Source organism: Microcebus murinus, chromosome 27, assembly GCF_040939455.1.
Source record: "Microcebus murinus isolate Inina chromosome 27, M.murinus_Inina_mat1.0, whole genome shotgun sequence".
Lineage (NCBI taxonomy): Eukaryota > Metazoa > Chordata > Mammalia > Primates > Cheirogaleidae > Microcebus > Microcebus murinus.
Window position 1 is genome coordinate 1,795,718 of NC_134130.1, and position 114,916 is coordinate 1,910,633.

Here is a 114,916-nt window from a genome sequence, read left to right on the forward strand (position 1 = left end):
AAGGTCAGGAGTTCGAGACCAGCCTGAGGAAGAGTGAAACCTGGTCTCTACTAAAAATAGAAAGAAATTAGTTGGCCAACTAAAAATGTATAGAAAAAATTAGCCAGGCATGGTGGTGCATGCCTATAGTTCCAGCTACTCGGGAGGCTGAGGCAGAAGGATTGCTTGAGCCCAGGAGTTTGAGGTTGCTGTGAGCTAGGCTGATGCCACCACGGCACTCTAGCCCCGGCAACAGAGTGAGACTCTGTCTCAAAAAAAAAAAAAAAAAAGAATAAACCAGGGTCACCATGATGGAGGCATAGTTGGTAAAGTAAGCAGGGCTTCTGGGCTGAGATCTGAGGGGTGAAGAGAAACCAGTCATGGGAAGAGCTCAGGAGGAAGAGGAAAGACAAAACCGCTGACCTAGGAATGAATTTGGCATTTTCCAGAAATAGGAAGAAGTTTCCAGTGGTGGGAAGAGCAACAGAAAGTGAGGTAGGAGTCTGGGCACAGTCGTTGACATCTATAATCCAGTGCTTTGGGAGGCCAAGGCAGGAGGATCGCTTGAGGCCAGGAGTTCAAGACCAACCTGGACAACATAGCAAGACCCCATCTGTAAAATAATTTTAAAAATTAACTGGGCATGGAGGTGTATGCTTGTAGTCCCAGCTACCTAGGAGGCAGAGGTAGGAGGATCATTTGAATCCAGGAGTTCAAGGTTACAGTGAACTATGATGACACCACTGCACTCCAACTCAGAAGACAAACCAAGACCCTGTCTCTAAAAAGAAATAATAATAATAATTTTAGAAAGTGGGGTTGGAGAAATAATGGGGACCTGGGCAGGCAGGGCCTTGCAGGTGGCTCAGGTTTCAGGCTTCAGTAAGTAGCAACTCCTTTTCCTGCTCTTTGAGTCTTAACCACTTGTAAGATGCAGGTGTCAGATCATGATTGTGTGCACCCAGCCATGCGAGGAGTGTCGCTTCTGATCTGGGCTGGGTGGGAGGGTGCGTGTGGCTAAGCTGGGCTCTGTGGGCTCACCACCTGCCTGGAAGACCAGGGTGTCACCTCTGTGGAGGGCACAGACAGGAGACAGAAGGGGGCTGAGCTGGGTACACTCAGTCCCTTATTCCAAGTGCACACATCAGAGAAGAGCTGGAGAGAGCAGATCGCTACTGGATCTGCCTTCGCTTCAGCCTCAGACCCATGCCCACTGTCATCCAAGCCACTTCTCTCATCAGGATTATTGCCTTAACTTTCTAATTTCCCTCCCTGATTCTACCTTTGCCTTCTAAGAGTTGCATAAATGACAGAGGAGATCTTTTCAAATATATACATCAGATAATATTGTTCCTGTACCTGAAAACCCTTCAGTGATTCCCCTTTGCACTCAAAGTAAAACTCAAAAAATTTTAGTTGCCCTGGTGGCCTTGTATGATCTGACTCTTAGTTCTCTGACTTCGCTTCCTGCTAGACTCCCTCCTGCCCAGCTCGTTTAAACCATTTCAGACACTGGGCTTTTGCTGTTGGTTAAAGAGGTTACATACTCTGCCGCCTCAGGAGCTTTGCACTTGCTATTTATTCTTCCCCCAGAAATTTACACACATTCCCTGTCCCGGCCCGCGGGACCTTCTGTTACTCGCGGGGGCAAGGGGGACCGTGCCTGAAAGAGATGAGCGAGAGAAAGAAACGAGACCAAGCAAATGGTTGTCAAGGTCTGCTTTACTTAGATTTTTGGTGGGTTTTATAAGCATACAAAAACAAGGAAGTCAAAACAAAACATAGAGTGGTGACGATGAGGCTTGGGTCTGGGTTGATTAGCCCTAATCAGTGTCTTATCAGTATCTTGTTTTTGACTGATTACTCATCTCCAACCGGAACATTTGCAGTCAACACATCCTGGAGCATTCCGTGGTCAGCACGTCATGGACTGCATTCTTCTCGGAGCTATAGCTGGAATTTTCCAGGGCGAAGTTCGTAGGACAAGTCATAGGGGAGTTGAGGGTCTTTGAGGGTCCTTGCCTCTAACAATTCCCTAAATTCCTTTAGCCATTTGCTAGGTGTGAAGTGGAAATACGTGTAGATGACTCTGCCTCTCAGTTTTCTCATCTGTCAAATTGTTCCCTCCCACCCAGCCTCAAACAGCAGGTAGAAATAACCCAAAGGTATAGTGGAACAGGAAAATGCTATTTAATTTATTTATTTTGAGACAGAGTCTTGCTCTGTCGCCCAGGCTAGAGTGCAGTGGCATCATCATAGCTCACTGCAGCCTCAAACTCCTGGACTCCAGGGATCCTCCTGTCTCAGTCTTCAAAGTAGATGGGACTAAAGGTGCACACCACCACACCCAGCTAATTTTTCTATTTTTAGTAGAGACAGGGTCTCACTCTTGCTTGGATGGCCTCAAACTCCAGACTTCAAGCGATCCTCCCGCCTCGGCCTTCCAAAATTCTGGAATTACAGGCGTGAGCCACCTTGCCTGGCGGAAAATGCTTTTTAAAGGAGAATTTTCCAGTGGAGGGAAGGTTTTATACTTCGTTTCAAAAGAGTCTGTAGTACCCGTTGTCTCCACAAGACGGCAGCACATCACCTAATTTGCCTTGTAAATTACTATATTCTCATAACCGGAATTATGAGAAACAGCTAACGTTTGAAGACCTCTTCACCCTTCGTAAAGGAGGAAGTGAAAACTCATATATGTTGGGCATCTACTATATCAGCTAGACACTCTGATTTACAACTATGATTTAAATCAGAGCATGTTCAGCAACTCTCAGAACTCTCCAATAATAATCACTTGGGAAATGATACAAAAATTAAATGTATTTATATATAATGTCTAGGAGTTAAGCTAACTGAAAGATAACCAATTTAGGAAGAACATTTTAAATTCTCTTCTAGAACCTAAGGAACGAGATGAACGGAGGCGTGTCCCACCTTGTGGACTGGCAGATAACATTTGCAAACCTGCTGTTCTGTTGTGTAGAGCCTCGGGAGAGGCTGGGAACTGCAGCAAGAAAAGCTTGCTTTTCTTTGGGGCATCCTGAGGACTGGCCAGTTAGAATCGAGGGCCCACTCAAGTCCCGCCCCTAAGCCTAAGTCCCCGTCCTTGGCTCCGCCCACTGGGCCTGGAGCCCGCCTTAGCCCCGCCCACTGGGTCCGCCGCTTTCTCCCAGCCTCGCCCTCTGGTCTCCGACGAGGCCACGCCCCCAGAACAGTCCCCGCCTCTGGATCCGCCCCTTTGGCTTCTTTAGGTTCCGCCCACCTCCTGGGGCTCCACCCCTTTTGCGTCACAAACCCGGAAGTGGAGATGTGCGTCAGTGGGACGTCGGGCTCGGCTCCTACCGAGTATAGCGGAGGGACGCAGAAGAGTGGCGGGGGACAAGCGGGGTCAAAGGGTATGTCCGGCCCCTTGCCAGGCCCCAGACCGTGTTTGCCGTGCCCGCTGAGGCCGGGGCTGTCCCCGAGCTGCCCGAGGCCAGGCGGCCGGTCTGGGCGTCCCGGGAGATGCGGTCACTGCGGAGCCTTTTCTCCAAGAGCCGCCTAAGCAACATTGGGGTCCTTTCTTCAGAAGCAAAAGCATCTCCGTAATTCAGGTCACAGGGACTCGAGCCCCAGCGTCCCCTGTCCTTACCGACCTGGCGGTTCCGGCCAGCACTGGGCTGGTTCAAGAGAGCCGGTCTAATGCAAGAGAAGTTTTACAAACGGCTTTATTGAGGTGTCTATTTGCCTCGAAGGAAGTACATATTAGTATACACTGTGTTTCCCCGAAAATAAGACCTACCCATAAAATAAGCCCTGCCAGGATTTCTAAGCATTTGTGCAATAGAAGCCCTAGCCTGAAAATAAGACCTAGTGATGGGCGTGGGTACGCTGCACATCTGCACAACCCATGCATTTTGTCCCAGAGCGGTAAAGAAGATGAGCAGCCCTCATCTGCCCCATGAGAGCTCTATTGCTTGACATGAGAGATCGAGGCCAATGTTTCTAAAGGAAATAGAGTCACAAGAAATTCAGGATAGAATTCGGGGTTTGGAGAGTTATGATGATGTTCCAGAGGAAGATGACTTTACTATATTTGAATAAATGTAGATTGTTGTACGGTACTTAAAAAACTAACACATCCCCTGAAAATGGGCCCTAGGGTGTCTTCTTGAGGAAAAATAAATATAAGACCCTGTCTTATTTTCAGGGAAACACGGTATTTGCACATATTTAAAGTGTATGTTTTGATAAGTTTGGACATAGGAGTACATATGTGAAACAATGACTATCAAAATGTTGAGAACGAAATGTTGAACCATGATCACTACAGCCTACCCCTCAATACTACATTGATTGTCACTGCAGATAAGTTTGGATTTTGCAAGAGAAACTTTTTTGGGTTTTGGGGGGGTTTTTTGAGACAGGGTCTCGCTCCGTCACCCAGGTTAGAGAGCAGTGGCATCATCATAGCTCACTGCAGCCTCCAACTCCTGGGTTCAAGGGTTTCTTCTGCGTTGGCCTCCCAAGAAACTGGGATTACAGTGCGGGTACCACCGCACCTGGATAAGAGAAGTTTTTAACCGCTGAGTTTTGTACTGGCTGTGGGCATCAGTAACTTATATTTGGTGCATCATGTTTGGGTGTTAAGATGCGTTCTTAGGTTTGTAGGATTTGTAGGCTTAAAGAAATATGACTATGTTGGCCACAAGCCTTTCTACTTAGAGCAAGAGTAGTCAGCCGAGGTCAACAGCAGCTGAACTTTCTAGATCTGTACATACTTCTCGCAGAACTTCACAACTTAGGTGCCTCCAGGAATAAGGAGGATGCAGGCTACATTATGCTAGTACCAAAGGTTAAAATTGTGTTGACCCCAATAGAGCTAGGTTTTGACTAAGTTGGGTTATTTTTTTCCTGCGTTTTTATTTTGGCAAATGTTATGCCTACAGAAATGTTGAAAGACAAGTACTATATGTATTGCTGGCCTAGAATCACGAACTGTTTATATTTTGCCACACACACATCCTCTGTGTATGTTTCCCTAGCTATATATATGTTTTCTGATGAACTGTTTGAAAGTGCAGATATTAAATGACATGTATGGAAAGAAAGAAAAGAAGCTTTTTATCTGAGGATCGTTAGCCCCTTTAAATTATCAGGCCCAGAGAGGCAATGGAATCAAACAGTAGTCACATCACTCCCTTGTGTGCTAAATAAATATCTCTTGAAGCTACTTGCTATGTGGGCTCCAAACTGACTCCAAGAAGCCATAAAATGCCATAGGTTGGACCTCATGGCTCCTACCCTATAGGTCAACAGTGTATAGCCAATCAGTAATCAGTGTTATTGCTGTAAATAAACCAATGAGAATTCCCAACGAACAACTTTGTATCAGGACACTCATTGTCCCCTTTCCCTTTAAAAACCTTATAACAAAGGCGATGGAGCAGTCCCCCAAGGCAACTTGGAAGTGTCCCTGGCAGCTGTCCTCACTTTTATTCAAGTAAACTCTCTATATTTCAAGACTCAGCCTCTTCCTTTTAGGTCGACATACCTCACCCCCAAATACTTCCATATGTATTTCCTAAAAGAAAGGACATTCTTTTTTATAATCCTACCATTATTCCCCTTCGGGAATTAATAATTCAATAACATCATCTAATATCCAATCCGTATTCATATATCTCTAATTGTTCCAGAAATGTCTTTTATTACATCGGCAGAGGGGAATCTGTGATCAAAATAAGGTCTGTGTGTCTGCATTTGATTGTTAGAGCCCTTTGGTCTCTTTTTTACCCTAACATTGAATTTTTGAAGAGCCAAGGCCAATGGTGTTTAATTTGTTCCATAAAGAACCAAATAGTAAATATTTTGCAAGTACTCAGCTCTGCCATTATAGCTCCAAAGCTACACTGTCTAGAGAGGACAGTGAGTAAATGAAATGAGTATGGCTGTATTCCAATAAACTTTATTTACAGAAATAGGCATTAGGGCCGGGCGCGGTGGCTCACGCCTGTAATCCTAGCTCTCTGGGAGGCTGAGGTGGGCGGATTGCTCGAAGTCAGGAGTTCAAAACGAGCCTGAGCAAGATCGAGACCCCATCTCTACTATAAATAGAAAGAAATTAATTGGCCAACTAATATATATAGAAGAAATTAGCCGGGCATGGTGGCGCATGCCTGTAGTCCCAGCTACTCGGGAGGCTGAGGCAGGAGGATCGCTTGAGCCCAGGAGTTTGAGGTTGCTGTGAGCTAGGCTGACGCCACGGCACTCACTCTAGCCTGGGCAACAAGCGAGACTCTGTCTCAATAAAAAAAAAAAAAAAAAAGAAAGAAAGAAATAGGCATTGGGCTGAATTTGACCGATGAGTGATAGTTTGCTGGCCTATGTGCTATCTCATTTATTTTCTATAGTCTGGAAGATAGAAACTTGAACAGATTGGGATTAAATTTCTTTTCCAAGAGTTTTTCCACAAGCAATTCATATCACATTGCATCCAAAGGCACATCCGTGCAGGATGTCCTCATTCTTAGTGATATTAAATTTGCTCACTTACCTAAGGTGACATTGTAAAAGTACATTTTTCCCTTGGTAATTCATAATCTGTGGGTGATACTCTGACCCAGTTGGAACATCCTGTTTCCCAAGATGCTTTCACCCAGTAATTTCAGCATCCATAATTATCCTTGCCTGACTAAATGATTACTTTGGGGATTGCGAAATGCTGCTTTTCCAATTCTATTATTTGTTAGCTAGTGGTCTTCTGTGAAATAATCCTTTCCTTTTCTTCTCACTCCTTTTATTTTTTAAGTATCTCAATGGAGTTGTCTGTTTTTCATTCATTGGATTGTAATCGGTTACTATCATCATTCTTTTTTTAAAAAAACCTTCAAATTGTATAAAATTTGACCAAGGGAAGGGGAAGCCCCTGCAAACTATATCCTGTTTCCTTTTGACATGCCCCATTACTCTCTTTGAACTTTTTGTTATTATTATTATTTAGAGACAGGGTCTTGCTCTATCACTGAGACTGGGAGTGCTTACTGCAACCTCAAACTCCTGGGTTCAAGGAATCCTCCCACCTCACCCTGTGGAGTAACTAGGCCTATAAGCGTGCCGCACCATGCCCACCTAATCTTTTAAAGAAATTTTGTAGAGATGAGTCTCACTATGTTACCCAGGCTGGGCTCAAACTCCGGGCCTCAAGCAATCCTTCCACCTTGGCCTCCCAGACTGTAGGATTATAGGCCACCTTGGCCTCCCAGACTGTAGGATTATAGGCGTAAGACAGTACACCTGGCCTTTTTCAACTCTTCTTTTTTCTTTTGATTTAATTAATTAATTAATTTATTTTTGAGACACTGTCTCACTCTGTCACCCTGGGTAAAGTGCAGTGGTGTCACCATAGCTCACTTAAACCTCAAACTGCTGAGTTCAAATGATCCTCTTGCCTCAGACTCCCAAACAGCTGGGACTACAAGCACTTTCCATGATGCCCCGGCTAATTTTTCTATTTTTAATAGAAACAAGGTCTTGTTCTTGCTCAGGCTGGTCTCAAATTCCTGAGCTCAAGCTATCCTCCTGCCTCAGCCTCCCAGAAAGCTAGGATTACAGGTGTGAGCCACTGCACCCAGTTCCTCTTTGAACTCTTACATGTTTTCTGCCACAAGGTGTCCCAGGCTCACTTTGTATTTTTTTCCCTTTCACTTTTGGAGTAAATCTTTTAGTAGGGGAATGGCATTTAGAAACCTAGATCTTTGCTCGTGCACTCAATATTATGGAGGTATTAATTTCCTAGGCCCTTTAGTTGACAAAGTTAAGATTTATACTTGTAAGAAAATTATGAATGTGATAATTCAAATCCAATAACAGGGTTTTCTGATGCTTTAAAATATATTTTATATTGTTTCTCTTACACTGAAAACCTTTGTTCCTAATATCATTAATATAGTTATTAATTTTCTTTATTATACATGTAAATAAAATAGCCTCAAAATGACAATACCTGCTAACGATAAACCTTTTAAGCCAAGTTTAGGGTTTCCTTGCAGTTGTTTTTGTCCTTAGGACATATTTCACTTAGGATATACAGTCGGTACTGGGTTCAAAATTACTTAATTCTTTTCTCTACATTGCTATGTTGTCAGGTTGATATTCAGTTAGATTCCTTTGTTTTTGTTAGTATTAGATTCATTCATTATTGATAGTATTCCATTTTAGGGTTTGTTTTTTTATCCCCTTCCTTTAATTTTACTATTTGAAAATATGTAACATTTACACAGTTCAGAAATCAAAACGATATGCAAAAGTATATACCAAAGTGTCAATCTTGTCTGTATCCCTCCCATTGTTCCTCCCCATCCCATATGAGTAAAAATTTTTGTTTCATTAGTTTCAAGTTTATTGTTACAGTGTTGCTTTTCTCAAAAATAAGGTACATATATGTATATGAATTCATACACACATATTCACACACACACACACATATTCATTCTCATTTCCCCCTTTTTCTTATACAAGAACATACATTGTTCTTGGCCCGGTGTAGTGACTCATGCCTGTAATTCTAGTACTTTGGGAGGCCAAAGTGAGAGGATTGCTCAAGACCAGGAGTTTGAGACTGGCCTGGGCAACATAGCGAGACCTTGTCTCTACAAAAACAAACAAAACAATTACTGGACATTGGCAAGTACTTGTAGTCCCAGCTATTCCGGAGGCTGAAGAAGGAGGATCGCTTGAGCTGAGCCCAGGAGTTCAGGGCTTCTGTGAGCTATAGTTATGAATCACACCACTGCATTTGAGCATGGAGTGAGACCCTGTCTCTAAAAATAAATAATTTTTAAACCACTTACTTTAGACATATGAACTCACACTGGAGGAAAACCCAATGAATACAGAGAATGTACAAGAGCCTTTAGTCACTCTGCAAGCCTCATTTTATATATGAGAACACACACTGGAGGAAAAACTGTAAATGTAAGGGATGTGGGAAAGTCTTCAGCAATTCTTCCCATCTTAATGCACGTGTAAGTTCTCACACTAGAGAAAAACTCCATGAATGTAAGGAATATGGATAATCTTTCAGTGTTCCATGAAGATGTAGGAAAATCTTGAGAACTCACACTGGAAAGAGACCATATGAGTATAAGCAATATAGGAAGACTTTTGGCTGTCACTCATACTTTAGAAGCATATAAGAATTCACAGTGGAGGGAATGCCTATAAATGTAAAAAATGTGGGAAAGCTTTCACTGATTATATCTTACTGTCCACGTGAGAACTCACACTTGAGAGAAACCATATGTGAAAGTTAGGAATATGGGAATGCTTTAAGTAAATCCTCATCACTTATGAGACAGATGAGGGATCAGGTGCAATGGTTCACAACTGTAATCCCAGAACTTTGAGAGACCGAGGTGGGAGGATCACTTGAGCCCAAGAGTTCAAGGTTGCAGTGAGCTATGATCACACCACTGCACTCCATCCTGGGTGACAGATACATACTGAGGAGAAACTTTATGAATGTAATAAGTGTGGGAAAGCTCTCAGCCACAATTCTTCATGAGGGAGTGTATGAGGGCTGTCCAGAAAGTATTCCAGTCATACTTGAATACCAGAAAAGAAAACAAATAAACATTATGAATATCAGATTGCCTTTCTCAAAGTACCATCATTTTTTTTCAAATTCCAAAATATTAAGCAAGTACAAGTGTTTTAGTTTACATGGATAACTTTTGTAATGCTTGAGTCCTGGCTGTACCTGTGTCCGTCACCCAAATAGTGTTCATAGGTAGATTTTTGCCTCTCTCCTTCTCTCTCCTCACCCCTGGTTGATTTCCACTGAGTTTTACTTCCTTCTATGTACATGTGTTCTTATCAGTTCCAATTTAACAGTGAGTACATGTGGTGTTTGTTTTTCCATTCTTGAGATACTTCACTTAGGAGAATGGTTTCCAGTTTTATCCAGATTGTTGCAAAAGGTATTAATTCATCTTTTTTATGGCTGAGTAGTATTCTGTGGTATACATATACCACATTTTATTAAACCACCCATGAATTGATGGGCACTTGGTTTTTGTTTTCAGACAGAGTCTCACTCTGTTGTCCGGGTTAGAGTGCTGTGGCATCAGCCTAGCTTACAGCAACCTCAAACTCCTGGGCTCAAGCAATCTTCCTGCTTCAGCCTCCTGAGTAGCTGGGACTACAGGTATGTGCCACCATGCCCGGTTAATTTTTTCTATATAATTTTAGTTGTCCAGATAATTTCTTTCTAATTTTATTAGAGACAGGGGTCTCACTCTTGCTCGGGCTGGTCTCAAAATCCTGAGCTCAAGCAATCCTCCCACCTCGGTCTCCCAGAGTGCTAGGATTACAGGCGTGAGCCACCATGCCTGGCCCTCCAGGATTTTGTGGTGTTTTGTTTTTGTTTATTGTTTTGGTCAGTTTGTTGTTGCTGTTGCAGTCTGTCTGTGTGCCGAGGATCAGCCTGAGGTATAACGTGAAGATATTCTCAGGTCTTTTTTGATATTTGTACAGCAATGTTCATAGCACTGTGATTCACAATAGCTGCCAGTGTAAGCACACCCCAAAGGCCATTCAGACTATAAACTTTGGCTAGCTAAAGGGAAGCCACTTTGCTTCCAGTATACTTTTGCCTTGTTGTGTCTTTTTTTTTTTTTTTTTTTGAGACAGAGTCTCACTTTGTTGCCCAGGCTAGAGTGAGTGCCGTGGCATCAGCCTAGCTCACAGCAACCTCAAACACCTGGGCTCAAGCAATCCTGCTGCCTCAGCCTCCTGAGTAGCTGGGACTACAGGCATGCGCCACCGTGCCTGGCTAATTTTTTCTCTATATATTAGTTGGCCAATTAATTTCTTTCTATTTATAGTAGATGGGGTCTCACTCTTGCTCAGGTTGGTTTCGAACTCCTGAGCTCAAACGATCCACCCGCCTCGACCTCCCAGAGTGCTAGGATTACAGGCGTGAGCCACTGTGCCCGGCCTTGTTGTGTCTTAAAAGTTTAGAATTAACCTACTGCTTGCTGCCATGCATAAGATTAGAAAACAATCTTGACCTCAATACAATATTTCTGACAGCAAAAGAAACAAAAAATTAACCGACCTTGAGGAAAAACAGATGAAGAGTCTGGAATGGGCCATCTGCAGACTGCTGATTCCAAGATACCCCAGATGACCTACTGTTTGCTGGTAACCATCAAACAAGTCATGATGATTTGCACAAAGCTTGCTATCTCCCCTGAACCCCCTTTACTGCTCCCCTTTATAAGTTGCTCAGGCCTCACGGAAGATGGCTCATGCCTGTAGTCCAGCACACTGGGAGACTGAGTCGAGAGGATTGATATTTGTTTTCTCGGTTTTTTTGGTTTTTATTTTTTAGCTAGAGATTTATTTTATTTTTTATTATGCTCTCATTTGTATTGACAACAGTGTTTAGAAATATGAACTTTCCTTTGATCAGTGCTTTAGATGTGTCCTGTATTATCCATAAGCCAAAAAAGAGGAAAAAGCCCAATGGCCATCAACTGATAAATGGATAGTGATATAGCCATGCAATTGAATATTATTTAGTAATAAAAAGAAATTAAGTACTCATACATGCTACAACATGGATGAATCCTGAAAACATCAGGTAAGTGAAAAACAGCTAGACACAAAGACCACATCTTTTATACTGTAATTCCATTTACACGACATGTCCAGGATAGGCAAATCTAGAAACAGAAAGATTAGTTGTTGCCTTGGACTGCAGTGGTGGAAGTGGGCTGGATGGGAGGATTGGGAGAACCGGGTCCGGGGTTCTTCTTGAGGTTGTAAAAATGTTCTAAAATCGATTATGGTGATAGATGCACAACTCTTTGAATACACAAAAAGCCACAGGATCGTACATTTCAAATGGGTCAAGTGCATGCTTTGAGAATTCTACCTCAAGCAAAACTAAAGGTCTAAAGAAGGGACTGAATGTATCAGAGGCAGGGATGATTTTATGGACTGGCAGGTTTATCTTTGTAAATACGTGCACATTTCTGCAGAAGGCTGAAGAAACAAGGAGAAAGGACCCTCCGAAAAGCCTCTGATGAGCATCCTAACGCCTGTACTCCAAGTCTTAGATGTCCTTTCCCCACCCTCCACGTCTGTCCCCGTCTCCCACCCAGTCCTCTGCGCTCGGCTCCCAGGTCGGGCGTCACCCTCCCGATACTGGCAGCCTGATGTGGATTGAGGTCTACCGTGCACAGGGGAGGAAACTGAGACTTCCCTGACGCGGCCCCAGACGTCGTCGCTCTGCCTCCCGCCATCCTGATCCCTTAGCTCCTGAAGCCCCGCCCCCTACGCCCATCGCGGTGCGTACACCGGAAGCGGAAGTGCAAAGCCGTGCGGCGGAGGAAGTCGGGACTCGCCCAACCACCCGCTTCTGAGATAGGGTTTCGCCTCCGAGAGTGTGCTGCCCCAGCCCAGGTAGGGCGCTGCGGGAGGGCCTGGTGGGAGGAGGAGCCGGGGCCGCAGGGCGCCGCCCCGGGCTCTGCGCTCAGTCCCCGCCGCTCCGCTGTCCCCGCGCCTCGGTTTCCCCCGCCGCCGCCGCCTCCAAGGGCCTTTGCCCGCGGCGCCCGCCTGCGACTGGGCTCAGGGTTCCCGGTGGAGGCGGACTTCTCTCTCCAGCCACCGTGCGCCTCTCTTAAAAAGCAGTCAGTCAACCTTTCTGTCCTTCCTCCAGGAGGAAAAGCATCTCCGCTGTTCTGGAAGAGGCCCCCAGGGTCCTCTCCTCCCGGACCTGGCGACTGCGGTGCGTTCCGGTGAGCGGTGGACCGAGATGCTCTGGCTGGGAGCGTCGGTTCTTGAAGCCTGAGAAATTGCTCAGGTGGGCAATTTAAGGGGCTTTCGTAGGTTTGCAGGATTTGTAGGTTTATAGAAAGAAAAACACGTGGCCGCAAGCTTTCTATTAAAGGCTAGATAGGGATACCCTGCTGTTGTTTTTTAGGGTTTTTTGTTTGTTTGTTTGTTTTAGATCAACAGCAGAACTGCCTAGGTCTGTACATCCTCAAAGAGTTTTAAAACAGAGGGGCTTCCAGAAAGCAGGACGCAGCCTTCATTATGCTAGTGTCATAAATTAGGGCTGTGTTAACCGTGAAAGAGATGTGTTTTGATCAACTGGAGTTTGTTTTGCCCATTTTAGACTGAATATTTCTAAACCAAGCAAAATGTGAAAGTCTAGAACATCGAACACCTATGTATTCTTGTTGTAGACTGACTTAGATTGACCATTTGTTAATATTTTGCTCTTTTCTGTTTCTCTTCATCTCCTGTGTATAAATAAATATTTATGATAAATTAATCTTTTCTGGGTGTAAATGTGATAAATAAATTGAAATAACGTGCAGATGTGATATTTGAATTTCAATACTTGGTTACTTGCCTCACGTGTTATACAATAAATCCTACAAATGGATACCCAAAATGAAAACCCAATAGAAAACTTAGCAATACATTTGTGTAGGCTCTTCATTAAAGAACATGGCGCAATGGACAATAAATATATGAAAAGGTGCTTGATATTAGTAACCAGGGAGATGCAAATTGAAACCACAAAGTGATAGTAGTACACACACAAGCTGAATGTTTAAAAGTAAATCTCAAGTGAGTGACAGTACCAAGTGTTGTTTAAAATGTGCACTCATTGCTGGTGAAAACACATCTTTAAACAACATCAACTAAATATGAACTGTTGATAATGCAACAGTAATGCATGCGTGTATGTACCAGGATATAGGTAAGGATTATTCATAGCGTTATTTGAAATAGCCCTAAATTGGAAACAGCTCAAATGTGGACACATAGAAGAATGGATGGATTGTGGCATATTTTTTTCTGTGACACATGCTTCAGCAAAGAGAAGAACTAAATCAAAGGTAGATGAATACAGCTGTGTAAGCCTCACAAACATAATGGTGAATAAAAGAAGCCAGACACAAAAGAACGCATACTGTTTTATGCTGTCTCTTTAAAATTCAAAAATAGGCAAAATCAACTAGAGTGTTAGGTGTGAGGGTAGTATTGCAATTGGGAGGCATGTCTGAGATACAGGGTATGGAAATGTTATATTTCTTGACCTAAACGGTGGTTATATGGGGCAGTTCATTTCTTGATAGTTCACTGAGATTTTTATTCATACTTGCCTCCCTCAGTTGTATGTCTGCAGTAATTCAGTAAAAGAAGTTCAAGAATTAAGTGTTCTAACTCTTGGATCCCCAACCCCCAGGCCTGGAATCAGTCCGTGGTCTGTTAGGAGATGGGCCTCGCATTACAACCTGAGCTCCACACCGCCACCACCCCACCCCCAGTCTGTGGAAAAATTGTCTTCCATGAAACAGGTCCCTGGAGCCAAAAAGGTTGAGCACCTCTGTTCTAACTCATAAAATTGAATGAGAAATATGAAAATAGAATAAAATGTTCAGAAAGAATGAATAATAATAAAACCAGTACTTAATTGAAAACAGTAGAACTGATCACTAATATGAAAAGATGAAAAATTTGTTTACATTACAGGCTTTTTTGTTGTTGTTTTTGAGACAGTCTTACTGTGTTGCTCAGGCTAGAGTGCCATGCCGTCAGCCTAGCTCACAGCAATCTCAAACTCCTGGGCTCAAGCAATCCTTCTGTCTCAGCCTCTCGAGTAGCTGGGACTACAGGCATGTGCTACCATGCCCAGCTAATTTTATATATATATATATATATATTTTTAGTTGGCCAATTAATTTCTTTTTTTTTTTTTTTTTTTTTTAGTAGACATGGGGTCTCGCTCTTGCACAGGCTGGTTTCAAACTCCTGACCTTGAGCAATCTGCCTGCCTCGACCTCCCAGAGTGCTAGGATTACAGGCATGAGCCACTGTACCCGGCCTACGTTACAGTCTTCGTAGCTATCTATGAGATAATATGCAATGACTTCAATTTCAGCATAAAGGAAAAATAACATAATTCAGACCTTACTGAAGTAGCTGGTATTAGAAATGTATTTTGAGTCTTGTCTAAAATCATCATAATCAAGTTCAAATGTCTTTGGGTCAAAAGTGAGACATTAATTTTTAAAAAAATTTTTTGTAGAGGTGGGGTCTTGCTATGTTGCCCAGGCTGGTATCAAACTCCTGGCTTCATGCAGTCCTCCTGCTTTGGCCTCCCAATGTGCTGAGATTATAGGCTTGGGCCACTGTGTCTGGCCTAAGACTATTTTTTTTAAGTAAGTGAGGTATCAATTACTCCAGTCCTCTGATGTGGTTATTTTTCCTATTCTGTCTTTATCTTAACCCTAAGCAGTCTTATTTCTATATCAGAAATACATTTTTGTGTGTGTTGCTATGCTGCTTGTCACCAACTAATAAATCAATTACCTGTTTATTTCCTGCATTGCTCCCATTGAAATGTGAGATCCCTGAAAACTGCTCAATGCGCAGTACCTGGCCTGCCACATTAATACATATTTGCTGCCTGAATGAAGGCAGGCAAAGACTCCAGATCCAGCCAGGCTCCTGTAGAGAGTATTCAGGGGGATGTATTTTTAATGCTGAATTTTTTATGCCGAATCGCATAAAGCCTTTTATATTTCTGCTCTTCATTATACCCAGCAAAGGTCCGGAATGAATTCTGGTCACATTAGGAATAACAACCACAGGAGATCAAGCTTTCTTTTTTTTTTTGAGACACAGTCTCGCTTTGTTGCCCAGGCTAGAGTGAGTGCCGTGGCGTCAGCCTAGCTCACAGCAACCTCAGACTCCTGGGCTCAAGCGATCCTGCTGCCTCAGCCTCCCGAGTAGCTGGGACTACAGGCATGCGCCACCATGCCCGGCTCATTTTTTCTCTATATATTAGTTGGCCAATTAATTTCTTTCTATTTATAGTAGAGACGGGGTCTCGCTCTTGCTCAGGCTGGTTTCAAACTCCTGACCTCAAGCAATCTGCCCGCCTCGGCCTCCCAGAGTGCTAGGATTACAGGCGTGAGCCACAGCGTCCGGCCTGAGATCAAGCTTTTGACACACTAACCTGTCCTCTAGTCCTGGCTTACCACTCCTTAACCGATATTCTCAGCTATTTAATGACAGTATTAATTAAACCTCCCAATTTGAAGGGTTGCTTGGACAATTCAAGGATGTTATGTATGTAGAATTCCTAACCGGTACGCAGTGAATGGCAAATGTTATTAGTGTTCATGTGGTATGGTAGTTTTTAATGGCTGTCATGTGTATCATCTGCAGAGAGATTGCTAATGAATGATGTTTGTGACTGAGAAGAAACATCTGTTACTTAATGATTGATCTTGTGAACTGGTTACTCAGACACTGCTCCACTAATAAGTCAAGATCAACCTGTTTAAATTCACAAGCTTCTCTGAAGTAACCTGAGCAACAAGTGGAATGTTCGGAAACATTTCCCTCTCAGTGTCACAGGATGGCAGCCATGGATCTGACTTACATGTGTGGTGAGTCCTTCTTGATGCCTCTTTTCAGATCATCTGCTTTATGTGGTCCCCTCCCAAGTGGCAGATCCATTGCACAGGGGTTGAGTGATCATGCCATGTGCTGTGTAAGAGGGATTGAAGTGAACCAGATGTGTAAAAGTCAGGGTGCTGGGATTTGGGATGCAAGAAGGGGTGTGTTTGTGTGATTTTAGGGGGATAAAACATGAATTTTATCATGTCTGGCAAGTAAACCACTCTGCCTCTCTGTAATTTATGTAATTACAAAATGGAATTATTAACCTCTTCTTCATGGATAGTAAGATCCAGAAAACCCTTTTCTTGCTTCACGTAACTTTGGCATATTATGAAAGTAGCGTGTTTGTAATGTATTAGGTGTGTGGTGTGGAACAGCTGCTGTTGGTGTCGTGGAAAGATTTGAACTTTCATCCTATTATTCTTTTCCCTAAGGTCCTCTTTCTCAAGACACTTTCTGTCTTCATGAGAGGAACATGGAAGACACAGGGACAGTGGCTGGGTTACTGATGGGTTCTTCTCAGGCAAGTGAAAAGTAGGCGCTTCTTGAAAATGTTATGCTTGTTTCCATCAGACAGCCTCATCCCCTTGTCATATAGTCAAGCTTCTTAAAGCAGTTATGGTTCTGCTCTGAAATGAGTCCCCAGGTGGATTTCTCCAGGACCCATGTGATCTCAGTTTATACAGAGATTGTGCTGGAAATGATCGTTTTTTCTCAATGTTTATTAATTCTTTCTGATCCTCGGTCATGCTTGTTGGTTAATTGTTTTGCTGAGTGTTATGACAGATCATAAGAAGGTGATCTAGGCCTGGCACAGTGGCTCACGTCTGTAATCCTAGCACTCTGGGAGGCCGAGGTGGGCGGATTGCTCGAGGTCAGGAGTTCGAAACCAGCCTGAGCAAGAGCGAGACCCCGTCTCTACTATAAATAGAAAGAAATTAATTGGCCAACTAATATATATAGAAAAAATTAGCCGGGCATGGTGGTGCATGCCTGTAGTCCCAGCTACTCGGGAGGCTGAGGCAGGAGGATTGCTTGAGCCCAGGAGTTTGAGGTTGCTGTGAGCTAGGCTGACGCCATGGCACTCACTCTAGCCTGGGCAACAAAGCGAGACTCTGTCTCCAAAAAAAAAAAGAAGGTGATCTAATCTCAAGGAATTTGTGTGTCACTGTGGAAATAATTGTTAACAGATTTTACAGAGTGCTGTAATGCGCTCAGTGCTAACTGCAGCCTATAAGGAGAGGAGGAGTAAGGTGAGAACAGCCTGCAATAAAGTCATGGTAAGTTTAGTCATATGTCAGTGACACTGGGAAATCCATGTGACCAGATGGATTTACCAGACATAATCTACAGAGAGAGAGGAGGAGAGATCTGAGGTCCAGGAGTACTGTAGGCTTCTAGTCTCCCTTAGTCCTTCATACATCTTTCCCAGAACATCAAAGAAGATGGTACTTAGCTGAAGCCAACATGTATTTGATGATTTAGCACTTAGTAACCTTTGAGGATGTGGCTGTGGACTTTACTCAGGAAGAATGGACTTTGTTGGATCAAACACAGAGAGATCTCTACAGAAATGTGATGTTGGAGAACTACAAGAACCTCATCACACTAGGTAAGAGTGGCATAGTTTCTTCACTGAGCCCTTTAGAAAATGAGTGTTTCTTAAGTGTTAGCTGACAAATGGGAATACTGTGATATAAACAAGACAGTCATACACTCCAGCCAATGAGCATTACTGTGTAGAGAATTCACTGTGAAAATGAAGACAGGTCTAAGATTAAAAATTCTGAATTTCCCTTATGGATTAAAAACTTTGAAGTTTTGGCAAGGCACGGTGGCTCACCTGTAATCCTAGCACTCTGGGAGGCCAAGGCAGGTGGATCGCTTGAGGTGAAGAGTTCAAGACCAGCCTCAACAAGAGCAAGACGCTGTCTACTAAAAATAGAAAAATTAGCCAGGCATTGTGACATGTGCATGTAGTCCCAGCTACTAAGGAGGCTGAGGCAGGAGGATCGCTTGAGCCCAGGAGTTTGAGGTTGATGTGAGCTAGGCTGAGGCCACGGCACTCGACCAGGGTGACAGAGTGAGACTCTGTCTAAAAAAAAGAAAGAAAACTCTGAGGTTTTTCTTTTTGTTCGTTTGTTTTTGAGACAGAGTCTCACTCTGTTGCCCAGGCTAGAGTGCCGTGGTGTCAGCCTAGCTCACAGCAACCTCAGACTTCTCGGTTCAAGCAATCCTTCTGTCCCAGCCTCCTGAGTAGCTGGGACTACAGGCACATCCCACCATGCCCGTCTAATTTTTTCCATATGTTTTTAGTTGACCAATTAATTTCTTTCTATATTTAGTTAAGAGAAGGGGTCTCGCTCTTGCTCAGGCTGGTTTCGAACTCCTGACCTTGAGTGATCCTCCCGCCTTGGCCTCCCAGAGTGCTAGCATTGCAGGTGTGAGCCACCGCGCCGGGCCAAGACTTTGAGGTTTTAAGTGTGTATAAGATCAGACTTGGTTATCAGGTCTTGGAGCTCCCTAGTCATTTGAGGATATTCTAGAGACAGAATGTGCTTGCATTTTTGTTCCTTTTAAAGTAGTTTTTCTGCATTTATTGGAAATGTTGCATGATTAGTTTGCTATTTGTAAAATTACACTTGACCATCTTCAGAATTCCTGAAGGCAAACGTGTTGGTTCCCAATTCAAGGACATGGTGTCATGTCTTGCATTGCCTGGTCCTTAATGTATTTTTTCCCTCCAGCAAAGTCTGAATTATGCAAACCTATTCTCACGTCTCCATTGGAAGGAGGGGAAGAGCTGAGAACAGGAGTGAGAAGAGTTCTTCTGCAGGGTAAGTTCACAAGCAGGCATAGGATTATGAAGAGCAGTGCTTGTCTGGGAATCATGCCATATATTTGGAAATGTAACTTTGTAAACTTCTCAGGGCTTCTCTTTTTCTTAAGAAGGCTGAGGCCATTTGGTTTCTGAGTTTCCTTAGGTACGGCAGAGCCTTGCTCTGTTGCCCAGGCTAGAGTGCTGTGCTATCACCCTAGCTCACGGCAACCTCAGACTCCTGGGCTCAGGTGATCCTCGTGCCTCAGCCTCCCAAGTAGCTGGGACTACAGGCGCACACCACCATGCCTGGCTAATTTTTTCTATTTTCAGTTGCCTAGCGGATTTTTTTTTTTCGTTCTTAGTAGAGACGGGGTTTTGCTCTTGCTCAGGCTAGTCTCGAACTCCTGAACTCAAGTAATCTTATATTTATTACTTGGTAATTTACCTATAGTTTTGACACCAGTTCTTTATCATTGCCAAACTTCTGACATAGCCAGATTCTTTGTAGTCCATGCCTCCTCCTGCTTCAGCATTTTTATCATGTTTCATATTTAGAAAGATGTATATATATGTGCCATATGCTTATATTTGAGGTCAAATACATAAAAATTAACCATTTTACTGCATATACTTCATTGGCATTGAGTACATGCAGTGTTATGCAATCATCAGCTCTTTTTATTTCCAAAGCATCTTTTATCACCCCAAAAGGAAACCCTATTGTCATTAAGTAGTCGCTCCCCATTCACCTCTACCCCCAACCCTTGCTATCACTACTTGGCTTTCTCTCTCTATGGATTTACCTATTCTGTATATATCATATAAATGGAATCATACAATGTGACCTTTTTTGTCTGACTTCTTTCACTTAGCGTAATGTTTTCAGGGTTCATCCATGTTGTATCATGTATCAGTACTTCATTCGTTTTTTATGGCTAAATAATATTCAGCGGTGGTTCACACTTATAATCATAGCACTCTGAAAGGCCGAGGCGGGAGGATCACTTGAGGTTAGGAGTTCAAAACCAGGTGTGAGTCACAGGCCCCTACTTTAGTTCTTTGGGGCTTTGATGAGGTTTCTTTTCTTTTTTTTTTTTTTTGCTGAAAATGTATGTTTTGGATATTATAATGTGGCAATTTTGAAATCTGATTCTCTCTCCTTGGGGTTTGTTATTGCTTGTGGCTAATGTTTGTGTAGTGTCTTTTTTTTTTTTTTTTTTGAGACAGAGGCTCACTTTGTTGCCCAGGTTAGAGTGAGTGCCATGGCATCAGCCTAGCTCACAGCAACCTCAAACTCCTGGGCTCAAGCAATCCTTCTTCTGGGACTACAGCCAATTGCCACCATGCCTGGCTAAATTTTTCTATATATATTAGTTGGCCAATTAATTTCTTTCTATTTTTAGTAGAGACAGGGTCTCGCTCTTTCCCAGGCTGGTTTTGAACTCCTGACCTTGAGCGATCCTCCCGCCTTGGCCTCTCAGAGTGCTAGGATTACAGGCATGAGCCATCACGCCTGGACTGTGTAGTGTCTTTTATAAATTTTTTTTGTGGAGTCTGCATTCTTTTTAGTGCAGTCCTGAAAGGCTGTGTTCTTTAGCTTAGTGATCACATTAGAGTGACAGTTTCCTTAAATGCCTAGAGCCAAGAAATAAAAAAGAAACAAGATTGTTTTGTGTTTTGCTGACGGCCTATGTGTTGGGTCACTTCTTCATTGCCAAGCCAGGCTGTTTACACCTTTTCCTTAGTCTCCCTTTGCTGCTTATATGGATCTCATTGGTCTGCCAGAAGTGAAAACTTAGGGGCTTTCTGAGCATACATTCAGCCCTGAGTATGCTTATGGCCTTCTTGATTTCCTGGTAGACACTGGAGCTTTTAAAGCCCTTATTAATCCACATATCAGCATTCCCAACCTGCTCTTTATCAGGATTTTCAGTCTGTCTATTGATTGTCCCAGCTGTTTTCCCTTTTCTCAGGTTGCTACAGGCAACACTTTACCTTTAGGTAACACTTTGAGCAGAAGCTGCTTGGGATGCTGCCTTAGTTTTGGGAACTTTGAGTTGGGTGAAATAGAAGCAAGCCCCTGAACTGGCCCTTGAGGGAGCTGCCAGACAGTTCAAAACACAATTCAAAAAAAAATTCTTTGAGGTTAAGGCCCCTATTGCTCCTTTCAGTGCTGCCAACTTGCACAGGGCATTTGTCCTGCCATCTGTACAGCAGTGGGTAATCTGGAGGCTGCGGATGGTACCTTCCAATTTAAAATGCTACAGTGTTCTCCTAGTGAAATGCAGCCACTCTTTCTTCCTCAAGTGTTCCCCTGGTTGTTATAAATGTTTGACCAGATTCCAAAGTTCTGCAACAGTTGATTCTGATAACTTTTCTGAGTTTGTTAGTTGTCTTGTGGTGGGAAGGAGCCCTGGAGCTCCCCACTGTGCTACATTTGATAATGCCATTCCTGTGCCTTACTATTTTAAACAATTTTATCCTCTAGTTTTTCTCCAAACCTACATTTTTTATTTTATTTTCAGAATTGAATTTGCAACTCAAAACCAAAGGCTCCCAACTGCTTCAAGATATTTATGCAGAAAAATTATCAAATGGAATACAACTGGTAAGATTTCCAAGGGATGAAATCTTCCACACTAGAGCAAGAAGCATAATATCCGTTAGACTTATATGAGGAAATGGCATTTACCCAGAGAAAGCAGTCTGTGAAGAGATTCTCTGAATATCATGAATCTGGAGGGTAAACTTACTCCAAACTTGTTTCTTCTTAGCGATCTCGCCAATAAACATCCACATATATGTGACTCAAATTCAGTTTGGGGTATACAATTTTTTTTTTTTTTGAGGCAGAGTCTCACTCTGTTGCCTGGGCTAGAGTGCTGTGGCCAGCCTAGCTCACAGCAACCTCAAAGTCCTGGGCTCAGGTGATCCTCCTGCCTCAGCCTCCCAAGTAGCTGGGACTACAGGAATGTGCCACCATGCCCGGCTAATTTTTCTATACATTTTTAGTTGGCCAATTAATTTCTTTCTATTTTTAGTAGAGACGGGGTCTCGCTCTTGCTCAGGCTGGTTTCGAACTCCTGATCTTGAGTGATCCCCCTGCCTCGGCCTCCCAGAGTGCTAGGATTACAGGTGTGAGCCACCACGCTCGGGATTGAGGTATAACATTTAGTCTAAATAATTATCAGACAAATTCTCTAAGAATTTCTCTGAACATAGGTAACATAGGATGGCTCCTGGCCTCATAGGCAGATTATTCCATTTAAAATAACACAAAAACAGGGCAGGAACTATGTACACACAGTGGAAATGTTAAACTGTTCAAATATGATGTTTCCAATGCATAAATGTTGTGATGGGGGAGAAATTCTATTACTGTACTGAATATGAGAAAATCTTTAGTCATCATTCATATCTTAACAGGAGAGAAGCAATACTGCAGAGAAACTCTGTGGCTCTAACCATTGTGGAAAAGTCTTCAGTGAACATCTATCTCTTATGACTCACATGAGAACTCACATTGGAGAGAAAATTTCTGAGGATAATCAGAGTGGAAAAGCCTTAAGAAAGAACTTAATTGGTAATTTCTACAAGAAAACTCATGTTGGGGAGAAAACTTCTGAGTTTTTTCAACATGGAAAACCTTTTAGCCAGTATCCAAATTGTACTGGCCAGAAGAAAACTCACACACAAGAGAAATTGTGTAAATGCAAAGAATGTCAGAGAACTTTATTTAAGCAGTCATCCCTTAAGGTACGTATGAGATCTCACAATAGAGAAAAACACTATGTATGCAAGGAATGCGGGAAGGCCTTCAGTAATTCCTCACACCTTATAGGCCATGTAAGAATTCACAGTGGAGAGAAACCCTATATTTGTAAAGAATGTGGCAAAGCCTTCACTCAGTCCACAGGACTTAAATTACACATCAGAACTCACACTGGAGAAAAGCCGTATAAATGTAGAGAGTGTGGCAAAGCCTTCACCCATTCCTCATACCTTACAGATCATATAAGAATTCACAGTGGAAAGAAGCCCTACATATGTATGGAATGTGGAAAAGCCTTTACTCGATCCACAGGACTTATTTTACACATACGAATTCACTCTGGAGAAAAACCATATGAATGTAAGGAATGTGGAAAAGCTTTTATTCATTCTTCATACCTCATGAAACATGTAAGGATTCACAGTGGAGAGAAGCCATATTTATGTAAGGAATGTGGGAAAACTTTCCCTCGTTCCTCAGGACTTGTTTTACATATGCGGACACACACTGGAGAAAAACCCTATGAGTGTAAAGAATGTGGGAAGGCCTTTAATCATTCCTCAATGCTTCATCAACATGTAAGGACCCACACTGGAGAGAAGCCATATCAATGCAAGGAATGTGGGAAAGCCTTCACTCAGTCATCAGGCCTTAGTACACATGTAAGAACTCACACTGGAGAAAAGGCCTACGAATGTAAGGAATGTGGGAAAGCATTTGCTCGGTCCACAAATCTTAATATGCACATGCGAACTCACACAGGAGAAAAGCCCTATGAATGTAAAGAATGTGGGAAAGCCTTCAGATATTCCACATGCCTTAATGTTCACATGCGAACTCACACTGGAGCAAAACCGTATGAATGTAAGGAATGTGGGAAAAACTTCAGTCAGTCTTCAGCACTTGCTAAACATCTAAGAACTAAGGCATGTGAAAAAACCTGAAATTGTCCTTAGACCTTAGTATTTGTATCTAAACTCAATTGGAAGAAAACTTATGAATGTAAAGAATGTGTGAGAGGCCAGGCACAGTGGCTCACGCCTGTAATCCTAGCACTCTGGGAGGCTGAGGTGGGTGGATGGATCAAGGTCGGGAGTTCGAAACCAGCCTGAGCGAGAGCAAGACCCCATCTCTACCAAAAATAGGAAGAAATTAATTGGCAAACTAAAAAAAAAAAAAAATATATATATATATAAATTAGCCGGGCATGGTGGTGCATGCCTGTAGTCTCAGCTACTAGGGAGGCTGAGGCAGGAGGATCACTTGAGCCCAGGAGTTTGAGGTTGCTGTGAGCTAGGATGACACCATAGCACTCTAGCCCGGCCAACAGAGACTCTGTCTCAAAAAAAAGAATGTGTGAGAAACCTTCACTCAGTTTTTATTTCTTACATAGCAGGTGTGAATTTACCATGGGCAGAAGGCCTATTCATACAAGAAATATGGGAGAACAGTAATTCGTTGTACCTTATAAAGTATAAAAACTAATATTTGGTGGCTCACGCCTGTAATCCTAGCACTCTGGGAGGCTGACCCGGGCGGATTGCTTGAGGTCAGGAGTTCGAAACCAGCCTGAGCAAGAGCAAGACCCTGTCTCTACTATAAATAGAAAGAAATTAATTGGCCAACTAATATACATAAAAAATTAGCTGGGCATGGTGGTGCATGCCTGTAGTCTGAGCTACTCGGGAGGCTGAGGCAACAGGATTGCTTGACCTCGGGAGTTTGAGGTTGCTGTGAGCTAGGCTGATGCCACAGCACTCACTCTAGCCTGGGCAACAAAGCGAGACTGTCTCAAAAAAAAAAAAATAAATAAAAATAAAGTAATATTTGAGAGGGAAAACCATTCTAAGACATGTCAGAAAGCCTTTTGTTGTTTTTCCAACATTGTTTATTTTACATATCTAAAATTAGTATAAAAGCCAATTAAACTGTAATCCTAGCACTCTGGGAGGCCGAGGCGGGCAGATTGCTCGAGGTCAGGAGTTCAAAACCAGCCTGAGCAAGAGCGAGACCCCGTCTCTACTATAAATAGAAAGAAATTAGTTGGCCAACTAATATATATAGAAAAAAATTAGCTGGGCATGGTGGCGCATGCCTGTAGTCCCAGCTACTTGGGAGGCTGAGGCAGTAGGATTGCTTGAGCCCAGGAGTTTGAGGTTGCTGTGAGCTAGGCTGACGCCATGGCACTCACTCTAGCCTGGGAAACGGAGTAAGACTCTGTCTCAAAAAAAAAAGCCAATTGAAGGTAAGACTGAGATACAGCCTTACAATACTCCACGTGCCTTAAGACATCATAACCCACATTGAGGAAAACCGTCTGTATGTAAGGAATGTGCTCAAACATTTACATCACGCTAAGGCCTCAGTATCCACATGAGAATTTGCAGTGGTATAAAACCCTACAAGTGGCCGGGCGCGGTGGGTCACGCCTGTAATCCTAGCACTCTGGGAGGCCAAGGCGGGCTGATTGCTTGAGGTCAGGAGTTCAAAACCAACCTGAGCAAGAGCGAGATCCGGTCTGAACTATAAATAGAAAGAAATTAATTTGCCAACTAATATATATAGAAAAAATTAGCCGAGCATGGTGGCGCATGCTTGTAGTCCTAGCTACTTGGGACGCTGAGGCAGAAAGATTGCTTGAGCCCAGGAGTTTGAGGTTGCTGTGAGCTAGGCTGACGCCACAGCACTCATTCTAGCCTGGGCAGCAAAGTGAAACTCTGTCTCAAAAACAAACAAACAAACAAACAAAAAAAAAACCCTACAAGTGTAAAGGCCACAACATCTTCACTTCCTCATACCTTTTAATAACTCAACATTTAAGAACTCACAGTGGAGAGATACTCTATATATGTAAGAAATCTGGGACATCCTTCAGAAATTTCTGACGGTTTCGTGTGCAAAAATCCTCATGAATTTAACCACTTCGGTACCGTGCTCACCGGCCAAGAAACCTTGCCCACAGCCAGCAGTTATAGTCCACATGATAGCTTGTGTTGTGCGTTGACAACGAATCTGTTTTGCTCTTGTGTGATGAGGAAGCTTTAAAGCACTGAGAGCTTGTTTTACTTTACAGGCACCTTTACTTTTAATGTAAATCAGAATAGGTAACGTAAGCATGTAAGTTTTCAATACATTATTTTTAAATGTTCACAATTTTATTTTGATAAAAGAAAAATTAGAAAAGTCATATCATAGCTGTCGGCTAACATCAATGCTCGCCTGTGGGGCTTCATATCATGGCTGTTGGCTAAAGTCACTGTGCACGTTCGTCTGTGGCTATCGACTATAGTCGACGCTGGTACCAGAGTGGTTAAGAAATTTTAAAAATCCTTCAGGTATTAGTAAATCAATATGCAGTGAAGAGAAACCCTATGAAGGTATGTGAGAAAGCTTTATTTCTGCTTCATGTGTTAATATTTGGTGATCTCACAGAGGCTAAAAACATAAATGTTAAAAATATGGGAATACATGCACATACACACACACACATATAGTCTGCTTTCATCTTTTAGTAAAAATGATAAGTCACACTAGAGGAATTGATTGTAGGGAATGGGGAAAATGCTGCATCCATTTTACTAGTCTCACTGTACATGTGAAAACCCACTGCAAAGAAGCTGTATGAATGTAAAAATGTGGGAATGTTTTTAGAAAATATACATCCATTAAGAGACTTGGGAAATACTGGCAGGATAAACTGAATTTGAGGAATTCTGGGAAGCTATCAGGTGCTATTCTTCACTTAATAAACACAACAGAATTGATACTGTAGGAGAAATTGAAATAAATGACATGAAAATGAGATTGTCTTTCTCTGTTTCTTAATGTCAGTGAAGGCACCTGGCTCCTCAGTTTTCTGAGGCTGATAAGTTTAATTGCTTTTAAAATTCCTTCTAAGTAGATTTTTTTTCCTATTTTATACTGAGAATAGCATGGGGCAGGAGCTGGGACTGGAGCAGTAAACTATGCAGTGGGACTTAGGATGTTATATTTAATCCCCATGGTAACCTATTGAAAACATCTATGTAGTATACACAAAATGAAAAGAAAATGTGTCATTACAAAAAAAAATCAAGTAAACAAAAAGAGGGCAGTAATAAAGGAAATGATGAACAAAAAGTAATAAGACATACAGAAACAAAGTAATGAAATTACAAAAAAGTCTTTTTATTGGTAGTTATGTGAAAGGCAAATAGATTAAATTTCCCAATCAAAAGGGATAATTCAGTGGAATGGATTAAAATACGTCACCCCACTATATGCTGTCCCTCTAGATCTAAAGTCAAAAAAAGGTTGAAAGTGAAAGGTTGGAAAAATATATTCCATGTAAATAGTAACCTAAAGAGAGCTAGGCTGGGTATACTAATATTAGAAAAAATAAACTTGGATTTAAAAACTGTTAGAAGAGACAATGAAGAACAGTATATATTGACAAAAGGTACAATTCATCATGAAGATAAAACAATTATAAATGTATATGTACCAAACATCAGAGCCTAAAATACATAAAGCAAACACTGACAGAATTAAAGGGAGAAATAGGCAATTCTATAATAATAGTTGAAGACTATAATACACCACTTTCAATTCAGTAGACAGAACAGCCACACATAATATCAATAAAGAAACAGGATAAGCACTATATATCGGTTGGACCTAACAGACATTCAGAACACTTCACCCAACAACAGTGGAATATACATTTTTCTCAAGTTTATATGGAATAGTTTCTAGTATAGAACACATGTCAGGACCAGGCGTGGTGGCTCATGCCTATAATCCTAGCACTCTGGGAGGCCAAGGTGGGGGGTATCGCTCAAGGTCAGGAGTTCGAAACTAGCCTGAGCAAGAACAAGACTCTGTCTCTACTAAAAAATAGAAAGAAATTAATTGGCCAACTAAAAATAAATATAGAAAAAATTAGCCGGGAATGGTGGTGCATGCCCGTAGTCCCAGTTACTGGGGAGGCTGAGGCAGGAGGATTGCTTGAGCCCAGGAGTATGAGGTTGCTGTAAGCTAGGCTGATGATGCCACGGCACTCTAGCCTGAGCAACAGAGTGAGACTCTGTCTCAAAACAGCAACAACAACAACAACAACAAAAACCCTAGGAAATTACTAAAAAAATTTAAAAAGACAAGGAGAAAATTTCCCCAAACAGCAGAAATCCAAAAGTCCACAGATCACGTATACATTTACAAGCTGACCAGTGTAGGAAATGTACAAGATGATGTTGGAACACATGTTCTACATGAAAGCAATCAACTACTGCTAGGGTCTTGTCCAAAGGAGAGGAGCCAGCTTGAAGAAAGTCCACTGGCCAACGGTAAGACATCTTAATCATAAAATAACAATTTTTGTAAGTACTTATAATAAATCTAACCAAAAATGTGTAAGCCCTCTTTGAGAAAAACTTTAAGGAACAACATTAAAACAAGTGAACTAAATAAATGCAAATACACCACGGTGTTGGAAAACTATCAAGATGTCATTCTCTGCAAATTGAGCTATAGATTCAATGCAATCCTAGGTTTTCTTGCAGACTCGAAATGTTTCTAAAAAGTATATGAAAAGAACAATAGCCAATGATCAAGACACGCCTGATGAACAATGTGGGAAAACTTTCCCTAATAAATACCCAAATTTAGGCCGGACACGGTGGCTCACGCCTGTAATCCTAGCACTCTGGGAGGCTGAGGCGGGCAGATTGCTCGAGGTCAGGAGTTCGAAACCAGCCTGAGCAAGAGCGAGACCCTGTCTCTGCTATAAATAGAAAGAAATTAATTGGCCAACTATTATATCTAGAAAAAATTAGCTGGCATGGTGGCACATGCCTGTAGTCCCAGCTACTCAGGAGGCTGAGGCAGCAGGATTGCTTGAGCCCAGAAGTTTGAGGTTGCTTTGAGCTAGGCTGATGCCATGGCACTCACTCTAGTCTGGGCAACAAAGCTAGACTCTGTCTCAAAAAAAAAAAAATTAAAAAAACCTAATAAATACCAAAATTTATTAAAGTAGTTAATATAGTGTTACATTGTACACAGATAGACAAATAAACCTGTGGAACATAGTAGCCTGGAAAGCCCCCCACACTGTGATAATTTCATTGCATTTCTATGGAGCAAAGGATGCATATTTAATAAATGATGCTGGAATAACTGGTAATTTAAATGGGACCTTTTATGAAGAGTAAATTTTACTAGTTAAATAATCTGGATCTAGAATAATCATTATTGCTGTTTTAATTACTTTTTTCCTGTGGATAAAAGCTGATTCCTGTGGATTTAAAGCTGATTTGATATTTTTATGATTATAGGATAAATAAAGTTTCCTTAGCATTGCATTTTTTTTTTTTTTTTTTGAGACAGAGTCTCACTTTGTTGCCCAGGCTAGAGTGAGTGCCGTGTTGTCAGCCTAGCTCACAGCAACCTCAATCTCCTGGGTTCAAGCGATCCTCCTGCCTCAGCCTCCCGAGTAGCTGGGACTACAGGCATGCGCCACCATTCCAGGCTAATTTTCTATACATATTAGTTGGCCAATTAATTTCTTTCTGTTTATAGTAGAGACGTTGTCTCACTCTTGCTCAGGCTGGTTTCAAACTCCTGACCTCAAGCAATCCACCCGCCTCGGCCTCCCAGAGTGCTGGGATTATAGGCGTGAGCCACCAAGCCCGGCCAACATTACATTTTTAATATTTGTTGGTTATATAGTTAAATTTCTTTTGGATATGATTTGATTCTGCAGTTTTTAATGATTGTGCTGTCTTTATCAGTTTATAGATCAATCTTGTATCATAAAATGGTTTAGCACGATTTAGAACGATTTGCTTCATTTTCAATACTCTGAAAGTATTTATGGGGAATAAAGGTTTCCTTTTGCATTCTATAAAGATTTCTTTGTGCATTCTTTCCCTTTTCTTGTGTTAGTCTTGGCAGAAAGTATACTGTTTTGTGATTTCTTTCAAAGAGTCTTTGGCTTGAAAAAATCTACACTATTTTTAGTATGTTTTCTATTCCATTAGTTCTGTTAGGTATTTATCAGGCTCCATCAGCTTGATTTTCCTTTATTTCTTAGTCTTTGTGTATCCTTTTTAGTTGTGTCTTTTAATACCTACTTTAACTGAGATATTTAAAAAGTTGGGATATTTGAAAAATCACGCTGGAGAACCAACTAACAATCCTTTTCTTTTACCTTGAGCATTTAGTCTGTTACATAAAATGTAATTAGTAATGAATTGGATTAATTTCTAGCATCTTATTTTTTTCTATATTTGTCTTATTATGGTCTCTTCTCTTTGTATTGATCATATTTTTCATTTAAATTATTTTATTTTTAATGTTTGAGATTTATACAATCTATTACTTTTATTGTACTCACTACCCTGAAACAAATTAAATTTCTAAATTTAATTGTTCATTAATAACTTTCCTTTTCAACTCAGTGTTCTAGGCCATTTAAATGGAATTCCCATTATAGTCCTCCAGAGCATCATACTTCCAAATACCCAGGAATAAGTGTATTGTCACTCAAGTCACTAAACAGATCTGGTGGCAAAGAGAATAGGCGCCTTGACACAGTTAGGCCCAATGATATCCTGTGATAGATTACAAATGGCCACAAATCCTTTGAAGTTACTTCTGTCTGAAGGTGTAGCCTGTTTTCCTTTCCTTTGCAAACTTTTCTTTTGACTTGCTCTGACCAGTAGAAATCAGAAGAACTGAGGCATGCAAGTCCATCCTCAACAGATGTCTCCTAAGTAAAGCCTGCTGTTTTCAGCTACTAAGTCTTGAGGTTGTTTGTTACACAATAAAGGCCAACTGATACATATACCCCTTGGCATACAAGCTGTTAAACAGTGATTCTTCATGATGCATCAGAAGAGCTTCCAAAACTAAGCCCACTCATGTTTTTTCTTTTTTTGAGACAGAGTTTCACTTTTGTTTACCGGGTTAGAGTGCCTGGGCGTGAGCTTAGCTCACAGCAACCTCAAACTCCTGGGCTCAAGTGATCCTCCTGCCTCAGCCTCCTGAGTAGCTGGGACTACAGGCATGCACCACCATGCCCGGCTATTTTATATATATATATATATATATATATATATATATATATATATATTTAGTTGGCCAATTAATTTCTTTCTATTTATAGTAGAGACAGGGTCTTGCTCTTCCTCAGGCTGGTTTTGAACTCCTGACCTCTAGTAATCCACCTGCCTCGGCCTCCCAGAGTGCTAGGATTACAGGTGTGAGCCACTGCACCTGGCCTAATTGTGCTGTCTTTATCAGTTTATATATCAATCTTGTACTTGCATCATAAAAGAGTTAAGTAAAATTTGCTTCATTTTCAGTACACTGAAAAGATTTATGGAGAATTAGGGCCATCTGGATCTTGAAAGTTTCATATATTTCCTATGTAAAAATGGGCTTAGTGATTTTTTAAAAAAATATTAATAATAGAGATGGGGGTCTCACTATATTGTCCAGGCTGGACTCAAACTCCTGGACTCAAGTGAACCTCCTACCTCAGCCTGCCTAGTATCTGGGATTACAGGTGAGCACCACCATCTGTCCAGTTATTCAAGGGAAACAAGCTTAGTGCTTTTTAAAAATAGGATAATTCCTTTGTAACTTTTTTATATTGGTTTACTTAGCTATTTTTTCTTCCTTTTTCTTTTTAGAGTGGGAAATTTAATTTATTTATGTTTATTCTCTGATTCGTGAAAATGTCTAGGGATATACATTTTCTCTTTTAAGTTCTATATAGAAGATTAGAATTTTTGCCATCACAGAAAATGGCCATTAAACATGTGACTCATTCTAGATGCAGTCTTCTCTCTCAGCTTGGAAACACAGTCAACTTATTCAGTAGAGATATTTTCATATTCCATTTTAGGTTGTCCCTTTATATTTATTGATTATAAAAAAATAATGTGGTGTTAAACATTAGAACTAAACACAATGATGTGTTCTATATCTTTTCCTCCCTGTTTTCATTCCACCATGCTGTTCATCCATCCCCTATAGATTCTGAATTTTATTATTTTCTGAATAATCCTGTTTCCTTGTATTCAAAATGAACAGATATATATCTTACTGTTGTCTATTTTTTTTTTTTTTGAGACAGAGTCTCACTCTGTTCCCTGGGCTAGAGTGCCGTGACATCAGCCTAGCTCACAGCAACCTCAAACTCCTGGGCTCAGGCAATCCTCCAGCCTCAACTCCCCGAGTAGTTGGGACTACAGGCATGCGCCACCATGCCCGGCTCATTTATATACATACAATTTTTTTTTAAGTTGGCCAATTAATTTCTTTCTATTTTAATTTTTAGTAGAGACGGGGTCTTGCTCTCGCTCAGGCTGGTTTCGAACTCCTGAGCTCGAGCCATACTCCCGCCTCGGCCTCCCAGAGTGCTAGGATTACAGGCGTGAGCCACCGCGCCCCGCAGAGACTCTGTCTCTTAAAAAACAAAAAACAAAAAACAAAACCAGGTCTAAGAACTCGGAGGGTGCAGGGAGACACGGAGAAGCTTTTTATTAGCTTCCCCCGGAGTGTACCCCCACCCCAAAACTGGCCCTTCCAGTCAGTCGGGCGATCCCGACCGCGGGCTGTGCCTGGCCCCACCTCCAAGCCTGCGGCCGCGTGCGGGCCCCGCCCGGAGGCGTGATCCTAACCCCCCTTTGTCATCGCGCCTGTTTCCGGGCCCCTGACCGAGGCAACCGGAGGCTCCCCCTTGGCACCTACCTTGGAGGAAACTAGCCTTTCGCTATTCCGCCAGATCCTGCGGGATTGACACTCGAGCCCGGAAGCCCCGCCCGGCCCGCGGCAGTCGGCGGAAGTGACGTCACGACGCGCCGCCATCTTTTCCGGCGCTGGCCCGGCGCGTGCTGTGCCATTTCGCTTTTATAGTGGCGCGGTGAGCTCTGGTTCAGGTGAGTCCGGCGCGTTCGCGCGGGGGGCCGGGAGGTCGCGAGGCGGCATGACTTGTCGGCTTGGGCGAGGCTGCCGAGGAGCCGCTGGAGACGCCTGAGCCGCTCCGCTCGCGTCCGCCGGGCAGCCGGCGCTCCTGGCGCGGCCAGTTCCGGGCCGCTGGAGCCCCGGTCGCTGCGGGGAGGGAGCTGGGCCGGGAACTGCTGTGATCCCGCGTCCGTGCGATGTTTTCATCCGCTTTGCTTTCCTCTTCCAAAGCGTCCAAAACAACGTTTGTGAATTTTTTCCCCCCCAAAAGGAAAAGAATTTCCGCCGTTCGAGTCCGGTGGACACTGAGTCTGTCCCCCCGCCTCAGGAACTTGGCGATTCTAGCGTGTTCCCGGTGAGTACTTGGTAGAAAGTTGGTTCGGTGTGGGGGTTTCTGCTTCTATGTCTTTGTTAAAGAGTGTTTCATCTCAGAATTTGGCGTTGTCTTGGCGTCCTTTATTTATTTTTGATGTATTATCGGGTAGAAAAATAATATAGATTCTTAGTTGTGTAGGGTGCTCCTGTTTTTGTATATAAATATAAACATGCAGACTACAAGCCTTTCCATTAAACACAAGCAGGGATACTCAGCTGTTTTTTTTTGTTTGTTTGTTTTGAGACAGAGTCTCGCTTTGTTTCCCAGGCTAGAGTGAGTGCCATGGCGACAGCCTAGCTCACAGCAACCTCAATCTCCTGGGCTCAAGCGATCCTCTGCCTCAGCCTTCCAAGTAGCTGGGACTACAGGCATGCGCCACCATGCCCGGCTAATTTTTTTCTCTATATATTAGTTGGCCAATTAATTTCTTTCTGTTTATAGTAGAGACGGGGGTCTTGCTCTTGCTCAGGCTGGTTTTGAACTCCTGACCTCGAGCAATCCTCCCGCCTCGGCCTTCCAGAGTGCTAGGATTACAGGCGTGAGCTACTGCTCCCAGCCTCAGCTGTTCTCTTCACCTGAACTTTTTAGGCTTGTACGTTCCCACAGAACTTAAAAATGGGGGCCTCCAGGAAGAAAGGATGGAGGCTTTATTACTAGAGTAATCGAATTCATTACTAACAGTATGCTTGCACTAAAAATCTGAACTTAAGGAAAATTTGAACATTCAGTATAAGGAATACCCATTATAGTAGATTTTTAGCATTGTGCTTGTTTGCTCCTCAGATAGACAAATACGTTTTATGGAGAACTATTATTTGAGTGTAGGTTGAACATAAATTGCACACGTGATACTTGATCTTTAAGTACCTGGTAATGCATCTTACAAAGATATTTGACCTAATAAAACCACACTACTAGTATTTCACCTAAGAAAATTAAAAACAGTAGTGTCATCTAATGTCTGCTTTGGGTAATAACTGAAATTCTCCACGTTTTTCCAACATACATTGTTGGGTGTTTTGGGATCAAAGGTCCATTCAAGTTTTATGCATTGCAATTGTTTATGTCTTTTTTTTTTCACCTAGAATAGTCATTATTGTCTATTGACTTTTGTCTATTGTCTATTGTCACATTGACTTTTGAAGAGTCACACCTTTTCTTAGAGAATCACACAATCAGATATTTCTGATTGTATTCTCATGGTGTGTTTAAATATTCCTTTATTCGTGCTATTGCCTGTAAACTTGTAATTGGGTCCATCGGAGAAGTTGGCAAACATTGATAAGGGCTGATATAGTATTTTATGCTTTTGGGGCTATAAGATCTCAACTTAGCTCTGCCTTAGTCACTTCATGTTGATTTCACTGCCTTAGTCACTACTGATGGCAAGCCACAACCTGTTACTCAAAAGAAAAACAGTTACCTGCAGAAGAGGGCATACATTTTCTTTAAAATACCAGAGGGCTGTGCTCTCTCCTATTGGTGCTTGCCAGAAGCTTCCAGCAGCATCCTATTGACCATGGACACTTTGAATATCATTGGGTCTGCTGATTAAGGTAGATCAAGTGCTTGAGAAGCTTGTACTACAGCCTGAACTTGCTCCAATCCATTGAAATTAGAAGCCTTACAGGTGACTGTATGGAGCATTAAAGCACATTCAAATGTTGTATTTGTCACCTCCAAAATTCAAAAGGTTTATGGAGTGTTGTGCCTCTTTTCTGGTGGTAGATGGTGTGAAGTGCAGTAACTTGGAGTGACATCTTGGAGGGGAATATCTTTATATGATCCAGACAACTGAACCCACAGAAACTGGCTCCTGAATCTCCCACCCTCTACTTTATATATATATATTTTTTGAGACAAGAGTTTCACTCTGTTAACTTGACGAGTGCTGTGATGTCAGCAATCTCAAACTCCTGGGCTCAAGGGATCTTCCTGCCTCAGCCTACTGAATAGCTGGGACTACAAGCATGAGCCACCATGCTTGGCTAATTTTCTATTTTTAGTAGAGATGGGGTTTCACTCTTGCTCAAGCTGGTCTTGAACTCTTGACCTCAAGCGATCCTCCCACCTCAGCTTCCCATAGTCTTAGGAGTACAGGCTGAGCCACTGCACCTGGCCTTAATTTTTTTACTGATACATGCTTCTAAGAGTACATGTGATAATTTGATACATTCATGTAATCAAATCAGCATAATTAGGATATCCATCACCTTAAATATTTGTCTTTTCTTTATGCTAGCAACGTTTGAAATATTCTCTTCTACTTGTTTGGAAACGTACAATAAGTTAATGTCAACTGTAGTCATCCTGCTGATCTTTTGAACACCAGTTCTTATTTATTCTGCCAAACTGTGTTTGTAACCATTAATAAACCTCTCTTCATCCCTCTCTGTTTTCATGAGATCCACTTTTTAAACTCCTTTCATATAAGTGAAAACGTGATATTTGTCTTTATGTGCTTGGCTTATTGCACTTAACATAATGGTCTCGAGTTCCATCCATGTTGCTGCATATGACAGGATTTGCTCAGGACTGCTTTGTTCTTTTTGGTTAGATAAAAATTTTAGGGCCTCACGCCTGTAATCCTAGCACTCTGGGAGGCCGAGGTGGGTGGATTTCTCAAGGTTAGGAGTTTGAAACCAGCCTGAGCAAGAGCGAGACCCCATCTCTACTAAAAAAAAAGAATATAAAGAAATTAATTGGCCAACAATATACATACGAAAAAAAAAATTAGCCGGGCATGGTGGCGCATGCCTGTAGTCCCAGCTACTCGGGAGTCTGAGGCAGTAGGATTGCTTGAGCCCAGGAGATTGAGGTTGCTGTCAGCTAGGCTGATGCCACGGCACTCACTCTAGCCTGGGCAAAAAAGTGAGACTCTGTCTCTAAAAAAAAAAATTTTAGGATTATTTTGTCTATTTCTGTTGAATGCTAATGGTTTTTTGGTAGAGAATATTAATTCTTCCATAACTGTGAAATAGCTTTCCCCATTTTTGTGTTCTCTTCAATTTCTTTCTTCACTATTTTATAGTTTTCCTTGTATAGATTTTTCACATCCATGGTTAAATTGATTCCTGGGTATTTTATATTTGTTGTAGCTGTTATAAATGTGGTTGCTTTCTTGAGATTTCTTTTTTCAGATTATTTGCTATTGGTGTGTATAAATGCTACCAATTTTTGTATGTTGACTTTGTGTCCTGCAACTTTACTGGATTCCTTTACCAGTTCTAACAGTTGTTTTGGTGGAGGCTTTAGGTTTTCCTAAATATAAGTTCATGTCATTTGCAAACAAGGCTAATTTGACTTCTTCCCTTTCAATTTGGATGCCCTTTATTTCTTTTTATTGCCTAAGTGCTCTGGCCAGAATTTCCAGTATTATGTTGAATAAAAGTGATGAAAATGGGCATTCTTGTCTTGTTCTAGATCTTAAAGGAAAGGCTTTCAATTTTTTCCTGCTTAGTATAATGTTGGCTGTGGGTTTGTCATCCATCTGACATCCCCCACGGCCTTTTTTTTTTGTAGTATTTTCCTTCTATACCCAGTTTTTCGAGAGTTTTTACCACAAAGGGATGTTGCATTTTATTGAATGCTTTTTCAGCATCTATTAAAATGATCATTTATTTTTGTTCTTGATTCTCTTAAGTGATGTATCATGTTTATTGATTTGTGTGTGAACCGTCCTTGCATCCCTGAGATGAATTCCACTAGATCATGGTGGATGATCTTTTTAATGTGTTGTTGAATTCATTTTGTTAGTATTTTGTTGAGGATTTTTGTGTCTGTGTTCATCAGTGATGTTGGCCCGTAGTTCTGTTTTTTTTTGTTGTACCCATGTCTGGTTTTAGTATCAGGGTGATACTGGCCTCATAGAAAGAGTTTGGAAGTATTCTTGGCTCATCAATTTTTGTAAAGTTTAAATAGAATTGGTAATAATTTTTCCAATGTTCAGTAGAATTTAGCAGTGAAGCCTCAGGTCCTGGGCTTTACTTTAATGGGCTACTTTATTATGTATTCAGTCTTATTACTTGTTACTGGTTTGTTGAAGTTTTCTTTTCATGGTTCAATCTTGTATGCTGTATGTGTCCAAAAATTTATCCATTTCTTCTAGGTTCTCCAATTCGTTGGCATGTGGTCATAATAGTCTCTAATGAGTTTTCTTTATGTGGTTTTACTGTCTTTATTCTGTGGTCTTTCTTGTTATAAACATTTCCGTTTTCATTCTGATTTCTTTTCTTTGGGTCTTTTTTCTTTTTTTAGTCTAGCTAAAGATTTGTTGATTTTTATCTTTTTAAAAAGCCAACTTTTTCATTTCATTCATCTTCTATTTTTTTTTTTTTAATTCTGTGGGAATTTTGTTTGGTTGGGTTTTTTTGGAGACGGTCTGACTCTTTTGCCTGGGCTAGAGTGCAGTGGCATTGTCACAGCTTACTGCAACGTCAAACTCCTGGGCTCAAGCAATCCTCCTGGCTCGCCACCTGAGTAGCTGGGATTGAAGGTAAATGCCACCATGCCTGGGTAATTTCTCTATTTGTACAAATGGGGTTTTGCTATATTGCTCAGATTGAGATGGAATTCTTGAGCTCAAGCAGTCCTCCTGTCTCAGACTCACAAAGTGCTGGGCTTACGAGTGTGAGCCATGTGCTTGGCCTAGTCTTAATTTAGTTATTTATTTATTTTTGTTTGTTTTGTTTTGAGTCTTATTCTGTTGTCTTGGGCTAGAGTGTCGTGGCGTCAGCCTAGCTCACAGCAACCTCAAACTCCTGGGCTCGTTAAAGCAATCCTTCAGCCTCAGCCTGGTGAGTAGCTGGAACTACAGGCATGTGCCACCATACGGGGCTAATTTTTTCTATGTATTTTTAGTTGGCCAATTAATTTCTTTCTATTTTTAGTAGAGACAGGGTCTCACTCTTGCTTAGGCTGGTTTCCTTTTTTTTTTTTTTTTTTTTTGCAATTACAGAGGGGTATTCAGTTAATAGAACAACAATTATTTCGTATAAGCTGCATCAGAGACAACTGAAGATGAAAAAACTACCATCCCCATATATAACTAATTTGTGCTGTGCACCAATAAGAACCTGCTTTAAATATCCATGCCAATTTATAACCTCCATACTGTACCAGGCAAGGTTAGTGGCTATTGAAAATACCACCAGGACAGGGCCAGCTAAAGACACATTCGGTAGTGTGTTAACTATACAAAAAAAGATACTGTACAGTTTAAAAACAAATCTTACACAGCTTTACATTTCAATTTTTTTCTTTAAAAGGAGTGAGTTGTGTACAGGGGGGTTAAATGCTTTATAGACAAGAAAAAAAAACTGCACTAGAACCAACTTATTCATCATCATCATCATCTTCTTCATCTTCCTTCTTTTTCTTGCTTTTATCAGCCTTGACGACTCCCTTTTTTGCTACATCAGGCTTTCCTTCAGCTCGGCATGCAGCAGTATGGTTTTCGTACTTTCCCTTCAGCTTGCAGCCTTCTTTTTATAAGGCTGCTTGTCATCTGCAGCAGTATTATTCCACATCTCTCCTAGTTTCTTTGCAACATCACCAATGGAAAGGCCAGGATGTTCTTTGATTTTAGGGCGATACTCAGAACAGAACAAGAAAAAGGCCGAAGGAGGCCTCTTGGGTGCATTGGGATCCTTGAACTTTTTTTTTCTTTCCCCTTTAGGAGGGATATAGGTTTTCATTTCTCTTTCATAACGGGCCATGTCTGCCTTTGCCATGTCTTCAAACTTTCCTTTCTCTTTAGCAGACAAGGTCTTCCACCTCTCTGAGCACTTCTCAGGAAACTCTGAGAAGTTGACTGAAGCATCTGGGTGCTTCTTGTGCTCCTCCTGGCAAGTTTGCACAGAGAATGCATATGATGACATTTTGCCTCTTGGCTTCTTAGGATCTTCTTTGTCTATGTTTAGTATTTTCCCTCAGCGAGGCACAGAGTCACCCAGTGCCTGTCCGGCTCTTACTTGCCCCAGCGCTGTCTCTGTGGAGCTCAGTGTACTGCATGGCTGTCACTCAGGCTGGTTTCGAATTCCTGACCTTGAGCTATCCTCCCGCCTCAGCCTCCCCCAAGAGTGCTAGGATTACAGGCGTGAGCCACTGCACTTGGTTCCAGTGACTTATGAGTTAAAAAATTTGAATTTATGAAATTAATATTTCTTCTACTAATTTTGGGTTTGCTTTGTTCTTGCTTTTCAAGATCCTTGAGGTGCATCATTAGGTTATTTTTGGTATGTTGAATTTCTATTTTCATTTCTTCAAGAAATTTTTAAATTTCCTTCGTAGTTTTCTCATTGACCCATTGGTTATTCGGGAGCATGTTGTTTAATTTCCATTTGTTTTTGTGTAGTTTCCAAGATGGGTTATTCTTGTTTCTGATTTCTTATTTTATTCTATTGTGCTCAGAAAAGATACCTGATGTGATTTTTACTCTTTTGTATTTGTTGTGACTTGTTTTATGGACTAAGATATGGTGAACGCTTTATGTGCTGGTAAAAAGTATTCTGTAGCAGTTGGGTAAAATGTTCTGTAAGTGTCAGGCCTGTTTGGTCTAGCATGTAGTTTAACTTCTATGTTTCTTTTCCTTTTCCTTTTCCTTTTCCTTTTCCTTTTCCTTCCCTCTCCTCTCCTCTCCTCTCCCCTCCCCTCCCCTCCCCTCCCCTCCCCTCCCCTCCCCTTCAGATAGTGTCTCACTCTGTTGCCCTGAGTAGAGTGCCATGGTGTCAGCCTAACTCACCACAGCCTCAGACTCTTAGGCTCAAGCAATCCTCCTGCCTCAGCCTCCCGAGTAGCTGGGACTATAGGCGCATGCCACAATGCCCGGCTAATTTTTCTCTTTTTAGTAGAAAGATGGAGTCTCACGTTTGCTCAGGCTGGTGTCAAAGTCCTGAGCACAAGGGATCCTATCGCTCAGCCTCTAGACCTATTTTTGGTCATGTTTGGGCATAATAGCAAGCTTAGGAATTCAAACTTTTTATTTTTTGACATAAGTCTCTTTTTCACCTGGGGCTAGAGTGCAGTAGTGTCATCATAGCTCACTGAAACCTCAAACTCTTGGGTTCAAGTGATCCTCCTGCCTCAGCCTCCTGAGTAGCTGGGACTAGATATGTGCACCACAGTGCTCAGCTAGTTTTTCTGTTTTTTGTAGAGATGGCCTCTTGCTCTTGTTCAGGCTGGTCTTGAGCTCCTCACCTCAAGCAATCTTCCCACCTTGGCCTCCCAGAGTGTTAGGAATATAGTTGGAGTCACTGTGCCCAGCCAAGAGTTCAGACTTTTGAGCAAATTAACCTGCATACAAGTTCTGGTTCACCATTTCCTAAGTGGCTGATGTTGGATCTATTAGTGTTGTCTGAATTGGCAGGGTGTGTATGTGTGTGTGTGTGTGTGTGTGTGTAGGGGGTGGGAGTTAGCTATTAAATAGGGATAATATCTATTGTGAATGGTTGTTATGATAATTAAGTGAGCATATACACGTAAAGCTCCTACTGAGATGTCTGACATATACTGTTCTTTAGTAAATGGTCATTGATAATTACCAATATTCATGGAGTACCCTGCTTTTAATAGCTATCACGTACATCATCTGTAGAGACAATGCTAACGTATGGTGTTTGATGCTTGTTGATCAGTGATTAATATGAAATAAGACGGTAGATATCCCTGTATCAAGAGGAATTCATAAGTTGCCCTGAAGTTGTCTTGGCATTAAGGAAAGGAGGGTTCACTGTCAGCTGTGTAGGATGGCAGCCAGTGATTTTTGTCCCACGGTAAGTTCTGTCGTTCTTTTTTAAGAGACTCTGGTCCCTTTTATATAATGGAGTCCCATGAGTCTGGGCCTGAGCAGTCATGCTCCTGGTTTGTTTCAGAGATGGTGGAGTGGGCCAGAGATTGCTGTTTTGTAAGTCAGCCACTGGGAATGTATGCTTTAGGAAGAGGTGCTGCCCAATCTCCTTGATAAGGATCATCACCTTGCATGAATAAAGAGTCATATTTCTTAGGACTTACGTTTCCTTGCCTTTAAATTGAGATTGTTGCCCTTTTCCTCATGGGCAGTATGGCTCACCATTCCTGTCTCTGACGTTAGGTGAGACAGACTGCTCTGCCGTTATATGGCAGTCGGTTGTTCATGTGTGTGTATTCCGTATTGTGCAGGATTGCCTGGGAATTTCATACTAGGATGGAGTGACTTCCAAATATGTGAATGTGAAAAGTCATCTCTGGGTTCTCATGCCTTCTCTCTTTTCCAGGAGGTCATCTTCCTAGGGTCCTAATCTGCCTTCACAAAGAAAAGATATAGACCACAAGGATGATGGCTGACTGATAAGTTGATATCAGGTATGCTGAAAGTGTATTCTTATTAAAAATGATACGTTTTGCATCCACTCGGTAGACACATTTCTTTCTAGATGGATGTGCCTCCAGAGCTTCTTAAAGCAAATGAAGCCTCAAGGACTTTGAGTCCCCGTTGAATTTACGATGGAGTGAAGGCTGTATATTGGTTAGGTATTACCTTCAAAATCATCTTAATATTTCAGTAATTGCTTGTTAATTTGACCCTCATGGTGCCAAGTGCATGTTTCTTATTTTGCAGAGTGCTTGGATGCATGGTAAGGAAGAGGAAGGTGTCTTTCCTTTTTTTAAGGAATTTATTGATACATTAGTTTATCACGTTTGTAATATGCTCAGGAGTGTGCTGCAGTAGAGGGAAATAAGATGAGAAGAGCCACTAGTCTAGTTGTGGTGAGGTTAAGTTCATGTGTTAGAGCTGCTGTGTAGGCCATGTGACTGGTGGAGATCAGCAGTGAGTGCAGATAGAGAAAAGTTCCTAGGAGCACTGAACCCTAGGGTAGACAGTGGGAGCCCTAACAGCCCTATATAACTATTGGGTTCCTCTTCCTCATTGTCAGAGAACGTTGATGATGTGGCCACACTCAAACCAGCATGTGTGTGATGATTTAGGATTTGGTGACCTTTGACAATGTGGTTGTAGAGTTCATCCAAAAAGAGTAGATTTTATTGAATCAAACTCAGAAAATTCTATACAGAGACATGATGCTGGAGAAGTATAAGAACCCTGGCCTCAGTAGATAAGATCGTCATTCCTTGTATCCTCCTATGGAACCCATACACATATGTACTGTGTTCCAGGGTTAGTGACGTGAAATCTGAAAACAGTCGAAAATAACAGACGTAGTGACTGCACTCATAGTTTTACTCTAGTGTGCTAGTTTTCAAACTCTGCTCCAAGGATCAATAGCACCATTGTCATTCCATTAGAAATGTACATTCGCATACTCCACCCTTGACATAATGAATCAGAAAATCTGTTTGAGTCCCGTTTGCATTTTAATAAGCCCTCTAGATAAGTCTGATTCACTCCTGAATTGAGAACCACAGAGGGTATAGTAGGTTTTTCATGAAAATAAAGATCTCTTTTTGCACTTAGGTTATTTCATATTTGAATCAATATTTTAATGGTTTTTACATGTGTATTTAAGCCTGAATGGTGGGTGTCTGGAGTCAGAGATAACCAGTTTCTTTGGGGCACAGAAAAATGAGATACATGCAATTTGAGATCCTTCGAAATAATTTAACTGCTTTTCTTAGAAATGTAATTCCTATTTCATGGATAGCTTTGTCATATCATGAATGAGCCACTTCCATTGATGTATCTTTCTCTCCATACATGATATCAGCTGTTCAAACCCAGCCTGATCTCTTGGTTGGAGGAAGAGCAATTGAGCACATTAACCAAGAGAAGTTCTCCAAGGTAAGTAAGTGTTTGTGGAGATCATCCCTGGGCAATGAGAAGTTCAATATGTTGGGAAGTGTAACACACAAAGGAACTTTCTTAAGACGTACTTTGTCACAGAACATGTGGCCCTTGGGCTCAGAAGTTTTGGGCTATCTTCACCTTCCCATATTCGTTAATTTTTCATTTATCCCAGACTTTCCTATAATTGCACAAAAGACCTCTTTTGTTCTTTTAGTTTACGATTTTAATGTATGCTTATTGTCCAGATTGTTACTGCTTTCTTTCCCTGATAATACTGTTTCTGTTGACCATCTCATTTAAATTCCATAGACTAGATTGTTAAAAAATTTAATAAATTTTGACCCTTATGATTTGCACATACTAGATATGACCAAACTGCTGCAATCTATATTTACTTAATTTTTTAGTACATTCAATTTGAAAAATACAAATGAGCTTTATCATTTTTAACTTAAAATTTAACCTACCATTTTACTTTGTAAATCTTTTTTTTTTTTCCACTTCAGAATGGCAACTTAAACCAAAAAGTGTCAGAACTCCAGCAGGATATTTTTTGGTTAAAAACATCAAATTGCCTACAAATGGTAAGATTAATAAGGGAGATTTCTTATTTACCACACTCAAGAAAAGATCAGGAATTGCATTGTAGAAAATGAGCACAAATGAGAGACAATTGAGAAAAGTAACATTCACACATGTGGGATGAATGTGTCTAGAGGGATACTCTAAATATGATGAACGTGGGGGTACCCTAATCCTATCTTAAAACTTGGTACAAGTATAAATTACCACATAATGTAGCTAGATAATGAGATTTTAAAAACAATTTCCTGAAAACATACAGGAATCTTTTCAGGGTTAGAGAAGATGGCACAAGATTCTTACAGAAGGGTTTCTTCATTCCACTTGTAAGAAACCCATAGGGTAGCAATTGTATGCATGTAATGAAAACGCAAAAATGATAATCATCATCATAATGTGTCTGATTTCAGATGGGTTGGCTCTATTAATAATATGAAAAATCCTTTAATCATCATTCATCCCTTCATCAATAGGCAGAAAGCCACCATAGAGGGGAACTCTGTGACTGGGAACAGCCTGAAGATGTCTTCAGTGAACACTCTTGCCTTAAGACACACATGATAACTGAAAATACAAGAAACACTTATGACAGTAATGAGAATGGAGAAAACTCTCCTCTTCTGCATAAGAAAACTCCTACTGGAGAGAAACTTTCTATGTTGAGTCAGTGTAGAAAAGCCTTCAGCCTGTCACCAGATGTTGTTCACCAGGGAATGTGCTTGGGAGACAAACCCTTTGAATGCAGTGAATATGAGCAAGCTTTTGTTAATCAGTCATACCTACAGGCACATGGGATTACTCACGACGGAGAAAAACTCTATGACCAAGAACCATGTGGGGAGGCTTTCACATACTCCACAAGCCACACTGTGTCTCTTCCAATGCGTACTGTACAAAAACCCTACGAATGTAAGGAATGTGGAAGATTTTTCCGATGTTCTTCATACCTTAATAGTCACATGCGAACCCACACCGGGGAGAAACGCTATGAATGTAAGCAATGTGGGAAATGTTTCACAGGATCTTCACACCTAGTAGAACATGTAAGAATTCATACTGGAGAGAAACCCTATGAATGTAAGGAATGTGGAAGAGCTTTCACTGGGCGCTCAGGCCTTACTAAACATGTACGAACACACACTGGAGAGAAGCCCTATGAATGTAATGAATGTGGGAAAGCCTACAATAGGCTTTATCTGCTAACTGAACATTTTAAAACTCACACAGAGGAGAAGCCCTTTGAATGTAAGGTATGTGGAAAATCCTTTAGAAGTTCCTCATGTCTTAAAAATCACATTCGAATTCACACTGGACTCAAACCCTATAAATGTAAGGACTGTGGCAAAGCCTTCACTGTTTCCTCAAGCCTACATAATCATATAAAAACTCACACTGGAGAGAAGCCGTTTGAATGTAAGGAATGCGGGAAAGCCTTTGCTACATCTTCACAGCTTATCGAACATATAAGAACACACACTGGAGAGAAACCGTATATATGTAAGGAATGTGGCAAAACCTTCCGTGCTTCTTCACACCTCCAGAAACATGTTATAACTCACACTGGAGAGAAACCTTATAAATGTACGGAATGTGGGAAAGCCTACAACAGGTTTTATTTACTAACTAAACACTTAAAAACACACACTGAAGAAAAACTCTTTGAATGAAAGGAATGCAGAAAATCCTTTAGGAATTTCTCATAGCTTAATCATCATATTTGAATTCACACTGTTGAGTTCTTGGTATAAAGAATGTGGGAAAGTCTTCAGGTATCCCCATCCACTTCTAAGACGTGAAAGAACTCATAATCTCAAGGTCCCCCATACATTTTGGGAATATAGGAGAGCTCTTAGAATCTGTCTGGGTTTTGTTTTAAGAATACTCATTTTTTTTGTTTTAAGAATACTCATTTTTCTCAAGGCATTGGAATCTGACCACAATGCAGCATTTAAGAACTAACTCTAGAGCCATATAGTGTAGGAAACAGGGAAAGCCTTCACTAGTTTCCTTGGGTCTTACTAAATATCTGAGATCACAGGCATGCCTTAGAGATATTGCAGGTTTGTTTCCAGACAACTGCAATATAATATTGCAGTAAATATTGCAATAAAGTGAGTCACACAAATTTTTTGGTTTCTCAGCGCATGTAAGTTATGTTTATACTGTGGTCTATTAAGTGTGTGATAAGATTCTGTCTAAAAAAATATGTACCTTAATTTTAAAATATTTTATTGCTAAAAAATGTTAATGATCCTCTGAGCCTTCAGTGAGCCATAATCTTTTTGCTGGTGTTGGGTGTTGCCTTGATGTTGATGGCTGCTGACTGATCAGGGTGGTGGTTGCTGAAGGTCAGAGTTGGGTATGACAATTAAAATAAGACAGCAATAGTATGTTATTTCCTCTACTAAAGTCTTGAACCCCCCAAGTCATCTTCGAAGGTTAGCATCAACTAATTTCAAACTCATGTTAATGTTGATTTTTTTGTTGGTATTGTTTTAAAAAATAATTTTTTTTTATTTTTTTATTTTTTTTTTTGAGGCAGAGTCTCACTCTGTTGCCCTGGCTAGAGTGCTGTGGTGTCAGCCTAGCTCACAGCAACCTCAGACTCCTGGGCTCAAGCAATCCTCCTGCCTCAGCCTCCCGAGTAGCCGGGACTACAGGCATACGCCACCATGCCCGGCTAATTTTTTCTCTATATATTAGTTGGCCAATTAATTTCTTTCTATTTATAGTAGAGATGGGGTCTCGCTCTTGCTGAGGCTGGTTTCGAACTCCTGACCTTAGCATGTTCTTCCAACATAAGGCTGTTTCGTCTTTGTTAGGGTGACTACCTCCATCAGTTATCTTGACCTTGAACTTCTGGATAACTTGCTGCAGCTTCTACACCAGCAGTTACTACTTCACTTTGCACTTTTATGTTATGGATGTGACTTGTTTCCTTAAACCTCATTAACTAGCCTGTGCTAGCTTCAAACTATTCTGTACCTTCTTCACCTCTCGGCCTTCATAGAATTAAATAGAATGAGGGACTTGCTCTGGATTAGGTTTTGGCTTAAGGGAATCCTATGCTTGGTTTGATCGTCTGTCTAGATCACTAATACTTTCTGCATATCAGCAATAATGCAGTTTTGCCTTGTAACCATGTGTGTGTTCATTGGAGTAGGACTTTTAATTTCCTTTACAACTTTTCCTTTACCTTCATAGCTTGGGTAATTGGTGCAAGAAGGCCAGCCTTTCACCTGTCTCAGCTTTCAGTATGCCGTCCTTGTTAAGCTTAATCATTCCTAGCTTTTGATTTAAAGTGAGAGACTCTTCCTTTCACTTGAACTCTTAGAGACCATTGTGAGATTATTAATTGGCCTAATTTCAATATCATGTCTCAGGGAAAAGGGAGGCAGAGGAGGAGATGGAAACACATGAGGGAACGGCCTGTGGGTGGAGCAGTGAAAACAGTATTTATAGGTTAACTTTGTCATCTTATATGGTGTAGTTTGTGGTACCACAAAACAATCGCAATAGGAACATCCAAGATCACTGATTACATATCACCATAACAAATATAATAATAATGAAAAAGTTTGAAATACTGTAAGAATTAACAAAATGTGGCAGATGAATGAAATGAGCACATGCTGTTAGACAAATGGTACGATAGACTTGCTCAAATACAGGGTTGCCACAGACCCTCAATTTATATATATGTATAAAAAAATTGATATCTAGCAAAGCATGGTAGAGCAAAATGTAATGGCATGTAGTATGCCTATAGCTATTGCTGGGGTGGTTGCTGAATGGTTTTCTAATTCTGTAATTCATTTTACATTTATTAACTGGAATTTTCTAAGGAAGAGCTTTCCTTTGTCCTTTATTCATTTACTTACAGAAGCATGCACTCATGTGTATTTTATGGGTTACAGTTATTTTAATAGCTACTATTGGTTTGGTGTGCAAAATTTCCCAGATTTATCGAGTAGGGTTCCCATCAAGCTAACTTCTGAATCTTTTTAAATGTACCCTCATTTCACAGGCATGCAATTACTTTCTGGTTCAACAATTTGTTCCCAGTGCACCTTGTAGTTTTCTTACCCTAGCCTTGGAATCAGAAAGCTTAAGAAGCTGTGGTTCTTTTTCATGGAGAATACTATTTAGAAGCTGCAATCTGTATGCTGGAGCTGTTCCTTGGTACTAGTGTCCTGGCTTCTAGGTCCTCTGAGTGTAAGAGGAATAAAAGATATATGTATATCTATGTACACACATCAATATCTATGTTTTTGTATTAAAACCATTTACATATTAAAACTTGATTTCATGACACTACTTTTAATTCTCCTGCAACACTACCAGGTTATTTCTAGCCTTCCAACTTTCGATGTCTGTACCTCTCTTTCATCACATGCAAAAAGCACTGGCTGAATCCTAGTCTCAGAATACTGTTGTGTTCCACTGTTTAAAAAAATCCACTACTAACCAGAATTTGATTTTTATTGACAGTTGTTTAGCCTGGGGTATAATGTAAAAATGCTATGTTTGAAAGTTGCTTGGGGGCCAGGCACGGTGGCTCAAGCCTGTAATCCTAGCACTCAGGGAGGCCAGAGCGGGAGGATTGTTTCAGGTCAGGAGTTTGAGAACAACCTGAGCAAGAGCAAGACCCCATCACTACTAAAAATAGAAAAAATAACCCAGGAATAGTGACACACACCTGTAGTCCCAGCTACTGGGGAGGATAAAGCAGGAGGATTGCTCGAGCCCAGGAGTTTGAGGTTGCTGTGAGCTAGGCTGATGCCATGGCACTCTAGCCTAGGTGACAGAGTGAGACTCTGACTCAAAAAATAAAAGTTGCTTGGGTCAGCAGCAGTTTATTTCTAGATATATATTCAAAGGAATTGGAAACAGCATCTGAATAGATAGATGCGTATGTACGTTCATTGCTGTATTATCTCTTTTTTTTTTTTTTTTTTGAGACAGTCTCACATTGTTGCCCAGGCTAGAGTGAGTGCCGTGGCGTCAGCCTGGCTCACAGCAACCTCAATCTCCTGGGCTTAAGCAATCCTGCTGCCTCAGCCTCCCGAGTAGCTGGGACTACAGGCATGCACCACCATGCCCGGCTAACTTTGATATATATATATATTAGTTGGCCAATTAATTTCTTTCTATTTTTATGGTAGAGACGGGGTCTCGCTCAGGCTGGTTTTGAACTCCTGACCTTGAGCAATCCGCCCGCCTCGGCCTCCCAGAGTGCTAGGTGTATTATCTCTTGTAAGCAAATGAGATGTCCACCAACAGTTGAATGGGTAAGGAGAATGTGTTGTATACAGTACAATGAAAATCTTTTTCACCCTTAAAAACGAAATCCTGCCATATGTTAGAAACATGGCTCTACCTTGAGGACATCATAGTAAGTGAAATAAGCCAGTCGCAAAAAGATAAATACTTCATGGTTCCGCTTATGTGAAGTGTCTAACTTCCAACTTGGATGTAGAAAGTACAGTGGGGATTGCCAGAGGCTGGGGGAGGAGAAAAAGTTGTTAAGTGGGTACAGAGTGTCAGTCCTGCAGAATGAAACACCTTTTGAGATTTGTTGCATAAAAATGTGCACATAATTAAAAATATTGTGCTGCACACAAAGTATGTGAACTGGTAAGTTTCTTATTATCACAGAAAATATAATAAAAGTTACTTGGGTCAGTTCTTGGTTTTATTTTTTCCCCTTTTCATTGTTTACTTTTTATGCATTTGATACAAAATTCAGTTCATGTTCATTTTGCATTTTCCCTTTATACTTGTTATTTTTTAAATTTAAATTAAGCATGAGTCACAGTAGTATGTTTTAAACATTAGAACTAAATAGATTCCTCTTCCTGTATCCTTTCCACCTTGTTCTCATCTTACTGTCCTCTTTGGCCTGTTTCTATCCATCCCCTGGAGATAACGAATTTTACTATTTTCTGAATAAATCTGTTTTTCCTTGTACTCATAATAGATCAGTATATCTTTTTATTCTTGTCCACTTCTTAAAAGATTTTGTACTATAGATATTCATTTGCAGTTTGCATTTTCACTTTACAGTATATCTTGGAAATCACTCCATACAAGTTCTAGATCCCTTCCTCACCCATTTTTATTGTTATATAATACTCCATTTGTGGATGTACCAGCTATTGATATATTCAGCCACTTGACTACATGGAGGGATTTACAGAATTCAGATGACAACAGGGTTGCAAGTTAGTAATCTTGAGCATGTGTATTTTTGTATTTCTGGAGGTTTACATTCAGGCCAAATTCCTAGAAGTAGGATTGCTGGATTATACATGTAGTTTTCTTAGCTGTTGCCAAATACTCTGTGCTAGGCAATCTCCAAATTGGCCCCTTTGTTTCCTGGTCTTCACGCCCTTATATCTTCCTCTCACACCATACTGTGATTGGTGTGTGCAACCACTGGAATATAGCAGAAGTAATGGTAAGTCATTCTGAAATTAGGTTGTAAGAAACCATGCAGGCCGATCTGGGAGGCTCATGCCTGTAATCCTACTATGGGAAGTCAAGGCAGGAGGATTGCTTGAGCTCAGGAGTTCAGGACCAGCCTGAGCCTGAGGAAGAGTGAGACTCTGTCTCTACTAAAACTAGAAAAATTAGTCCCTCCCAGCTACTTGGGAGGCTGAGTCGGGAGGATGACTGGAGCCCAGGAGTTTGAGGTTGCTGTGAGCTATGATGACGCAACTACACTATACTGAGGGAGATAGAGTGAGACTCTGTCTCCAAAAATCAAAACAAAACAAATACAAAAAGCAAAAAAATCATGCATATATGGAATCTCATGGAGCTCAAAGTATCAACAATCTCGAAAATGAGTAATATTAGTGGGCTGATACTGATGTCAAAAGTTACTATAAAAATACAGTAATCAAGACTAGGCATATGGACAAATGGAATAGAATAGAGACCCCAGAAATAAACCCTGTTGTATATAATGGCATTATTATTGGGCTAGGTCCCTTTTCAATGGGAGAAGTACAGTCTTTTCAGGAAATGGTGTTGGAGTGCTGATACCAAGGAAGAGCGTGGATGTTCCTCACCAGATGAAAACTAGAATCACCATGTGATCCAGCAGTCTCACTATGAGTATACATCCAAAGGAAATGAGTATCTGAAAGAGATACGTACACTGGCATTAATCGCAATAGCCAAGATATGGAAGCAATGTAAGTGTCCATTGACTGGTAAATAAGGAAAATAGAATATTATTCGTCCATAAAAAGGAAATTCTACTTGTGACAATATGAATGAAATTGGAGGACATAATGCTAAGTGATATAAAGTAGACAGAAAATGTATAATTTCGTGTGTATGGAATCAAACACAGTTTTAACTCATAGAAACAAATAGTAAAATGTTGCTTGCTATAGAGGTCTGTGGAAAATGGGGGATGCTGGTGTTTAGTTATAAGATGAGTAAGTTCTGGGGAGTTAATGTACAGCATAGTGACTTTAGTTTAATAATACTGTATTGTGTGTTTGGAATTTGCTAAGGGAGTAGATCTTAAGTATTGTCGCACCACACACACACACACACGTAACTGTGTGAGGTGTTGGATGTGTTAATTAACTTACAGTGGTTTCTTTCTGAAAGGGTCTTGTTTTGCCACCCAGGCTGGAGTGCAGTGGCACAATCATAGCTCACTGCAGCCTAGAACTCCCTCCCAAGCATCTACGGCTACAGGTGTATGCCACTACTCCTGGCTAAGGGTTTTTTTGGGGGCGGTGAGGGGTGTCTGTTTTTTTTCTTTCTGTTTTTTTGAGACAGTAGCTCTAGTTACTGTTGCCCAGGCTAGAGCATGCAGAGGCATCATCATAGCTCACTGCAACCTCCAACTCCTGGGCTCAAGCAATCCTGCTGGGTCTACAGGCACATGCCATCACCCCCAGCTAATTTTTCTATTTTTGGTAGAGACGGAGTCGCTCTCTTGCTTCAGTTAGTCTTGAACTCCTGACATAATGCAGTCCTTTTGCCTTGGCCTCCCAAAGTGTTAGGATTACAGGCATGAACCACTGTGCCTGGCCTGACTAAAGTTTTATTTTGTTTTGCTTTGCTTTTGTAGAGACAGGATCTTGCTATGTTGCCTAGGCTAGTCTTGAAGTCCTAAACTCGTGATCGATCCTCCCACCTTGACCTCCCAAAGTGCTGGGATGACAGGTGTGAGCCACTGTGCCCGGCCCATTATTGTATTATGTCAAAATGTGTATACATATATGAAATCATCATATTACACACTTTTTTTTTGTTTTTGTTTTTGAGACAGAGTCTCACTTTGTTGCTCAGGCTAGAGTGAGTGCCGTGGCGTCAGCCTGGCTCACAGCAACCTCAATCTCCGGGGCTCAGCGATCCTACTGCCTCAGCCTCCCGAGTAGCTGGGACTACAGGCATGCGCCACCATGCCCGGCTAATTTTTTGTATATATATTTTTAGTTGGTCAATTAATTTATTTATATTTTTGGTAGAGACGGGGTCTTGCTCAGGCTGGTTTCGAACTCCTGACCTTGAGCAATCCGCCCGCCTCGGCCTCCCAAAGTGCTAGGATGACAGGCGTGAGCCACCTCGCCCGGCCTCCACACTTTAAAAATGTATCATTTTTGGCCGGGTGTGGTGGCTCACGCCTGTCATCCTAGCACTCTGGGAGGCCAAGGCGGGTGGATCACTCAAGGTCAGGAGTTCAAAACGAGCCTGAGCAAGAGTGAGACCCTGTCTCTACTAAAAATATAGAAAGAAATTAATTGGCCAAGTAAAAATATATTTAAAAATTAGCCGGGCATGGTGGCGCATGCCTGTAGTCCCAGCTACTTGAGAAGCTGAGGCAGAAGAATTGCTTGAACCCAGGAGTTTGAGGTTGCTGTGATCTAGGCTGATGCCACACACTCTAGCCCAGGCAACAGAGTAAGACTCTGTCTCAAAAAAAATATATCTATATATGTAGATATAGATATACACACACAGCATTTTTATTTATTATACCTCCATAAAGGTAGGGGCGGGGAGAAACAGTGCTAGAAATATTGTATATCTATGTACATGAGAATGGAGTTGGACCCTATGTCATAGGAAATATTAACCCAAAGTGGATAAAAAACCAAAATGTAGGAGTTAAAGCTATGAAACTCTTTGAAGAAAACGGGGAAAAGCTTCTTGAAATTTGATTTGGAAATGTTTTCTTGCATATGATATATCAAACACATGGGCAACAAAAAATAGATAAATGAACAACAAAATTAAAATATGCATCAAAGCACCATAAGAGTGAAAACACAATCCACACATTGGAGAAAATATTTGTAAATTATGTGATTAGGGATTAATATCTAGAACTTTGATAAGTCTACAAAAACAACAAAACCTAATTCAAAAATGGACAAAACTCTTGAGTAGACTTTTTCTTTTTCTTTTTTTTTTTTAGAGAGTGTCTTGCTCTGTCACCCAGGCAGGAGTGTAGTGGTGTGATCATAGATTGCTGTAACCTCCAACTCCTGGGCTCAAATGATCCTCCCACCTCAGCCTAACAAGCAGATAGGACTACAGCCATGCACCACCATGCCCAGTTAATGTTTGTTATTTTGTAAAGATGGGGTCTCACTATGTTGCCCAGGCTGCTCTCAAACTCCTGGCCTCAAGTGATCCTCCTGCCTTGGCCACCCAAAATGTTGGGATTACAGGTGTGAGCCACTGTGGCGAGCCACTGAATAGACATTTTTCTTAAGAAGATATCTAACCATTCAATAAGTATATGAAAAGATTCTCAACATCTCTAAACATTAGGGAAATGCAAATCAAAACCAAAGTGACATACCATTTCATACGGGTTACGATGGATATTATAAAAAAAAATCAAGTGTTGATAAGGATGTGGAGAAATTGAAAATTTATGCATTGCAGTTGGTAATGCAACATGAGCAGCCACTGGGAAACAGAATGATGGTTTCCCCAAAATTAAACACAACTTACCATTCCTCTTCTGGATGTACATTCAATTGAACTAACTCAGGGACTCAAATATATTTGAACACTAATGTTCATAGCACTGTTTTTCTTGTTCATAAATTTAATTACAACTGGACTCAAGGTTCCAAGGTATGCCAAGATATTTTCTGAGACTCTAGCTCATAACATGTTCAAAAATGAGCATTATTCAGTCTGTTGTTCTTTAAAGTAAAAGACTGTGACTATAAAATCATACACTCCAAATAAGACTCATATCAATTGATATCTTGAGGTAAAAAAAAAAAAAATCCAAAAAACCAAAACCCAACTTTAAGTTCTCAAAGATTTCCTCACTGCAAAATATTTTCTCAAGCTAGCTGAGACTCTCTCCTTTCTGGAGCTTACCCCTCCCCTTTCAATTCTTTATCTTTCTCTAAACTCTTGCCCAGGCTGGAGTGTAGTGGCAGAATCATAGCTTGCTGCAACTCAAACTCCTGGGCTCAAGCAATCTTCCAGCCTCAGCTTCCCAAGTATCTGGGACTAGAGTCGTAAGTCACCACGCCTAGCTAATTTTTAATAGAGAAGGGGTCTCCCTACGGTGATCCAGCTGGTCTTGAACTCCTGGCATCAAGCAACCCTCCAGCCTTGGCTTCCCAAAGTGCTAGGACTATAGGCATGAGCCAGCACAGCTGGCTGTAAATCTTTATTTGTGTATATGTATATATGCTTAAATGTGTTTATGCATGTGTACGCGTATTTTGTTGTGTGTTTACCTAATAAAATCTGGTGTAGTTGGTCAGAAATCTCTTAAAAATCTATTCCTATCAAATAAATGGGTGCTTATATAAAATATACAGTAATTAACCCCAATTTTTTTAGTTCACGTGACTTAAGTAAATTTTTGATAAATTAATTGGTTTTAAAATTGTTGATAAAATTAGTAAGGTCTTCAAAATAGTCAACCTCCTTTTTTCTAGTTTTACGGGTCGGACAGTGTTATATTATCTGTGTTGTATGTTTTAAGTTCGTGAAGCTGTAAACTCAGCCTAAAACAATTACTTTTGTGCAACTATTTGATAAATTAGATTAACATTGTTGATTTAATAAAAACAGCTATATTCATCTGAGTTATTAACAAGATACCCATGCATTTAACTTTAAGGCTCTTACTTAGGTAAACACTCATTAATTAAGGCTATAAAATTGATTAATAAAAAAATAAAATATTGCCTACCTCTGACTAATCTCGAATGAGAAGACATTTTAAAACAAGGCAGGAAACCCAGAAATTATTTTTTAAGAGATTCTTTTGGCTACGCGAACATTACACCTTTTTTTTTTTTTTTATCAAAAGTTGAAATAGTAACATAGCAGAATGCGTAGTTATCAATTCTAGAAGCATTCCACATTGGCCGCCCCCTGGTGCCGCAGCTCGGCCCACAGGCCTGGCTGTAACCTCAACCTTGGCCTCTGGTGCCGTTTCTGCCACCAATCCCCGTTCTGAGCTGACCCAGGGCCCATCAGTACCCACGCGGGGGTAAACGAGAATTTTACTTCGTGGTGGGCCCTACGTGGCAGGTGGCAGAAGCCCAGAGTTCCGCCCGGGCCGAGCCTGGGCGCGGAAGTGACGTCAGCAGCGCGCCGCTCACTCTGCCGACGGTTGCTGCGAGCGCCCGGGAGCGTTTTTTCCGTTGGCAGTTGTGGCCCTCTCCGGCTTTGGTGAGTTGCGCGTAAATGGGCCGGCTTCGGGTGAAGGAGGGACGTCAGAGGAGGGGTTTGGCCGGGGCCGCCCCGCTCCTGTGCGCTGGTGCCGCGAGTCCTCCTGGCGCGGCCAGTTCCGAGAGGCCGCTTGGGTCGTCTGTCCCCGCGAGGGGCCGCGTCAGGGAACTGCCAAGGGAGGGGGGTGGTGTTTTCATCTCTTCCAAAGCCTCCAAAAAGCAACGTTTGTGGAGTTTTTCCCAGAAGAAAAATAATTTCCGCTTTTCGAGTCAGCGTTCACTCTGTTCCCTGGTGTCAAGGCCCGGGGACCTTGCGGATTCTGGCGTGTTGGGATGAACCCTTGAGTGAAAGTTGGTTCAAAGGGGCTTCTTTTTCCTTTTCTTATGCAGATGAATGTTTCATCTGAGAGTTGGGTTTTGTGTTTGTGCATCATATTTTGTTTTTGACCTTTTATGTTGAAAGATAAGGATTGTTAGGTATCTAGGGGCTGCATATTTGTGTATGTGGAGCATAAACACTTGTAGACGGCAGGTGTTTCTGCTAAAGAATACTGACAATACTCAGCCATTCTCTTCATCAGAAGTTCCTAGGCCTGTACATTCCCACAGCGCTTAAAAATTGGGCCTCCCGGAAGAAAGGAGAGCGGCTTTATTATTATAGTGCCAGAATCATGGAATTTACCATTAAACAAGATTGTTGGATTAAGTGTGTTTCATCCCACATTTGTCTTTTGAAAAATCTCACACGTACTCATTATTTAAACATCTAATACCTATTTGTAGTAAATTCGCCCATTTTTAGCATTTTGCTTGTTTGCCTTCTCCCTGGATAAATATATTTTACAGTAAATTATTTGATAGTAAGCACATTGAAAACAAACAGTAGACATAAGACTTGGTCTTTAAATGCTTTATAATGCATATACTAAAGATAAGGATTTTGCTTAGTAAAAGCAAAATACTATTATTTCATCCCAGAAAATGAAAACCAATTAACATCATGTAGTATCTACTCTGTAAAAAAAAAAAAAAAAAAAAATTCTCCATGTTGTTCCAAAATAGGCTTTGGGGTGTTTTGGATCTAAGGATCCATTCAGGGTTTCTATATTGCCTTTGTTTATATACATCAGTCTCTTTGAACCAAGAGTAGTCAATGTTTTTTCTCCATTATTTTGACTTTTTGCAGAGCTACAGATTGTTTTATAAAGCCAAACATTCTATTTCTTTTTTTTTTTTTTTTGAGACAGAGTCTCACTGTGTTGCCTGGGCTAAAGTGCCATGCATCAGCCTAGCTTGCAGCAACCTCACATTCCCGGGCTCAAGCGATCCTTCTGCCTCAGCCTCCCAAGTAGCTGGGACTACAGGCATGAGCCACCATGCCCGGCTAATTTTTTCTATATATATATCTAGTTGTCCAATTAATTTCTTTCTATTTTTAGTAGAGATGGGGTCTCACTCTTGCTCAGGCTGGTTTCAAACTCCTGACCTTAAGTGATCCTTCTGCCTTGGCCTCCCAGAGACACTCTGCTATTTCTGATTGTATTCTCATGGTAGGATTAAGGAATTCCTCTATTTCTTCTATTTCCTGTAAAATGATAATTGTGTCTAGAGCAGAGGCTGGCAAATGTTTGGTCTGAAAAGGGCCATATAGCAAGTACTTCATGCTTTGCAGACAGAAAGTCTGGAATTAATTTGCTCTGTTTTTGTTGCAGGCAGTCAGTCATATATTGTAGTAAGCATATGGGCAGGGCTTTGTTTCAATAAAACTATATTTACAATAACAGGCCTGTGAGCCATAGCTTTCCAATGGCTAGTCTAGAGGCTTCAACAAATTATTTGCAAATTATTATTATTTTTTTTTGAGACAGAGTCTCGCTTTGTTGCCCAGGCTAGAGTGCCATGGCGTCAGCCTAGCTCACAGCAACCTCAAACTCCTGGGCTCAAGCAATCCTCCTGCCTCAGCCTCCCGAGTAGCTGGGACTACAGGCATGCGCCACCATGCCCGGCTAATTTTTTCTCTGTATATTAGTTGGCCAATTAATTTGTTTCTATTTATAGTAGAGATGGGGTCCCATTCTTGCTCATGGTGGTTTCGAACTCCTGACCTTGAGCAATCCACCCACCTCGGCCTCCCAGAGTGCTAGGATTACAGGTGTGAGCCACCGTGCCCGGCCATTGCAAATTATTTTATAGGCGACATTGCATTTTATCAGGAAGACACATTTAAATGGTCTCTTTGTTAGTGATGCTCAGTTTGATAGTTGCTTAAGGTAGTGATCATCACAGTACTCTAAAAGTAGACATTTCCTTTTGAACAAGAAAGTATTTTCATGCGTTGATTTTTTTTTTTTTTTTTTTGAGACAGAGTCTCATTTTGTTGCCCAGTCTAGAGTGAGTGCCATGGCATCCTAGCTCACAGCAACCTCAATCTCCTGGGGTCAAGCGATCCTACTGCTTCAGCCTCCCGAGTAGCTGGGACTACAGGCATGTGCTACCATGCCCGGCTAATTTTTTTTTTCTATATATATTAGTTTACCAATTAATTTCTTTCTATTTATAGTAGAGACTGGGTCTCTCTCTTACTCAGGCTGGTTTTGAACTGCTGACCTCAAGCAATCCGCCTGCCTCGACCTCCCAGAGTGCTAGGCTTACAGGTGTGAGCCACCATGCCTGGCTGGTTATTGAATTCTTTAAATTCAGTGGCTCTCTGCTAAGGACAGGGAAACAATTATCATGCAAACAGACATAGTACTCCCACCATGGGTCTTACAGTCTATCTAAGAAGATAGCTTTTTTTTAATGGTCTCTGTCATATGCTATTATATTGGTTTTTTTGGTTTTTTAAAATAATTTTATTTCAAACTGTTAGAGGGTACAAGTGTTCTTGTTACATGAATGAATTGTATAATGCCCAAGTCAGGGCTTTTGGTGTGCTCATCACCAGCGTAGTATACATTGTACCTGATAGGTAAGTTTTTATCCCTCATGCCCCATCACCAGAAGACAGATTTTAAATGAGTATTGGCAAATTTGTTATATGGACTTAAGAATACATTAATAACAGGGACTAAGACTTATTAGGAGGAACATTGATTGATTGATTGAGACAGGGCCTTGTTCTGTGTCCCAAGCTAGAGGGCACTGGCATCATTATAGCTCACTGCAACTTCAAATTTCTGGGTTCAAGTGATCCTCCTGCCTCAGCCTCCCAAGTAGCTGGGACTACAAGCATGCACCACCACACCTGGCTAATTTTTATTTTTTTTTTTTGTAGAGATAGTGTCTTGCTATGTTGCCCAGGCTGGTCTTAGACTCCTGGCCTCAAGCAGTCCTCTCACCTCAGCCTCCCACAATAGTGGGATTATAGGTATGAGCTACCTCTTAGAGCGATTCTTTTAAAACAAGAAAATTCTGATGTCACTCTGTTGCTTAAAATTCTCCAATATCTATAATATGCCAGAAAAAAAAAATTCTCCAATATCTTACCAAAGCCCATAGGATAAAACTCAAACATCCCATCATAAGGGCTCACTGGATTCTACAAGTACTGGCCCTGACCCATCTTCAACCTGATCTGTGCTACTTACCCTATTTCCACGACAGTGATCTTCTCTTATTTGCACACACCTCTCTCAGGGCCTTTGCACATGCTATTTCCTTTATGGGGTATACTTTCCATCTAGATATTTTGTTGATGGATTCTTCTGATCACTGATGTCTCAATTCAGAAGCTGCTTTTTTTTTTTTTTTTTTTTTTTGAGACAGAGTCTCGCTTTGTTGCCCAGGCTAGAGTGAGTGCTGTGGCATCAGCCTAGCTCACAGCAACCTCAAACTCCTGGCTCAAGCAATCCTCCTGCCTCAGCCTCCCAAGTAGCTGGGACTACAGGCATTCGCCACCATGCCCGGCTAATTTTTTGTATATATTAGTTGGCCAATTAATTTCTTTCTATTTATAGTAGAGACGGGGGTCTCGCTCTTGCTCAGGCTGGTTTCGAACTCCTGACCTCGAGCAATCCACCCGCCTCGGCCTCCCAGAGAGCTAGGATTACAGGCGTGAGCCACCGCGCCCGGCCTCAGAAGCTGCTTTTGATAGTTCTTTCTGACCATCTTAAGTAGGTCTCACGTTCAAAGAATGACGGCAGGGCTAGGTGTAGTGCCTCACACCTGTGATCCCAGCACTTTGGGAGGCCAAGGCAGGAAGATTGCTTGGGCTCAGGTGTTCAAGACCAGCCTCCCCAGTCCCATTTCCAGGGACTTGGGGTCGTGGTGGTGAGGTGTGGAGCTCTGTGGACTGATCCCTAATAGGCCACAGACTGGTACCTGTCCCTGGCCTGTGGACTGGGGACTGCAGATCTAGACCACTGGATCCCACTAGACACCACTCAACTTTGTTGAGTTTCTCTATTTTGTATGTGTCTTATAAGAGTATCTAAAACATTTTCTACTTCCTGCTCAGAGGATTTAATCCACACAATATTATCAGGGTAGTGGTCCATTGTGATATTTTGTCCAATGTCAAGATCTCTGAAGACTGTATTTTGGCAGAGAATAGGAGGCTTGATATATGCCTATGATATCAGTGCCCAGCAATTCTGCAGGATCATCTTTGGGACTTCTGGACAGGCCGAAGCGATGTGTTACCTAGGTCTGGAAATTGGGTAAGAGGCTGTGATTCTCCACCATTGTGACTTAAGTAAGGTTTTTGGCCACCAAACTTGAGACTCTGCATAGATGAAGGGATGTTTTAGTATACAAGTTGGCAAACCGTGGCTCATGGAACAAATCTGGCCCTAAACCTGTTATTGTAAATAAAGTTTTACTGGGACATAGACATATTTGTTTAGATTGTCTGTGGCTTCTTTCACACTACAAGGGCAGAGTTGAGTATTTGCAACAGTGTTCATGTGGCCTTAGAGCCAAGTTTGTTGATCCCTGTTCCAGTTGGCTGCTTTTCTGTTTCATCCTTTGGACACTGATCATTTGCCACTGTATTTTCCTGGTCTTAATAGTTGATGTGGCCTCATTGTCTTTGATAGTCAAGTGCTACCCACTTGATCTCTGTTTCTCTGGGTTCTTGTCATCCACATTGAAGTCAGATAATTCATCTCAATGATGGTAGCCAGTGTAGTCATACCTTGTTTATAAAGGAGAATAACCACAGAACTTTCAAGGATGAAGGTTCTGCCTTTGTGGATCTATTTCTTTCTATCTTTTTTTCCTTTTCTTTTTCTTTTTGGTAGAGATGGGGTCTCATTCTTGCTCAGGATGGTCTCGAACTCCTGAGCTCAAGCCATCCTCCCGCCTCAGCCTCCCAGAGTGCTAGGATTACAGGTGTGAGCCACTATGCCCAGCGTGTGGGTCTATTTCTGAATACCTTCATGAAGTGAGTGCTTTAGGGGCCCTCGATATAGATTGCAGAAGGCAGGCTGGGCAGATCATATGATAAATTCAGTGCAACATTTCTGTGTGTCTAGGATTTCCTTTTCCACATTACCCAGGGAAGCTCTGGCATATCAACCTCATAACTGCAGGTCACCTTGAGTCCAAGTTTCAGTCCTCCCACTAACTTAGCTGTTAGTCACACCCAGGTTCATGAGCTAATATGTGAAATCCAGAATGTCTACCAAATGTCTCCATGTCAGTGAATTTGGCCCTGTCTGGTGTTGTTATGCATTCCACCATCCTGGGTCTAACACCCGTAGAATCCATTCCCATGTACGTCCACTGGATTTCAACTGATATGTGTTATCAGCATAGGAATTGTTTTGTGAGCTTTTTCTCTTGCATTATGTTGTGTATCTTTGCCCCATAGATTTTGCACTAGTTATGGTTGTAGTGGCAACAGCAAGTGGTTGTGGAGGGTCTTGAGGAGAATGTATTCTCTCCCAAAGTATCAGATCCAAGTGAGTTTTACCACAGGTTTTTTAAGCAGAAGGCTTTTCTCATCAGAAACCAAAGAGCAAACTACCTTCCTGGGAAGGGAGGCTCAGAGTGTCTTGGGGCTTTGGGGCTTTGAGATTCTGAGTTTTGTCTGGGTCCTACTGCATGTCCCCATTTTGAGTTTCTTGCTCTCATTCTTCCCTGATTGTATTGTAAATCTCCCTGATTCCTCAACATCCCAGGAAACAGGCTGTGAGCACCCTGCTCAGGCAACCGGGTACCCCAGTGAGACAAGGCCAGTCCCTGCTACAAATTCTCCTGCTTAGCCCTCCCAGACCATGACCTGGTGATGTTCAAATACACCAATAGAATAAATCCCCTCTTGACCTTTGCTTGTGTACTCCCTGCAGACGACCAATGAAGGCACTTGCCCAGGCATCCTCACTCCCTCCGCTCCCTCCCTGCATGGTAGAGTCTGCTGCCTTGGTCCTCCTGGGGTGTCCCTCCCTCTCTGGGACTTAAGAGTGTAATAAATCCTTTAATTTTGTATGTCTCTCTGAGTGTGATTTCCACCACCGTGTTGAAGTTATTCTGAAAGATCCCAGAATGGCTAGATAGAAGGAATAAGTTCTAGTGTTCTGTAGCACTATAGGGCAACTCTAAAATATACAATAAATTAACAATTTACTGTATATTTTCAAATAGCTAGAAGAGCATATTTTTAATGTTCCCAATTCAAAGAAATGATAAAACATTTGAGGTAATGTTAATTACCATGATTTTTTTTTTTTTTTTTTTAAACAGAGTCTCACTTTGTTGCCCAGGCTAGAGTGAGTACCGTGGCGTCAGCCTAGCTCACAGCAACCTCAATCTCCTGGGCTCTAGCGATCCTCCTGCCTCCCTTCCCCTTTCCCCTTCCCCCTTTCCTTCCTACCTCTAGCCCCCCAGCTTTGTATCACACCTATCTCAGACCATGATGACCATAATCATTCTTTCCCTTTGGTTAAACACAATACCGTGCTCTGCAGGTACATTTTCCTCTCAGTAATGGTACCTTTGGGTTCTATTGTGGCCCCAGATCACAGGCACTGCACCTTACGTACTTTTTCTTGCCAATTTCCCTCACCTTTTTCGTAATGAGAGCATACCCCACTGTGCAGGGATTACACTGGTGATTCCCAAGGTTATTTATTCACTGGGTGCCTCCTGTGAATAAATGCTCCTTCAGCGACTGAAGGTCACTGAGCAAAATGGACAGCATTCATTCCTATCTTAATAGGACTTGCGGCAGACACAGGATCACCAGCGTCGAGGCCAGTGCAGCAGCCTTTGTCAGACAAAATCAAATCATAACTGCCAAGCAACACCTTTCAACAGCCCTTTGAAATCGTATTTGGTGGGTGCATGAAACATTGTTCCTTATGCAGCAAGCCTGTGAGTCTTTAGTCCAAATGGATAATGGATATGGATAACAGGTGGGCTCTTAACCTCTTACCAGGGAAGGAGGAGGGGGTTGGGCCATTCCGGGCACCTCCTGCAGCATGTGCATTCTTAACTCTGTGCAGTTACAGGCCAAAGGGAGGACTAGGCCGAGAGGTAAAAATATTCAATCACATCACCAACATCTTCCAACAGATTACCTTAAATTCAGAAATGCCTGACTTGTTTCATGGGGTATCAACGACAACGTGGAGTGCCTAGTTATGGCACTCCAAACCCTTGTCACATGCCTAGTAGGACTCTTCCTAGTTGCCATCTTTATCAAAGCTTTTTTTGGTGGGGTGGGGGGGAGTGCTGCACGCAGCGAGTAGGAAGCCCTCGCCCGCCCAGGGGAGGCTGCAGTGAGTAGAGAGTGCGATGGGCCGCAGGTGGGCTCACGTTCTGCAGGAACTCTGACAGCAATTAGCAGCAGGTGCCTCCGCAGGCCTCCACCCGCGCAGCCCTCCACCCCCGCAGCCCTCCACCCCCGCCTCCCCACCCTCTCGGGCAACCAGGAGCTCCAGCCTCGCCCACGCTGCCGGCATTGTCCTTCCGCTGCGCTGCCACGGCTGCAGCTGCCTCCTCGGCCTGCTGTGGGCCTGGGACCGCGCCCCAGGGAGGAGCCGCCGCTCAGCCCCTGCTTGGTGATTTCTGCACCCTGTGCTCCCCGTCTCCTGGGTTTTTCCTGCGGAGCTGAGGAAGGGGAGCAGTCCCGCCACCAAGCACAGCCTTCCCCGGCGTGCGTGCAGGCCCCGATGGAGCCATGAGAGAGTACAAAGTGGTGGTACAGGGCTCGGGCGGCGTGGGCAAGTCCGCGCTCACCGTGCAGTTCATGACCGGCTCTTTCATCCAGAAGTACGACCCAACCATCGAGGACTTCTACCGCATGGAGATTGAGGTGGACTTGTCTTCTTGTCGTCAGTGCTAGAGTTTCCGGACACAGCGGGCACAGAGCAGGCCGCGCCCATGCGGGACGTGTACATCAAGGATGGCCAGGGCTGCATCCTTGTCTAGAGCCTTGTCAACCAGCAGAGCTTCCAGGACAGCAAGCCCATGCGCAGCCAGATCATCCGGATGAAGCGGTACAGGCGCTGCCCATGATCCCGGTAGGCAACAAGGTGGACGTGGAGGGTGAGCGGAGGTCTCAGAGGTTGGGGAGGCTGCCAAGGCTCTGGCCAAGGAGTGGAGCTGCCCCTTCGTGGAGACGTCGGCCAAAAACAAAGCCTCGGTGGAGGAGCTGTTTGCCCAGATCGGGCTGTAGTTGGCAGATGAACTGTGAGGCGCAGCCCTGTGGGGCTGCTGTTCAGCCTGCGTGATCCTCTGAGATGCGCGGGGTCACTGCAACGGCCAAGTTTTGTGCACAAATGCCAAATGCACCCGACTCTCTAAATGTGATTTCTCTTTGAGATTGGAGACAACTTTGCATTGTCCAGGATGTCCTGGGAGCCCGGCTGGCCTCTGCAGTCTGTGCCCCTGCCACCACCCTGTGACCGAGGGTGTGTCCTCTTCTGACCATCCAAGACCCTGGTGGAAATGTGGCTCTTTGCAGCACACCTGTACGTTTCTCCTTGATTTTGGTTGATGCCTATTTCCTGTTTAGCCATTAGGGCACCGTATTGGCAGCTTGACACGGGGCAAGCAAAAGTTTCAGCCTGGAAAAAAAATGGAGGGGAGGAGTGGAAGAAAAGGAGGGGAAGAAGGTAGAAAGTTTTCTTTTGGTGTTTGGATTTTGACCAATAACCGTTTTCTACTTTCAAGTTTTAAATACATGGAAGGGAGTCCAAGAGAACCCTATGACGGAGCTGGAGGAGAGGAAGAAACTTCTGATTTTTACTTGTTTTCCAGGGGTAGCTGGAAATTAAGATCGGGTTCTTTTTCTGCCAGCTTGGAAGGGCAACCCCCGTGACTGGTTGTGATTCTGAGGATGTCTATGCAAAGTTGGACTCTTGTTACAGTGTATCCAATCTGAAGTATTGCACATCTGAACTGGGACTGTTAACCCTCATGACAGATTGGTGTGGGGTGCCAGAAAGTGTCTGCTGATATTTGTGGGGAAAAAAATCTATTTTGTTTACCTACTGTATCAAAGGGGAGTATGGGGGGTAACGGTAGCACTGTTTTTATCAGCTGTGAAAAACTTGTTATAGATCTGCACATTTTTGTGTGTACTTGTGTGTGTGTGTGCCCGTGCGTTTTTAGCTTTTAGGGTTTTTGGGGGGCAGTAACAGATTTTAATGACTAGCTTTTTAAAATACAGTACAAAAACGTTGTGAATGTGATTCAGGGCTCCCAGCACCCCGTGTCTGCAGAGTGTCTTCAAAACTCAGCTGTTCCAGCCAGCACCAACTTGTGAACTTCCCACCATATCCCAGAATCTGCTATTCCTCAGACTGTTTCCCCTTTTCCTTTCAGTAATTGTCCTGAAGGAGCCGGTTAAGAGGGCCTGTTGTTCAGTGAATTTCTTCATTATTTTAAGCCTTTAAAATGTAATTTCCATGTCTTGTAATGAATGTTTCATTTTTTTTGCTTCATTTTGTTCAAATTTTCAGGTATTTAGTTCCCCTTTTATATTATTTTTAAATGTTTTTTGATTATTTGTTATAGGGTGTTCCTGCAGACACAAAGAGCAAAATTTTGCTGTCTTGATATACCAAGAGAATTCTAACTAATTGTAATTTTTAATTCCATGCGTTTAATCATTGTCTCTTCATTTTAAGACTTTTAATACAAATGTCATTTTTAAAGAAACAACAACAACAAAAGCCTCTCTTTGGGAGCTAAGTTAGTCAGTCCCATTCACCTTTAGAATCTCCACAACCTTGGTGACAAATATTATGAGTCCCAATTAGCATTGTTTAAAATGTTGAGGAATCACAGAATAGGTTATAAATTTTTTAAAATTTGTATTTTTCTGGTGCTTCAACATTTCCACAAACAGGCTGCGGGCACCTTGCCCAGGTGACCAGGTGTACCAGTATGAAAACACCAGTCCCTCTCCCAGGTTCCCTTTGTTCCCTCCCGTGCCTGTGACCTAGTGACACTCAAACATCCCAATGAAATCTCTTCCGGTTTTTGCTTATATACTACCCTGACCCCAAATAAGACTGCAACAGGTCCTCTCTCACTTCCCTATCTCTTTGGGAGAGCCTGCTCCTTTGCTGCTCATCCAGCGTGTGCCCCTCTAACCCCCCCCCCCATGGCATGCCATTCCTTCTTCTCTAGGACCTGTGAGTAAAATAAATCCTGTGAATACCTGTTGCCTCTTTCCATAGCTGCGTTGGAGTGATCCTTAAAGATCACACAAGGGGTATTATTTCCTCATTTACAACAACTGATGAATGCCCTAATTTTCACCTGAAAAACTAGGTGAGACTGTGCCATAGTTGTAGTTTAATCTTTTAAATTAAAATTTGTGTTTGGCTTTCAACTATCAGTCTTGGCAGTCAACTATCAGTGGAGACAAGAAATAAGTATCTTTAAGGGCTGTCATGGAAGCTTTGCGATTCTCAGACATTGAATTCAGCTGAGAAGCTGAATTCTCACCTCTTGTAGTGAGAAGATCTGAGGTTGACATTTTCAGTGCAAGTACATTCAAAAGACAACCACAGCGAGTAAGATGTGCAACGTTTGGGGGATGGACACTCTTAAAGCTCTTACTTGAGGGGGGAGAGGGGCATGGGCAAAATATGTAACCTTAACACTTGTACCCCCATAATACGCTAAGATAATAATAAAAAAAGAATCCATCCCTCACCACGATCTTTGTAGTCATTGTTTCTACTGTAATGATTAAGTGCATTATTCACTTGGAGTTCCAACGCAAGTGCTTCAGTGGGCACTTTACAATCAATCATAGGTAATAGCTTGATTAATATGATGCCGCTGAATGTCTTCCCAGTGGTAACAAGCTGAGCTCTTTGCTTATGCCTAAAGGCTTGACCAGAACGAACCCCAAATCTCATCTTTACAAGCCTAATTCCTGAGATTGGTCTGTCTCAACACTGTATATGTCTGGGTTTGGCCAGAAAACAGAAGTCATACCTTGATTTAAACAGAAGTGTAACATAAAGATATAAAGAGAACTCTAACTTATATAAGTGACAGTCCCTAAGGAAAGCAAACTTGTAGGGAGTCCTTCTCCCTAAGACTGGGCTTCAGACCTTGTTAGAGAAGGTGTCATTGCAGCCCATTAGATGGTGAAGTTCACTGGGTTGCCTGGACCGGAGCTAGTCGGCGCTCACTGTAAGCATGAAGCAACCCCATGAAATGCAGAGAAGCCCTGTTATGCTACTGAGCAGAGGAAGTCGGGGTGCCAGTACAGGTGTAAGACCAAGAGGACTAAGCATCCACATTAGGAGGCCATGGGAAACCAGTCTTCAGTGTGTAGAGAAGCTGTGGGTGGTGGGCGAGTGCAGAGTAGTGTTCTTCCCACCCTTGGATTCTTGGAGCAATTGGGTACATTTTTATTGTAAACTCATTTATACTGTATTAGGAACAGTTACTTAGCTATAATCTAGCTATACTTGAATACGATGCTCCTTCATTTACAATGGGCATATGTCCTGATCAACCCAGTGACTTGAAATCGTCAGTGAGAAATACACTTACTACCCTGATAAATGTCTTGTAAAGTTGAGAAATTGTAAGTCAGGGACCGTCTGTATAAAATTTGAAAAGGATCTTGCTTGTCAAGCAGCAATGACTGGGTGCCTTCAGTGAGTCAGTCTGTGCCAGGCACCAGGGAACATTGACACCCAGAGGAGACAGTGCTGCCCACGATATACAAAAACTCACCAAAGGAAAGCAGATTATGCAGTCACACTAGGTTGTCATAAAGCATTCCTAGAGATATATAGTGTCCATTAAGGTAAAATATTTTGTTTCTTCAAAAATATTAAAGCTCAAAATGTATGTCTATCCAATTCTTAAAAATTTGTAAAGGAATGCTTCACATTGACACAAGAATAGTCAAGTCTATGATTCCAGTGGGAATTGTTAACATATTTCTTCCATATTGCTTCTTCATACAATAGAGAAAAAATGAATTAGGACATACATATGAAAAGGATGAGCAATGTGCCTGATGTTGTATACAGATTATTGTACCTAGTAGCTGGAAGAAACCGCAAAGTGCTTGTCTCGGCCTTGTAGGGAACAGACTGGAAGGTGCAGTGGGCCCTTTGCAGATAAATAATTGGATTCCTTATCTTGTTTAGGCTTATTATTACAGGAGTATATGCAATTGTCAAAATACTTCCAATTAATACTTAAGATTTGTGCATTTGAACATACATTGATTGTGTATCAATTTTTAATAATTAAAGTTAAATATTCTATGTAGGTGCCATCAAACTAAACAGATTTGTGGGCCTATCCAGCATAAGGATCCCCGTTTGAGCCCCCGGGTAGTAAGTGTGATCTATACCAGGAGTCCAGACATGGTTTTTGTGACATTAGGGTTTTAATGTCATCTGTGGAATGAAGCCTATAGGGTTTTTGTCAGAGTGAATTTGGTTCATGGATGATGAACACAGGAACTTTCAGTGTTTATCATCATTTGAATACCATTCCGTTGGTTACCGTTTGAGTTGCTGTTCTGTGTTTGATTTATTAATCACTTTCATTAATTTTTTTTTCTTTTTTTGAGCCAGAGTCTCGCTTTGTTGCCCAGGCTAGAGTGAGTGCCGTGGCGTCAGCCTAGCTCACAGCAACCTCAATCTCCTAGGCTCAAGCAATCCTGCTGTCTCAGCCTCCCAAGTAGCTGGGACTACAGGCATGCGCCGGCTAATTTTTTCTATATATATTAGTTGGCCAATGAATTTCTTTCTATTTATAGTAGAGACAGGGTCTCGCTCTTGCTCAGGCTGGTTTCGAACTCCTGACCTCAAGCAATCCGCCCGCCTCAGCCTCCCAGAGAGCTAGGATTACAGGCGTGAGCCACCACGCCCGGTGACTTTCATTAATTTTTAATGGAAAAAAGTTAATATTTAAGATACATAAGGTTAAAAGGTAACTAAAAAATCATGAAATAAGTATGGGAAAGAAATTAATAAAAATAAAAGAAGGGCCAAGTGTGGTGGTTCACACCTGTAATTCTAACACTTTAGGAGGCAGAGGCAGGAGTATCACGAGACCAGGCTGGGCAGCACAGCGAGACCCCATCTCTACAAAAATAGACAAATAAAAACAAACCTTGGTGAAGAAATGAACCTGATAAATACAATGAAAAGGTGGTTCATAGTATTTATGAATACCCATGTAATAGACTCATATTATAGACAAGAAGACCCATATAGTAGAGAAGTGTTGGGCACAGCCTACTGTGGCATTGCCCCTCCGCCAGTGCAGTGGGGGAGGCTGATCTGTTTGGTTTGAGTGTTTCCAGCCAAGACCTGTTGAGGCTGCCCAGTCCTTAAATGTATTCTGAGATTTTTTTTGCAAAAACCTTACCTGCATTTGAGTCCTGGTTTACCACTTCTGAAACTGGCTGCTATTGACCAATTACAAATGTTGTCTAATGTAGGTCTTTTCAGTATGAAATAGGGACAATGATATCTACTGGGAATGGTAGTTATGATAATTGAGCATGTGCATATATGAATATATATTACATATATATAATATATCCTAGCGCAACTTCTGACAACTAGCCATCTCAGTAAATGACAGTCAGTGTTACTGATACTCATGTTACAGAGTATACCATTTTTAGTGACCTCCACATATATTGTCTGCAGAGAGAGAACTAATGATTTTGTTTGTTTGTTTGTTTTTTCTTGAGACAGGGTTTCACTCTGTCTCTGGGGGCTAGAGTGCAGTGACGTCTTCATAGCTCACAGCATCCTCAAACTCCTGGGCTCAAGGGATCCTCTTGCCTCAGCCCCCCAAGTATCTGGGACTACAGATGTACACTACCCCACCCAGCTATTTTTTTTTTTTTTTGAGACAGAGTCTCGCTTTCTTGCCTAGGCTAGAGTGAGTGCCGTGGCATCAGCCTAGCTCACAGCAACCTCAAACTCCTGGGCTCAAGTGATCCTCCTGCCTCAGCCTCCCGAGTAGCTGGGACTACAGGCACGAGCCACCATGCCCAGCTGATTTTTATATTATATATATTAGTTGGCCAATTAATTTCTTTCTATTTTTATGGTAGAGACGGGGTCTCGCTCAGGCTGGTTTTGAACTCCTGACCTTGAGCAATCCGCCCGCCTCGGCCTCCCAGAGTGCTAGGATTACAGGCGTGAGCCACCGCGCCCGGCCTATTTTTTTTTTTTTTTTGTAGAGAGTCTTGCTTTTGCTCAGGCTGGTTTTGAACTTCTGGCCTTAAGCAATTCTCCTGCCTGGACCTCCCAAAGTGCTAGCAGGTGTGAGCCACCTCTCCTGGCCTAATGTCTGATGTTTGATGACTGATGATTAAGTATTGCTTGTCGATTAATGATTGATACCAACAGGAATCCCAGTAGCCGTGTATAAAGAGGAATGAAGATTGCCACTATCCACTTAGATTCATAAGCTGCCCTGAAGTGATGTTGACATCAAAGAAAGGAATGTTGAGGCACATTTTCACCTCATAGGATGGCAGCTGTCGATTTGTCCCCTGGTAAGTCCTGTTGATGCTCTTTTTCTGAGACGATTCTATAGCTTCTCCCTAAACAATACAGAGCGCTGTTTTCTGGGCTGAATAGTCACACTACTGGCTCATTTGGGAGGTGCTGAAGTGGGCCATAGTGTGCTGGTTTGTAAGTCGGCCCCCTGGGATGTGTGCTTTGGGAAGAGGTGCTGCATAGTCTCCTTCATGAGTTCTGCTATCATGATAGTCACATTTCTCAGGGTGTAAGTGTCCTTATCTGTAAAATAAGACTATTAAACTTTTCCTGTCAGGCAGCATGGCTTACCCTCCCCTTTTCTGGCTGTAGGTGAGACAGACTGTTCTGGCGTCAGTGCCAGGTGTTCTGGCGTTGTATGGCAGTAGGCTGTGTATGTGTGTGTCTTTTTGATTGTGCAGGAGTATATGGGAATTTCATACTAGGGTGGAATGACTTCTGGGTATGTAGACGTGGGAATCACACTCAGCTCTGGGTTCTCATGCTTCTTTACTGTTATAGGAGGTTATCTTTCTGGGGACCCAGTCTGCCTTCATGAAGCAAAGACAGAAGCAGGAAGGATGGTGGCTGACTGCCTGAAAAATTGTTATCAGGTAAAAAGAAACTGTATCCTTGTATAGAATGACATGCTCCATCTTGACCAGATGGACTTACTTCCTTCTAGACAGCCTTGTCTCCATAACCTCTTAAAGCAAATAAAGACTTGCTCAAGGACTGAGTCCCCAGGTGAATTTCCCCAGGGAAAGGAGCCCCTTCACATAAGTGAGCTGTTAACTTTAAAATCATCCCAGTATTTTAGTAATTACTAAGTAATCTTCACTCTAATGGGGCTGACTGCATGTTTCTTGTTTTGCTGGGTACTCTGACAGACAGTAAGGCAGATGGAAGTTTCCTTTACCCAAAGAATGTATTTGTTCATCAGTGTTGTTGAAATGTCTGGAATATGCTGAGCAGTGTGCTCTAATAGATAGAAATAAGACAAGATTTCCTAGTCTGGTTGTCGTGAGATAAATTCATATTCAAGAAGCCATATAACTGGAGGAGATCAACTGTGAACATGTTTAGATAAAAAAGCTTCTAGGAACATCAAATCTTGGGGTAGATAATTGCAGACCTTGGATTCCTGTATAGGCACTAGATCCCCCTCCCTCATTCTCCAGCGAACACTGGTAGAAATGTTATGTGGCTCAAACCAGCATGTGTATGATGGTTTAGGATTTGGTGACCTTTGATGATGTGGCTGTGGACTTCACCCAGGAGGAGTGGACTTTGCTGGACACAACTCAGAGAACCCTATATAGTGATGTGATGCTGGAGAACTACAACAACCTGGCCACAGTAGGTGAGACCGCCATTCCTTGTAGCCCTTTTGTGGAACTGATACATGTTATGTGCTCACTGTGTGGCAGCATCCGTGATGTCAAGTGTGAATACAGTGGGAAATAACATAGTCCCTGCCCTAAATAGGCTTTACTCTACTGTGGTTGTTATCAGAGTGTGGTCCAAGGTCATTAGCAATACCATCAGCATTAGAAATGTACATTTTCTTTCTCCACCTTTTAACATAGTGAATCAGAAACCTGGAGTTGGAGTCCAGTCATCTGTGTTCCAACACATCCTCTAGATCAGCAGTCCCAAACCCTTTTGGCACCAGGGACTGTTTTCATGGAAGACAATTTTTCCACTGATGGGATAATTCAAGCACATTTATTGTGTACTTTATTTCTATTCTTATTACATTGTAATATATAATGAAGTAATTATGTAACTCACCGTAGGTTGGGTACCGCTGATCTAGATGACTCTGATGCACAGTAGTGTTTTTTTTTAATGAGACAGAGTCTCACTCTGTTGCTCGGGCTACAGTGCTGTGGCGTCAACCTAGCTTACAGCAACCTCAAGACTCCTGGGCTCGAGTCCTACTGTTTCAGCCTACCAAGTAGCTGGGACTACAGGCATGCACCACCATGTCTGGCTAATTTATTCTATATATTTTTAGTTGTCCAGCTAATTTCTTTTTATTTTTAGTGGAAACGGGGTCTTGCTCTTGCTTAGGTTGGTCTCAAACTCCTGAGCTCAAACGATCTACCTGTCTCTACCTCCCAGAGTGCTAGAATTACAGGCATGAGCCACCATACCTGGCCACACAATAGTGTTTTGAGAACCACTGGTGTAGTTATTTCCCCAGGATAATGCAGATCTCTGTTACCGTTTCTTTATTTCTTATTTGAATAAACGTCTTAGTGCCTTGTAAATGTGTACATAAGCCCAGATTTGAGTCTTAGGGGACAGAGGTAACTGAACTTTCTGGGGGCACAGACAGAGGCATTATTTGCATTTTTAGCCCTTTTGAAATAATTTCAGTGCTTTCATTAAAACTATAGTTCTTGAACTGTAGGATAGTTTATCATCTCTTAAGTGAGCCTCTTCTATTAATGTCTTTCCCTGTGCTCAGGATGTCAACTCATAAAACCCAGTTTGATCTCTTGGTTGGAACAAGAAGAGCTGAAGGCAGTTCAGGGAGGAGCTTTCCAAGGTGAGTGTTCATGAAGAATAACCCTGGTTAATGGGAAGTTCAGTATGTTTGGAAGTATAATAAAGAAGCTTTTTAAGATGCATTTTTTTCAGAAGGTTGAGGCTGTCTCAGAATTTAGAAAATATTCAGCGTCCAACACTCTTTTACTTATACAGTAGGCCCCCTTGTCCGTGGTTTTGTTTTCCATGGTTTTAGTTACCTGCAGTCAACTGTAGTCTGAAAATATTAAATAGAAAATTCCAGAAATAAACTGTTCATGTTTTAAATTGCTTACTGTTCTCAGACACATTATGAAATCTTGTGTCATTTTACCCAAGATGGGAATCATGCTTTTGTCCAGTGTTTCCCACTCTTTATGCTACCTGCTCATTAGTCACTCAGTAGCCACCTCAGTTACCGGATCAAGAAAACATAGAATATATTGGGTTTGGTAATATCTGCTGTTTCAGGCATCCACTGGGGGTCTTGGAACATATCTACTGTGGATAATGCCCCCATTAACAAGGGATATGTTTATTGTTTTGTTGTAAGCTCTTTTCCAGAAATTTCCAACTTTAATTCCCTAATATTCTCTTTTTTTTTTTTCCCGAGACAAAGTCTCGCTTTGTTGCCCAGGCTAGAATGAGTGCCGTGGCATCAGCCTAGCTCACAGCAACCTCAAACTCCTGGGCTCAAGCAATCCTGCTGCCTCGGCCTCCTGAGCAACTGGGACTATAGACATGTGCCACCATGCCCAGATAATTTATTATATATATATTAGTTGGCCAATTAATTTCTTTCTATTTATAGTAGAGACGGGGTCTCGCTCTTGCTCAGCCTGGTTTTGAACTCCTGACCTCGAGCAGTCCGCCCACCTCGGCCTCCCAGAGTGCTAGGATTACAGGCGTGAGCCACCTCGCCCGGCCAATTCCCTAATATTCTCTTTCTGTTCACCATCATTTTTAATTTTCACAGAATCAATTTGTAATAAACAATCTAAAATTTTTACCCACGTCCTTGTCTGTGACAATTTTTCGACATAGCCAGAATCCTCAAATATATTTCTTCTTTTTCTTACCATGTTAAATTTGAAAACAAATACAAATGAGCCTTATTGTTTTTCACTCAAGTCAGTCTTCTGTTTCTTTTTCTCTGTTTCATTTCAGGATGGGAAATGCAATTTGAAACCAAATGGTCAACACTTCAGCAGGACTTTTTGAGTGGTCAGACATCCATTGGGATTCAAACAGTAAGATTAACAAGGGATATTTATTATTTTCAACCCTCAGAGGAAAATCGGGAATGCCATTATAGAAAATTAGCAAAAATAAGAGATATTTGAGAGCAGTAGCATACATGCAAGAGAAAGTGATATCTCTGGAGAGATAGTTTGAATATGATCAATTTGAGTATGCCCCAAACCAGAGTAGAACTTATTTCTTCAGCTTTTCCAGGAGTACACATTCACCACATACGTAACTAGACATTGAGTTTTTAAAACAATATCTTGGAATTCTACAGCAATCCATTTAAGATTAGAATAGATGGCATAACATTCTGGAACAAGCAGTCAGTCATACTATTGGAAAGAAATCAGCAAGGCAGGAATTGTATATACATGGTATATTCATGGTGTAATGAAAATGGCAAAAATCATAATCATCATCATAATGTTTTTATCTTCAGATAGGTAGAACCTATTAATGTGTTTGAAAAAATACTTAAATTGTCATTCATCCCTTCATCAATAGGAAGGAAGCCATAATGCAGGAGAAGTCTGTGATTGCAAGCTACATGGAGAAGTCTTCAGTGAACACTCATGCCTTAAGACACACATGAGAACCCAAAGTATAGGGAATGTGTATGACTGTAACCAGTATGAAAAAGACTTTCTCTTCCAGCACAACAAAACCTCTGCTGGTGAGAAACTTTCTGAGTTTAATCAGAGTGGGAAAATCTTCAGCCTGACACCAAATATTGTGTACCAGAGAACTAGCACACAAGAGAAATCCTTTGGATGCAGTCACTGTGGGAAATCCTTCATAAATGAGTCGTGCCTTCAGGCACATATGAGAAGTCACAACGGGGAAAAACTCTATGAATGGAAGGAATATGGGACAGATTTTATTCACTCCACAAGCCTTTCTGTGCTAATAGAAACCCTCAATGCAAAAAAGCCCTACAAATGTCAGGAATGTGGAAAAGGCTATAGATACCCTGCATACCTCAATATTCACATGCGAACTCACACTGGAGAGAAACCCTATGAATGTAAGGAATGTGGGAAGGCCTTTAATTATTCCAATTCATTTCAAATACATGGAAGAACTCACACTGGAGAGAAGCCCTATGTATGTAAGGAATGTGGAAAAGCCTTCACTCAGTACTCAGGCCTTAGTATACACATACGATCTCACAGTGGAGATAAGCGCTATGAGTGTAAGGAATGTGGGAAATCCTTCCTTACATCCTCACGCCTTATTCAACATATAAGAACTCACACCGGAGAGAAGCCTTTTGTATGTGTTGAATGTGGAAAAGCATTTGCTATTTCCTCAAATCTTAGTGGACATTTGAGAACTCACACTGAAGAGAAGGCCTGTGAGTGTAAGGTATGTGGGAAAGTATTTGGGTATCCTTCATGTCTTAATAATCACATGCGAACTCACAGTTCCCAAAAACCGTACACATGTAAGGAATGTGGGAAGGCTTTTAACTATTCCACCCACCTTAAAATTCACATGCGGATCCACACTGGAGAAAAACCCTATGAGTGTAAACAATGTGGGAAAGCCTTCAGTCATTCCAGTTCATTTCAAATACATGAAAGAACTCACACTGGAGAGAAACCCTATGAATGTAAGGAGTGTGGTAAAGCCTTCATATGTTCCAGTTCCTTTAGAATTCATGAAAGAACTCATGCTGAAGAGAAACCCTATAAATGTCAGCAATGTGAGAGAGCTTATAGTCATCCCCGTTCACTTCGAAGACATGAAAGGACTCACTAGTGAGAAACCATATTGTTATAAGGAATGTGGGAAAGTCCTCATTTTTCCCAGTTCACTTTGAAGACATGAAAGAACTCACATTGCAGTTCTCTATGAACCCTACGAAAATTATTTAATAAAAATGAGTGTGTTAGGGTAGAGCCCCAATCCAATATGCAAGGTGTCCCTATGAGAAGAGAAAGATGTGTCAGGGACACACATGTAGACGATCATGTGAAGTCATCAGAAGGTGGCCATCTGCAAACCAAAGACAGAGGTGGCTCAAATAGAGCCTTCTATTAAGGCCTCCACAGGAAACCAACCCTCCTGGCACCTTGATCTTGGACTTCTAGCCTCCAGAACTGTGAACAAATAAATTTCTCTTGTTTGAGGCACCCAGACTGTGGTATTTTTTATGGTAGCTCTAGCAAATGAGTACCATAAGCAATCTGTAAAAACCATTTAGATTGTCCAAAAGGCCTTAATATTCATAATATGCAAAGCCACACTGGAGATAAACCATATGAATGTCAGAAATGTGGAAAAGCCTCCACTGAGTCTTCAGCCCTTTCTAAACATGCAAGAAATCACACAGGAGAGAAGTTCTGTGAATGTAAGTCATGAAAAAGCCTACAAGTGTTCACCATATCTTAATATTCTCATCCAAGGCATCTGATAATAGACCATATGAAAATGAGGGAAAAAAAGGAAAGAAAAGAAAGTTTCTTTTTACTATGAAAGGAAAGAATATGACCTTATTTATACACCATACGGGAACTTGGAATGGACCAAAACCCCATTAGGATTGTGGAGGAGCTTACATTAATATTTTCTACCTTATAGAAAGTGTGAGAAGTAAGCCTGGTGAGAAACCTGCTGCTTGTAAGTCATGTAGGAAAACTCATTAATTCCACAGAATTCTTTTACATGTCTAAAATTACTGCAGAACTCTAGGAAGGTAAGGAATGTGGTATAACCTTTAAATATTTTACATGCCATGATATTTATGTGCAACCTCACATTTATGATACTGTACTGTTTCATGAGTAGTATTAGTAATAACAAAATAATCCTAAATCCTCCCTTCCATCATTGCTGTATTCATTTCACATATATTTTCTCACACACACAATGAACCTATATAATCTAATACATTGTGACTATTATTTGAATAAGTTGTCTGTTAGATCAATTAAGAATTAGAAAAGTTTTTATTTTACCTCCACTTATTTCTTCTCCTATGCTCAAAATTGGATGTAATTCTTCCCTTTGTTCATATATACATAACACATTTTTTTCCTCCTGGCTTTTTTTCAGGATTTTTTTTTTGTTATCTTTGATATTCTATAATTTAAAAATTATATGCCTAGGTGTAGCTTTTTTTGAAGCTTATCCTGCTTGGTGTTCTCTGAGCCTCCTGGATCTCTGCTTTGCTGTTTGAAATTAATTTTGAGTAATTCTTAGTCATTATTCTTTCAAAATTTTTCCTATTCCTTTCTCTCTTTTCTTGCTGGTATTCCTGTTATGCATATGTTACAACTTTTTTGGGGTGTCCTACAGTTCTTATATCTTCTGGTTTTTTGTTTTTTCTTTTCAGTGTTCTTTTTACTTTTCAGTTGTGGATGTTTCTATTGATATAGCATCAAGCTTGGAGACTCTTTAGTCAGCTGTTTCCTGTCTAGTAATAAACCCATCAAAGGTATTCATCATTTCTGTTGTACTATTTTCAATCTCTAAGATTTCTTTTTGCTTCTTCCTTAGAATTTCCATCTCTCTGCTTACACTGTTCATCTCTTCTTGGATGCTGTCTACTTTATCCATTAGCATCCTTAGCATATTAACCATAAGTGTTTTAAATTCCCAGTCTGATAATGTCAGTATTCCTGCTATATCTGGTGCTTGCTCTCTTTAAACTGACTTTTGCCTTTTAATATGCATTGTAATTTTTCCTTGATAGCTGGGCCTGACATGCTGGGTAAGAGGAACTGCTCTAAATAGGCCTTTAGTAACATGGTGATAAGTTTTGGGGAGAGGAGAAGTGTTCTATTGTTCAGTGATTAGATTTTGGTCTTTTGATGTGTCTATGCCTCTGGACTGTGTGAACTTAACAGTTTTTTTTCTTTCTTTAATTGAGTCAGGATGGCTAGAGTTGGATATTTCTCTTCCTTCTGGTCATTTAGGCTCTCATAAAACCCCAGAAGATTGGGCTTTGGTTAACTAATTTCTCCTGAGGGCAGACCTTGGAACAGAGTGCCCTGGTATGTGTAAAAATGGTTCCTTTTTCATTTCTTCTACTAAAAGCCTGAGGGAATTTTTCTCTGATACTTAGTGCGAGAACCTGAGTTCCCGGAGGTAAAACTCACACAGCGTGGGCAACCCTGCCAGTGACCAGAATGTTTAACTCCCAGACTTCTCCATACCTGTCCTTCACAGTTCTTCAATGATTAGTTTTCCTACCCTGGTACTGGTTCCCAAGGTGGTTTCTGCTCTGTGATTTTTTGTATCCACCTGTCTGTCACCAATTTTAAAAGCAGTTTTTCCTGTGACTTTATTTCTCTTATACATCTAATAAGTGTTGTTGATTTTTCAGGTTATTCAGCTTTTTACTTCTTCTTAGAACCCAGTGTCAAATTCCAAGGTCTTTATGTGGGAACTGGGAACCAAAAATTGGTAAATTTTTTTTAAAATGCCTTCACTGTTGCTTACACCTGTAATCCCAGTACTTTAGGAGATGGAGGCAGGAGAATCACTTGAGGCCAGAAGTTTGAGACCAGGCTGGGCAACATAGCCCATCTTTACAAAGAAAAAAATTAAAATGCCTTCATCATTGCTCAGCCCTTCCTAATTGTTTATAAGTTCACAGTGGACAGAATCCTATGAATATAAGGAATGTTGGAAAGCCTTCACTAGTTCCTCAAACCTTAATGTGTGTGTGAGAATTCATTCTAGAGAGATGTTATTTGAGGTGCTACAGGAAAAGGATTTATATACTCCTTCTCCCTTAATATTCCTATGTAAACTCACATTGTAGAAAAACCACACATATATAAGGAATGTGGGGAGGCTTTTAAGCATTTCACAAGCCTTAATATTCACATGTGAACTGACACTGGAGAAAAGCCCTACAAGTGTAAACAATGTGAGAAGGCCTTCAGTTATTCTAGTTCATTTCAAGTATATGAATTCACACACTGTAAAGAAATCCTATGATGCAAGGAGTATCATCCTTCAAATATAATATAAATCTTTCAAATCTTATAGTCCCTCTCAATATCATTAAAATACTCATGATGGAGAGAAACCTTATCAGCGTTAGGATTGTGGGAAAGCTCTCTCTTCCCATTCACTCAAAAGCTGTGAATAAACTCAATTGTAAAGAAATGCTCTGGGAGTTAGGAATGTAGGATCCACTTCACTATTGTCTCAGGTCTTAATGAACATGTAAGAATTTACAGTGGCAGGAAACCCTATATTTATGGGGAATATGGGAAAGGCTTTTATTAAATCTTTAGGATTTAAACAGCCTAACTCTTACTGGACAGAAACCCTATGATTGTAAGGAATGTGGGAAAGCCTTCGCTTGTTCCTCAAGCCTTAATGTATATGTAAGGATTACCAGCGGAGAGACACCATATTAATGTAAGGAGTGCAGGAAACACTTTTCCCAGTGCTCAGTCCTTAATAAACATTTAAAACTCAACTCATTGTTTACTATGAATGTAAGCAGTGTGGAAAAACCCTTCCTTAATTGCACTAGCTTTAATATCTATATGCCAACTCATGCTGGAGGACAACTTCATGAATATAAGTGGAATGGCCTAGATTATGTCCCACCTCCTCCCCAATTCTTCTGGTAAGCCTTTAACCCCTGGGACTTCAAGATGTAGTGATATTTTGGAGATAAGGGTTTTAGAGATGTGGTTAATTTAAAATGGGACCCTAATTCAATATGACTGGTTTTCTTATAAGAGATGAAAGAGATACCAGGGTAGCAGGAACAGAATTCCATGTAAAGTGACTAGAAATGGTCATCTGCAAGGCAAGGGGAGAGATCTTTCTGTTAAGGCCTCTAGAGGAAACCATCCCTAGAGTGCAGTGGTGTGATCATAGCTCACTGTAACTTTGAGCTCCTGGGCTCCAGTGATCCTTCTGTCTCAGCCTCTGGAGTAGCTGGGATTATAAGCATGTGCTACCATGCTTAGCTAACTTTTTTTGTTTCTTGTAGAGAAGGGTCTCACTGTATTGACCAGGCTGGTCTTGAACTCCTGGCCTCAAATGATCCTTCTGCTTCAGCCTCCCACAGTGCTGGTATTACAGGTATGAGCCACCCTACACAGCTCCTGGCAGCACTTTGATCTTGGACTTCCAGCCCCCAAAACTATGAGCAAATAAATTTCTGGTTAAGCCATCCAGTGTGTGGTATTTTGTTATGGCCACTCCAGCAAAACAATTCAGTTTGGGAAGGCCAGGTGTGGTGGTTCATGCCTGTAATTCCAACAGTCTGAAAGGCTGAGGCTGGAGGATCACTTGAAGCCAGGAGTTTCAGACCAGCCGGGGCAAGAAGGAGACCCCATCTCTACAAAAAATAGAAAAATTAGCCAGGCATGGGGGCATCTACCTTTAGTCCCAGCTACTCAAGAGGCTGAGGCAGGAGGATTGCTTGAGCCCAGGAGTTTGAGATTGCAGTGAGCTATGATGACGATACTGCAGTCTATCCAGGGTAACAGAGAGAGACCCTGTCTCAAAACAAACAAAAGAGAATGTGGGGAACCCTTTAGATATTCTACAATCCTTAATATTCACATTCAGAGCCACAGTGAAGAGGAACTTTGTGAATATGAGGAATTAGGGAAGGTGTTTTCAGTCTTTGGTCTATTGAACATGTAAGAAATCACACAAGAAGATTTCAAGGCATGCAGTGTAACGAATGCAAAAAGACATTTTTGTGTTTATCACAGCTTAATGCATCCAAACTCAGCTGTTGAAAGAACTTAGGAATCAAGTGAGAAAACATAGGAGAATGTTATGAAATAATAGGTTTTCTTTTTTGTATGATATTAAAGAATGTGATCTTACAGAACACGTAGGAACTTAGAGTGGACTAAAATGCCATCCTAAGAAACATAGTAGGGCTTTCTTTAATTTTTCATGCCTTACAGAGGTGTAGGAACTCAGACTTGACAGAAGCCTTCTGCTTGTAAAGCAAGTGGAATTTATTCATTCCACAAAGCTTATTTTATACATTCAAAATTACTGTGAAACCTGGGGAGGCAAGGAGTGGGGTACAACTTTAAGACATTTCACATACCACAATAGTCATATCAAATTCAAGTTAGTGAAAGATCCTATGTATGTAAAAAAAAAAAAAAAAGGTGAAACTTTTGTATATTTCACAAAACATCATATCCAAATGAGAATGCACATTGGAGTAAAAGCCTGTGAATGTAAAGGATAAGGAACCACTTACTCCTCATATCTTACTCTTCATGGAAAAACTCTCAGATGAGGGATGGCATATGGATTTAAGGAGCATGGCAAAGCCTTCAGAACTTCCACAAAGGGCCACGTGATGTCTGCACAATTGGGTGGTTTATGGGTGAGGTCAGTATTGTGGATTAGCCTCACCCTGCTGCTTGGACTGCTAGTGGTAGTAGCATTACTACATGGTACATCAGATAAATTGAATAGGTTTGTTTCCAGTTTCTGCTGGTCAGTGCCTGACATTGGCATATTCATGAGAAAATTTGCAACAAGACAAGATGCTGTGGGCTCCAGGAGTGGATTTTTGAGAACCACTTTTCCGTGGGTCTCTGATGCTCCCACTTATCTGGCTGAGCTCACTTAGAACGCAAGGCCCTGACTGCTCTTTGCCAAGGCCATTTCTAGGGTTTTGTTTGCCATCAGCAACCCTGAAAGGCAACCTCATTCCCCTTCAAGACAGAGCAGGCCGGCTTACTACTTGCTGTCAGATAGTGTTTGCCAACTTCAGCATTCCTATTCTCTAACACAGTCCACTGTATATGGAGATGACAGTTTTGCCTTTTGTTTCGCCCCTGAAGGATTTGGAAACAAAAGAAACCAACACAAATGTGCTGATGCTTGGGCTGTTTGCTAAACCATAAACTCCTTTGTCTCTGACTCAAAAGTCTCAGGTCCTCTGCCAACATCCATGAAATACTAACATGCTAACTTCTTGCCTTGGAAGAAAGGAATCATCAAATCACAGGTCCCACAGTTTGGCACTAGGATGGCATGGCAATGGGAACCTGACCTGGTGGAGGAAGGACAAGGATACCCAGGTCACATGTGGCGATGTAAGACTATCTGGGATCTAGCAATGAAATCTTTTCTCCAAGCTGTTTGCCCAAGTTGTGGATGAGAAGAGGGGAATAGGGATTCCTTGGGTCTGAGCGGTATTCAGTAGTCTGAGCGGCAAGAGGTAGGGCTGGAACAAGCCAACCAAATAGTGCCTCGGTGGTGCTTTACTCCTCTGGGTCGAGGAAGGCATACGGTGATGGTGGAGCAGTAAGACCTCATGTCCCAGCCAAAGGGCAGTGAGGCTGTGGCATTGACTGCCAGTGGTCAATGTGCTGAAACATACGGTGTCAGCAGTAAAGGCCTTGCTATTTGATTTGAAACTTTGGGTGAACTGAAAACAGTGGTTCCTTTGTTTGAGCTGGGTGTGCATAGCCACTGGAATCTGCACGTGAATGCAGAGCTTCACCCACTCGTGTGTGTCCACTCTCTGCGTTGTGCTCCTGCTTGCTTTCCAGCCCCTCAGGGAAACCGCGGGTCATATGCCCTGATCTGGCTTACCAGGAAACTTCAGGGAGAGAAAGGACTCTAACTTTTATGTTTCTGTTGGATGTGGGCACTCGAGCCTCCCTCCTGACCACACTTGACAGAGAAGGACCTTTGGGTACCGGGGGTAGCCAGTGTACCTGGGACTGAGGAGCAGCAAGAAAGGGGCACTGGGCCTTGGGAGCTTGCCAGATGCTGGTGGATTTCAGCCACTGCCCATGGGAGAGAAAGCAGCCGTGGTGGTTGGTAACATATCAGTGCCATAATCACCTTGGCCCTTGGCTGAGGCTCTGCCACTGTGCTGCACTCTCCCTGCTCTCTGCCAAAAGATACTGTAGTCTGGTGGCAGTGTAGCTGTCACTGTAACCTGTAACCCATGCCGTTTAGCCTCCTTGGTCCATGTTCCTGTAAGGTTTTGGGCAAAGTTGGCAGTAGAAAAGGGCAGCTAAAGTGACCTTGTGGGCAGGTTCCTGTGGGCTGAGTCCCTGAACTGTTGTCATGGCTTCTGCTGGATGCATGATTGGCATGGGTGTGTCCCATGCTTGCAGTTCCCTGTCCTTTGTCTATGGATTCTGCTATTGCCACACATACCATCTCTTCCCAATTGGTCTAACAGAAACAGTATAGAAACCAAATAGCAGAAAGGGAGATGATAGCTTTTTTCAGATTACTCAGAAAGGCCAAAGTCAGCCTGACAGCCTTGTTTTGAAACGGCAGGTAGAAACCTAGAGTACTGATCTCTTTCTGAAAGTGAGTGCCTAACATCTCCAGAGAACTCAGTAGCCAGGGAGGGAAAGTCCCAATAGGCCTCGCTGGTTGCTATAGTTACCCTCCAAACCACATGTTAAAATTTGATCCCCAACGTTGGAGCTTGGGCCTCATGGGTTGTGTTTGGGTCATGAGCCAAATAAACCCTTTCCCTTTACAAGACTCAGGCATTCATTTATATGGAATACTTACGAATGCAGCAACCCAACATTAGCAGCCTTGTGGCTTTACCTATTGGCAGCTACATCTCTTGGAGAAAGTGTATCATCCATTCATCTTACCTGAAGCTAAGCTACTGGCTCCATGGGATCCGTATTGGCTGAGCCTCATTCTATCATGGTCAGGATAAGCTGAAAGCTGAATGTGTCCACCAGGTTTGTGCAGTCATCCAGCCTCAGCAACAAATCTGAAAGACTCACTGGGGTTAGGTCCCTGTTATTCTTTCCTTATTTTTCTTTATAAGACTGACCACTAGTGTATGCATCCCACAAAAATGTGAACCACCAAGCCGTGTGTCGTGGTGCATGCCTGTAGTCCCAGCTACTGGGGAGGATGAGGTGGGAGGATCGCTTGTGCTCAGGAGTTTGAGGCTGCAGTGAGCTTTGATTGGGCCTCTGCACTCTGGCCTGGATGACAGCAAGATCCCGTCTCTAAAATAAAATAAAATAATGTGTGCCACCTACCTTTGGGGAATCTTTTTTTTTTCTTTTTAATGAGACAGGGTCTTGCTCTGATAACCTGGGGTAGAGTGCAGTGGCGCAATCATAGTTCACTGCAGCCTAGAACTCCTGGGCTCACGCAAGCCTCCCACCTCAGCCATCTGAGCAGCTGGGACTACAGGCACATGCCACCATGTCCGGGCTAATTTTTAAATTTTTTGTAGAGACCAGGTCTTGCTATGTTGTCCAGGCTGGTCTTGAACTCCCGGGCTCAAGTTATCCTCCAGCCTTGGCTTCCCAAAGTGCTGAGATTCCAGGCGTAAGCCACTGGGCCTGGCTTTATTGAGAGAATTTAAACAGTCAAATTTCCAACATAAGGACAGCATATTTGGCTTCACTCTGTCTTTGTTTGAAGTTAGGGTTGCCTTTCACCTGCTTCGGGTATTACAATGGGTTCTAGATTTGATAGACTCTCCTCTTTGACATCAGGACCATCTCTGCGCCGACCCCTGTTGCTTTGCAGAGTCAGTTCCTATTCAGCTTCCAGGACAGGCCCTTGAGCCACTCTGTCTTTGTTAGAAGTTAGTGTTGCCCTTCACCTGCCTTGGGTATTACAGTGGGTTCTCGATTTGATAGACTCTCCTCTTTGACATCAGGACCATTTCCGCGCTGACCCCTATTGTTTTGCAGAGTCAGTTCCTATTCAGCTTCCAGGACAGGCCCTGGAACCACCCATGCTCCTTTGGCTTCTCCCTCTTGACTACAGGTAACATCCTGACTTTCAGTCGGTGGTTTCTCTTGCTGAGGTTGTTCATCAGTGGGCTGCTGGACAGCCATAGGCTCATCATTTCCTTTCTCTGGATTTGGATCTTGTTCTTACATGTCCACTCATATTTCATTCTTCCTACCTCACCCCAGCCCCGCCAGGACAACAGGGTTCATGGGGGCATCAGCACCTGTGGGTAGAAAGACAATGACCTCTCTGGGGAGTGTTTGAAGTGCTACCTTGTAACCTTGATTTGAATTTTTCTGATTATTAATGGTTGTAAGCTTCTTTTCATTCCTCTGTTGTGAATATGTGATTTTTTCCTATTAGTTGATATTTCTCATCCTTATTAAAGTGTTTTGTTAGATTTGTGATCCTCATAATTTGTGAATTTCATGGCTATGCTTCTCTAGTGTTGGGTCTTTTAACTCTCACTGTGGTGTCTTAATGAAATGGAATTAATATTGGCAGAGACAAATTTATCCAGCCTTTCTTCATTTCTTCAGAAATTTTTTAGAATGCATGGTTGGGTTTTGGTGAGGACTGGCTTACTAATTTGTGGATTGCTGCCTTCTCAGCTGTGTCCTTACCTTAGGGAGTGGAGACAAACACACACACACACACACACAGATAAAAAGAGCCTAGAAAGAGACAAAGTGAGAAATAGAGAGGGGAGGGAGGGTAATTTGTTTTTCTTATATCTTTTTTTTTGAGACAGAGTCTTGCTCTGCCACCTGGGATAGAGTGCAGTGGCGTCATCATAGCTCACTGCAACCTCACACTCCTGGGCACAAGTGATCCTCTTGCTTCAGCCTCCTGAGAAGCTGGGACTACATGTGTGTGCCACCATGCCTGGCTAATTTTTCTATTTTTTGTAGAGATGGGATCTCACTCTTGCTCAGGCTCGTCTTGAACTCTTGGCCTCAGGTGATCCTCCCACCTCGGCCTTCCAAAGTGCTAGGATTACATCCACGTTGTTGCATGGGACAGAATTTCTGCCTTTTTAAAGGCAGAATAATATTCCATTGCATATATATACCACATTTTCTTTATCTGTTCATCCATGGATAGACATGTAGGTTGATTCTATAACTTGGCTATTATGAGTAGTGCTGCAGTGAACATGGAAATGCTGATATGTCTTCAACATACTGATTTCAGATCTTTCAGATAAATACCCAGAAGTGGGATTGCTGGATTACAGGGTAATTCTATTTTTAGCTTTTTGAGGAATGTCCATACTGTTTTCATAGTAGCTATACTAATTTACATTACCACCAACAGTGTACAGTGGTTCCCATTTTTCCATATCCTCACGAATACTTATCTTTTGTCTTTTTGATGATAGCCATTCTAATAGGTGTCAGGTGGTACCTCATTGTGGGTTTTTTTTTTTTTTTTGAGACAGAGTCTCACTTTCTTGCCCAGGCTAGAGTGAGTGCCGTGGCATCATTCTGGTTCACAGCAACCTCAATCTCCTGGGCTAAGCGATCCTTCTGCCTCAGCCTCCTGAGTAGCTGGGACTACAGGCATGCGCCACCATGCACGGCTAATTTTTTGTATATATATTTTTAGTTGGTCAATTAATTTCTTTCTATTTTTGGTAGAGATGGGGTCATGCTCAGGTTGGTTTTGAACTCCTGACCTCGATTGATCCGCCTGCCTCGGCCTCCCAGAGTGCTAGGATTACAGGTGTGAGCCACCACGCCAGGCCTCTTTGTGGTTTTAATTTGCATCTCCCCAATGATTAATGATGCTGAGCATTTTTTCATGAATCTATTAGCCACTCCCATATCTTCTCTTGAGAAATGTCTCTTCAGATCTTTTGCTCATTTCTTAACTGATTGGATTATCCATTTTCTTTTAGTAGAGTTGTTTGAGTTACTTATATTTCTTGGATATTAATCTTTTATCAGATATGTTGCTTACAAATATATTTTCCCAATTTCTAGGTTGTCTCTGTTAATTGTTTCCTCTGTAGTGCAGAAGCCTTTTTTTTTTTGTAATCCCATTTCTGTTATGTTTGCTCTTGTTGTTTACACTTTGGGATCAGTATAAAAAGTCATTGCCCTGACTAATGTTGTGTAACTTTCCCCCTATGTTTTCTTCTAGTAGTTTTATACTTTCAGGCCTTATATTTAAATCTTAAATCCATTTTGAGTTGCAGGTATACTTGAGTAAGGCCAGCATAGAATTTTCTTTCTCCTGCTGTTGGTTGGTGATTTTGGATCTAGATTATGACAGCCTACTTCTCCAGAGATTATTCCCCAGTTGTCCCAAGTTTAAACTGTTTCCATCAGATGATAGTTATCTTTTTAGGGTAAATTCACAGGTAAAATTATCTATGTCTAGAGTAATTGTTATTGTTGTTTTGAGTGGTGTCTATGAGAGTAAAGAATGTGGGAAACTCTATTCATTCCATAAGCCTTAAAACAAACCTGCAAATTCACTGGAAATCACACTGTAAATTTAAGACTTGTGGGAAGGCTGGCAGATATTCCACAGGCCTTACTACCCACATGTAAACCCACACTGGAGGAGAGCTTGATGAATGTGAAGAATATGGAAAAACCTTCACACATTCTTCAGAACTTGCTATACATGTATGAAGTAAGGCATGTTGAATGAGCCTCCACATGTTCCCCAGAACTTATTAGCATGCACAGTGGAATTCATCTGTAGTAAAATCTTAATGCCTATAAAGAATGTGGGAAACCCTAACTTAATTTTCACACCTTATATAACTTGTAGGAACTTAAGGTGGAGAGAAATCCCAAATTTAAGGAATTTATGAGATCTTTTATTAATTTTTTATAATCAGCACTGGAGAAAAAAATATATGAATTTGGTAAAGCCTTTATGTGTTGCCCAGACATTAATATCCACACACAAATTCACACTGGTGTAAAACCCTTTAAATATAAAGAATGCTCCTTACATTTTTCTAAATATTTGAAAACATAGTGAATTGATGCCCTATGAATGTAAGAAATCTGAGAAAGCCTTCAGAAATTTCTCAAAATTTTGTGTATATGAGGCCCTGTGGATGTAAAGAAATGTGGAAATGCCTTAATTTTTTCTCTGCAGAAGAATTGTTCCTGATCATTGAGGAAACATGGGATAATTCACACTGAAGGGAACGTGTTAACGCTTCATTGTTCATATTGTATAATATGGGTGAAAACTCACACTGTGTGAGTGTAGATATGTGGAAATATTTTTAGAAAATTCACATTAATAGACACGTGAAAATACACACTAGAAGGATAAACTATTAATGTTATGAATTTGTTGAAACCTTTGGCTCATGACTTGTAAACAAGAGAATTCACACTGGAGGATAAATTTAAATAAATGACATGAAAATGAGATTTATGTGTCTTATTCTCAAGGAAGACTTGTGCCCCTAATTTTCTGTTTTTATATTATAAAGTTTAATTGTTTTTGAAAGAGTTTCCAAGTAGATTTTCTGCTATTTTTTCTTTTTAAGACAGAGTCTTGCTTTGTCATGCTGGCTAGAGTGCAGTGGCATCATCATAGCTCACTGCAACCTCAAACTGCTGGGCTCACGGGATCCTCCTGCCTACGCCTCTTGTGTAGTTGGGACTACAGGCACACACCATGACACCCGGCTAATTTTTTTCTATTTTTAGTGGAGGTGGGATCTTGCACTTGCTGAGGTGGTCTTGAATACCTAACCTTAAGTGATCCTTCCACTTTGGCCTCCCAGAGTGCTAGGATTACAGGTATGAGCCATTGGGCCTGGCTATTTTCTGCTATATTATGCACATTTTATATAATTGTGCTTTCTTTATGGTTCCAGCTGTAAACACTTTCACATTTGCATCATGATATGTTCATTGAACTACGGGTTATTTGGGAGTGTATTTAATTGGCAACATAAGGGTATTTTTTCAATGCTCTTGGGTATTCCTTTCTAGTGTCATTGCTAATGGGTCATAGTATGGGTTTCTATAGTATTTATTCTTTTTTAGAAATGGGGTCTTGCTATGTCACCCAAGCTGGAGTGCAGTGGCACGATTATAGCTCATTGCATCATCAAACTTTTGGGCTTACATGATCCTCCCAGCACAGCTCCCTAGTAGCTGGGAGTACAGGTGTGTACCACCATGCCTGGCTAATTTTTATTCATTTTTTTTTATTCATTTTTTTTAGAAGTTTATTCATTTTTTTTATTCATTTTTTTTAGAAGTTAGAGACAGGGTCTTGCTCTGTTGCCCAGGCTAGGGTGCAGTGGCACAGTCAGGGCTGACTGCAATCTCAAACTCCTGCCTCAGCCTCCCAAGTAGCTGAGATTACAGGCATGAGCCACAATGCCCAGCTAATTTTTAGATTTTTTGTGGACACAGGGTCTTGCTGTGTTGACCAGGCTGATCCTAAACTCCTGGCCTCCAGTGATCCTCCTGCCTTAGCCTCCTAAAGTGCTGGCATTACAGGGGTAAGCCACCATGCCCAGCTTTTTATTCATTTCTTCTAGAGACAGGGATCTTGCTGTGTTATCCAGGCTGGTCCTCAAGCAATACTCCTGCCTTGGCCTCCGGAGTCACTGGGTTACAAATGTAAGCTACAATGCCGGGCTATTCTTATTTACAAGAAAATTCCCTCTCTGGCCTCATGTGGCAAGTAGTAGCTGCAATATACACTTTTTAAAAAGACAGGCTCAAAAATAAATTATAAGGCAAATGTTTTCACCACAAACATAAGAATTTGATGTGATGGATGTTATTAAAATTATTTAATTATTGATTTAATTATTTAAATTATTTATTTAAATTGATTTAATTATTCCACATTGTATTCATAAGTCTAACATCACTTTGTATCCCACAAATATGTGATAATTTGTCAATTAAAAAATTAAGAAAAAGAGGCCACAGAGAGTTGCTTTGTCCCTTTCACCATGTGAAGACACAGTGAGAAGATGGTACTTAAGAACCAGGAAGTGGGCCCTCACCAGACACTGAATCTGCTGGCACTTTCCAGCCTTGGACTTTCCAGCCTCTAGAATCATTAAGAAATAAGTTTCTGTGGTTCATAAAAAACAAAAGAAAAAATTTAAGGGAAACTAGAGAATATGTACAGACAAACAAAAATGAAAACAGAACAGACCAAAACTTATGTGATGCAATGAAGAGAGTGCTCAGTAGGAAATTTATAGCTGTAAATACCTACATTAAAAAAGAAGTCTAAAATGAATAACTTTACCACGAAGAACTACTAAAAGAAGAGGAAACTAAACACACTTCTAATAGAAGGAAAGAAACAAGACAAGGGGAAATACGTGAAATGGAGAATAGGTGAAAATCTAGTTAATGAGAATCAATGAAACTGAAAGTTAGAATAAAAAGAAAAAAAGAAGAAGAAGAAGAGGGAACACTTCCTAAATCATTTTGAGGCCAGTATTATGCTAATACCAAAGCCAGATGAAAACATCATAAAAAGAAGTTACAGACTATTTTTCATGAATATAGATGCAAAAATTATTAACAAAATATTAGCAAACCAAATCCAAGAGCACATTAAAAGCATTATACACCATGACTATTAAGATTTATTTCAGGAATATAAGGGTTGTTCCAACAAAAATTTTAAAAATAATTCACATTACTAGAACAAAAGAAAAAAATACCACACACGATCTCAACTGATGCAGGAAAGGCATTTGACAAAACTCAACATCCTTCCATGATAAAAATTCAGAAAACTAGGAATAGAAAGGAATTTCTTCTATGATAATGGGCATTTCTGAGAAACAGCTAACGTCAAACTTAGTGGTGAAAGCCTGAAAGTTTCTGCTAAGAACAGAAAGGAGAGAAGGATGCCAAATTTCACTATTACTATTCAACCTTCCACAGGAAATTTTAGCCAGTTCAATTAAAGAAGAAAAAGAAAAGGCTTCCACATTGGAAGAGAACAAGTAAAACTATAGATTATATCTGACATACAGAAAATTTCAAAGAATCTACAAGAAAACTAGTAGAGCTTATAATGAATTCCACAAAGGGGCATGGTACAACATCAACAGATAAAAATCAGTTGTGTATCTATCTATACACCAGCAATGAAACAATCAGAAAAGGAAACAAAGAATGTGATTCCATTTACAAAAGCATGTAAAAGAGTAAATTCCATGAGATAACTTTACTGAAAAAGGTAAAAGATTTGTACACTGAAAATTTAAAGACTTAAAGAAGGACTGAAAGGACTTAAAGATCTTAAAGAAGACCGAAATAAACAGAAGGATATTCTATAGTCATGCCTAGGAAGACTTAATATTATCAAGGTATCAATACTACCCAAAGAGATCTACAGATTCAACTCAATCTCCATTAAAATTCCGACAGCTTTTTTTTTCCTCAGAATAAGTGAAGAATACCTGGTGTTAGTGACATTTTATAACGTAGTACGGGAGGCCTTGAATCATTTGGTAAGGCGCAAGAAATGAAAACAGAAATGCATCCTTGGAAAAGCAAAAAGATTCGCTGTTTATAAATAGTATGAGTACGTCGAAAACGCAAAGGGATCAGCCATTAGAGTTTTCAGCACGGTGTCCAGATAACTAAAAAGAAATAAGGGAGGATAACGGCCAAAAGAGGTGATTGACTGAGGGGAGGAGACAGGCCACTTCCTAGACTGGAGGTTTACGAACTGGAGCGAATCCTAGAAGGGCTCTAGGACCGCGGAGGGAAATCAGGTAGACGAGGTTTCGATGGGCATCCTGAGGGGTGAGTCCCCGCCCCCGGCGGCCCTTCTCGTCTAACCCACCATTCGAACCACAGGCTGGGCCAGGGCCCCCCTCCAGCCCCAGCCCGGGCCTGGCCCCGCCCGCAGGCCTGGTTCTAACCTCAGCCCTGACTCCTGCGCGCCCTTCTCCCTCCAGCCCACGCCCCGCGCCCACCCCGCGGCCCACCCGCGCCCACGCGGGAGGAGCCCCGAGTGCCTCCGCCGGAGCAGCTCCGTGGGGAGGGGGCCACAGTCCGCGCACCGAGCCCCGCCCCTCCCCTCGCTCGCGCCGGAAGTGACGTCATTGACCCCCGACCCCCGCCGCTGGCCCTCCAGCCGTTTTTCCTTTGTGTCGTCGGGTCCGTCTCGGCTTAGGTGAGGCGGTGTGAACTGGACGGTTGGCGGTGTCGGTGGGGCGGCCGAGGTCGGGGGCAGCCCCGGCCGACCGAGAGGCCCCTCTGGAGAGGCTTTGGCCCGCTCCGCTCGTGTCCGCGGGGGCCGCCGGTCCTCCGCGCAGGCCGGAGAGGCCGCTGGGGCCGTCGGTGCCCGCGGGGAGCCGGACGTTGGCGCGTCTGAGGCCTCCAGGGCAACCTTTGTGAATTGTTTTGCAGGAGGAAAAGAATTTTCCGCCGTTCGAGTTCGGTCGGATCCGTCCCCGCGGTGCTCGCGGCCCACGGACCTGGCAGTTGCGCGGTGTTGGGGTGAGCACCGGGGGAGAGCTGTCTCAGAGGCGCCCCCTACGCCGGCGCAGGCTCCGTGTGGGAGTTTGGTTCGGGCTTTGCGTGTCCCGTGCTGATTATTACAGTCGTATTTATTATTGACACGTCACCTTCTGTAGAAAGATACTTGATGTTTGGCGTCTAGAGTGTGCGTTTTTCTGTACGTGAATATAAGCGTGTGTAGACAGCGGGTCTTTCTACTAAAGAAAACTAAGGGTGCTCAATCTCTGTCTTTATATGAAGTTCCAAGGCCTGTACACCCTCACAGAGCTTCATAACCGGGGCCTCCAGGAATAATGGATGGAGGGTTTACGCACTAGTACTAGAATAATCGAGTTAGCAGTCGACAGGATGGTTGTACTAAGTGTAATTTTCCCACATTTTTCTTTTGAAGAAATTAAAATCTACGGGTATTCTGATCATCTGGTACAGTGAATTTCTATTGTAGTATACCCCCCATTTTTTTTTTTTTTTTTTTTTTTTACCATTTTGATATTTGCTCTGTCCCCAGATAAGTAAATACATTTGTGGTGAACTATTTGAGAGTAAATTAGAAATTCATTGCAGAGATAAAGCTCGACCTTTAAGCATTTGCTAATGCGTTACCCAAAGATGAGGACTACAATTATTTGAACCAAGAAAATTAAAAATAATAATGTCATTTAATATCTATTTTGTGTAATAAACTTAAATTCTCCAAATTGTTCTAAAATACAACTTTTTATATTTTAATTTATTTTAGTATGTTCGGGTCCAAGATCTATTCAAGCTTTTTGTATTGCAGTTGTTTATCTTTTTAGTTTGTTTTAACCTAGAATAGTTGCTAATGTTTCTCCATTATGTTGACTTTTTCAAAAGTCATACACTCTTTTAGAAAGGCACACAATGAAACTGGTAACGGTGGTGCATGCCTGTGGGCCCAGCTACTCTGGAGGCTGAAGTGGGAGAATGGCTTGAGCCCAGCAGTTTCAGGCTGCAGTGAAGGAGCTAGCTATCATTATGCCACTGCACTCTAGCCTTCGTGACAGAATGAGACATTGTCTCTCTCTCTCTTTTTTTTTTTTTTTTTTTTTTTTTGAGACAGAGTCTTGCTCTGTTGCCCAGGCTAGAGTGCCATGGCATCAGCCTACCTCACAGCAACCTCAAACTCCTGAGTCCAAACAATCCTCTTGCCTCAGCCTCCCAAGTTGCTGGGACTACAGACACGGGCCACCATGCCCAGCTGATGTTTTCTATTTTTAGTAGAGACAGGTTCTCATTCTTCTTCAGGATAGTCTTGAACTCCTGACCTCAAGCCATCCTCCCACCTTGGCCTCCCAGAGTGCTAGGATTACAGGCATGAGCCACCATGCCTGGCCTTGTATTCATTTCATTTTTTAGACACAGCATCTCACTCTTTAACCCAGGCTAGAGTACGGTAGCCTGATCATAGCTTACTGCAGCCTTGAACTCCTGGGCTCAAGTGTTCCTCCTGTCACAGGCTCCCTAGAAGCTGGAACTACAGGCCTGCCATTCCTGGCAGGCTAGTCTTGAACTCCTAGCCTCAAGGGATTCTCCCACCTTGGCCTCCCAAATTGCTTAGGAATTACAGGCTGTGAGCTACTATGCCTGCCTCTCATATGTTTAAAGGTTTCCTCTATTTCTTGTATTTCCTGTAAACTGATATGTGAGTTGAAATTAGCGGTTGGACAACTCTCTGGAGAGGGCCAGAGAGAAAATGCTTTATTCTGTCTGGTCATAAGGTCTTTAATTACTCATCTTTGTCTTTGTAGTGGGCAAGCAGCCACACCATAGTAAACCAGATGGGCGTGGCTTTGTTCCAGTAAAAGGTTACCAAAACAGGCCAAAGTTTGCCAACCCCTGAACCAGAGGCTTCGAGAGATCATTTGCAAAATATTGTTGTTTTCCCGAAAATAAGACCAACCCATAAAATAAGCCCTAGCAGGATTTCTAAGCATTTGTGCAATATGAGCCCTACCCCGAAAATAAGACCTAGTGATGGGCGTGGCTACACAGCATATCTGCACAACCCCTGCATTTCGTTGCAGAGTGGTAAAGAAGAGGAGCAGCCCTTCTCATATGCCCCGTCATGATAGCTGCTATCCTAGAGGTGACCTAAAAGGTGCGGGCAGCCCCGCCAACAAGGTCGGCTCCCCCTGTCAAGTCCCAGCCATCCTTAGCATGCTGCAAGCTGAGGCTTTGAGGGGAAAATAACACATCACCTGAAAATAAGCCCTAGGGGGTCTTCTTGAGGAAAAATAAATATAAGACCCTGTCTTATTTTCGGAGAAACACAGTATTTTGTAGGTGATTTTGTGTATTTTGTATTACATTTCATCAGAAAGGCATATTTAAATTGTTGCTTTGTTAATGATGCTAAGCTTGATACTTGGTTATGGTTGGGATCATCAGAGCACTCTTAAAGATAGACTTTTTCTGCTGAGTAGGAAAGTAGTATATGGCATTCTTTTGTGGTTTATAAGTGTGATGATTGGATGATGGAGTTTTGTATTTTTTTTCTCATACAAATGAGGATGATGATTGGGTTTTCATGCTCAATTGGGAGATGTGCCTCCCTCAGACCCTCTTATGACCTTGTACATTACCCATCTCTTGTGAATTTAAAAAAAAGTAGGCCGGGCGCTGTGGCTCACGCCTGTAATCCTAGCTCTTGGGAGGCCGAGGCGGGCGGATTGCTCAAGGTCAGGAGTTCAAAACCAGCCTGAGCAAGAGCGAGACCCCATCTCTACTATAAATAGAAAGAAATTAATTGGCCAACTGATATATATATAAAAAATTAGCCGGGCATGGTGGCACATGCCTGTAGTCCCAGCTACTCGGGAGGCTGAGGCAGAAGGATCACTCGAGCCCAGGAGTTTGAGGTTGCTGTTAGCTAGGCTGACGCCACGGCACTCACTCTAGCCTGGACAACAAAGCGAGACTCTGTCTCAAAAAAAAAAAAAAAAAAAAGTAATATGTGTGTTGATATTTTGGCACCTAGAATATCTTGTTCCCCATTAGTCTTTCTACCAACTATTTTAGCATCTGTGTGTAGCCTGCAGTGACTTAACTATTTTATATGTAGTTTCACATTTTTGTAGGTGTATTTTCACAGTAAGCTTTTGAGGTTGAATGTCAGGTTAGAGTGCAACTGTACGTTTAATTTTGTTAGTTGTTATAAATTCCCTTCCACAGGTCTTGTATTATTTGGCAGTTTCCCAATGGACTTGTAAAGTTTACACATTAATCTGTTGAAAAATAAGGAACCGAGTTTAGTTTGAACTACAAGACACTTGTTTTCAAAAAGAATATTAATATCTATATTCATGGTAAGAATACTCATGTATTTTCAGAAATATAGTGTTTTGGTTTATATTGTATGTGGGCATATATTTTATGTGGGTGTTATTTAATTTTTGTGTTGTAAATTCTATTTCTGTGAGCCTTCTACTTGTGCTTAGATATACTGTTACATTTTTGTGGGAATGGAAATTGTGTGACAATCCACAAATGATCTTTTTTTTTTTTTTTTTTTTTTGAGACAGAGTCTCGCTTTGTTGCCCAGGCTAGAGTGAGTGCCGTGGCGTCAGCCTAGCTCACAGCAACCTCAAACTCCTGGGCTCGAGCGATCCTTCTGTCTCAGCCTCCCAAGTAGCTGGGACTACAGGCATGCGCCACCATGCCCGGCTAATTTTTTATATATATATCAGTTGGCCAATTAGTTTCTTTCTATTTATAGTAGAGACGGGGTCTCGCTCTTGCTCAGGCTGGTTTTGAACTCCTGACCTTGAGCAATCCGCCCGCCTCGGCCTCCTAGAGAGCTAGGATTACAGGCATGAGCCACCGGGCCCGGCCCACAAATGATCTTTCTAGTCCTTTAATGAACCAGGGTTTCTGCCAGTGACAGGTTACTAAGAACCATCAAAACAGGCATAGTATGGCCATCATGGGATTTATAGTCCATAAGGGAAGACAGATTTTAAATGAATATTGGCAAGTTTGCCATGTGAACATCAGAATGGATTTCTAGGAGGGGGAAAGACATAATGGGAAGAATTGATTTTAAGATATTTAAGAGAATGAAAGCATGAGTGGGATTTAGCTAGCCAGAGCTTTAAGCTAGGGTGAGGTGTAGAGTAAGTGAGAACATTTCAGATGCTGGGAACTTTCTGAGCAAAATCCCAGAGCAGTTGAGAGCTTCGTGTATTTCTTGCACAGAGGAAAGGGGTTGGCTGAGGAGCAGAATGAGTGGTGGGAAGTAGACTGGAGAGCGAGAAAGAAACCGTCTGAGGGTCACAAACTGCAATTGCAGTGGCTCCCAAACTGCCTCTATGAGCCTGATCACCAGCCTCAGTTCCTGTGTGCCCAAGCCTTTCAGAGTCATTTCATGGGGGCTGTTGTGTTTCTGCTCTCCACTTTTGAGTGATACTAGCATGTCATGCAGACACCTCTGTAAACCGGGCTTTGTTCCAGTTAGATGGGCATAAGCCATAGGCATGGGTTGAGAAAGAGGATGCAGTGTGAATGGAGCTTGCGTTGAAATGAGTCTTTGCCATCTGTTCATGCAGTTTACTCATACCCGCTGCAGCTTCTAGAGCTCAGCATCTTCTGTGCTATTTCCATTTGATGATAGATAGCTGCTCCATCTGCCCAAACTTATGGCTTGGTGGGTTAGACAACATCAAGTTCATGTTGGGAAGCTCAATTCATGTGGTCATTGGATGTTCCATTGTTAGTTGTTTGGTATCTATGATATACCATTGGTACCTTTCTCTCAAAAGGAGAATAGTTTCCTACAGAGGAGGACTTAGATTTACTCCAAACTACTAGAGGTCTGTGCTGATTCTCCCATTGGTACTTGCCAGAGGCTTCCAGCAACATCCTGTTTACTGCAGATACTTTGAGCATCATTGTGTCTGCTGGTTGATTCGGACTAAGTGCTTGAGAATCTTGTACTGAAGTCTAATCTTGGTGTGCTGCACTCACTTGGTGTCTACTGACTTTAAGCATTACAAGCATCTCTGTAGATGAGTTACAGCACACTGAAATGTGGTGTTTGTTGCCTAAAGAATCTTATAGGTCTGCCAAGTGTGCCTCATTTTGGGAGCAGGTAATATACAATGGCTAGGAGTGACACCTTTGAGGGGATATCTTCATATGGTTTAGGCCACTGGACCCCCCAGAAACTTTATTGATTTTGGCCCTTGAATTGCTCATCCTCTGCTTTGTTTGTTATGTGTCTTATAAAGGTACCCAAACCATTTGCTGTTTCCTGTTCACGGGATCCAGCATGCAAAATGTTATCAATGTGGTGGACCATTTTGATGTTTTGTACAATATCAAAACCTCTGAAGACTCTATTTTCATAGAGAACAGAGGAACTGATATAAGTTTGTGATAGTCCATAGTAATTCTCCAAGATCCATGATTTCTGCATAATCCTAAGTGATTAGGAAATTGAATGAGAGGCTATAAATGTCCTCTGTGGTGACTTTATCAGATTTTTGACCACTAGACTTGAGACTCCTTGTTTCATAGATCTAGTAATATTCCAGGATACAGGTTGGCAAACTGTGGCCCATGGGACACATCTAGCCTTAAACCTATTATTGTAAATAAAGTTACTGGAGCAAGACCATGTTCACTTGTTTATGTATTTTCTATGGCTTCTTTCATACTACACGGGCAGAGTTGAGTGTTTGCAACACAGACCATATGGCCCCAAAGCCTAATATTTACTATATATCCCTTTGCAGCAGGATTTGCTAATCCTGTTCTAGTAGGCTGCTTGTCTGTTTCATTCTAGGGACACTGGGATCAGTTTGCCACCACCAATGATTTATTCAGGCCAAAGCATTCTGATTATGGATACATTCAGTGTGCCCTTGACATTTGATGTGACCTCATTGTCTTTGATGGTTTAGTGTTACTGATTTCTGGTACCAGGGTTCTCATCATCCTCACTGAAATGAAATAATATCAGTGATTTTATCCCCTATAGTCATAACAGGTGTATAATGGAGAATAAACATGGAACTTTTCAAAGATGGAGGTACTCCCTTCAGTTATCTGTTTCTTTGTTTTTCTTGCTTCCTTTGAAGATCAGTTATCTATTTCTGAATGCCTTTTTGAAGAGGCTCTTTTCTGGGCCATCAACCTAGGGGAAGGGAGGCTATGCAGAGCACATTCTATCATCACAGGCAGAAAAGAACCACATTTCTCAGGCCTTAAGTTTTCTTACCTGTACAATGAGGATGTTACACTTTTCCTAATTGGCAGGCTGGCTTGCAATCCTTTTTTCTGGCTCTAGGCAAGACAGCTGCAATCATATTGTATGGACACATGTGTGTGTGTTTTCCTAAGTGTGCTGGATTATATGGGAATTTCAAACTAGGTTGGAATGAATTCCATGCATATGAATGTGAGGGTTCTGGTCAACTCTGGGTTCTCATGCCCTCTTTCTTTTCCAGGAGGTCTTCTTTCTAGGGACCCAGCCTGCCTTTATGAAGAAAAGACAGAGGCAGAAAGGAAGATGGTTGATGGCCTGACGAATTGTTATCAGGTATGCAGAAAGTGTATTGTTCTAGAAAATCACATACTTACATCACCAGGTAGACACTTTTCCTTCTAGGCAGACATGTTTCCAGAGCTTCTTAAAGTAAATGGAGTCACTCAAGGACTGAGTCATTCATTGAATTTTCCCAGAGAGTGGAGGCTCTCATACTGGTGAAGGATTACCTTGAAAAACATTTCAGTAATTACTAATTAATCTTGTCCCTCATGGTGCTGAAGATATGTTTCTTATTTTGCTGAGTGCTCTGTCAGATGATAAGGAAGATGAAAGTATCCTCTACTCAAAGATTTATCATTCATCACCATTTATCAAGTGTATGCAATATGTTCTGGAGTGTACTTTAATAGAGGAAAATAAGACAAAAGTGCTCGCAGTCTGTTTGTGGTTGAGATAAATTCATGTTTGAGATGTGCCATTAAAGCCATGTGACTGGAATTGATGAACAGTGAATGAGTGGGGATAGAGAGGAAAATACCTGGGACCTGTGAACCTTGGGTAGACAGTGAAAGGCCTTACAACTCTGTGTAGACATTGTGTTCTCTTACCTCATTGTGCAGTGAACATTGCTTGATATGTTACTTGGCTCACGCCAGCATGTGTGTGATGGTTTAGGACTCAGTGACCTTTGATGATGTGGCTGTGGACTTCACCCAAGAAGAGTGGGTTTTATTAGATAGAAGTCAGAAAATTCTCTACATAGATGTGATGCTGGAGAACTATAAGAACCTGGCCACAGTAGGTAAGACTGACATCATTCCTTATAGCCTGCTATGGAACAAATTGTGTTACATATTTACAGTGTTGCAGGATCAGTGATATGAATTCTGAATACAATGGGAAATAACACAGATACAGTCCCTGCCCTAATGGGTTTTAATTACTGTTGTGAGCCTCAAAATGTAGTCCCATATTAATGGCATCACTGTTACTTTCTTAGAAACGTGCATTCTTAGTCTCCACCTTTGACCTACGGAATCAGAAGCTCTCACTTGGACTCTGTCTTCTGTGTTTTATCTATCCCTCCACAAGATTCTGATGCACTATAATATTTTTAAATCGCTGGTATAGTTTTTTCCCCATGTGAACAAAGATCTCTTTGTTTCACTTTATTTCTTATATGTTTAAAATGTTAGTGCTTTATAAATATGTACATAGCATCAATCTGGGTTTCAGGGGTCAGAGATGACCAATTTTGAGTGCACAGAATGAAGTGATATTTGCATTTTTAGTCTTTTGAAATAATTTCACTGCTTTTATTAGAAGTATAGTTCATGAATCATAGTCAAGTTTATCATCTTTTTTTTTTTTTTTTTGAGACAGAGTCTCTGTTGCCTGGGCTAGAGTGCTGTGGCGTCAGCCTAGCTTACAGCAACCTCAAACTCCTGGGCCCAAGTGATCCTCCTGCCTCAGCCTCCCAAGTAGCTGGGATTACAGGCATGTACCACCATGCCTGGCTAATTTTTTCTATATATTTTTAGTTAGCCAATCAGTTTCTTTTTATTTATAGTAGAGACAGGGTCTCGCTCTTGCTCAGGATGGCTTCAAACTCCTGACTTTGAGCAATCCTCCCATCTCGGACTCCCAGAGTGCTAGGATTACAGGCGTGAGCCACCTCACCCAGCCAGGTTTATTATCTTTTGCATGAGCCTTTTCCATTAATGTATCTTTCTTCGTGTAAAGGATGTCAGGTTATCAAACCCAGTCTGATTTCTTGTCTGGAACAAAAAGAAGAGTTGAGGACAGTTCTGGGAGGAGTTCTCCAAGGTGAGTGAGATCACAAAGAACAACCGAGGTCAGAGAAGTTCAGTATGTTTGGAAACATAATGAGGAACCTTTTAAGATGCACTTCATCTCAGAAGGTTGAGGCCATGTTTCTCAGAAGTTAGGATATGTTTAAATTTCTGATATTCTTTAATTTTCATCTATTCTAGCTTTCTGTGATCTTATGAAATTACATACTTTTGTTTTCAGTGTTCATTGTTTTAAACTATGTTCGTGGTACCCATCTTTCTTTCTTTCCTTTTCTGATAAGATTCTTTCTGTTTACAATCAGTTTTAAATTTCAAAATATCAATTTGTAACAAATTATCTAAAATTATGACCCTTCATCTTTTATCATTGCCAAATTTTTCACATAGTCTAAATCCTCAAACTTAGCTTTTTAAAAAAATCATATTTATTTAAAAAACAAATACAAGTGAGACTTAACTCCTTCACTTTGCCATTTCCTTGTACGAACCTCAATTTTTTTGTTTAATTTCAGACTGGGAAATACTACTTCAAACCAATGTTTCAGCACTGCAGCAGGATTTTTGGGTGGTACAGACTTCTAATGGGATACAAACGGTCAGATTAACAAAGGATGTTTGTTATTTTCCACATTCAGAGAATATTAGGACTTCCATTTTAGAAAATAAGCATAAAAGAGGCACTTGACAGAAACAGTATTCACACAAGAGGGAGCAATGTTTGTGGAGAGATACTGTAAGAGTGTTGAATATGGGGATATCCAAACTTAGTATGAAACTTCTAAATAATGGCATAATTATACCAACCAATAGGGCACATTTTCTTGTCAGTAGACCTGTTTCCAGAGCCCTGTAAGGCAAATAAAGACCCTAATTGAATTTTCCCCAAAAGTCATACCTCTTACATTTGTGAGGAATTACTCTGAAAATTATCTCAGTATTTTAGTGTGAATTAATCTTAAATTTTCCTTGTGCAGACTGCGTATTTATTTCTCTGGGTGCCATGACAGATGGTAAGGAACCTGAACATGTCCTTTTCTTTTCTTTTTCTTTTTCTTTTTTTTTTTTTGAGACAGAGTCTCACTTTGTTGCCTATGCTAGAGTGAGTGCCATGGCGTCAGCCTAGCTCACAGCAACCTCAAATTCCTGGCTCAAGCAATCCTTCTGCCTCAGCCTCCCGAGTAGCTGGGACTACAGGCATGTGCCACCATGCCCGGCTAATTTTTTCTATATATATTAGTTGGCCAATTAATTTCTATTTATAGTAGAGACAGGGTCTCGCTCTTGTTCAGGCTGGTTTCAAACTCCTGACCTCGAGTAATCCGCCCGCCTCGGCCTCCCAGAGAGCTAGGATTATAGGCGTGAGCCACCGCGCCCGGCCTTTTTTTTTTTTTTTTTTTTGAGACAAAGTCTCACTTTGTTGCCCAGGCTAGAGTGAGTGCCTTGGCATCAGCCTAGCTCACAGCAACCTCAAACTCCTGGGCTCAGGCGATCCACCTGCCTCAGCCTCCTAAGTAGCTGGGACTACAGGCATGCGCCACCATGCCCGGCTAAGTTTTTGTATATATATTTTTAGTTGTCCAATTAATTTCTTTCTATTTTTAGTAGAGACGGGGTCTCGCTCAGGCTGGTTTTGAACTCCCGACCTCGAGCAATCCGCCCGCCTTGGCCTCCCAGAGTGCTAGGATTACAGGCGTGAGCCACTGTGCCTGGCCCATGTCCTTTTCTTAAAGAACTTATTTATGATGAGCATTTATCAGGTGTTTGTCATGTGCTTAGGAGCGTATTGCAGAAGAGAGGGTTAAAACAAGATAAGCTCCTAGTCCAGTTGTGGTGAGATTAGTTCAGGTGTAAGAGGTGCTGCTATAGCCATGTTATTAGAGGAGATTGACAGTGAGAGACTGTGGATAGAAGCGTTCCTAAAACCACCGAACCCTTGGTTAGACAATAGGAGCTAATCCAGATTTGCATTTTGAATGCTTTTCATTGTTTTAAGTATAAGAAATGCCCTTCAGTACCCTGTATAGGCCCTGGGTCCCCATTCCTCAGTCTCCAGTGAACACTGGTGGAGATGTTACTTGGCTCAAACCAGCATGCATATGATGGTTTAGGACCTGATAACCTTTGATAGTGTGGCTGTGGAGTTCACCCAGGAGGAGTGGACTTTACTGGACCCAACTCAGAGAAAGCTATACAGAGATGTGATGCTGGAGAACTACAGCAACCTATCCTCAGTAGGTAAGACTGGCATTATTTCTTGTAGCTTCCTATAGAACAGATGTATATTATGTACTTACTATGTTCTAGGATCAATGATGTCAAATCTGAATACACTGGGAAATAACAGAGACACAGTCCCTGTATCTGGAATGGTAGTTTTCAAATGTGGTCCTAGGAACAATAGCATCACTGTCAGTCTATTAGAAATGTACATTCTCAGAATCCACCTTTGCTATCTGAATCAAAAAGTCTGCTTTTGGAGGGCCTTGTCTGTGTTTTAATAACCCTTCCACATGACTGACTCATTCTAAAGTTGAGAATCACTGGTGAGGTAGTTTTCTCAGGAGAATCAAGATCTCTCTTTGCACTTCCATTATTTTCTATTTGAGTAAAAGTCTTAGTGGTTTTTTTTTTTTTAAGTGTATTTAAGCCTGAATACGGGTTTCAGTGGTCAGAGAGAACCATTTTCAGTACAGAAAATAGGGATATTTGCATTTTGACCACTTTTCACTGCTTTACTTATAAATGTAGCCCCACTTCATGGGAAAGTTTGCTATCTCTTGCATGAATTGCTTCCATTCATGTATCTTTCCCTCGTTACAGGTTACCAGCTTTTCAAACCCAGTCTGATCTCTTGGTTGGAAGAAGAGTTTAGGACAGTAGAGAGAGGCATTCTCCAAGGTAAGTGTGAAGAACACCCCTCATCAATGATAAGTTCAGTATGTTTGGAAGTATAATGAGGAAACCTCTTAAGATGCTCTTTGGATCAGAAGGCTGATTAATTGGACTCAGATGTTTTGGGATATCTTCAGCTTTTCATATTACATTGCTTTGCATCTATCCAGACTTTCCTGTGATGTAACAAATGATCTGTTTTTCTTTTTTGAATTTATGGTTTTAATGTATGCTCTCTCCCATTTTTTTCTAATTTCCTTCCCTGATAAATACTGTTTCTGTTCACAATTGTGTTTAATTTTCTTAGAATAAATTGCTTAGAAAAATTACTGAATTTTGACCCTGAGTCTTTGACTGCCAAATTTTAGACTGTTCAAATTTTTCTTTGCTTTATTTTTTAGCATGTTTACTATGAAGACAGATACAAATGAGCTTTATTATTTTTAAGTTATTTAACCTACCATTTTGTTGTGTAAACCCTCACAAATCTTTTTCTGTCTTAGAACAGAAAATGTGTCTTAAAAACAATGAGTCAGCCCTTCGGCAAGATATATTTTGTTTCAAAACATCAAGTGAGATACAACCGGTAAGATTAACAAAAGAAATTTCTTATTTTCCACATTCAGAGTGGATTGGTATTGCACTGTAGAAGTAGCACAAATGACATACTTGAGAGAAGTGGCATTCACCCAAGAGCGAGAAATGTTTCCAGAGAGATACCCCATACCTAGCATAAAGCTTCATACTGTAGAGTTCCCACAAACATAGATTTCACCATTCATAACTAGATGTTGAGTTTTTAAAATAATTTCATGGAAATCTACAGGACTTCTTTCAATAATAAAGCATAGATTACATGGCACAAGATTCTTGCAGTAGAGTTCCTTTATTCAAATTGAAAGAAATTCAGAGGGCAGTAATTTGTAAGTGTGTTATGAAAATGGCAGATCATTATCATCATCATGTTTCTGTGTTGGGTGGAATCAATTAAAATGTCTGAAAAAATACTTTATTCATCATTCATTCCTTAATCAACAGGCAAGAAGCCACAGTGGAGGGTGTGACTGTAAACAATGTGGAAATGTTTTCAGTGAACACTCATGCCTCAAGACACACATGAGTATTCAAAATGGAGAGAATATTTCTGAATGTAATCAGTATGGAGAAGACCTTCTTTCTCTGCACAAGAAAACCTCTATTGGAAGGAAACTTTCTGTGTTTGATCAATGTGGAAAATCCTTCAGCCTGACTTTAAATGGTGAGTTCCAGAGAAAGTGCCCCCAAGATAAATCCTTTGAATGCAGTGACTGTGGGGAAACTTTTGTTAATCAGTCACACCTTCAGGCACACAAGAGAACTCACAATGGAGAAAAACTGTATGAATGGGAGCAATGTGGAAAAGTGTTTCCCAACTCCACAAGCCGTCCTGTGCATGTTGAAATGCACATTGTAAAAAATCCCTATGAATGTAAGGAATGTGGAAAAGGCTTTCGATATCCTACCCATCTTGATAATCACATGCGAACCCATACCGGAATAAAACCCTATAAATGTAAGGACTGTGGGAAAGCCTTCACTGTACGTTCAGGCCTTACTGAACATGTACGAACTCACAGTGGAGAGAAGCCCTATGAGTGTAAGGAATGTGGTAAAGCCTTTGGTACATCGTCAGGCCTTGTTGAACATATAAAGTGTCACCCGGAAGAGAAACCCTTTAAGTGTGACCAGTGTGGGAAAGCCTTTGTTTTTTCCTCATCTCTTTTATCACATTTGAGAACTCACACTGGAGAGAAGTCATTTGATTGTTATGTGTGTGGGAAACCATTTACCTGTTCCTACAATCTTCGAGTTCATGTGCGAACTCACACAGGAGAGAGACCATATAAATGCAAAGAATGTGGAAAAACCTTCACTAAGTGCTCATATCTCACTAAACATTTACGAATACACGCTGGAGAGAAGCCCTACGGATGTCAGAAATGTGGGAAAGCCTTCATTGAGCACTCATACCTTACTAGACATTTACGAACACACACTGGAGAGCAGCCCTATGAATATAAGGAATGTGGGAAAGCCTTTGCTGTTTCTTCAAGCCTAACCGATCATGTAAGAATTCATACTGCAGACAAACCCTATAAATGTAGTGAATGTGGAAAAGCCTATAATAGGTTTTGTCTGTTAACTCAACATTTAAAAACCCACACTACAGAGAAGACCTTTGAATGTAAAGAGTGTGGCATATCCTTTAGAAATTCCTCATGCCTTGATGATCACTTCCAAATTCACACTGAAATAAAACTACATAAATGTAAGGACTGTGGGAAAGCATTTACTTGGCGCTCAAGCCTTACTAAACATGCGCACACACATACTAGAGAGACTAGAGAGAAACCTGTGAATGTTAAGAATGTGGGAAATTCTTTCGTACTTCTTCAGGACATATTCAGCATATGAGAATTCACCCAGAAGAAAATACTTTGAATGTGACCAATGTAGGAAAGCCTTTGCTTCGTTTTCATTTCATATTGCATATTTGAGAACTCACATATGCAATATACGGGAAGCCCTATGTATGTAATGAATGTGGTAAAACCTTCACTGTTTCCTCAAGCCTAACTAAACATGTAAGAATTCACAGAGGAGAGTAACCATATAAATGCAAGGAATGTGGGAAAGCCTCATCGATGCTTGTAACTTTCTAGACACATACAAACTTAACACTGGAGAGAAACCCTGTAAATGTAAGGAATGCAGAAAAGCATTTGCTAGTTTTTCTTACCTTACTGAACATTATAAAAACACTGGAGAGAAACCCTTTTTATGTAAAGAATGAAGAAAATCCTTTCAGAAGTCCATGTGCCTTAATAATCACATTCTTATTTACACTGGGAAGAAAACTTATCAATGTAAACAATTTGTGAAATTGTTCAGTTGTGCCTGTTCACTTGAAGGATAAGAAAGAACTCACTCTGAAGATGGTCCATGAAGTTAAGGCATGTAGGAGAGCCATCGGAATCTGCTCACGGTCCAGCACATGACAATTCACTGTGAAGCTTTCCCTGTTTCCTTGGGTATTATTTAATATGTGAGATTTCACAATGGAGATAAAACCTACTGATATATGTGGGAAAATTGTAGTCCTGTTAAAGACTTTTATGTTCGCCTGTAATCTCATAGTGGAGAAAAACTTCATGAAGGTAAGAAATGTTGGAAAGTAATATTTTACATTACATTGTTCTTCAGCTTCATGAGGTGATTCACACTCAAACTGTTTATGTATGAAATAGGGGAAGTACCTGAAATCCAACAGTGACTTGGCTTTGTGGGTGGTTCTATAGAACTATTTTGAAAATTTGTAATACTTCCCGGCTCATTCCCTGCATGGTATGTCTTTATCCTATAGCAGTGCCACACTTGTCTAGTTACTACACCTTCTGGGTTACAACCTGGCCAAAAGTGGGCCTTCAGGATTCAGACATAAACCTGTTTAAGCAGTGTAGATTGTCTTTGTGGTTTGTCATGTCTTAGGACATGGTGCACCATGTGGCCCACACTGGCCAACGTGTGAGATATAATAAAGCTCTAAATGTACCACCTGGGGAAGTAGGACTTACTGTAATGTCAAGCTGTGTAGGGAGGTGGTGGGAACCATGAATGTTCATTCCTTTTGAAGGAATGTTCATTGCCACAGTTTAGCAAAGCAACCATTTTATATGTCTGAGTCAATTAATTGCTGTAATTGGCACTATGACCAGTTTCTGGGTTTTCATTTCATCCTTGTGCAATGAAAACAAACAAAAAACATCCTGTGAATGTGGCTGGTCATGATGTTCTGCTGTACTTGACACCATTACTGGCACTTCCTGAATGTGGCCCTTGGGTTGAACACACAAGCATGACAATGTGGTCATGAGTAGTACAAATGTAAATATTTCTGACGCTCCAGCAATCTTGGGTTATGTCACATATGGCCATTGAGGCTGCTGCTACTGGATGACTTTCTGTAGTACTTAATCCAACCAGAGTAATGATAATCCAGTTAACTTGAAAAGTCCTGAATGGAAGAGATCTGTGCATCTTTGTGTTATATGTTTTTTCATGGAGAGAAGTGGGTTGTAGAGTGGTTCTCCTATGGGTATGAGTGCTACTGTTTAGCTTATCTGCTTTCAGCTTTAACTGTTGTCAGTGACACAAATGATCATCAGGTTAGTCTTAACTGCCTGTGTGGATTGTATCAGTTCATAGACTGTCTTTAGAGGCCTGAAACTTATTCATAGTTGCCTGAGTCAAGAACTTGTGGGTAAGGTCAATACTGCAGATTGGCCTCATCCTGGTGCTTGGACTTATAGTGATAGTATCATTAAGAAATGATACTGTACTTTCATAGGCCAGACACCACCTGGCTTCAGAAGCTGGTTTCTTTTATTTTCTTTTTCTTTTTTTTTTAATTTTGAAAGATTTAGGGGGTATGAGTGTTTTTTGTTACATGGATGAGTTGTACAGAAGCTGGTTTTTGATTGTCAATATATAAAATGCAGTTGATCTTTGTATTTTGAATTTTACCAGAAGTCGTGTAAACATTCTTTAAAATTCTAGGTTTTTTTTTGTTGTTGTTTGTTTTTTTAGACAGAGTCTCACTTTGTTGCCCAGGCTAGAGTGAGTGCCGTGGCATCAGCCTGGCTCACAGCAACCTCAAACTCCTGGGCTCAGCAATCCTACTGCCTCAGCCTCCCGAGTAGCTGGGACTACAGGCATGCGCCACCATGCCCGGCTAATTTTTTGCATATATATTTTTTTAGTTGGCCAATTTCTTTCTATTTTTGGTTGAGACGGGGTCTTGCTCAGGCTGGTTTCGAACTCCTGACCTTGAGCAATCCGCCCGTCTCGGCCTCCCAAAGTGCTAGGATTACAGGCGTGAGCCACCGCGCCCGGCCTAAAATTCTAGTTTTTATGTGTTGTTTTCCACATACGTAGTGCTATCATCTGTAACTAATGACAGTTTGATTTTCATTCCTAACCTTAGATCATTTATGTGTTTTTCTTAGTTTTCTGCCTAAACAAGACTGCCTGTAGAATAATGACTAGAGTTAGTAAAACAAAGATAATTTTGCTAATCCTAATGGCAGATGCTTTACATCTTTACCCATTACTGTATTGGTTGTGGATTTTACAGGGTGAAAGCTTTTGTCTACTTTTTATTGTTTGGGAAGGCTTTCTCAGGCATGGCTTAACAATGTCCCTCAGAAGGAGTAGGACAAAAGAAAAAAAATTATTAAATGCTTTCCCCCGATTCCTCGTAGATAGTTATATTTTCTCACTGATATCTCTTCTTTTTTTTTTTTTATAAGTTTTTTTTTTTGTTTTTTTTTGTTTTTTTTTTTGAGACAGAGTCTCACTTTGTTGCCCAGGCTAGAGTGAGTGCCGTGGCGTCAGCCTGGCTCACAGCAACCTCAATCTCCGGGGCTCAGTGATCCTACTGCCTCAGCCTCCCGAGTAGCTGGGACTACAGGCATGCGCCACCATGCCCGGCTAATTTTTTGTATATATATTTTTAGTTGGTCAATTAATTTCTTTCTATTTTTGGTAGAGACGGGGTCTCGCTCAGGCTGGTTTCGAACTCCTGACCTTGAGCAATCCGCCCGCCTCGGCCTCCCAAAGTGCTAGGATTACAGGCGTGAGCCACCGCGCCCGGCCCTGATATCTCTTCTTTACTGGGTACTAATTCCCTCACAGGAACCCCACCCTTATGATCTCACCTAACCCTAATAACCTCTAGAAGGCCTCATTTGCAAATACAATCCACTTGGGAGTTAGGGCTCCAAGATAGGAACTTTGCAGGGTGGGATGGGATACACAATTTGGTCCCTGGTGTTCTATTTTGTTAATTTCTATTCTTTATTTTTACCTCCATTGTAGTGTACTTTGAATTTATTTTATTCTTTTTGTATCTCTGAAATCAAATGCATACCTCATTTTCAGACTTTCTTTCGTATTATATAAGCATTTGAGAGTTAGAGTATCATGTTATTGCTATAGTTGACTCTCCAGGAAAGTTTGTTCATTGCTATTTTTATTATTTTTCAATTATAAATGCTAATATCCATTACATTTTTTACTTTTTTCCATGCTTATTGAGGTATGAATGAAAACTAAAAATTGTACATATTAGGGTATACAATGTCATATGTGATATATGTATACACTGTGAAATGATTATGACAATCAAGCTAATATATTCATTACCTCACGTTTTACAATTTGGTGTCATGAAAACACTTTCTGTTGTCTTATTAAATTTCAAGTATATGGTACATTAAGTATAATCATCATGCTATACCTTAGGTCTCCAGTACTTATTCATCTTATAACTGCAAGTTTGTACCTTTTGATTAATATATTCTGTTTTCTTCCTATCCCCAATCTCTGTTAACCACTATTTTATTCTCTGCTTCTGTGTCAGTTCAACTTCTTTTTAGATTCCACATATAGGTGAGGCTATGCGATATTTGTCTTTCTGTCTGTGGCTTATTTTACTTAGAATAATGTCCTCTAGGTCCATCCATGTTATTGCAAATGGTAGGATTTCATTCTTTTTTAAGGCCGAATGTTCCATTTTATATATACATTCATTGCATTTTCTTTATCCATTCACTTGTTGAGGGGCACTTTGGTTGTTTGCATACCTTGGCTTTTATGAGTACTGCCACAGTGAACATATAGGTGCAGGTATCTCTTTGAAGCAGTGTTTCCATTTCCTTGGACATACATCCAAAAGTGGGTTTGCTGGATTGTATGGTAGTTCTTTTAATTTTATGAGGAACCTCTATGCAATTTTTCATAATGCCTGTACCTATTCATATTTCCACCAACAGTGTGCAAGGTATTTGTTTTTACACATCTCTTGATTTTCTTTGATAACAGCCATCCTGATGTGTGAAGTGTTATCTCATTGTGGTTTTCATTTGCATCTTGATAGTCTTTTCATATACCTGTTGGCCATTTGTACGTCTCATTTGGAAAAGCCTCTATTCAGGTTCTTTGGTCATTTCTAAATTGAGTTATTTCGTTGCTATTGAGTCACAGTTCCTTACATATTTTGGATGTTAACGAGTTCTCAGATATATGGTTTACAAATATTTTCACCCATTCCATAGGATGCCTTTTCATTTTTATTGTTTCCTTTTGTATGTAGTACCTTTTTAGTTTAATGCAGTCTCACTTGCCTTTGATTTTGGTGTCAACTCGAAAAATCATTGGCAAGACCAGCAGCATAAAGAACCTTCCATGTTTTCTTGTAGCAGCTTTATGGCTTCACAGCCTTAGGTTTAAGTCTTTAATCCAGTTTGAATGGATGTTTGTATATGGTGAGTCTTTAGCATTTTCTACATTTAAAATCATCTCATCTGCAAGCAGAAATAATTTTACTTTCTTTTTCATCTGGATACCTTTTATTTCTTGCCTAATTGCTCTGGCTGGGACTTACAGTTTTATGCTGAATAGAAGTGACAAGTGTGGGCACTTTTGTTCTTGACTTAAAGAGCTTTTTATTTTTTTGAGACAGGGTCTTGCTTTGTTGCTCAGGATGGAGTGCAGTGGTACAATCATAGCTACCTGTAACCCTGAATTCCTGGGTTCAAGTGATCCTGCCTCAGCCTCCAGAGTAACTGGGAGTACAAGTGCATATCACCATTCCTGGCTAACATTTTTATTTCTTAATAGAGATGGGATAGTGCTATGTTGCCCAGCCTGGTCTCAAACTCCTGGCCTCAAGCCATCCTCCTGCCTTGGCCTCCCAAAGTGCTGGGCTTACAGGCATGAGCCACCACACCCTGTTTGTGCTTATTCTTAAAGGAAAAGCTTTGAGCTTATCACTGCTGAGTATGATGATAGCTGTGGCTTGTCATATATGACTATTATTATGTTGCGATACATTTCTTGTATACTTCATTTATTTGGGAGTTGATATCGTGAAATGATGTATTTCATTAAATGCTTTTCCTGCAGCTATTGCAATGATGATAATGATTTTTTCTTTCATTTTGTTATTGTGGTATATCACATTTATTGATTTGTGTTTGTTGAACCATCCTTGCCATCTAGGAATAACTCCCACTTCATCATGGAGTGTGATTCTTTTAACAATTACTTTAAATGTGATTGGATTAAATTTGCCCATCAAAAGACAAGAGTGCCTGACTGCATCAAAAACAACACATAACTGTATTTGCTGCTGTCAAGAGACTCACCTTACCTTTAAGGACACAAGTAGACTGAAGGGATGGACAGGGATACTCCTTGCAAACAGAAACCAAAAAAGAGCAGGAGTATGCTTGTATCAGACAAAACAGTATATCAAAACCTTTAACAAGAGAAAAGGAGGTCACATAATAAAATGGCCACTTCATCTAGATGTACCAATTATAAATATGTATGTACCCAACAGTAGAGCACCTGAATATATAAGGCCAATATTAACACATCTGAAGAAAGAAATAAAACATAATTACAACAACAGTAGAGGTTTTCATTACCCCACTTTCAACAATGGATAGATTATCTATCTAGACTGAGAATAAGTAAGGAAATATTAGACTTGAACTAAACTAAATGAACCACCTATAGAACATTCCACCCAACAGCAACAGAATACACATTCAAGAGCACAGGGAACATTCTCCAGAACAGATTATATACTAGGCCTTATTCAGGTTTCACATTTTGTCACCATTGTCCTTATATGGGGCCAGGATTCTATTTATAATCCCACATTGCATTAATCTTAATATCATCAAGACCCACAGTAACAATACTTATTTAGTGGAAGTATATCATCCATGTATATGTAATGTAATTACTGATACGTTCGAATTTAATTCAGTCATTTTATGCTTACCATTTTTCTCATTTTTTTCTTTGAATTGATCTTTTTTCTTTAATTTTTTTCTTTTTACTTTTGTTATTACTTTTGACGCATAATTTTAAATGTTTATAAGGGACAGTGTAATATTTCAATACATGTTTACAATGTGTAATGATCAAATAAGGGTAATTAGCATATCCATCACCTAAAACATTTATCATTTATTTGTGTTGTGAATATTCAAAATCCACTCTTGTAGCTATTTGAAAATATACAATAAATTCTTGTTAATTATAGTCACTCTATAGTGCTCTAGAACAGCAGTCCCCAACGTTTTTCACACCAGGGACTGCTTTCATGGAAGACAATTTTCCCATAGACTTGTGGAGGGGGGGAGGAGGGGGACTCAGGTGATGAGTGGAGGGGGTGATTTGAGCAATGGGGAGCGGCTGTAAATACAGATGAAACTTTGCTTGCTTGCCTGCCACTCATCTCCTGCTGTGTGGTCTGGTTCCTAACAGGACACAGACTTGTACCAGCCTGTGGCCTGGGGGTTGTGGACCACAGCTATAGAACAGTATAATTTATTCCTCCTATGCAGCTATGCTTTCATTTTTCCTTTTGATGTCTGGAATTTATGTGCTGCAATACTCTAGAAACTTTTTTGATTTCTTATAAAATATACAAAGAATTTTGAACACAATTATTTCTGTGACCTAGTTGCTGGCTAGAGACCAGCTAAGAGACTTAAAGACTGGTCTAAAGTCACACAAGGTGAAAGTGCTAAGCCCACAACCAGTAGACATAGTCACTCACTAGCACACAAGCTGATAAATATGCACACATGATGAGCAGGGCCAGTCCCTAGACCTAGATGTTGAAACCCAGAGATATACTGGGATAGATGAGGAATAGTTCCACATTATTTGCAGGTCTTTCCATTATCCTCTATCTTTGATTTTTTTAGTTGGTCTTTTTTTTTAAATTATATATTTTGAAATATCATTTGGCATTTTCTGCTCAGTCTGAACATAATACACTTTATACAACAAAATGCATGCTCATGAAGACAAATGTCAAAAATTATTCATAGGAGTTAGATTTTAAGTAATGTTAGGGGAAAACATCCAAATCTGCCTGAATAGAAAAAAGGAAAAACAAATTATGGTATGCTTATTTAATGGAATATTCTCTACAAGGAAAAGCAATAGTTTACAAATTGTAATAGCTTTTGATTCTTGGCACTAAGTCAGTAGATTAAACAACATGGATATATTACCTCACAGTTTCTGTTAGGTGTAAATGTGGACATGGCTTAGCCTGGGATTCCCCTCAGGATCTCCTAAGACTGAAATCAGGATGTCATTCACACTGCGTTCTTATCTATAGGCTAAAGTATCAAAGGATCTGCTTCCGATCTGTGTCAGATTATTGGCAGAATTAATTTTTTTGTGGATGTATTTTGGCAGCTTACATTGTCAATGCCAGCAACATAAGAGTGTGTCTACTGTTTTTAGTTTCTGCCATCTAGAACCCCTTTAAAGGGACTCACCTGATTTGTTCAGGTGACTATCTCTAGGTATCTCTAGACTATAAGTAAATCAAGTCCTCCTAGTGGTATTCCAGGAGATAATCCCTTTTGTATAAAATATAATCTACTGAATAGGAACTTGAATTATGTTTTGAAAATTTCTTCACTGTTGCCACATAATGCAACACTGTTGACATCCTATGACCTTTGTCATATTTTCTTGATTAAAACAAAGTTTATCCCAACAGCACTCAACATGAGGGGATTATACCAAGGATTCACAGGTGCACTCACTAACACAAATGAATCTCACAAACAAATGTTGTGAAAGAAGCCAGATGCAAAAGAATGCATACTGTATTGTTTTTATTTATATAAAACTAGGCAAGGCCGGGCGTGGTGGCTCACGCCTGTAATCCTAGCACTTTGGGAGGCCGAGGCGGGCGGATTGCTCAAGGTCAGGAGTTCGAAACCAGCCTGAGCGAGACCCCGTCTCTACCAAAAATAGAAATAAATTAATTGACCAACTAAAAATATATATACAAAAAATTAGCCGGGCATGGTGGTGCATGCCTGTAGTCCCAGCTACTCGGGAGGCTGAGGCAGTAGGATCGCTGAGCCCCGGAGATTGAGGTTGCTGTGAGCCAGGCTGACGCCATGGCACTCACTCTAGCCTGGGCAATAAAGTGAGACTCTGTCTCAAAAAAAAAAATAAAAATAAAAAAAATAAAACTAGGCAAAATTGATTCCAGTTTAGAGAAAGATGGAGTAAGCATAATTATCCTGTCTATCGCACTGAATGCAGGTGTAAGACAAGGACAGAATGTGTGGAGTACCTATTTGAGAAATCTGAAAAGTAAATAATAGCAAGTGGATAGAAAAAAATATTAGATTTCAAACTACCACCAAACAGGCAGTAAATTTACTAGTTTTTCTCCTCCTGGTATCATCTGATCTACACTCAGTG

The 114,916-nt window shown here is 41.3% G+C and overlaps 4 protein-coding genes and 3 pseudogenes across 6 annotated transcripts; 6 read left to right on the top strand and 1 right to left on the bottom strand.

Moving 5' to 3' along the window:
• Positions 1-11,770: 11,770 nt before the first annotated feature.
• ZNF846 (zinc finger protein 846) lies at positions 11,771-26,850 on the top strand. 2 transcript variants are annotated; one of them, XM_012790699.3, is made up of 8 exons: positions 11,771-12,432; positions 12,689-12,832; positions 16,219-16,442; positions 16,890-16,978; positions 17,941-18,067; positions 19,203-19,292; positions 21,802-21,884; positions 22,703-26,850. In XM_012790699.3, exons 3-8 carry the CDS (start codon positions 16,412-16,414, stop codon positions 23,990-23,992), a joined length of 1,710 nt encoding a protein of 569 aa, XP_012646153.2. In that variant the 5' UTR covers positions 11,771-12,432; positions 12,689-12,832; positions 16,219-16,411; the 3' UTR covers positions 23,993-26,850. The 2 variants fall into 2 exon arrangements, with proteins under 2 accessions (XP_012646153.2, XP_012646157.2); XM_012790703.3 differs by having other exon boundaries at positions 12,689-12,767.
• Positions 26,851-32,868: 6,018 nt separating this feature from the next.
• Positions 32,869-49,420, top strand: ZNF121 (zinc finger protein 121). The gene is made up of 6 exons (XM_075998276.1): positions 32,869-32,971; positions 33,268-33,351; positions 41,625-41,712; positions 43,074-43,147; positions 43,660-43,737; positions 44,209-49,420. Exons 5-6 carry the CDS (start codon positions 43,735-43,737, stop codon positions 45,400-45,402), a joined length of 1,197 nt encoding a protein of 398 aa, XP_075854391.1. The 5' UTR covers positions 32,869-32,971; positions 33,268-33,351; positions 41,625-41,712; positions 43,074-43,147; positions 43,660-43,734; the 3' UTR covers positions 45,403-49,420.
• LOC142864878 (high mobility group protein B1 pseudogene) lies at positions 38,584-39,384 on the bottom strand (annotated as a pseudogene).
• Positions 49,421-52,522: 3,102 nt separating the features above from the next.
• LOC142864853 (uncharacterized) lies at positions 52,523-76,279 on the top strand. The gene is made up of 7 exons (XM_075998275.1): positions 52,523-55,423; positions 70,230-70,378; positions 70,884-70,975; positions 71,598-71,724; positions 72,838-72,918; positions 74,064-74,146; positions 74,649-76,279. Exons 2-7 carry the CDS (start codon positions 70,354-70,356, stop codon positions 75,903-75,905), a joined length of 1,665 nt encoding a protein of 554 aa, XP_075854390.1. The 5' UTR covers positions 52,523-55,423; positions 70,230-70,353; the 3' UTR covers positions 75,906-76,279.
• Positions 55,418-68,422, top strand: LOC142864854 (ras-related protein Rap-2b-like; annotated as a pseudogene).
• Positions 76,280-91,910: 15,631 nt separating the features above from the next.
• Positions 91,911-108,357, top strand: LOC105885449 (uncharacterized). Of its 2 annotated transcripts, XM_075998267.1 has the most exons (9): positions 91,911-92,323; positions 98,812-98,903; positions 99,528-99,654; positions 100,596-100,679; positions 101,179-101,261; positions 102,775-102,901; positions 103,487-103,564; positions 104,062-104,144; positions 104,597-108,357. In XM_075998267.1, exons 2-9 carry the CDS (start codon positions 98,874-98,876, stop codon positions 106,010-106,012), a joined length of 2,028 nt encoding a protein of 675 aa, XP_075854382.1. In that variant the 5' UTR covers positions 91,911-92,323; positions 98,812-98,873; the 3' UTR covers positions 106,013-108,357. The 2 variants fall into 2 exon arrangements, with proteins under 2 accessions (XP_075854382.1, XP_075854383.1); XM_075998268.1 differs by lacking the exons at positions 91,911-92,323; positions 98,812-98,903; positions 99,528-99,654 and adding an exon at positions 101,641-101,676 and having other exon boundaries at positions 99,670-101,261; positions 102,795-102,901.
• Positions 94,852-94,962, top strand: LOC142864981 (uncharacterized; annotated as a pseudogene).
• Positions 108,358-114,916: the final 6,559 nt, after the last annotated feature.

Bases quoted from the DNA above. Each gene is read 5' to 3' on its own strand.
- ZNF846 (XM_012790699.3), top strand. From the start codon at position 16,412: ATGGCAGCCATGGATCTGACTTACATGTGTG. The intron at 16,443-16,889 runs GTGAGTCCTTCT...CTTTTCCCTAAG, and splicing joins GGATCTGACTTACATGTGTG to GTCCTCTTTCTCAAGACACT. The intron at 19,293-21,801 runs GTAAGTTCACAA...TTTTATTTTCAG, and splicing joins GAGAAGAGTTCTTCTGCAGG to AATTGAATTTGCAACTCAAA.
- LOC142864853 (XM_075998275.1), top strand. From the start codon at position 70,354: ATGGCAGCTGTCGATTTGTCCCCTG. The intron at 70,976-71,597 runs GTAAAAAGAAAC...ATGATGGTTTAG, and splicing joins GCCTGAAAAATTGTTATCAG to GATTTGGTGACCTTTGATGA. The intron at 74,147-74,648 runs GTAAGATTAACA...CTTCATCAATAG, and splicing joins CATCCATTGGGATTCAAACA to GAAGGAAGCCATAATGCAGG.
- LOC105885449 (XM_075998267.1), top strand. From the start codon at position 98,874: ATGGTTGATGGCCTGACGAATTGTTATCAG. The intron at 98,904-99,527 runs GTATGCAGAAAG...GTGATGGTTTAG, and splicing joins GCCTGACGAATTGTTATCAG to GACTCAGTGACCTTTGATGA. The intron at 104,145-104,596 runs GTAAGATTAACA...CTTAATCAACAG, and splicing joins CATCAAGTGAGATACAACCG to GCAAGAAGCCACAGTGGAGG.